A 137,543-nucleotide genomic window follows, 5' to 3' on the forward strand; every position below is an offset into this window, starting at 1 on the left:
TGAAGGCGGAGGCTTAACCCACTGAGCCACTTAGGTGCCCCCTCATTGTAGTTTTAAAGATTTTATTTAAGTTGACAGACAGAGATCACAGGCAGGCAGAGAGAGAGGAAGGGAAGCAGGCTCACGGCTGAGCAGAGAGCCCGATGCGGGACTCGATCCCAGGACCGCAAGATCACAACCCGAGCCGAAGCCAGAGGCTTCAACCCACTGAGCCACTCAGGCACCCTCATTGTAGTTTTTTTTTTTTAAGATTTTATTTATTTATTCGACAGAGACAGAGATCACAAGTAGGCAGAGAGGCAGAGAGAGAGAGAGGAGGAAGCAGGCTCCCTGCCGAGCAGAGAGCCCGATGCGATGCGGGGCTCGATTCCAGGACCCCGGGACCATGACCTGAGCCGAAGGCAGAGGCTTTAACCCACTGAGCCACCCAGGCGCCCCCCTCATTGTAGTTTTAATTTGAATTTTCCTGTTAATGAATGATGTTGAAAATCTTTTTCATGTGCATACCGGTCATTTTATATCTTCTCCTGACCATTTAAAAAATGAGGTTGTCTTTTTATTATTGAGTTGTAAAAGTTTGCTGGATCCAATTGCTTTGTCAGATATAGGTAGGGTAAATATTTTCTCCCAGGCTGTGGCTTGCCCTATTATTTTCTTAGCTGTCTTAATCTTGATTCTGCTAGTTCCTTGTGTGCAATCTTGAGCTAGCTGCTTAGCCTTTCCGACCCTTAGCTTCCTTGTCAGTAGAATGGGGATAATAGTACGTATGGTACAGAGGTGTTGTGCCATTTAACTCAGTTCCCATATGTAAAATGTCTGCATGCAGAGGAGGTCCTCGACTCATGGTGAACATCACTGCCATTTTTTACCAGCAGTTAACAGCCTGGCCTTCACTTCTCCCATGTCTGGTCCTGATGGGGTAATATGTCTTTTTTTGTCCATCTGGCTCCTGAGGATCCCACCACCAGCCAAGGCAGGATGACTTGTGGTACCATCCCACGTGAATGTGGGCCCCCATTCACCCTGTATGTTGGCCTCACGCAGACTGGGAGACCACAAGGTGTTGGACTAGCACCATCCTGGAGCTTCTGAGAGAGAGAAACTGTATGTCCTACCTTTGAACCCACACTGATTCATCCACACGCTTCATCCCTCGGTCACAAACTTTACATTAGTGCATGCAGGCAACCCCATTACGTTCCTTCTGGAAGGTTCTGGAAGTGTTCTGAGAAGACCCAGAATACTTGAGCCCAAAGTGAGACACAGTGCTCGCCGACTCCCACCCCCACTGCCACAGATCAGGAGTGATGGCCTCACTGGCCAGAGCATGTATAATTCAGAAGTTTGGCCTGAAATAGTTCTGTTCGGGCCCAGCCTCTCAGAGAGGGGAGTAGGAGTAGCAGGGACAGCAAAGGGAGTGTGGGCAGTGACCTCAAGCCTGGGGGAGATCCTGGAGTTGGCCTCCAGCTCGGGGACCTGGGCAGAGCTGGGGAGGGAAGAGAAACTTCAAGAGCCACCTACAGAGCTCCCTTCCCAAGCTGAGGGGCCCCTCTTTTTCCCTTCCCCACTCATATTCCCAAGTCCTCCAGCCTGGGGGACAGGATCCCCCAAGGGACAGCTGGGACTGGGACAACAGGGACAGCTGCACGGCCCATATTGGGCCACTCACAGGTGCCGGGGCCTGGAGTCCCCACCGTGTGTCTCCAGCTCCCGGATACCTCCCTGGGGCCCAGGATGGGAGGGACACTGCTCACTTGCGCTGTCTTTGTCCCAGGCCTCCTGCCTTCACTCCCTAATCAATCAGTAGATAAGCCCACAAATATTTACTGAGCACTTGTCTGGTCAAGGCTGAGCTCCTAGGACATCAGAGGGCACCTGGGCTCCGCACGGAAAGCCTCACAACTTACTGAGAAGGCAGAACTTTCACAGAAAGGACGAGGACTGGGCCAGGGAGGGACAGGCTGCGGAGGCCAGAGATGGGGCTAGGGGAAGGCTTGTGGCAGAAGGCCTGATTTGCACCGGGCCTGTCTGGATGAAGGGTCGGATTTAGGGAGATGGAAAAGCAGGAGAGACAGGTGTGGGCTGGGTGAGGGGGCTGGAAGGTACGAGGCTATCTGGCTGTTAATAAGTTTGGCTGATGGAAGCAGGGTCATGTGAGGAAGTCATGGGGCTGGTCTGACATGTCCTTCACCCTTCCATAGTTCAACAAGGACAGGGACTGCATCACAATCCCCTGGAGGTTTCCCTCAAGATTCTGTCACATGGTGTTAAACATCTTGCTTTGGAGTCAGCAAGTTGGGGTTCAAATCCCGACATTGCTACTTCATGGCCCCATGACCTTGTGGCTTCACACCTGTTTCCTCACCTATTAAATGGGGATAAGAATAGTTCCTACTTCAGGGTCTTGTTGAAGAGAGAGAGAGAAATGCACAGAAATGCTTCGCCTAGCAGCCATCCCACCTGTCCTGTCTTTCTCAATCCACCTGTACAAAGAAGCATTCTTACAGAGCGTCTCCAGGACCCAGACAGCTGACCAGGAGAGGGCGCTGCTGCTGAACGGTGGTGAGATGATGCGGCCAGATGGAAAGAAAGCCAAGAGGGCTTCTTGGCAGAGGAGACCTTCGAGCTAAGATTTGATTTGAAATGACTGACTCCAGAACTACTATAGGCAAAGTGGACTAGGGGCTCCGTGGTATCTATGAGACACTACGCTCCCATGACCCTGTGGGGTCCCACAGGGCTTTGGTTTTGCTGTGCTTTTCCTGTGAACCAAGTCAGCGTGTGGGTTGTTACGACCCTAGATTCTGAAGGGCTTTCTCTCTCCTCTCCACCTCATCTCCATCCATCTCTTTGCGCCTCTGGCCCAATTCCACCTCTCTTAGTCTCGCTAATTTTGTCTTTCCCCGGGTCTCAGCCTCCCTCCCTCTCTTGTTCCAAGTCTCTCAGGCTCTGATTCTGCCTTCCTGATCTCTCCTTTGCTCTCATCTGTCTCTCCAGGGACCTCCCCCAAACTCCGCACTCTTCCTGGGACTAGAGGCAGCTGAGGAGTATGGTGGGGGTCCCTGCCTCTGAGGGTCCACCCCAGGCCCAACCCTATCGATTAGGGCTTTCTTGGAGATGGGGGAGACATCAATGACTGCGCTGTGAGCCTCGCCAGCGCTGCTAATATTAGCCCAGGAAGGCAGCTCACTGATGGATTAGGAGAAATTAAGAATTCAAATTCTGTAATTTGAATTGGAGGGCCGCTACTTGCTGACAGCTAATACTTCCCCAGAAATTAATGAGTGAAAGAGGGATGGCAGCGCTGGCTTTCCTCTTTGACAATATAATTTTTCCCTTCATCCATGCCTTTGAACCCCCCTACTCCAACCAGCCACTCCCCTGGAGGGCTGGGGTCCTGTTTGTCTCAGATCTTATTCCTGGATCCTTGTGGATCCCAGACATCCCCAGGGCACTGACCTCCTAATTCCCAGTGGAGCCCTGGGCTTCTGCCAGCTGGTGCTCTCGGCATGAGGCCGACCCGCTCGGGGCTCAGGGACAGGGGAGGCAGAACTTCTTTCTGTCCCTTCTGGCTGCATGTGGCCCCAGCAAGTGTGTGAGCCTGTCTTCATCTTGGGATTCTGGTCTGTAAGATAGAGGTAATCATTGCCCCTTCTCTCAGGTGTTGCGAGGCAAAATATACAACCACAATGCTTGCTTGCTTGCTTTCTCTCACTTGCCTCTTCTCCCTGAGCATCCCAGCTGTGTCGTCCTCCAAAGTGCCCACCAATGTCCCCGCGACCAAACCACACCCAGACCTCCTTCCGGCAGGAAGTCCTCCTGGGTTTCGTCCCATGGACACTGATGGCTCCTAAGTGCCCAGGGTCTCATTTCTTCATCCTCTTTTCTGCCATGTCTTAAAGTCCCAGGTTATTCCAGGAAAGGGGTGTCCTACCTTACAGACAAGATTGTCAGCTTCCCAGAGGCCACACTGGCCCCATCCCCGGCACCAGGAGGAGCTAAATTCAGATGGATGAATTTAACCAACATTCTCTTTTCCCTTTGTACCTCCCCCACTGTCCCTCCACCCATGCCCACCAAGTGCCTGTAAGTGCTTGTCACTGACTGGCAGTTGCTGGGCTGTCCCAGGGCCCACCCATGTCTTGGTTGGAGGTGCAGGGGGGACACATTCCCTCCTGCCGTGAGCAGCTTTCTGGAGCCATTCACCAAAATGGCAGCTTTTAAGCAATTTTTTCTTTTTAAAGATTTTATTTTTATTTATTTGACAGACAGAGATCACAAGTAGGCAGAGAGGCAGGCAGAGAGAGGGGGAAGCAGACTCCCCGCTGAGCAGAGAGCCCGACATGGGACTCGATCCCAGGACCCTGGGATCATGACCTGAGCCGAAAGCAGAGGCTTTAACCCACTGAGCCACCCAGGTTCCCTAAGCAATTTTTTAAAAAAGCATTGATGGGGCACCTGGGTGGCTCAGTGGGTTAAGCCTCTGCCTTCGGCTCAGGTCATGATCTCAGGGTCCTGGGATCGAGTCCCGCATCAGGCTTTCTGCTCAACGGAGAGCCTGCTTCCTCCTCTCTCTCTCTCTGCCTGCCTCTCTGCCTACTTGTGATCTCTCTCTGTCAAATAAATAAATAAAATCTTTAAAAAAATAAAAAATAAAAAAGCATTGACACAGTGTTCATTAAGGCGATGGAAAAAAGTCGTTAGAGAGAGCCCTGGGAAGGCCAGACTGGAGACACATGAAGATGGAGTCAAAGTTGGGGGGGAGGTGTCTTTTCTTGTGTCCTTCCTCCCAACACTTCAACTTCTGGGGCACATCCCACCCGGGCCTCCCTGCCCCGATCCCAGGCTCAGGCTCTCCACCTGGCCCCTGGTAGAGCTCTGGCTCAGGGGTGGGGAGGGACAACTCAGGGGCCAGGGTCGATGGACCCTGCAAGGTTTGGAGCCCACAGGCCCCCCAGAATCGGCCACTGAGGGGTTGGGGTTGGACTTCTCCAGCCTCATGGAGGACACACGGGGAATCAGCTGAAATGGTTTCCTTCTGAGTTGGGAAGGCGCCTTCGGGGTCACCTAGGACCAACTGTCCCTTTGACAGCTGGGGAAGCTGAAGCTCAGAAAGATTAGTATGTACTCAAATCCCAATTATCTGCCTAATAGGGAGAAGGCTGACAGAGTGATCCCTGGAGCAGATAATCCCCAATCCCTCTAGAAGGCTCTGCTGGATTCTGGAAAATCAGATGTTCTTTCCAATTCTGCTTCCTCAGGGCGAGTGTTTGAGCAAAAGTTTACTCCCAGGTGGGCTGGGGCTGAAGGTAGAGAAAGGAGATTGGCAGAAAAGCAGTTTCCTAAGTCGCTGAGGGCTGCTTTGGGCAGGAAACTCAGCTGCTGGAATCGTAAGTCCCCGCTCCCTCAACCTGCTTGCCTGTGAACCCCCCACTACCACCACCATCTTCTTTCCTGCTAAAGCTAACCCCAGGTCCACGATGATCAGAGAGAGGGTGGTGGTCTGGGAGGACTTGTGCAGAAGCATCCACAGCTGATCAAGGCTCAGGGGCTAGCAGACCCCTCCTTGACATTCCCATGCTGCTCCGCTGCCGCCCCCCGAATGGCCCCTCCATGCCCAAATAGCCTTTTCCCAGATCCAATTAAAATGGTGTTTGGAGCAAGGTTGCAATAATCACATGGTCATTTTCTCTAGTAAAATCACTGGCTGGAGTCCGATTTGAAAGCTGAGCTGGAAATTGACTAGGAAGAGCTGGGAGGAGTGGAGGGGGTCCTGGGTGGGGATCAGAGGCTCCTGGCTGTGTCACAACCCCCTCTCCTACTGTTCATCACCATTTACTTACTTCCCCTGGTCACTGATGTCTTTTGGGGTGGCAGGGCTCCCAGACTGGCGGCAGAGGACTGATGCTGAGCCTCTGTCATGGGACTTTCTCAATTCATAGGCCTAGTGAAGGAGGCCACATGCCCAAAGTCATGGTGGCAGGAGCGGCGGGGCGGGAGGGGAGGGGGGGCGTGTGTCAGGCAAAGCGAGGACTCCAGTGCAGTCTTCCTCTCCAGCCAGAGCTCTGTCTTCACCCCAGATTTCCTGTCTCCCCTGTAGGAAGCTCCAGTGCCCCAGAGCTATGCCCTCCCCACCCTCTCCTGCCCTGCAGCCACCATCTCCCATCCCCCACCCCAGGCCCTACCATATTCAGTCTGGGGGGTGGGAAGGGGAGAGGTTTCCATGCTTGCTGCCTGGTCCCAGGGCAGCTCTGGCTTGCTGTAGATTCCCTGCAAACCCTCAGCTGGAATGCCCACACCAGCCAGAGTCGCCTGTCCCCTGCAGCATCCTTCCTCCCAGCCCTGGGCTGGGGATCAGAATATCTGTCACTTGCAGTGGCTTATTCATTTCTTCCTTCTCTGCTTCCTCCCGAAAATATACACTATGCCTTAAGGCATGTGAGGCCCTGAGCAGGGCACCAGGGGTAAGTCAGGACAGACAGACCAGCAGCATCCCTCATGGCCCAATGGCCAACACGAACCACTTCCCAAATGGGACGTGATAGGAAGTGCCCTCCCGAAGCTGGGGAGACAGGCAGCTTCCCGGTCGAGGTGACCCCTACACCGAGGTCTCCAAGCTGAAGAGGAGCGTTTTCCCACAATGAATGCCAAGGCCAAGAAGCAAGAAAAAGCCAGGTGTCATCTTGGGCAAGCAGAGGCCTCAGTTTCCTCATCTCTAGAATGGACTCCCTGCTCTGTGTGCCTCACAGGATTCTGGAGAAGAATGGATATGGATGTTCTTTTTTTTTTAAGATTTTATTTCTTTATTTGACAGACAGAGATCACAAGTAGGCAGAGAGGCAAGCAGAGAGGGGGGAAGCAGGCTCCCTGCTGAGCAGAGAGCCCGATGTGGGGCTCGATCCCTGGACCCTGAGATCACGACCCGAGCCGAAGGTAGAGGCTTTAACCCACTGAGCCACCCAGGAGCCCCGGATATGGATGTTCTTTGTGAGATGGAAAATGATGATGAGATGATTATTGTTGTTAACGGGGGGGGGTTGTGTTTGTCCCCCACCCCTGACAAGGGGGCAGAGCCTGGGGGAGGGTCGGTCAGGGGTCAGGGCTGGTGGGGCAGGCTGGAGGCAGGGGGGACTGGAATTCAGGACTTGCTCTGCAGACCCACCGAGGTTACATGGGACTGGGAGCCAGCAGCCAGAGACCACCCGGCTGGGAGTTGTGGGGGCCGGAAACTGCCGAGCTGCTGGGCTGCTGGCCGGGCTGGCTGCTGTGGTCGGTGGCCAGTGCTGTCTGGGCCCCGGGAGACATGGTGAGACTGAAGGGATCCAGTCCTCTCCCTGCACCTCTCTGCCAATCGATCCCTGCTCTGCCCTCCTTGCCTTCAGCAAGGTTGGTGCTAGATGGATCCTTCTGGAGCTGACTGGCTGGCCAAGAGAGCCCACGGAACCCCCTCGCCCGCCAGGGCTCTGGAGGAGACTGAGCCTTGGGCAAGCTTTGTGCTTCCCTCACTAGTGGCACCAGCCACAGGAGCTTCCTGTACCCTGGGCCCTCTGAAGCCTGTGCCTGTGGCCCCCAAGCCCTTCCTGGCATAGCTGGCCTCCTGGTCAGCAGCTGCAGGGGTGAGTCACAGCTCTCATTAGAGCTTAATTAATCAATTGAGTTAATCAGACAGCTGGGATGTGCTGTGGTTGCAGATGGAGGCCGGAGAGAAAGAGCCAGAGCATGAAGGGCTGGGTCAGGTGAGCGGCGGCTGGCAGGGCTGGGGCTGGCAGCACAGCCTGGTGGTTTGGTGAGGGAGGAGGGCGCTGGCCAAGCCCACACCTGAGGTCCCTGCAAAGCAGGATGAATGGGCTTAGCTGAGGCCCAGGATGGGCCATTCTGAAAGGTGCCCTTTGTTGGGTGCCAGAGACAGAGCCCGGGGAAGGGGAAGGCAGGACCTTTTCCACCCCTGGCTTCCTCTCTCATTTTTTATCTTGTCACATGTGTCTGAAAGCTGTTTGAAATCCTTATTTGAATGGAGGGGGAAAAGAAAGAAAGAAAGAGGAAAAAAGACCAAAAAAAAAAAAAAAAGGTAGGTCCTCAAATTCCCAGTGATCCCAGTCTGATGGGGGAGACCAGATGTCTGGAGACACAGGCAGAGATCCAGACTCAGAGACAGAGAGACACAGTCTCTACAGTTGAGTCAGACTCTGGACATCTGGGCCAGGGGGACAGGGAGAGGCGTGGGGAACTGGAGCCAAGGGCAGGCAGCAGTCCAGGAAGAATATTGGGAGGAGGGGAGCCCTTGAAGGGCGTTTACCCTGTGATTTGCAAAACATTGTTTCCTCTACTTTTTCTTATATCTGACCTTGGTATTACCTTGTGGGTCGAGGGAGCAGCATAGGAAGGGTGATGGTGGGATCTGGATTCAGAGGACTCATGGCCAGCCCCGCCTGGCCCTGCCCTGGGTTTAGTTTTCACAAGGTGGCAAGCTGGGTGCACGGTCCAGAGACCCGGCGTGTGAGACTCTGATAGATAAGGGTCCAGGGCCAGGGACACGCAAGGGACACGGGGATAAATGGGAGGAAGGCAGGTGTTTCTGATGAAGCTGTGAAAGGCTGCCCTGAAGAGGTGGCTGGTGAACGGGGGGCCTTGCAGCTGGGTGGGAGGTGGGCAAGGAGGGGACCACTGTTGCAGGAAGGGAAAGTCGCCTGGAAGGGAAAATGCAGGAAGGCAGGGAGTTGGATGGCCCCTGGCAGGGTCAGTGAACCTCACAAACCAGCCTGGAAATGAGGCTCCTGTCTGTGTCCAGGAGAGAGGGCCTTACGGGGGAAGGACCTTTGAATGCCAAACTAGGGCATCTGAAGTGCATTTGGTGGGCGCTAGGGATCACTCCGGGTCTCTCGCTGGGAAAAATGGGCTGAAAGCAGTTTTGCAGAGAGGACGTATGTGGAGGAAGTTCTGTGCAGGATGGAAAGATGGAAGAAACCTGAAACAGGAAGAGAGTGTGTGTATGTGTGTACGTGTATGTGTGTGTATGTGTATGTGTGTACGTGTATGTGTGTGGATACGTATGTGTGCGTGTGCATATGTGTAGGTATGTATATGTATTTGTGTGTCTGTGTGAGTGTGTATCATGTGCATGTGTGTTTGTGAGTGTGTGTGTGTGTCTGGAGCAGTAGTTCTTACCCTTTTAGGACTCACAGACCCTTCTAAGCCTTCACAGAAGCTTAGACACTTAACTTTTTTTTTTTTAAAGATTTTATTTATTTATTTGACAGACAGAGATCATAAGTAGGCAGAGAGGCAGGCAGAGAGAGAGGAGGGAGGAGGAAGCAGGCTCCCCGCAGAGCAGAAAGCCCAATGCGGGGCTAGATCCCAGGACTCTGGGATCACGACCCGAGGCGAAGGCAGAAGCTCTAACCCACTGAGCCACCCAGGCGCCCCAGACACTTAACTTAAAAAAATGCACATACTCAGGGCGCCTGGGTGGCTCAGTGGGTTAGGCCTCTGCCTTCGGCTCGGGTCATGATCTCAGGGTCCTGGGATTGAGCCCCGAGTCGGAGCCTGCTTTCCCTCTTTCTCTGCCTGCCTCTCTGCCTACTTGTGATCTCTCTCTCTGTCAAATAAATAAATAAAATCTTTTTTAAAAATGCACATACTCAAGGTTTTGCTTTCCATGAAGAGGACAGAAGGCATGCCCTTGGAGCTTCTGAAGTCCATGTGCCAGACCTCCCTGGGTTTGATCTCCTAAAATCCTGGTGCTTACCCTCCGTTGCAGGGTCTGCAAAAGCTGTAACCCAGACCTTAACATGGCTCTCAGGACCCTGCAGGAGTGCCGGAGGCCCTTGGTCCTGGGCAGTTGGGTACCTCTCCCCACACCTGTCCGCCGGCAGGATAATTCTGCTGCCAGGACTGGGAGTACTGCTGGGCAATATGGTGGGGGCTCCTTGGGCATAGGACCAGCCAGCCCAGGCGTGAGAGCACCAGGCTGCCAGTTCCCCCTCTCTAGCTCCCCACATCAGCAGAAAATGTCAGGCTGGACCCAGGAGGGTAGCCCCCCTGCCAGCACCGAGCACCCTTTGCATTGCTCTGACATAAGCCCTGTTCGTTCCTTCCCATAAATCTTAGAGTCTAGAGCAGCTGAGAAGTGGGACCCAGGTGTTCTGGTTCCAAACCTGGAAGCTTCTGCTAAGCTGTTTCTGGATTTGCTGTGTGGCTCCTGGAAAATCACACCCTTCCTGGGCCTCTGCTCCTATCCTCTTCCTCTAGCTAGAGCCTGACTCCCCCAGGAGTAGGGTGACCCCTGCAGACTCTGAGAACGTGTCCAGCAACAGTCACCATGGAAGGGGCGGCCCACCCTCCCCACTTCTTCCTCTGCTCACACAGGCTCATGGCTTATAAAGTGTACATTCTCTTCTGGCTGCAGTAGAGTTGCTCATGACCATCCCCGCTGAGAGCCCGTCAGGCTCAGGGAGGGACCTTGCCTTAGATCCCACAGCCAGAAAGCAGAGGCACCAGGAATGAAAGGCATTTCCAAGTTCAGCTGGCAGGCTTGTCCCTCCACACCAGGCTGCCCCAAGTGCCCAGGGATGCCAGGAGGCTCGGCATCCACCTGGCACCAGGTCCTGCCCCGGGGGAGCCGGGGACCTGTGGTGACCCCCGAAGAAAGATGCTGCCATCAGTCAGCCTCCCCCCACCATCCTGTTAGGGTGCTGGGGCCTCTTTATGCAAAAGGGGAGTTCTTTTTTTTTTTTTTTAAAGATCATAAATAGCAGTTTTATTTTATATACTTTTGATGACTTTACTGAGTTATCCTATCGGTACAATGTTTTTATTTCAATTTGTTATTTTTTTTATTCGTTTCAGAGGAAGAATCTAGTGATTCATCAGGTGCATAGAATACCCAGGGCTCCTTACGTCGAGTGCCCTCCTTAATGCCCGTCACCCAAGTATCCTTTCCCACCTCCCTCACCTCTCCAGCAACTCTCAGTTTGTTTCCTAGATCAGAGGGGCGCACTTTGCCCTCTGCCTCCCCACTGTCACAGGAGCAAAAGCCCCTGCCCTGAGGTTTTCTTATTCTAGATTTGGGCTGGTCCAGTACGGTAGCCACTTGCCACATTCGGTGACTGAGGCCCTGGAACGTGGCTAGTGCCACAGGTTGAGATGATATATTGGGTTACACTGTTTAAAAAAATGATGTAAGTTAATTTTACCTATTTCATTGGACTGTTTCAACCCGGCTGCTAGAACATTTAAAAGCACATATGTGTCTTGCATTATGTTTCTTTCCGACGGTGCTACTCTAGATAACATTAGTCCCTCACCCTCGGCAGCGTTTTGTTTTGTATAATTGCATTGAAAACTGGGAGAGAGGTGTGGGAGTGACCTGCCTCTGTTTGACCGATAAGGAAAGCGAGACTCCATGAGGTCAAATGACTTCGCCAAGGTCATACAGCCAGGAAGGGAGGGAGACCAGATATGAACCCAGGTGTTTCCTGACTCTAGAACTGAGGCCCACTTTCCAAGACCCTCCGGAAAGATGCCCCTCTCTCCACATGGGTGCTGACCCTCCCCCTCCCCCCTCTTTCTCCCCAGACCCCTACTGATGCCACTCTCCTCTCCCCATGCTACAGGAGCCCCCCCATCAGGAACAGCCCCACCGGTAACCCCATGATGACGGATATCCCTTGGCCCTCCAATGAAGCCAGATCCTTATTTCACCTTAGACTCCATGGCCTGTGATTCTCCCCATCAAAGCGGGTGCCTTTGCCCTATCATTAAGAGCATGCTCTTTTATACCTGCTGCTGATCACAGAAGTGCCCCAGGGCAGAAGCCGCGGCGGGCCACCGCTCCCTGGGACGCACCCACTTCTCTCGCTCGCTGTCCTGATCCTCTGCTGACCTCTGTCCACCTGGACTCCACCCCGCCTGCCTCCTTCTCGGAGATGAGCATATTCTAATGAGGCGAGGGGACTGTTTCTTTAATGTCCCCCCATGTCCGTCCCTGGAACTTGATAAAAATACCCGGCATTGATCTTTTTTTCTTCCCCTTCTGCCGGGGATAATGTTTACCCAGGTGTCAATCAGGAGAAGAATTTGGCTTCCTAATTTCTCTTCTCCTCCCCGGGGGCCGCGCGTCTCTCCGCCTCACATGGACACTGAGCTGGAATCAAGGTTACTAATAATCCCCCAGCACACACAGACACCGAGAGCACATATATTAAAGTCACATATTGATTTATATTTTTGGGTCCCTCTGCCTTTCTGCCCAGCCTCAGCCTTTCTCTCTGCCAAGGAGAAAAAAAAGAATTACACAGCTATATTTATCGCCAAGATGTTTAGTGTAAAGAGCATTGTGTCCGAAGCTAATTCCCACCCCCTGGCCTCTTTGAGGTTTTTTTTTTTTTTTTAAATAGTGTGGCATTGCCTATCCATAAGCATTTATCTTTTGTTGTTTGTTCTTTAACTTCTCCCTGAAGGAGGCGGTGAGGGATTTAAGATAGACTGTCGGAAGGTCTTCCTGTCTTGACAGTGGCCAAGGAGGCTGGCAGAGATAATCCTGTTGCAAGTGGGGGAAGGGAGGGGTGGGAGCCTGTATGGAAGATGGGGCAAAGGATTCAGTAACTCCTAGAGGTCACCCACCAGTCCAAATAGCACCTTGTCATCAGTGGCTCGCCATTTACGGTCCCGTTTCACAGCTGGGAAAATCAAGAGGCTGGGGAGTGAGTTTACTTGCTACTGGGTTTCCAGAGTCCAGGTCAGCCTTGACTTTCCAGCCGGACTCTGAAGTTGATGGGAAAGAACCTTTCTTCCAGACGTGGGTGACCCCCGCCCTGAGGATTCAAGGTGGGTGCACAGGTCTCTGCCTGGAGGGAGGTGGTGGTGTTGGAAGCCGGGGGGAGGAGAGATAGTCTGGAGACTCTCATTCTTTAAGGTAAGATGAGGGGAGGAAAGGCTTTCAGAGCCCTAAGCTTGGGCCCCACGGCCTCTCCCCACACCTCTCCTCCCACCCGGAACAACTGTCACACTGTCGGGCAAGGCAGCCATTTAAAAATGCCGAACTATTTGACTCCAGTTCCCTCAAGGGGCTCTTGGAATGGAAACAACATTGAACATGAGAACTCACAAACCCGGTGCCATCTTCTTCTTCTTTTTTTTTTTTTAAAGATTTTATTTTATTTTTTAAGTTATCTCTATACCCAACGTGGGACTTGAACTCACAACCCTAAGATCAAGAGTTGCACACTCCACCAACCGAGCCAGCCAAGTGCCCCAGCACTAGCTTCTTAATGCCTGTCGGTGTGTTTCCTTCCCCGTCACATACCTTGTCTCCTTTATTCTTCACAAATGCTCTGGGAGGTAGAGCGTGTTGGCCTCATCTGACACAAGGGGAAACTTGGGTTAAGGAACTTGCCTGGGGTCATACTGCTGGGAAAAGGCAGGCCTCAGCTACAGCCCAGCTTCCTGACTCTTCCCAGGGCTCACTGCCTCGCTCTCTGCCAGGGGCTTAGCCTCCTGGCACTCAACCTTCGGTGACCTTCAGAACCCTCCCAGCCTCTTTCTTTCCTTGGCCCAAACTTGGGGTCACGGCTCTGTCGGCTCTGTCGGCTCTGTCGGCTCGCTCCAGGCCCAGCTAACTCTCTGTCCTTGACACTGAGAAGCATTTCCTCTTCTGGTTGTACCCAGATGCACCTGGGCTAGGGGTCAAACCTTTCCCTGATGGAGCCTGACTGGGTCCCGCGGTGGGCTCAGCCTCTGCTGGGGACTCTGAAAGCCTTCCTGCCCCTGCTTTCCCTGTGGTATTTCCCAGTGGCTTGACTGAGCCACTTCCAACCCAGTGTTTCTCTATTCATTCTGGAACCTGTTTTACCCCCCAGCAGGGCTGAGAACTAAAATCTGTGGAGAGCCACCGTGTGCTAGCCCAGTGCAGGGCTCTGGCCCTCTCTGCTGTTGACTCCACAACAACAGGTGAAGGCTGACCTTTTATTACAGTTGGGGAAACTGAGGCTCAGAGAGCATAAATAACTTCTGCTAGGTCACCCAGAGGGTGAGAGGAGTTAGGATTGGGTCAAGTCCGTGTGACTCAAAGTCCTTGTTTTGGAGCTTACTCCTTTTTTTTTTTTTTAAAGCTCTCTCCGACTCGGGGGCTGTCCCCATCAGACAGGCTGGATGAGGGCGGGGGCCAGACAGCGCAGGGCGCGGCGGGAATCAGCAACGAGGACCCTCCCGGGGAACTTTTCCCATTGAAAATCTGTTCCCCTCGCGGCCACGGGTGATATATGGCTGGAGCTGATGAGAAACGTGCCGCGGAACAGAGGCAGGCGGCGCCGGCGGGGGCAGCGCGGCATTGAGATTCCGCGGGGCGCGGGGGGGCGGCGCAGGCCCTGACACGGGCCGGGTAATTGATCTGGAGGTGCCAATTTGCAGCAACTAAATATTTGGTTTCTGCCTCTGCCCGCTCCGCACTCTGCTCAAACAAACTTCAATTAAAAGCGAAAAGCGAGGGGGGGGGGCTGCGCCCGGGTCCCCGCGGCCCGATCGATGGCGCGGAGCCTGCGGGCTGCGAGCGCCGCGCGCCGGGCGGGGGGCACCGCGGACGCGGGCGGGGCGGGCGCCCTCTTCCGGATCGCCGAACACCGGGAGCCCGGCCCGCGACAGGCAGGGCCTGAGGGAGGACAGGCGGAGGCGGCGCTTCGAGCTGCGGCTTAATCAGCTCGGCGAAGCGCCGGGCGCCCACTGTGTGCCAAGCGGGGGACACGAATAGGGCCACCCTGGACACCCCACTCCGAACGTCCAAGCCTGTGTACTCGGGCAAGGGATCCCAGGGAAGTAGGGGTCCCAGGACTCTGACCCCCGTCCCAGTGCACCCATCCAAGGAACTCTGACGATGGCCTTGCCCTTCAATAGCATTCACTCAGCCTCTTTCCTGGGCTCCGCTGCGTGCCTGGTGCACCGGGCTCTGAGGTCCATCTCCTCTCCTATGTCTGCGCATTTGCTTACCCTTGGGTTGGCCTCAGCGCTGAGGGTGAATCCAACCCACGTCCCAGCCCTGGCCAGGCCTGAAGGAGAAGGTTTGGACCTGGGAGGAGCAGAGAGGTCCCAGGAAATTGGGGAGAGGCTCCAGGGAGATAGCTACAGCCTGGGCAGGAGAAGGATCTTTGGGTCACAGTTGCCTCCTTGTGGGGTTCCAGATGAACATAGCAACGTCATTCACTGGGCACGTTAGTCCACAGAAAAGTGATCTTTCATTTCTTTGGGGGAGAGACCCTAAAGGCTGGGAAGGGGAGCTAATCAGTCACTGGAGGTGGGAAGCGGAGGGATCTCAGGGTCTGCTGGCTGGGGCAGCCTGGGGGCTGGATCAGACAGTTCTGGGAAAGGTGTGATGAGGAATTGGGGGGGGGGGAGCGAAGAGACATCCAGGTCAGTGTGGAAGGTAGGGGTAAGTTCAGATGGATTGACAGTGGAGGGGAGTCGGGGTCCTTCCATCCAAGTGAACGTTTCTTGAGGGCCAGCAGTGATAAGTAAGGCAGAGGATCTGGGAAGAGAAGCACGAAGCCCTGTCCCCATCCACATTGCTGCGCCCCTTCTGGGGTAGAAGGGTCACTTCCAGACTTACCCCTTCACTAAGCAAGGCTGCTGCTGGTCCACTCAGCTGCAGGCTGCAGCCCCTTTCCTCTCGTCCTCCCCTTCAAACCCCCTCCCCTGCCCTCCCAGGATCCCCTTGGTTCAGGGCTGAGTGTGGGATCACAGGTGCTGCCTCTGTGCCCAGCTTCCAGGCACTCAGATGGCTTGGTGGTGCTCCTCTGGGCCAGGGAGACCTGGGAGCTGCTCCCATTCTCAACTCCAGAGCTCTAGGGGAGATTGGTCTCACCATCCCTCCCTTCTGTCCCCCTTCTACTCCAAGCCTCACTTCCTGGACCCTCCTCATGGGCCCTCAGTCCCCAGTTCTCTCTCTCTGTGGCTTGGAGCATCGGTCTTTACTACAGAGAAGCTGGACCCAGAGCATCCTGTAAGGATGAGTTAGAGCCCCCCACTGAACTGCCCTCATAAGCCTCCCCATCCATCCCTGCTCTCCCACCCCAGTCCCTCCTAGGCACTGCAGCGCTCCTCTGCTGAAGCCAAACCGCTTTCCAGCCTGCAAGCTGGGCGCCCGCTCCCTCCCATTCCCTCCCTCCCTCCCTTCTCTCCCTGGGCGCTGAGCTGTGGAGCAGAATGATTTCCTGTAATTGGCCAGCAATCCGGCTGCCCGACTTGTTCTATCGACATGCTGGTTAGCTGGAAATTGTATTGGAATCTGAGCGATGGGGAGGGGCGGGTGGGAAGCAAAGGGAGGAGGCTCTTTGGGCCCCAGCTGGGTGTAGCCTCAGCTCTGTGGGTGAGAAAGAGAAGCCACCACCACCTCCCTTGGGAAGAAGCAGGAAAGCAGCTCACAGTGCCTCACTACCCCTTTCATTGTGCTCCTTCTCTTCTGCCACCTCTGGGGGTCTCTCCAGCCAGCCTGTGTATGGCCCCGAGACCTCAGGTCATCACGGCCACCCCATTCCCTCTCCTGCCCCTGGGACTGGTTCCTCCTGACCTAAAGTGCCTTTGTGAGAACTAGGGTCACTTAGCAGACATGGCTGTCCCTCTCCCATCCAGGGTCTTGCCAAGAAGGCTCATTATGGAGTGTCGGGGACCTGCCCCTGCCCCTCCCTTCAACCTCCCCGAGGAAAAGGAGAGACTGGACATCTGAAGATGAGTTGGCAGTTAACTCCTAGGCACAGAGTCAAGGGGTAAGTAACGAGGCAGTGCAGGTAGTGGGAGTCCAGAAGCTTGGTGATTGTGCCTGTTGGTTACCTGGGCCGGGTGCTCAACCGTAATTTGATACCATAATTTGCTCAACCATGAATTCTAGTCCTGCTTCCTTCACTCCTTCACCGAGTTGGCAGATTTCAAGATGACTGCGTGAATGTGCTTTGTAGACCGGAAAGCTCTGCTAGTTATCCTGGGGCCAGCCCGAGCCTGGGGATGGGGGCGGTTTTAGGGGCTTCGCCTGTCCCCTTTCCCCCCACCGTGGCAGGCGTCTTTGCGGCTCCGCGGGGTGGGTAAGGCCTAGAGTCCGGGAATGGAGCGCGGGGGCCCGAGCACGCGGCTGAAGGGTAGGAGGCCAGGGTCCCAGGCCGGTCACCCTCGCGGGGGTGTGATGGGGGCACATCCCTCCCCCCCGTGGCGCCAGGAGGACGCGGGGCCCGCAGCTCCTGCAAAGAGGACGCGGCGAGCAGCACAGCTTTTTAATTAGCGCCCGGGGCCGGGCGGCGCGTCCGCGTTCCCGCCGCAGCCGCTGGGCCGGGGATCTGAGGCGGCCGCGGTCCCGGAGCGGAGGCGGGAGCGCGACCGGGGGAAAGTTAGGAACCGCTCGGCGAGCGCCCGCCGCGGAGGTCCGACCCCAACCCGGGCGGGTGCTGCCACCTGCCGGTCGGAAGGGAGGCGGCCCGCCCGCCTGGGCGCAGGGCTGGGCTCCTGGTGGCTGGGCTCCCGCTGTTTCCCGGGCTCTGCGAGCCCCAGGAGTGGCCTAACAGTGAAGTCAGGTCCTGGGTAAAGTAGGCCTCATTCTTCGTTTTTCTTTTCTTCCTTTTTTTTTTTTTTTTTAAAGATTTTATTTATTTACTTGACAGAGAGAGAGATCACAAGTAGGCAGAGAGTCAGGGGGAAGCAGGCTCTCCACTCAGCAGGAATGCTGAGGCAGATGCGGGGCTCGATCCCAGGACCCTGAGATCATGACCTGAGCCGAAGGCAGCGGCTTAATCCACTGAGCCACCCAGGCGCCCCCCCCCCTTTTTAAATAAGCTCTAAGCCCAGTGTGGGGCTTGAATTCACCAGCTGCTGCACACTCCACGGACTGGGCCAGCCAGGTGCCCCCAGTAGGCCTCCTAAGGCTGCTTAGGGCCACGAAGCCTGGGAAAGGGAGGCCAGAGGAGGGAGACCTGATGGGGAGGTGGGAGATAGGAGGTGGGGGAGGACCAGGGCACCAGAAAGCCTGGCCCACCTTTTCTGCACACCTACCAGTCTGGCTATCCTCCCATGTTTTTGCATCAAATTCAGCAGGAGAGAAAGTAATTCTTTGGAACTTTACACTTTGCAATGGGCTTTCACTGCCCTCCACTTATCAGGTCTTTTGACGTAGGCATCACGAAGCTAACTTGATCAAAGAAACACCAGGCGGGAGGTCCCATTAAGGAGGCTGAGCCCCAGTGCGATCCCAGGGCTGCTCAGAGGCTCAGCTGCTGGCCGCCCAATGCTGGCCTCTGTGACCCGTGTCAGATCCCTTGACCTCTCTGGGCCTGGAATCAGAGTTGTTCCACCCAGAGGGTGTTACATGTCCAGCACTCTGTCCAGAAGGTCACAGGCATTCGTGAAGAGTCATTTTCTCACCGACCGGGGGTGGCAGGGCACTGTAAGGGGTCTGTACCTTTCCTCCTTTTCTTCCTCTAGCCAGGTCCCAGGCACCTCGGGAGGCAGCTGCCTTCTGCTTTCCCCTCCAGCCCCAGCCCCCACCCTGCAGCCAGACACCTCCTAGCTGAGGCTTTCTTTGCCCCTAGGGGGTGTGCAATGCATTCACGAGCTGGTCTCCAAGGCCTGAGCCTCTCTGGGAAAGGGAGCACTAAATATGGCCACCACAGCCTTGTTGCACTTGTCACGTTCAGTTCTGACCTTAATAGGCTGCTGGGCGGGATCAGCACCTCAGCAGGTCTGCCAACGGTGGCAAGAGAGAGCTGAAGCCTACGCTGGCCAATTGCTTGGGGAAGGAAGTTAGAGCAAGCAAACCTCCACCCACCTCCCACAGGGTACCCCTGGGCCTAGCTGGAATCCTCCTGGGGCCTCACACGTCGGAGGGCTGCTGAATCTTCTGGGGCAGTAGGGACCCACGCCTCATGTGGGAGGAGGCCAAGTATAACCCCAAATGGCATCAGCCAAGTCTGGGAACCATCGTCAGTCCACGGTGCTAGGGGAAAATCGACAGTGCGGGGCATTTCAGATCAACACGCTCTATTTTATTAAGCACCAATGGCGAGTCAGGCTCTGTACCAGGAGCACGGAGATGAACAAGACACAGACGTGGCCCTCGAACAGCTGACCGTTTAGTAGGAGGGACCAATAAAGTAAAACACAGCCGGCAGCTGGGGGGTGGGCTATCCCAGAGCACCCAACACAGCCTGGGGGCTCCAGATGGTGCTTGAGCTGGGAGTTATCCAGCTATAGAAAAACAAAATGTATTCTAGGTGAGGGAACAGCACAGCGAAGGCACAGAGGCAGGAAAGAGCCTCGTGCACGTGGACTACTGAGAGTTTAGGGCAAGGAGAACAAGGAGTGGGAGGCCGACAGGCGGCAGCTGGGAAGCGGGTGTGGGGAACGCTGGAGAAATGCCAAGGTGGGCCAGTGGGTCATCCCACAAGAGGCTCTGCCACAGCATTACCAGCAAGGGAGCCCTCACTGCATCCGGGCCAAGGGCTAGGGGAGAATCCTGTTGGACCACAGTTATTTCCCAGGTCCAGGACGCAGGTTTTGGTCATGACAGGGCATGTGCCTGGAGAGGGGTCAAGCCCAGGGAACCTCCCACTTTTGAACACTGCTCATGGCCACAGAGACAGTGTTCCTTGCCTATGCCCCCAAGAATTTCATAACAGCTTCCCACCGTTGCTTTCATGCCCCATGGCGGACACCATTCCGTGGGTGGCTCCAGAGGGAGGGGCCCTTAGGAAGGTGGGAAGGGGTATCCACTGGCAGGGCTGTTTCTCTGCCTCAGATCGGATGCACTCCAAAGAAGGGGGGCCCTGTGCCAGGCTCAGCCCAGATTCTGTGTGTGTGTGTGTGTGTGTGTGTGTGTGTGTGTGTGTGTGTGTGTTGACGGGCTTGGGAGGAAACAAGATGCATTTGCCCCCTGCTCCGGACTCTGAGAGATCGAGGCCTGGGGCTTCCGGTGTCAGGAGGGCCTGGCTAGGGGGAAGGCAGGAGGTAGTGGGTGAGCAGGTAGAGGAGGCCGGCAAGACCCATGAGACCTGTCAGGACTCCGAGCCTCAGCGGCAGGTACTCCAAGGAGCGCTCCAGCTCCGCGTGCAGGAGGACGACCTGGCGTTTGGTGACGCTCCACTCCCCCGAGTTGTCTAGGACATGGCGGGCCATGCGGGCCTTGTCCTTCAGGGGCAGCTGGGCCTCGATCCGGGCCTCCGCGTCCTCCCGGCTCAGGCCATTCCGCTGCATCAGCCTCGCCAGCTGCGTGTCCCGGTCACTGAGGGCAGGGGTGGGAGGGCTGCTCAGGCACTGCAGGCCCCAGCCTCCCTCCCACGGGCAAGCCACGGTGGGTGGGGGGTGGGCAGCCCCTCCCCTCCAATCTCTTTCAGGGGTCCTCATCACATTTTCAAGGACCCTAGCAGCGCTGACGGGCTCCGGAAGTCCCTCGGGGTCAACGGGAGGGGGAAGGGCTGCAGCGGCTGCTATGGCCCATCTGGGGGCTCCCTGCCTTGCCACTAGGCCTGCGATTTCCCAGTTATAAGCTGAGAAGATCTGGTTGTCTGGCGACGGCTACATCCTGAGTCCCTGGATGGCTGACCTTTACTGGAAGGCCTGTGCCTGCCAGCCGGCCGCTTCCTGTAGTTCCCCTGGGGCTTGGGCCTGCTGCATCCAACACAGCTTCCTAAGCTACCATAGGGACCCCTCTCCTTGCCTCCCCACCCCCACCCCTGGACACCGAGAGCCAAGAGAGCGCCTGCCAGGCTTGATGCCACTGACCCAGGGGGACCAGCCAGCCCCAAGGTGCTTCCCCGTGTAGCAAGGACTTGAGAGCTGGATTTGATCCTTGGGACAGGAAGAAGCATCACAGACAAAGCTAAACACCGCCCAGTCCCCCGACTCCAAAGGAAATTCGAAGAATATGTCTTTTGCCCACTCTGACATTACCAGCTAGGCCCTTCCTCAGGAAACTTCCTGTCTTGCCTGTGGCTATCCTCTGGAAGGGCATCATCTCTAAGCTCCCTCTTGCTCCGTGGCTACCTGAGCCCCTGAGCCCCTGAGCCCCTCAGGCGGAATGAGAGGGAGCAGGCTCTGCCGTCGGGGTGGGGGGTGGGGGAGAGCTGTCTGCTGAGCTGCTAGGCCTGAGCTCTCCCCGTGGTAAGATGAGAGAATCTGACCACTACTGTTTGGTCTCCTTTTAGGTGTGGCCTAGACCAGAGGGCCTCCTGGGATGTGAAGACGCACCTTCCAAGGACAAACACAACCTGAACACTGGTCAATTCTAATGTTGTTCAGAACAGAATGTTCCAGAAAACCATTTCTGGCTGGCCAATCAGAGAAGACTTTGAAGGAGAATGGTATCTATACCAGCCTTAAAAATTAAATTGGACTTCTGATTTCCTTTGTTATGGGGACAGTGTCCTGTCAAGATCATGGGGCCAGTTCCTGCCTGGCTAAAAACAAGGACTGCCTCTTAGGGACGCTGTGAGCCTGGGGCTGGGGAAATCTGGTTGAACAGAGGTGGCTTAGAGCCACTTGGGAGGACATAGCCTTCAGAACGAGTGGTCTAGACTGGAGGGCTTCCTGGGACGTGAAGGCAGAGGTCCCTCACAGCCCTTCCTGAGGCTCAGTTCAAGGACTGAAGCTATTTGTGGGAAGAGGATTTTTACCCAAACCCTTACTCTGCCACTGGCCAGTTTAGTTTCTCAAAAATGTGAACAATCCCATTTTGGCATTACATAGATTTGGTAAATGCACCCTATTATTTCAGACACGCCGGGGATACTCGGATAGTTGAAGGAATCCATGAGGGGATCTTTAGTTTTGTACCGTGTAGATCCCCTTAATGAAAAGCGAATAATCACTCATTCCCAGGTCTCTGGCCTCTCTCTCGAGCCTGAAAGTGGGGCGTGAACAGCACCTGGGATTCCAGCAAAGGCGCCTCTGGCTGGTGAGTGGCCCCAGAGGATCTCCGGCAGAACAGGCCCCATCCGGGGAACCCAACGTACCCGCCGGGAGCCACAGCTCCCTCTGCTCTTAGCAAACAGACCGAACCAGAAGGAAAGTGCGGCAAGGCAGGCGGGCGTGGGGTCATCTGGCGACTGCGGATAGACCCAGTGTTCTCACCTCTGCTGGAAGATCCCTCCCCCCCCTTTTTTTGATCCTCTGATGCAAAGTTCCAGTTCTTTAAGACTCCAAGGCAAATTCTTCACGGAGTGTGCTTGGCCTTCGCTGACAGCCTTTCACAGACAGGGAATAAAGAAGCCGGAGAGGCTGTGGGTTTCCACGGGAGACACGGGCTGGGGGGGTGAGGGTGGGGAGGAGCTGTGAGGATGCCCGAGACCAGGCCCTCCATGGCAGCCCGCGGTGGGCAGCTGTGGGGGCGGGCAGGGTGAAGCTCAGGGCATGAGCACTCCGGGCCTCGCTCTGGTGGCGCTGGGAGCCTCCCACGCGCCCGTCTCTGGAGAGCCGCCCTGGGCCCAAAATACCCACAGAGCCAAGTGCCCACCTCTGTGTGTGCGGTACTCGTGGGTGGCATCCAGGAAGTTTCTGGGAGGCGGACACATCCTACAGCCTCATCTACACTCACCCCACTGGGACTGTGACTCATTTTCGCTGACGGTTTGATCTGGCTCTGTTTGCCAAACCTGGATTCTGGTTTGCGTCGTGTCCTGAGGGATTCTGAGAACAAAGCCCCCTCCTTAGTTGGACTCTGACAGTTCGCTCCTGGCACACGTCCGTTCATAGGTGCCGCCCGGGGCGGGAGGGGCAGGATGGACCCTGGACACCGCCCCCCCCACAAGTAACTCCCCCCTCGAGTTTCTCTTCTGTAATTCAGAAGGATCAGCTCCTGCCCTAAACACCTCATGCTGAAAGGTAAACTGAGTGAAGGAGTAAATGCAGGAGCTGTCCGGAAAGGTGAGAAGGGCTAGAGGAGGGAAGAGGGCTCCAGGGATTAAGAACATAGCAGCTCAGGGCATCTGGGCTGAAGTGCCCCCAAAAGCCAGCAGGGGGAGCCCCTCCCAAGCAACTAGAGACGCCTGGGGGCCTTCGCTTGGCACCTACTTGGGGGAATATCGGGGTCAGGTACAGAAGTCATTCCTATAGGTTCTGGGCACACCCAAATCCCCAGGGCCTCCTGGTGGCCCTGTGGGGTAAGGGCAAAGGGATGTGGGCCATTCCGCAGGTAGATGCTTTACTCCAGGGGCCCACCTCTCCAGCCTTGGTCAGGCCAGGCCATGACACACACTCACCAGTACACCACCACTGTGTGCTTCATGTACTTGAGCAGCTTCTTGGTCTCAAACAGCAGGGGGATGTCCAGAATCACATAGCGGTATCCTGGGGAGAAGCCGGGAAGCCCACAGTTCAATTCTGCAAGCAAACACTAAGGACGGTGTGTCAGGCTAGGGGATAGAGTGGAAGCCATTGGCCCCTACCATCGAGAGCTCCCTAGCAAAGGGGAAGACCCTACAAGGGTAGGCATAACCTGAACGCTTCCAGTGCCAATGCCATTCAGAACAGAATGCTGCAGAGAGGTCGTTCCTGCCTAAGAGGATCAGGGAAGACCTTGCAGGAGGGATGGCATTGTAAAGGCCTTGAAATGCAGGTAGGGCTTCTGATACTTGAACTTGGGTGTTTGGAGGTGAGGGTTCCAGGAATGGGGGACAGCAAAGCATCAGGGGCAGCAATGTTCTACTGCTCTGGCCGTGGAGGCCTTGCACCATGGGAGGCGAAGCTGGTGAGGAGAACAGGGCAGGCACTAAGGGTTGAGTTCACCTTGATCTTGAACCTAAAGGGTTGTTATTTATGAGCAAGGAAATAGCACAGAGTTGGAGGAGACTGGGGAGTTTCCAGGAGGAACTGGGCCCTTTCTGCCCTCCTTCACCCATCTTTGCTTAAAAAAAAAACAAACAAAAAACTCACAAAAAACCAGAAGTGTGACTCCCTGTTGAAGAAGAGTCCTGCATGTCTATCTCTACCAACACGTCATGAGAGATTCATACCAGGGGCAGCAGCAGCAGCCCCAGGAAGGAAGAGGTGGCTTCTCCGTGTTGGAGGCGGGCCTTCGGCCAAGGACTACACGGATTGGTCTTGTTGTGGTGGGTGATTATGACTAAGAAAATATAAGTCACATGGCTGGCCCTCCAGATACAAGCCAAGGCCAGTCTAGGGCGGTACCCTCACCCATGGTGACAGGGTGTGTTGCTGGGCTGCCCATCCCCCAAACACCACGGTCTCCACACCCCTAGTTCTCTTTGGGTCAGGGTCCCCCATGTGTGTGTAAAAAGCTGGCAGGGGTCCAGGAGCCGTGAGGGAAAGGGCTGGGCACTGCCTCTGCCCAGAGATGCCTGCCTGGCTTGGATGGTATCCCCCCCCCAACAAACACTTCCAACCACAGAGCCAGACACACAAACGGGACAGGGCGGACGACCCAATCCACTGAGGCTCCTGGTCCCCAGGATCTGCTGCTTGGGAAGCCCAAGAAAAACCTTGAGTTGAGCAAGGGGGTTAGGAGAATGGGCTCTGATGACACACCTGGGTTGGCAGCAGCCCCCCCCTTTCCAACCGTATGATTTTGGGCCCCTGAACAAACCTCATCCGTGTGAAGGCTACCTCCCTCCCAGGAAGGCGGTAAGGATCAAATGAGCGAAGGCTTGGAAACCACTCAGCACCTCACCCAGACACTCCCAAGTGCTCCATAAATGATGATTATTATTACTACCATTCCCTGGAAGAAGGGGGGGGCACAGTTCCCATTCCCCCACTCCCCTCCCAGCTCAGAGCAGAAGCCAAGACCAGACCCTCTCTGGGCCTCTTATCTCCCATTCCGGCTCTGCCCCCACCCGTCCCTGTCCCCGCACTGTCCTTTCTCCTTGGCCCCTCTCGGGAGCTTGTGGCCAGCTCTTTGGTTCACCGGCAAAGGGCTATTCAGCTGTCGCATCCCTCCTGCTTGATAAGCTCTGCAAACTACCCTGACTCTATGAAGACATCCGTCTGCCTACACAGAGACCTCCCCAGCAGCTGGTGATCTTATCTGACGTTTGATTATACCAACTTTGACAGTTGTATTTGTTATACTCATCAGGGAAAAACTGGGACTGTGGAAGCCACAGCTGTCGTCCCCATTTTTCACCTTATCGAGCTGAAAAGAGCTTTCTGGCTTTTATTTGAGTGGTGGTGGTTGGGGAGAGGGGAGGCGGGGTGGATGACACAGCAGGAGAACTCTGGAGCGGGTGACATTATCCGCTGCTTGATTTCAGAAGGGGAGAGCCGCCGCAGCGCCTCCAAACCCTACAGATGTACTTGCAACTGGCCCGGGAGCGAATGCGGAAAGGGCATCGTGGAGAGACAGAAGGCTTCGCTCCTGGGTAGGGGCCGGGAGGGGTCCTCGTGCAGACACAAGAGGCAGGACAAAGGCAAAAAGAGTCCAGAGACTCTCCTTGAGGAAGGAGAGAGGAAGGGAGGTCTGCAGCAAGGTCCTGAGACGCAGAGCAAGCCGGTTCAGTAGGGAGGATGCTTTGAGCCCCCTCTGGCCTCGGCCAGAGCAGGGGAAAGGGGATGGGGCTGCGGGAGGTTGACACCGTGGACGTCTGTCAAGTCCTCTCTTTCCTTCTGAAGGGAGGTGCAGGCCAGAGGAAGATGGGGTGGGGAGAGGTTCCCCACTCCACATGAGAACTTGAGGATAAGGCCAGGATCACAGCCACGAGAAAACCTAGAAGGCTCCCCCATACCCTCCAGGAACAAAATCTCAGCATTGTGATTGGTGATGGGGAGACAAGCAGCCAGGCTTTCCATTCTGATGCCCGGGCTGGTGGCCATTTATGCCAGAGGCTGGCAGGTGGATCTGCAGGGACCCCAGGCCAGCCTCCCGCCTGATCTGAAGCCACTGTCCTCTGCTCCTTCTCCACTGCTGGTGACTGACCCCACCCTGCACCTGATCAGGTCACCCTGGCCCAAAACTCTCCTAAGAACAGGGCTGGCACTGGAGCTACAGCTTGGGAAAGGCTGCCAACCTTTAGAAGGTTCTTGCCAGCTGAGCACAGACCCTGGCTTTTCACTGTCCCTTCTTTCAGTCCCAGCACACGCCAAGCTAACTCTCTCCACTGAGCCCTTACCCCAAAGGACTAGCCTCTGTGTAGGACCCTCCCACTCCCCATCACCCTGTACCTGCCCTGGCCATTCTGGGCCCTCCCCAAGGTCCAGTCTGCAAGCTTACTTTCCCAGGCAGCCTGACCAGCACCAAATCTGACTCCAACCACGGTTCATACCATGTGGCGATCGATGGTTACTGATGTGGACCCAGTCCCCCCGAACAGCTTCTCGAGGTTGGCATTATTAACCTCACTGTGCAGGGGAGGGGCTGGCTCATTTGACAAAGTCATGCAGCTAGAAGCTATGAGGCCAGGATTGAAACTCAGGTCTCCAGACTCCATTGTTTGTCAGCTGTTATTACTCCCAACCCTGCTAGAAAAATCAACTTAACTTCCTGGGGATCGCAGCTCAAAAGCCTCAAGTGTCTCTTCTCACTCAATTGTCAACCTCTTTAAATGCTGAGGAACATGTGCGCCTTTCCTCTGGGGCTGTGTGGGGCTCTGCGTTGGGGGTGCAAAGGCCAGCCAGCTCCCCTTCTCCCTGGCCAACCTCTCCACAGAGGAGGAGGGCCCCGGCCCTGGAAGAAGAGGGCTCTGCCTCACCCCTGTCCCATACCCTGGGTCTTACCTCGGAGGAAATACTTGAAGGTCTCCTTCATCATTTCCTTGCGGATCTCAGGGTGGGTGATGGTGTTGAGCAGGTGCCGCCGGTCGGGCTGGTTAAAGATCAGGTCCCCCAGGACTTTGCGATTGATGTCACCGTTCTCCAGCAAGACCTCGGTGCCAAAGGCTTCCACGATGCGCCGGTGGGCGGGGTATCCTGGCTGGACCACTGTGCATGAGGTGGGGGCTGGGTCACTCTCTAGAGCCTCCAGGCCAGCCGGAGGTTCCCAAATGACTAGAGGCAAAAGGATGGGGGAACCCACGGGTGCTTCTTATATTTGGAGCAAAAACCAAATGAGAGGAGGGAGAGGAGTTGCAAAGGAGAGCAGAGTGCATGGAACCCCTCGAGTGGGTCACAGGGTGAGGTGAAGGAGAGGGACGAGGACATGGGGGGCAGGGAATAGGAAATCAGACCACGGCCGACGGGAAAGCCTTGCTGTCCTCCAAGGCCTTGAAAGGGCTTAGAAAAAAGGGAGACACGATGGCAGAAAGGGGTATAGGGGAGCTGCTGCGCAGGGTCCCGCCGCCTGCCCCTCCCAACTCACCATGGCGGGCGATGACGTCAACATCAATCACCGCACAGCCCAGCTGTTGGAACACCTGGATCACCGAGCTCTTGCCCGAGGCAATGCCCCCTGTGAGGCCCACCAGGAACATCTTCCCAGGAGAGAGGAGGCCCGTGAGAATGCCGAACCAGGAGTTAAGGAATCACCGGAGTAGGGCACGCTTGGCTGGCTGGGATGCCCCGTCCCAGGAATGCCAGAAGGACCTGCCTGGGGACAACAGTAGGCCTGATGAGTGTCGGGCCTGAAGACCCAGTGCGGGGGTTGTGGGGGGGGGGGTAGGCAAAGGAGCGGAAGGGAGATGTGGCCTGCCCAGGCAGAGTGTTGTTCTGAGCTTGGGCAACTCTGGATCCATCCTAAGAGAGAAAACTCTTTCAGGACGGGCCTCCGGTAGTCTTTAGAAAGCATTCATAAACAAGACAAACCAACACAGTGCAAATTTAGCAACCAAAATGCTGAGTAAGCAGAAGAATGTCAGGTGCTGTTAAGCAGAGTGCTTTCTGGAAGCAGCAGTACCCTGCTGCAGGCAAATTTTGCGTTGGAAGGGGACACCTGTCCCTCTGTGGGGAATCCAAGGCACTTTCCAGATGCCTACAGAGCGCCCCTTCTGGCTTTTACTTTATAGCCTGGGACCCTGAGGCTCCTGGGGAAGATGGTCCCGCCGGCCCAGCCCCCAGCACCAGCACTGTCTGGGTGTCCCAGGAGAAATCTCCCTCCTCAACCGGAAGAGGCCCAGATGGGGAGCTTGGAGGAAGCGATGGCTCGGGGGCCGGGAGGCCTGAGGGTCAGAGGAGTGCGGAACTTGCCCGGGAGGACTGTGAGGGAAGGATAACGGCCCCGTGGGAGGGAACCCTGAGCTGGCGCAGGGGCCTCTTTGGAGCCCATTTCTCCATGTACTTAGGATGCCGTGAGACCCTGGACAAGTCACCTGTCTCTTGGAACCTCAGTGTTCTCATCCATAAAATGGGGGTGACAGAACCTATCTCCTAAGGCTGTTTGCAGAGCAAATGAGAAAATGCACTGGAAGCCCTCGGGACACTGTCATTTCCACGGGGAATGTCCGGGGAGGAAGTGAGGACAGAGACGTGGGATGGAAGGCAGACGCCCAAGTCACACCGCAAGGCACGGAGACTAAAACAGACATTCGTGAAGTAACGTCCCTGTTCTTATAGCCTCAGACCATCTCACAAAAGACTCTTAAAGTAATGTTGTATTTTCTGGAGTAAACAGGGTTCAGGGTTACCATGTCTCAGACTTTGCTCCCAGGCTGGAAGAAATAAAATTGAAGGCCAGTCTCCCCCATCCCTCCCTCAGCATCAAATCACTTTTCCAGGACCTTGAAATCTGTCATGGGACTTTTTTTTTTTTTTTAAATGGCAGATTTACTGTCCTAATTACACTTTGCTTGAGCTTATACAGAAATGAGTTTGCCTCCCCTGAGGACGCACCAAGTGACAGGGGGAGGCAGGAGCTCGGGTGTGGGTGGTGAGGGGACCAACCCAGAAGTTTAAATTTGCCCAGGCTCGCTCTCCCAGGGCAGCCAGCAGAGGAGAGACGAGAATGCCCATGAGAGTCGTCATCCAAATGGAGAGACCTAACTCAGTCATTGAACTATTTGCGAAGCATTTCTCCTTAACCTCTGTGACCAGGAGCGGCCCCCAGGTGGTCTCCCTCCAGCTGCCACAGAGAGGACTTAAGGATAGGGTTCTGTTGTCAAAAAAATTTTTTTTCTTTTGTTCACTCAGCTGAAGATTTGAAATGGAAAATCCAGCAACTGCATTGTAATCCCAGCTCTGTCCTGTTGTCCCTAAAGCTGTCAGCTTGCCTCTCCTCTGCAGAAGACCAGTCTGGAAAAATGGGAGCAGAACCTGAGAAGAGACAGTGGTGGAGGGAAGGGGCAGGGGCCAATTTGCCACTGGGCCCTGGCCCCTCACTGCTGAGAGCGAGCCACTGTCACCTGACACCCAACTTGGCCAGACTTGGCTGAGGGGGCCCAGCAGAGCCTGTGACCTCAGCTCCTGTCCCTTCACAGGACCAGGACCCCTCCCGAAACACGCTGAATCGGAAAGTCTAGTGATGAGACAGCTCTGCTGTGTCCCAGGCTTGGAATCGACTCTGCCTCTTTGTTTACAGTGAGGAGATGACAGACCAGAGAGAGGAAGGGACTTACCCAGGGCCACAGCTCTGAGTGGAGCCTGAGATGAATTCAGGGCTCCCACCTCTGAGTCTAGACTCCTGCCTTAACAGACTCAGGAAATGAAAAATTAATTTATCTTTAAGAGAAAATAAGGACGGTGACTATGGCTATAGGCAAATCAATTCAGGGCCCAAGAAAAATGATTTCTAGATGATCATACTGGTGTTTTCCCTCTGCAGAACAGGGGGTGAGATCTTACAGCAGCCACCGGAGCATGGATGTCAACTCCAGGCTCCGCTCTGTCCCAGACTCTTGGGGTAACTTAATGAGTAGCTTCCCTTCTCTGCGCTTTCGACGACCATCTGTGGAAACAGACCAACAGCTGCTTGGCCTCTGTCAGGAGGGCCAAGGGGATGGAGGAGCACATGCCCTGGGAGGCCGTGGGCCCCAGGCTGAAAGGGGCCGGACAAAAAACAGCTGTTCCCGTCCAACAAGCCATGCCCAACCCATTCCTCCGCTCACCGCGGGCAGAGCACCTCTGTGCCTCGCAGCTCCGCATCGGGGACCTCTCGGGTAGCCAGAGGAAAACTCTTAGGTCTTGCCCCCCAGGAAAACTGGAGGAAGAGACAGTAACAAATGAAAGCAGCCAAGAAGAGGGGCGCCTGGGTGGCTCAGTGGGTTGAAGCCTCTGCCTTCAGCTCGGGTCATCATCCCAGGGTCCTGGGATCAGGCCCCGAGTCGGGCTCTTTGCTCGGCGGGGAGCCTGCTTCCCCCTCTCCCTCCGCCTGCCTCTCTGCCTGCTTGTGGTCTCTGTCTGTCAAAGAAATAAATAAAATCTTAAAGAAAAAAAAAGAAAGCGTCCAAGAAGAACAGAGCAGCAACAGGGGAGCCAGAGGAATCTCACGGTACTCACCCCGGGCCTGGGGGTGTGTGTGTGTGGTGTGTGTGCTCGTGCACGTGCAGACCCACTCACAGGCCTGCTCACGGACCTGCCCAGGAAGGGAGCTGCAGTGAGCAAGAGAAGGACCCACGGACCCTCACGGCTTAGCAAGGAGGAAAAGAAGGCTGAGGTTCCAACCACCCCTAAGGCTCACCTAGACCCGTCCCCAGCTCCTCCCCAGGGAGACCCACGGAGAAGTGACCCCCTCTGGTAACCTGCGCCCCTGACCCTGCTCCTGCTCTGGCTCAGAAGTCCTTGTCCGGAATCTGCTCGTTTCCCCTCATTCCACTGCCGTTTGCACGCAAGCGGTAGGAACGTCTCGGCAACTCTGCAACCTGGCCCTGATCTGAATTCCCTACGAAACTTCAGAGAAGTTCCACCCTATAGTCCCAGCCAGCGGGGCATCAGAACTGCTGCTACAATGGAAGGTTAAGGGCACCTGGGTGGCTCAGTCATCTGCCTCCGGCTCAGGTCATGATCCCAGGGTCCTGGGATCGAGCCCCGCATTGGGCTCCCTGCTTGGCGGGAAGCCTGCTTCTCACTCTCCCTCTGCCTGCTGCTCCCCCTACTTGCACTCGCTCTGTGTCAAATAAATAAAACCTTTTTAAAAATAATAAAAATAAAATGGAAGGTTATAGACCGTAAGTCAGGAAGCCCGGGTCCCAGTCTCTCTGCATTCTGTATGACAGTGGGAGCCTCCTCATCGGCCTGGCCCAGGATGGACAGTGCTCCATAAATGACAAAAAGCTGATCCCCCAAATGCCTGCCCCTTCCCCTCGTCTGGCCCTCAGTCTCCACACCTGTGAGCAAGGGCCTGATGCTAACTGGGGCTTTCTTCCTCCCTTTTGTGGTGTGGGACTTCCCAGAGCTGTCAGGAGATGTTTGCCTGGGTGACCAATGAGTAATGAGGCTGCTGGTGGCCCGGGAATCCTCCTTCTCAATACCAAAAGCTGTTCCCAGAGCCACTTGGCCGGAGGAGGAAGGAGACACCAAGTCCCATGTTAACAGAGAACGCGAATGCCCCGCACAAGAGAAACGGGAGCTGGATTCCGGGAAAGGATCCCAGGCCTGGCTGCATCGGCCAAGGCAGACCTCCAAGCCCAGGGGAGCCACATCCAAGTCCTTTCTTCTCCCTCGTTCTCCCTGTCTGGGGGAAAGACAGCAGGGTGTAAAGAAAAGGCTCAGTTGGGGCGCCTGGGTGGCTCAGTGGGTTAAAGCCTCTGCCTTTGGCTCAGGTCATGATCTCAGGGTCCTGGGATCAAGCCCTACATCAGGCTCTCTGCTCAGCGGGGAACCTACTTCCCCTCTCTCTCCGCCTGCCTTTCTGCCTACTTGTGGTCTGTCAAATAAATAAATAAAATCTTAAAAAAAAAAAAAAGGGTCGGGACTTGAGTCACAGAGGTGGGGTCTGTAGTCTGTGAATTGAGGAGCGAATTTCACTGTGTTCTGTAAATGGGGGGGGGTTCCCTCTTGGGAGCTGCCCTAAACCGCCTTTCATTTTTCACCTCTTGGTCCCCAACAGCCCAGAGAAGACAAAGAAAGAGCATTCAAGGAAGAATAGTCTTGGGGCACCTGGCTGGATCGGTCAGTGGAGTGTGCGACTCTTGGTCTTGGGGTTGTGAGTCTGAGCCCCATGGTGGGTGTAGAGATTACTTAAATAAAATCTTTCGGGGCGCCTGGGTCTCTCAGAGGGTTAAGCCTCTGCCTTCGGCACAGATCATGATCTCAGGGTTCTGGGATCAAGCCCCACATCAGGCTCTCTGCTCAGCAGGGAGCCTCCTTCCCCCTCCCTCTCTGCCTGTCTCTCTGCCTACTTGTGATTTCTCTCTCTCTGTCAAATAAATAAATTCTTCTAAAAAAAAAATCTTAAAAAAAAAAAGTCTCTCTTGAAATCTTCTCTGGTGGTGTCTCATAGGGAAAAATGAGAGTAGGCTGCTTCAAGGGTCTCCAGACACAAAACCCTGCTGCCCCTTGCTGTCTGTCCTAGTCCCGACTCCACTAGGCCCACCCTCCAAACCTAAGTCCCATCCCCTGCACCTAGACCTCTGCAGTGACCCCCTCCAGCCCCTGTCTGGCTTCTCCCAAGATGCCCAATGGCTTCAAGTGGGCTTCTGATCCTGTCACTCCTGCTTAAAACCTTCTTTGCTTTCTTCCCTCTCCTCCTATCCTCCTAGACTCTCACAGAAGCCTCTGGACCCCATGTAACCTACCCACCTTCGACCCCTCTGCGTCCCCCACCCCCCAGCCAAGGAACTTGGTCCATGCCTTGCAGACCTGCTTTCTGTCCCTGAATATTCAGGCTCTGTTCCCCTGCCACCCACCCCCTCACTTCCCGGCTAACTCCCCTGGGTTTAGTCTGCATTCATTCCTTCAGCCAATCAGGAACCAGGCCCTGCTCAAGAGGGCCTGCCCCCTCCAAGCAAAGCCTCCAGTCTACTGTGGGAGGTGGGGGGGGGTGGCAAGGGCAGAAACAATAAACTTACAATATGTAAGGGGCAACGAGGGTCATTGTCTTTTTTTTTTTTTTAATTTCATTTATTTATTAGAGAGAGAGAGAGAGCATGCACACCAGTGGGGGGGAAAGGGCAGTGGGAGATGCAGAGAATCTCCAGAAGACTCTGTGCTGAGCACAGAGCCCAACTCGGGGCTTGATCTCATGACCCTGAGATCATGACCTGAGCTGAAACCAAGAGTCAGACACTTAATCGTCTGAGCCACCGAGGCGCCCTGGGGGTCAACATCTTAAATTAGTACCTGGGAGGTCTAAGTGAGGACCTGAAAGCAGCAAGAGGGCACATCACACCTCCACTCAGAGCAGCCTTGTCCATCCCCCCACTCGAATCAGGCCCCTGACCTCTCTCTGTGCCATTCTTTTCCTTCCCTGTAGCCATCATGGTTGTGTGACTGTTTCCAATATGTTAAATAAAATAAGCTCCACTAGACCATGAGCCGTGCCCTTTCCAACCCTTTGTCTCCGGCATCCAGCATAGCATCCGATATCTGTCATGTACTCGGTGAGTGACATAGGTCAAGTTACTTACTTAAACTTCCGTTGACTCAGTTTCTTCATCCGTGAAATGGAGCTAATGGCACCTACCCTGAGTCGCTGTGAAGAGTAGAAGACTTCATACATATCAAGTGTTTCATTCTAAGTGCCTGGCATATACTTCTGCCTAGCACTCACCAATGTTCCCTATTAGTTATGAGAAAGTGTTTGAAAGCTTTTTATAAGAATGAACTGAATAAGCCCATGACTATGGAAGGGGATAGAAAATACTTGGGGTCACATCTCCTGTCAGTGGCAAGGGGGAGGCTGGAACCAACCTCCCAGCCTGCTCCCTTTTCGATGAGAACATGTTACCTGAGGTCAGTATATCCCTCTGGGGGGGTGGGGGGAGGTGGAGGAGGAAACAAACAAAACACCCCATGGGTTAAAGAGAATAAGAAACTGATACCTGAATGGATATTCTTTCCTCCCTGGGGAGAGCTCAGGACTTACCATGGAAGCAAGTTCTGTTGCTTTGCATCTCCCAATCAACAGCCCCTACCTGCCTGTGCTGGGGGGCCAGGACCTGGCTCCCTCATTAGCTTGCAGCCTCCTTTCCTCCTCCTCCTGCAGCCTCCCAGGATTTCTCACTGGGCATGCCTGACCTGCCAGACGCTTCTCCTTCGAACTGCTTTCCAAAGGGGATGTATCCATTTTGCTCCAATGATCAATATAATCATTCATGAAAACGAGTCATTCCCTGCCTTGGGACCCAATTATTTTCTCGTGGAACCAGTAGCTGCAAAAATATATTGTTTTCCAGTTAACTAGTAAGTGCTATTTTTATCTATGGTTTCCCCCCTCCTAATCTTTCATTACTGGGGAGAGGCTGCGGTTTAAACCTCAGTCCAAGTTCTCGTCTGCTAGGCCTATTAAGTCACTACCTCCTCCAAGCTGCCAATTACCTGGAGGGAGCCACAAGAGAAGGTATTGGCCGTCTTCCTTCTCCCCTGCCAACACCAAGGGAAGGGGAGGGAACAGGTCACTCTTCTCGAGCACTCTCCAAGCATAACCCATCAGTTCGGGAGTGTTTACGGGTCGCCAGCAAGGCTGTTTGCACTGGACGGCTATGCTGGTGCTCAGGCAGAAGGATCACAGGGAATGCCAGCTCTCAGAGGCTTCAGAGTCACAGGGGCCTCAGCTGGGATCTCAGCTTTGTCCTTAACCAGCTGTGTGGCCTTGCGCAACTTCAGCATTGTGTTCCTTGCATATAAAATGTGATTAATAATGACAACTCAAGGGTTTGTCAGGATTGAATGAGGTGACATGTGTCATGGTCACCTCCTCTTCCCCCACACAGTGTGTGACATGTCACAGGCATTGCAATCTACTCCACTTCCCCAAAGGGCATCTTCACCTTCTCAGTTGCTCAGGCCAAAAACTTTGGTGTCCTCCTGGCTCCTCGCTCACAATCTTCATCCCACCCACTAGCGCCCCCTGCTGGCTGTGCTCCCAGCTACCTTCACAACCCAGGGAGATCCCTTCCACCACCCGTCTTGCTCCTGGATTTGCAGTAGCGTCTGAGCTTTCTTGCTGTCACCTTTGCTCCCCAACTGTCTGCTCCTGATACAGCAGCCAGTGTGAGCCTTTAAAAATGCAAATCCAATCATTTCACCCCTCTGCTCAAAACCCTCCAATGGTTCCCCTCTCACGTAGAGCACAAGCCAAGTCCTTACAGGGTCCTATAGGGGCTCCACAATGGATGCAGGCAACTCTGTTCCCAGCACCTCCTACCACTCTCCCCCTTAATCTCAGCTCTCCAGGCACACTGGTCACCTTGCTGCTCCTTGACTATGTCAAGCACACTCCCACCGTGGGTCTGTGGATATGCTGGTCCTTCCATATGGAAAGCTCTTCCCCCAGAGGGCTGCATGGCTTACACCCTCCTCTGTCCGACCATCACCCTATCAGAGGCTGTCCCGAATGTATAAGATAGCACCCTCATTTCACTCTCTAGTCTCCTCACGGCTCCACTTTTCTTCATAGCACTTACCAACTTATCACTACACGACACATTACATATCTACGTGTTCATCTACTGTAATATGCCTCGCCCAGAATCCGGGCACTACTGTATCCAAGGTGCTGAAAACAGGGCCTGACAAGTAGAAGGCCCTCAAAAACATCCGTTGAATGAAAACATAAAGCATGCAGAAAAATGTCCAGCTCATAGGTAAGCAGGAACTTCATATTAACTATTTTAGTTTTTATTATTTTTAAAGATTTTATTTAAGAGAGAGAGAGAATGTGCAAAAGGGGGCGGGAGGGAGAAGTAGACTTCCTGCTGAGCACAGAGCTTGATGAAGGGCTTAACAGCAGGGAGCTCAACAGGGGCTCAATCCCAGGACCCTGAGATCATGACCTGAACTGAAGTCAGACGTTTAGCCAACTGAGCCACCCTGGCGACCCTCAAAATTAACTATTTTTTATTTTTTTATTTATTTATTTATTTGACAGACATAGATCACAAGTAGGCAGAGAGGCAAGCAGAGAGAGAGGAGGAAGCAGGCTCCCCGAAGAGCAGAGAGCCCAACGTGGGGCTCGATCCCAGAACCCTGGGATCATGACCTGAGCCAAAGGCAGAGGCTTTAACCCACCGAGCCACCCAGGTGCCCCGTCAAAATTAACTATTTTAAAATAACAGCATATCTGCTCAGAAAACCTACCATGAGAACCACAAAACCTTTTCCACATCACTTCCCACTCCTACCTTTCTGGGATGACAATATCTTGGACTCACAGATGAGGAAACTGAGGCAGAGAGTGGCTGGAAAGGCGAGGTTTCCAGGACGCAGGACACTAGAGTATAAGAAATAGCTGCTGGGGTGGCTCGGCCGGTTAAGTGGCCAGCTGACTCTGAGTCACAGAGTGCTGGGGTCACGGGTACAGGGTCGCGGGATGGAGCGCTGGGTGTGTGTGCGCATGCCGGGGGCGTGCTTGCAACTCAGTGCAGTCTACAGAGTCTGCTTGGGGCTCTTTCCCTCTTCCCCTCCCTCCCCCACTGTACCCCCGCTCACACATGCACTTGCACACACTCGCTCTCTAAAATAAATAAATAAAATCTTAAAAAAAAAAAAAAAAGAGTGGGGGGTGCCTGGGTGGCTCAGTGGGTTAATTAAGTGTCTGCCTTCAGCTCAGTTTGTGATCCCAGGTGGGATCGAGTTCCACGTTGGGCTTCTTGCTCCACGGGGAGCCTGCTTCTCCCTCAGCCTCTGCTTCTCATGAATAAATAAATAAAATCTTTAAAAAAAAAAAAAAAAAGAGTAGCCGCCCACGATTTGAGCATTGTCCATGTGCCAGGGATGTCCCTCATCCCGTCTGACCAGTACAACTACTCAGTGAAGTCAGTTCTTTGGTTTATGCCCATTCTAAAGGTGAGGAAATTAAAGCTAAAAGAAGTCAGGTATTTGTGGGGCGCCTGGGTGGCTCAGTCGTTAAGTGTCTGCCTTCCGCTCAGGTCATGATCCCGGGGTCCTGGGATGGAGCCCTCCATCGGGCTCCCTGCTCGCCGGGAAGCCTGCTTCTCCCTCTCCCACTCACCCTGCTTGTGTTCTCTCTCTCGCTGTCTCTCTCTCTCTGTCAAATAAATAAATAAAATATTAGGGGCACCTGGGTAGCTCAGTGGGTTAAAGCCTCTGCCTTCGGCTCAGGTCATGATCCCAGGGTCTTGGGATCGAGCCCCGAGTCGGGCTCTCTGCTCGGCGGGGAGCCTGCTTCCTCCTCTCTCTCTGCCTGCCTCTCTGCCTTGTTGTGATTTCTCTTTGTCAAATAAATAAAATATTAAAAAAAAACAAGTAAATAAATAAAATCTTAAAAAGAAAAAAAAAAAGATATTTGTGCATGGTAGATCCGGGATGCCTGGGGCATGCTTGAAGATCTTCCAAGGGGCAGAGAGGCACAGTGTAGGAGAAATACATTTCCCACTCAATGCCCACAGCCTCTACCAATGGGAACAGACCAGCTTTGGAACATGCCTGCATCCTCTCCTTTCCCAGGTCTCCCTTTACCCTGCCCCATCTCCCAGGTTTCAAAGAAAGGCACAACTACCCACCCAGGCCAAACTCTTACTAAGGTGCACTGTCCCTAGTGCAAAATTCCCCTGGCACCACCAAGGGGCACTTGGAACCATCAGTGTTCATGCTGAGGATGTACCTGCCTACAGTGACTGCGTAACCAATGGTTCTGCTGAGTCAGGTGGTGTCCAAATCTTTGAATAAAGTTCAAGGGGGGCCTGAAAGGACTGTGTACTGGAAGGTCATTAATAATTGACTTCAGGGGCGGCTGGGTGGCTCAGTCATTAGGCGTCTGCCTTCGGCTCAGGTCATGATCCCAGGGTCCAGGGATCAAGCCCCGCATCGGGCTCCTTGCTCAGCAGGGAGCCTGCTTCTCCCTCTCCCACTCCCCCTGCTTCTGTTCCCTCTCTCGCTGTGTCTCTCTCTGTCAAAAAAAATAATAAACAGGGTCTTTAAAAATAAATAAATAATTGATTTCAATGACAGATCACTGTGGGGTTTTGGGGCCCATAACCCAGAGGGTGTTCAAAGAAACTGAGTAATGTTACCACAACAAAATGCCTTCAAGTCCTACATATTTCCATGAATCAACTTTTTCAGTGCTACTCGTCATGAATTAAAGCTCTGCTCACTCTAGCAAACATACATGAACTTTAAATACACACATGAACTGTTAAAAGTTCCACTTAACTTATTAAGAAAAGCATTTCAGGGGCACCTATGTGGCTCAGTGGGTTAAAGCCTCTGCTTTCAGCTCGGGTCATGATCCCAGGGTCCTGGGATCGAGCCCCGCATTGGGCTCTCTGCTCAGTGGGGAGCCTGCTTCCCCCCTCTCTCTCTGCCTGCCTCTCTGCTTATTTGTGATCTCTGTCTGTCAAATAAATAAATAAAATCTTAAAAAAAAAAAAAAGCAAAGCATTTCAAATGAAACTTATGTTTAACAATTGATCAAAAACCAGGTGTTTCGGGGTGCCTAGGTGGCTCAGTGGGTTAAGCCACTGCCTTCGGCTCAGGTCAAGATCTCAAGGTCCTGGGATGGAGCCCCGCATTGGGCTCTCTGCTCAGCGGGAGCCTGATTCCCCCTCTCTCTGCCTGCCTCTCTGCCTACTTGAGATCTCTCTCTCTGTCAAATAAATAAATAAAATCTTTAAAAAAAAAAAAACAACCAGATGTTTCGATCAACTGTATATTCTACAATGATAAAAACTCAATCCAGGAGAAATTATTTAATATTATGACCACAAGACAATTTTCAAAATGTTTTAGTTTTAATTTTTTTGTTGTTTGTTGCAGAGAAGTAGGATGACAAACCAAAGGCTTTCGAGGATAAAATGTATCATACTAGAAAAAAATTCTGGGGAGGAAAGTAGGTAGAAATAGAAGTTGGAGGAACAAGAGCAATGCAAAATTTCAAAGGTTAAACTGGCTCGTTTATTTTAGAGGATAAGAGAAATCAAATCACTATGGTATTGAAATTCCATTGCAGATTTACATGCCTGATATAAGAGTTTCATTTTTAAAGTGTCTAATATTTACAATTACCCAGAAATCATATCCTTTGCAAATATCGGAGAAAATTTTTAGCTATCTAAAAACATGCCTGTCGGGATGCCTGGGTGGCTCAGTTGGTTAAGCCCCTGCCTTCGGTTCAGGTCATGATCCCAGAGTGCTGGGATCGAGTCCGCATCTGGTTCCTTGATTGGCAAAGAGCCTGCTTCTCTCGCTGCCTCTGCCTGCCTCTCTGCCTGCTTATGTGTACTCTCTCTCTCTCTCTGGCAAATAAATAAAATCTTAAAAAAAAAAAAATTTAAAAACATGCCCATGGATAGTTTTGAAAACAAACCAAAGTTCACTGCTTGCCTGCCTTCAGTTACCAGCCCTAATCTTTTCTCCTAACGGAAGGCCCCAGTTAAGGATCTGAACCCTTTAAATGTATTGTTCTCAGGAGGACGGATTCAGACCTTGCACAAGACCGAAGAGGATCCGGTGGGAATTTATGGCCCTCGGAAGACAAAACCACCCCAACCGGCCTGTCTACTTTCTATTCATCAGTCAAGAGCTCTAGTATTGCCCAAGACCTAGGTGCGCACCCAGCCAAATCCATCTGATTTATTCTAGTAAAAATCAGCCACCACCCTCTCCCCGCTCCCTGCCTCCGCAAACACTCCCCATCCCCGAAAACCTATATTTAAAGGCTTCAATTTCCCCATCTTTAAAATTAGGACTTAATGTCAATGTTCACTCAGGTGATAATTTCCCCATAACTAAGGGAGAAATAAAACTTCATAGGCAAACTCAATGACAGAGGTGTCAATGTCTCCATTTGGGAACCTGGGGAAGGAAGAAAAGTAGGGGCCAGGGCCTCTCTTTACTAGAGGATGAGTGGGAATCTCAATGCTGTCACCCAGGCCTGGTGGGGGGTGGGGCGCGGTCTTCCCTAAAACTCGATAACCAGTCCAGCCTCCTGGGAAAAAGGAAAGTGGAGGCCAAGCCCTGTCTGAAAGACGGAGATGATCACTCAGCCAAACAGCAGTACCCTTTGAGATGGGTAGCAGATGAGCAAACTGGGAGTTGGGAAGGTACGCAGCTTCATAAAACTGGAAAGGGCAGACGCTGAATACAAAAATAAAACAGACCTGACCACAAAGTTCTGAAGCATAGCGGCTTTGGACTGAACCTGCGTTTGAACCCACAATTTCTGCCGCAATTCTAGCCGTAAACCTTTGTCGATTTCCACAGCTGTAAAACAGGGGAAAAAACACCTTGCGTAGCAGGGCTGCTGTCAAGGCAATGAGCCAGGGATGCCAAAGCGTTCGACGCAGGGGCTGCTACATAGTATGTACTCAACAGACTGTAGCCGAGCTTTGGAAAAACAAGGCGCGCTGTGGCCCTACCACCGCGCAGCGCCACCAGTGCGCCTCGGGCGGGCTTCGGAGCGCTCTAGAGCCAGGCCCGGCGCCGCGACGCGGGGCCCCGTGGGTGGACCCAGCCCTCTGGGTCCAAGCAGCCCCAAGGCTGCACCCTCCTGGGCGCCACCATCCGTTCCACACCCCCGTCCCTGCGCCGGGCCGTTTCCACGCGCCCGCGCGGCGCGCTACGTACCTGACGCCTCTGACCCGGCCTGGGCCGCCGCCGCTCGCCCAATCTCTGCGGCGCTTACTGGGGGGCTCCCGGCGGGCGGGCGGGGCCTCGGGAGCGCGCGCACGTGGACCGGACGTCCGGCCGGCGGGAAGCGTGGGCGGGAAGCCGCGCTGTCCCCTGCGCTGGGAAGGGTGGGCGTCGCGGGTTATTCCCCCTTCCGAGCCACAGCCCTCCTCGCCGAGGGAAAAAAGAAAAACAAACAAACAAAAAACCCCGGAAAGTCCTAGCTTCAAACTCAGGCTTTGGCCACCTCCAGCTCTGCGGCCCCTGGCAATGGCTAGGGCAGGTAACTGAGCGCCTCCAGCCCAACAGGTCCTAAGAGCACTGTGTAGGCATCAGCTCATTGAATTTTCACAGGTGGATGCTGACACCGTTCGCGTTTCACACAAGAGGCAACTGATTCTCGGAAGTTAATCCGTTTGCTCTCTTACAGTGTCAGTTAGCTGTAGAGCTCATTCTGGACGGGTAAGCCCAGCAAGTCACTTAGCCTCTCACCCCGTCTCCGCTCTTAAAGTGGGGATAAATGGCCACTAGGCTGTTTGTTGAAAGCATGAAAAATACATAACACCTAATGGTGCCTCACATATAGCAGGTGGTCCTTACCATGCTTCCTTGCCCTCTCCCTAAATACCTCTGCTTTCTGCTTCCTTTTTATTTTTATTTTTTTAAAGATTTTATTTATTTGACGGAGATCACAAGTAGAGGCAGGCAGAGAGAAAGGAAGCAGGCTCCCTGCTGAGCAGAGAGCCCCGTGGGCTCCATCCCAGGACCCTGAGATCGTGACCTGAGCGGAAAGCAGAGGCTTAATCCACTGAGCCACCCAGGCGCCCTTAAGGTAGGAATCTTGTCTGTCTTCACCAGGAATATCCCCAGTGCCTGGAACAGTGCCTAGCACAGTAGGGATCAGATACATTGAAGAAGTAATTCAACATCTTTCTCTGACAACTCCAGTCCCTGAAACCTTTCCTCTTCATGTCAACACTACTGGCTGCCATCACCCAATAAATATCTTGCATTTCACCATCAAAGGGCCCATTTGGCCCAAACACCAATCCAGCATTTGAATCTCCTCTACATCTGGCATCTAAGCTTGGCCATGCCCAGTGTCAGGGAACTGTTTTACTTTACTATTTTTTTTTTAAGATTTTATTTATTTATTTGACAGAGAGACACAGTGAGAGAGGGAACACAAGCAGGGGGAGTGGGAGAGGGAGAAGCAGGCTTCCTCCAGAGCAGAGAGCCTGATTCAGGGCTCAGTCCCAGGACCCTGGGATCATGACCTGAGCCAAAGGCAGACGCTTAACCACTGAGCCACCCAGGTGCCCCGGGAACTGTTTTTCAAGAGAGCTTCATGCTGTCCAAATTTGAAGTCCATCCCTGACAGTAAGAAAGTTTTTCCTTAGATAATACAATATCTCCCCTACTTCTAACCTGTGGGATCATGCAGACCAATTCCAATTCCCATTCCATAAGGCCAGATCTAACAGTCCTGTTTCCTTTTTGCATCAAACAATTTACAGATAACCTAGCTTTGTGGTTCTGAACCTTGTCCCTACTCCTGTCACATCAGAGGGATACACAACTCGCAACCGTGGCTGCCATGGCAATGACAGGAATAGGAATACACCTTCCCCTCTCTCAAATTAGCAACCTCTTCTTGGGGCATATTGTTAGGAAACCCCTGCAGATGATCCTGCTTTTCCCAGACACTGTCTTACAGTATTGTGAGCACTAGTGTACAGGCTGGGGCCTTGTCTTTTTTTTTTTTTTTTTCCGGGGCCATGTCTTTTAAGTAGGCAACCTTGTGGTCCAGTGGGCTGACAGGAGCTGCAACTCTGCTCTGCATCTCCGCTGGGATGATCCCAGAGGAAAGGCTGAAGGATGCCACAGGGCCCTCAACCCAAGTACATCCTTGGAACTGAAGTTCTGCCTTGGAAGTTTGGAGCTGCTGCCATTAAGGGCTTTTTCGATTCCAACACATATCCTCTTTTATTCAGGATAGCAGTAATAAACTGGCTCTAGCTGCTTACACAGTCTCACTTCATCCTGACAATGACCTGCATCTCAGTCACCTCTGTGTCCTCGGCATTAAGCACGATACATGGACTATGGTGCTGCTTCAAGTTGTTTAATGAACCACCCTCTGAGTCTGAGAGGGATGACTCTTTTGACTCCTTGGTCTTTGACTCTTGGTTCTTAAAATTAAACTAACTTTCCGTATGTTTATTTTAAATAAATATTAATATGCAATTAAATTTATACCGCACCTTACAAATACCATTAATATTTATCCTTTATTAAACAGCTTCAGGGGGAAAAAAAAACCAACCTCCCATAGGTTGTCACCAGGTGAAAGATAAAGTCCAAACTTTTTACCCTGAAACTTAAGGCCTTCTGTGACCTGGCCCCGATCACCTCTCTAGACATATGTCTCACCATATGTCTCACCATATGTTCTCCCTTGCGGAAGGCCAAGAAAAAAAGTGATATAGTTATTTGTACCAGACTTAGTGTTAAAACACCAGGTTCAAGTCTAAATTCAGACTAAGTGGCACTGAAACTTCAGACTAATCACTGAACTTCTTGTTTTCTCATGGTAAAATGGGAGTAACACCTGCCCTGTTCATTGCACAGTGTCAGGCGAGACAGTTGATGGTGGGGATCAAAGAAACAGTGTGCTAGCACATTCTGTGAGCAGTAAACACTATACGAACACAATGGGTCACCATACTGTGTGTTCCTGCCTCTGCCCTTTTCCTGTAATGTTTCCACACCTGAAGCCTTTAACCCTTCTTTCTCATCATTCATTCACACATTAAGTAATCCAACAAATACTGAGGGCCCACTCTGTGCTGGCCCAAAGGATACAGGAAAATCCAACAAATTCCCTGCCTTCATGGAACACAGGAGAAAACGGTTGCAAACTGTACAACCGCACAAACAAAAAAGTAAAACCACACCTGTGAGCCAGCTCAGGGGTAGGTCCACGTGGCCCCCAGAAATTATAACGGAGGATCCGGCACTTAAGTTGCCTCCAAGGCCAAGTTCAAAGTCTGCTTTTCTCCTTTCTAACAATGGTGACCCAAAGATCTGCACCCCCCCGCCCCACCCCAAACTTCAGTTAACTTATCTCTCCAGCTCATTTAATCATACCCAGTCAGGCCGTGTTATTTTTTCAAATTGCACCTGGTTTTCCCAACTTCACTGAGCAGGAAATGGCTGGCACACTTTAAATCCCACAGATTTAAGCCACAGAAGGCTGGACCCACTGAGTTCCAGACCCATGTGTCAGGAGCTATCATAGGAAGGAAGGGTACCCTTCCTGAAAGTGAGTTCCAGGGGAAACAGGAAGCTGCCCAAGATCATCCCTTATTCACAATTGAGCACACCAGCCCTGTTCCTCCGAGAAAAACTCTCTTCCTTAGGACAGCCAGGCTGCTGCCTAGTATGATCTTTCAATGACAAAAAATTTCATCCTCATTTCAGAGGCAACGTGGGGGGTTTGGGGGGTAGGGAAGGAAAAAATGAAACAAGATGGGATCGGGAGGGAGACAAACCATAAGAGACTCTTAATCTCACAAAACAAACTGAGGATTGCTGGGGGGAGGGGGGTCGGGAGAGGGTGGTGGGGTTATGGACATTGGGGAGGGTATGTGCTATGGTGAGTGCTGTGAAGTGTGTAAACCTGCCGATTCACAGACCTGTACCTCTGGGGCTAATCATACATTATATGTTAATAAAAAAATTAAAAATTAAGAAAAATTAAATTAAAAAATTTCATCCCCTCTCTCCCCAGCTAAAAATCTTTCAGCAGCTTCCAAGAGTCCTCAGGATAAAGCCCGACCCCCTCAGCCTGGCCTCCACATCCCTTCCTGGTCTGACTCCTGACTGCCTCTCCAGTCTCAGTCTCCAAAATGCTCATATAATTCTTGCTGCGGGACCTCAAGAGCACCCACTCTCAGGCAGCTGGACTCGCCCCTACCCCCACCCCATTTGTCTGGCTCCCCTTTGAAAACTCAGCTCAGCCATCTTTTCGTCCAGAACCTCTTTCCCCAGGCTAAGGGTGCCCCCAGGCTGAGCTGCATCTGGCGTTTCCACTCTCTCACACACTGTACCATAACGGTCGGTCTGTGTAGCTACCAACGGTGTGGAGCGAAGCCAGGATAGGCACGACTGTATTGTTCTATCCCTCATTCTCTAGTTCCTGCCGTGGAGCCTGGCATGTGGTGAGTGCCCCCAAGATGTTGGAAAAATGAACCACAATCTGGTTCATGCTTTCCTAGGCCCATTAGAAGAAATGGATTTCTGACATGCTGGGAGTACAGCCAGGGCCTTGATCTGTGATGGACATCATGAGAAAGTTTTTCTTTGATCATCACAGGGAATGCTGACTTCCTGGGAAGGGATATAATGATTTAGTAGATACTGACTGTCTCAGACACTTCACTAAGTGTTTTGTCTGCATCATCTCATACGTGAGGACACTGAGGCTCAGAGAGGTAAAGTGACTTGCCTAAGGTCACTCATCAGGCAGCGGTAGATTCACAGACCTGTACCCCTGGGGCTAATAACACATTATATGTTAATAAAAAATAAAAGTTTTTTATTTTTTAGAATTTAGGACCCAGAGAGTTAGACTCTGAAGTATGTTCTCTTAATCACTATAATTTTCTGTCTCCAGTAACAACTGTGAAGGGATAGCAGAGGTATCCACAGTAGGAGTAAAGTCTAGAATCTGCAGGGTTTCACAGGCACATTCCTCAGCCACCCTTTGGGCTCTGCTGTACCTCACTGCCTTTGTAGAGTGCTTCTGCGAGAATGGGGAGGATAGAAAGAGCCAGCAGGGCTAGATGGGGAAACCCTGCTATTTTAATGTGATGAGGCACTCAGGAAGCTAAGAAAGTTTACCTTGGAAAAAAGAATTTCAGGGAACCAGATATTAATGGAAGAATATGTAATAATTATGTAGAGGGACACAGGATCATAAGCTTCCATGTAACTCCAGAAGGCTGAACTTGGCCAACTTTCCACCAGTAAGAACTGTCTGAAAGTAGAAGGCTCTCTGTTAAAGGGGGTGGGGGGGGGGGTAACGGGGAGGAACAAATGTGAGAACTCTTGGAATTCCAAGAAACTATCCACAAACCCAATTTAGGAAACTGTCCCAACGTGACAATAAACTCAAAAGTAAACTTACATTCCAAAATCTCATGTGGCAATATTCAAGTTTTCAGCAGTCATTTAAAAAAAGTAACACATACACTCAATTTCTTTTTAAAAATGTAACTTATATTTTATTACAGAGAAATAACAGATTCTACAAAATCTAAGTGAGCATTCTAACTTGAAAGATCCTAACAGAGGGGGAATAACTGCCTTTCAGGTACCTTTGAACTCTGAAATTCTCAGAGGTGCTGGATTCCAGAACTTTGGACTGGGACTTGCATTCTGAGCTTGGACATGATAGTCACATTGCCTGTCTACCTCCCAGAAAGGCTCTCCACTGAGCAAAAACTGCTCAGTTTGGAGTAAAATACAAGGCAGTGTCTTTCTTAAGCTCTGAACTGCAAGAACGGCAGGGTTCACAGTGGACCCTGTAATCACTCTGCCCTGGTCATGTTTCATTAGCTTTTGTCCAACTTCTGCTTATCTGTGAGAAAAGAAAATACAGGGTTGGGAATCAGAATACCGGATGCAGGTTCTGGTTCTGCTACTAAGTATCATTGTGAGGTGGTGGTGGTTGTTTTGCTGCAGGCTCAATTTTCTCAAGTCTCCTTCCCTATCTACTTTACAAGGTCACATGACCTACAAGCCAAACACTTAGAAATCAAATCCATCAAGCACATATAAGGCTTTATCATCATCATCTCTGGTGTCTTCCTCTGGCCTGCAGCTGCATAGAATACATCATATGGACAGCAGTCTTGGTCCTGGAAAGATGAGTGTGGGTGACAGCACTAAGTCTGAATGGATGTCCTTCCCTTCTGACTGGGGATTATCTGCTGATTGGGATCATATTTTTTTTTAAAGATTTTTTATTTTATTTATTTGACAGACAGAGATCACAAGGAGGCAGAGAGGCACGGAGAGAGATAGGGGGAAGCAGGCTCCCTGCCGAGCGAGCAGAGAGCCTGATGCGGGGCCTGATCCCAGGACCCTGAGATCATGACCGGAGCCGAAGGCAGAGGCTTTAACCCACTGAGCCACCCAGGCGCCCCTGGGATCACATATACTTCTGTGCCTGCCACTGAGGAAAACGAATTTAGCTCTATCCTGTTTTGTCTCCCTGAGTCAGATGGGAGTGTTTCTTCCCACTTCCTCCCTCTTTCCACGTTGAGAGTTTCCCAGTGGCAAAGATCATTCCTTTTTCTGGCCATGGAGCTCTCTGAGGATAAGAACATGTCCTTCCTGTACAACCCACAATCCAACCTGAATGGGAAATCCCTAGAAATGGGAACCATGTCTTCAGGTGCTGGCCTCAAGCCTCAGATGCAATTATTCAAAAACACTGGGGTGAGACCCAAGGGACTGAAGCATTCAGTCAATGCTAAAACTATACTGAGATGTCACCATTACTTTCTAATAACTGATTTTCAAGCAGACAACGGGACTTTTGTAGTGATAGAGAATTCGGAGGGCCGAAGGGCCGACAGATACAAATTTGTACACTGATTTTGGCACTTACTTGCTTTGTGACTGAATGATTTACCAACCAATCTGGGCCACATTTCTTCGTCTGTGCGGAAGGGGGATAATACAACAATGCATCTTCTCGGCTTGTTGAGAGGATTAAATGAGCTATACAAAAAGCCTTACCCCAGACTCTGGCATATAAGTGCTCATTAAAAAGTGCTCACACCTAGGAACGGTGTGAGCTTCGTGGAGAGCAGTTGCTGGAAGCCAAGAAGTGGCAGGGCCGAACTAAGCAGTCAGGTCTCCTGGCTCAGGATCAGTGCTCCACACACCGCAATCCACCGTCTCTCAAGAGGCCTCGAACTCCCGACGACCGGGGCCGCCTGGAGTCCCAAGGGAGGAAAGGGGGCCAGAAGCCAATCTGGCTTCTTACAACCAAGGCTGTGCAAGAAGGCCCGACGCATTCGGGCTCCCGATGGGTCGCACCCACAGGCCTCAGGCCTCATTACTTACCCGGTAATGGTAACGGTCCTTAACGGCAGCCAATAACGGCTCACCTGTGGCCCAGGCACTGGCAAGGGCAGGCTGAGGTCAAACCTTGGATTTTGGCGCCTCATCCCGAAACCCTAAGCAAGCATCGAACTACAATTCCCAGTATGCCAAGCGCCGCCCGGTCGCGGAGCGTCGGCCCCGCCAACCTTGGGTCCCTTCTTTCCTCGAAACGCAGCTGAACGCCCAGGACTTCCGGGTAGTGCCGGTCCCCCACCCAGGACAGCCTCCCTTTATGATTTCTGGGTATTGTAGTCCACCTTGTTCCGGTTTCACGAGAATGAGCTGTTCCTAGATACGGCTCCCTTCGACACAAAAACTACAAAACCCAGAATATATCGCAAGTTCCTCTCGCCCAATAGGAACCCCCTATGTAGCGAGGCGCGGAGGCCGGCTCTCGCAACTCAAGATGGCGGACGAGAGTGAGACAGCAGTGAAGCCGCCGGCACCTCCGCTGCCGCAGATGATGGAAGGGAACGGAAACGGCCATGAGCACTGCAGCGATTGCGAGAACGAGGAGGACAACAGCTACAGCCGGGGGTAACGATATCCTCGGAGTCCAATTCCCGTCCAGTCTCCCACAACCTGGGTCTCTGGGGTGCGGGGAAGTCACCGGGAGCTTAGGGTAACCCCACCTCCATATTCTAATTGGCTGAGACATTGGTATCCTGCCTGGCGATTGGTTGCTGTCTTTGTCATTTACCAGGGTGGGTGCTCAGTATATTAAGGGCCGGAGACATTGAATACTTTTATTATATAAAAGTTCTTCTGTGTAATGTTCCACTCGTGTGTTTCACCCGCGTTCAGGGAAAAGAGCATGTTGGACGATGGTTTTCGATGGCACAACACGGGCCAATCTAACAGTACAGTTCAAAGGGAACGTTACTTATAGATGTGTGTGAACAACGTGATTAGCAATAAACGAATAATAAAACATTTCGCTGCAACTCAGCTTCAATGAGGAAATATATCAGGTTGTACAAACCATAATTATGTTGTAAAGTGTCACTAAGAGGAGAATCTCAAAATACAAACTTACCTTATAAACCCTACAGTGTAATTACTGTATGATAATGGTTTGATGTATATGGTGCCCGTTGTTCCAGATAATCTTTAAGTTTCCTGAACAGTATATAATTAGATTTTCCAGGATCTTTGTTCTTTTAACTTTGTGAAATAACCTCAAAGCTTCAAGAAATTGGCCGATGGTGCAGCTTGGACAGGGATTAGAAATGGGTTTAATATTGCAGTTCCTGTACTTCAGAGTCTTGCCTACTAGTAACTGTTGCTTGGACAGAAGAAATTCATCAGGCGTTTCAGAGTTGAGCTCTATTTCCTAATCAGTTTTCATTCTTGTAAGCCATACCCTATCATTCTTCTTTCTTCATATCGTTACAGTGGCCAGTGCTGAAGCTCTGTCCCTATGTTTTTTTGTTTTGTTTTGTTTTGTTTTAAAGATTTATTTATTCATTTATTTGACAGGCGGAGATCACAAGCAGGCAGAGAGGCAGGCAGAGAAAGAGGAAGGGAAGCGGGCTCCCTGCCGAGCAGAGAGCCCCATGCGGGGCTCTATCCCAGGACCCTGGGATCATGCCCTGAGCGGAAGGCAGAGGCTTTAACCCACTGAGCCACCCAGGCGCCCCTGTCCCTATGTTTTTTAACAGAAAGTTATGAGAGACTTTTTGGACGTATAACTTTGGGTGAGCCTGTGGTAGTCTGATTTTGTGCCTGTGTGTGTGTGTGTGTGTGTGTGTGTATGGATGATAGTCCTATTTTCATAGTCATGAAGTCATTTGCAATATTAGCGGTAGGCCTGTAGGTAAAGGTAAAAGATTGAAATCTTTGGATAAACTTTAAAAAATTCCACCATCTTGTAGAGATGGAAGAACAAAGGATTAATTAAGTTGTTTATAATCTGTTTGTGATGAATCCTTAGGTTAAAAGATCTAGCTTTTATGTTCTTTGAGCAGCTTTAAAAAAAATCACAAGAAGAATGTAGAGGAAAAGGAAGTTTGTCAGATCTGGTTTTATAAGAGTGTGTTCTTTTGCTATAACTCACAACAGATCTCATGTAACAAAAGCCTTGAAGTTTGGGATTCTTAAGAAAGGAAGAGCTTTTAAAGAGGAAGTAGGAACAGGAAGAAGGGAAAGTGCAGCCCTCCTGAGTAGAAATCCTAATTATAGATGAGAGCTGTTGAATTCAGAAGTCCTTTCAGAAGTGAAAGTAAAGCTTTTTCTTTGCTCTGTGTGTAGTTGCTTTTATTTTTCTCTGCTAAACTGTTACCTTGACCAGCATCTATAGCTCTTTAATTGGTTTTATTCTCTATGATCTGTGAATCAGTTTGCAAAACAATTTGGCAGAAAGTTCTGTGTTTTATTTATAGTACAACAAAGTGGTAACCTTAAAAAAAAAAAAACTTTGACGGTGTTTTGTTGTGGTTGTACATGGTTATATATGGTCTGGGTGAACAAATTTATCAGCATCCCGAATCTAGAGGTCTGTGTGTGCTCACTTCGGCAGCACATATGCCAAATCTGGAGGTCTGTGTAAATGAGTTTGGAAGTGACAGGTGAAAACAGAAGACCTAGCTTGGAGGACAGGCTAATTCTGGCACTCAGAATCTGAAGTAGAGTTAATATTTTCTCATTAATTGTTGGAGGAAATGATTTTTGGGAAGCAGTGTGGCACTGAAAGAGCATGGATTTTGGGTTCATTCATACCTGGGTTCAAAGGTTGATTCTGACACTTAGTTGTCCTGTAACCTTGGGAAAGTTACTTAACCTCCAGTTGTAGGGATTAAATGAGATAACGTGGGGAATACAGCCTGTCCCCTCCCTCCTGCTCTTCCTTCAAATCTTCCTGTCCTTTCCCCAGCTTGTGCTCTTATCACATACCTCGTTTTTTTTTTTTTTTGTAGCTTTTATCAAGTAACGTGTGTCCATTCCCTTCCTCACCTGATTGTAAGGTGCCTGAGTAGAGGGACCATGGCTTTGAGACGCCTGGCACTTAATGGGCGTTTGTGAGTATTTGGTGGATGAACAAATGGCAAATGTTAAAATTCAGAGTTCAGTGTTGGCAGAGTTTCTCCTCGCTGAGGGAAAGAGTGTTAGATTTTTCTTACAGACACACTTTCTTATACCAACTCAGTCTCATTGTGAGCCTTACTACAGTTTCTTGTGAAGTACTTACAAAAATTGGGATCCTCCAAGTTTCACAAGGCCTTTCACTGAGGCCTTCCTTCCAGGATGGGCTCACAGTACTTTACACTAATGAAACAACCATAATTAAACATTGGATGAGTATAGATTTCACATATACATTGAAACACACATACACGTGCACATGCATACATGCAATGTAGGTGTATGTTTTATTTTGTGTGTTTGTATTTTTTATGTATGTATCTTTACAGTTTTTCTATATACTATTTTTTTAATCTACTCAACAAAGGCAGGTGGCATTTTTTCCCCCAGTTACTTGCCTGACATCAGTTACAGTTAATAAATTAGGTTTAATTTATTTGAGAGGGAGAGTGTGCAGGCGTGGTTGTGCACAGGAATTAGGGGAGAAGCAGAGAATCCCAAGAAGACTCCCTGCTGAGTGCAGAGCCCCATGTGGAGCTCTGTTCCAGGACCCATGAGATCATGACCTGAGCAGAAACCTCCTGAGCCACCCAGATGCCCCCAGACTAAGATCATCTTAATGCTGTATTCCCCTGCGGTTCGCCATCCATCCGTATGCTTTAATTTGCTTCTTTGTTTTTAGTGAAAGGCTTTCCAAGAATTGTTACTAAAGAGTAAATTACTTACTAGCTGGCAGTAGATTTTAGTTTTGGGTTAACAAAGTTTATTTGGATGATTGGAACAGGAAAGGACTTTTATATTATTTGGTTCCTAGGATTCTTTTAGAATTTATTTTTCAATGTCATTGATACCACTGAGATGCTGGTAAGCCATCCCTTTGATAGGGATGTCTCTTTCCCATCCTGCTTTCTTACTTCATGGGGACAGGTTAACATGAGTTCTTATAAGTTTTCCTCGCTAGTCCTGAGCTGTTATCTCTTACGAAAAAAGTTAAGAGAAAACAGCGATCTCTTTGAAAGGAAGTGCCATAAAGCCAGCCTCACTTGCTTTTTGTTTTATCCGTCAGATTCTCCGAGAGTGGTTCTTTCCATATTTATATTCGGTGGCTTATAGCTGCATCTAGCTCTTGGAAAGAAGAAATCTTTTTCGCCCCTTTTTCTTAATTTCTCCCTTCAGCTTTCAGTTTTTCAAAACTAGATCAAAGCAGAAATGAAAAGAGAAACCTCATCACTGATATCAAATAAGTGTTCTAATTTTATTTCCCAATTAAGTGGCAATTAAAAAAGAAACTAATCAAGAGCCGCTTCAAAGAGAAGAAACTGGAAAGCAGAAGAAATGAAAAGCAAATGAGAGCCTATTTCAGGGAGACTGCTGCTCATGGCACACCAGTTTTGCTGATTTTTCACATTGTTTAAACTGATGTGCTCACTCTCAAATCTCCCAGCTTCACTAAGTCTGCACTTAACCCTTGGTCTGCAGAGGCCATAGAGTTGGGGACCACGGATTGAATGACTTTATTTTTTTTTTAAGATTTTATTTATTTATTTGACAGACAGAGATCACAAGTAGGCAGAGAGGCAGGCAGAGAGAGGGGGGGAGGCAGGCTGCCCGCTGAGCAGAGAGCCCGACGTGGGGCTCAATTCCAGGACCCCGGGATCATGACCTGAGCTGAAGGCAGAGGCTCAACCCATGGAGCCACCCAGGCGCCCCTTGAGAATGACTTTAGGAGGAGCTTCTTCAGCTCTTCTCTGTAACCGTGTTTGAAACCTGTACCCTGCACGCCTCTCCTCTGACTCCTCAAGGATGGTGCTCTTGGGACTGTTGCTCTATTGGGAGCGCCAAAACAAACAAACAAACAAACAAACCAAGCTTAAAGTGAAATTCTTGGACAGGGTCGGTACTTGCTTAGAAAGTTTTTTCTACTGCTTCTCCTGCTGCGACTTTGAGAGGCAGCTGAGGAGGTCGCACTCTTGTCAGGCATTTGATAAATGTTGTCTGTTGTTACTATCACTATGTGCTGGCCACTGCGCTAAGCCCTTTCCGTGGATTATCTCCTAGACCTCACTTACGAAGACTGATTGAGCTTTGGTAGTGAAGCTTGGGATTTGTGTCTCCACCTCTTCCTTGGGACACCCTGGAGGATCCATTCCAAATTTACTGGATGTTTTTTCCCTACTGCCTTGATTTCTTGCTTCCCAACCCTGCAGCAGTGTGAGTCCTGCCTTTGCATCCATTCAGTAACCCATGAACTTTCCCAGACTAGGGAGCCAGTTGGTGATGGAGATGGCTGGCCCCTTTAAACTCTTCTCAGTGGACAAATATCTTTTGCAGAGGTTCTGGTGTGTGAAATTTCTGCTAGCAGTGAGTCATTCAGTGCTCAAAAAATTACTGAAAATGGTCTCTGAACAGCATCTGATTTGACCTTGGAGTTGCCAGGTTACAGTGTGGCTCGCCAAAGCAACCCAGAGGATGTGGAATTTACATTTCTGTCTCAGTCCCATTCTAAACGGTTTAGTATATCAGAGCCTTTGTGATCCCCCCCTTTTTTAAAAAAACCCAGTTATTCTCCATGGCAGGAACTGGCTTGTTCACCCTCAAAATTCTGGCCAACTCTCCCAGGAAGGGCAGAGGATGGCAATAAAACAATTTTTGTAATTGCTTCCCACAACTTGCTGTTCTTTTCACAGGCCTCCTGGGGCACCTTGACGGCAGAGTACTAAAGTGGTTTTTGTTTGTTTTCCCTCCATCATCTAAGATTCACACGCAGTTTTTAATATAAATAACTGATGGGTGGGAGTGCAGAGTTTTGGGTATTGCTGTAAGTGACCCGGCGGCCGCAGCCGTACAGAGGATAGGCATGTGAGACTGAGTCAGACGGTGTGGTTTCCACCCCGGTATCCTCCTACGCCTCTCATTCACTTCTTTGAGCCTTCTGAGTACCAGGAGGATTGTTGGTGAGCCTCTCACACCTCATAAGTAAATGGATTTGCAGAAGGATTTCCTGATATGCAAAAGTAGAATCAAAAGGATGTTAGAGCCTAGGATTTGTTTAATCGGTTTCTCTGGAAATTTTGAATTTTAGCCAAAAGAATTAACTTCCAGTTTTCGGGGATGGGAAATAAGTGACCAGAAGTTGTGAATTTTATTTTCGGAACTCTTTTTTTTTTTTCCTTTGGTCTCATAATCAAAACTAAACCCGAGGTCTGCGTTTAAGACTTTGGAACGAGGGGCACCTGGGTGGCTCAGTGGGTTAAAGCCTCTGCCTTCCGCTCAGGTCATGATCCCAGGGTCCTGGGATGGAGCCCCGAATCTGGCTCTCTGCTCAGCGGGGGGCCTGCTTCCTCCTCTCTCTGTCTGCCTGCCACTCTGCCTACTTTTGATCTCTCTGTCAAATAAATAAATTAAACCTTAAAAAAAAAAGACTTTGGAACAATTTAAAATAGTTTCAGTGGAGCTTTCTTGTTTTCACTTTTTTCTTTTTTAAAGATTTTATTTATTTATTTATTTGTCAGAGAGAGAGAGAGAGAGCAAGAGAGGGAACACAAGCATGGGGAGTGGGAGAGGGAGAATCAGGCTTCCCGCTGAGCGGGGAGCCGGATGTAAGACTCGATCCCAGGACCCTGGGATCATGACCTGAGCCAAAGGCAGACACTTCACGACTGAGCCAGCCACACGCCCCTTCACACTTTTCATAGACTATTAACACAGCTGTCCTGTGGAAACGTATCTGGAGATGTTTTGCTGACGCTCTTTTGGACTGTAGCTTCTCAGGGTCTTATTTTAGTCTATTACGCTGGGAAAGCGTCAGTCAAGCACGTTATTTGTTGAACTCTTAACTGTGCACTGGGCGCAGCTGGGGGTGCTTTAGGAAACAGCTGTATCAGATGTCTTTATGCTCAGGAAATTTTTAATCTTACTGGGAAGGTAGGAAGCAAACCATTATTCTATGTAAAATATTCAGTCGTTTGGGAGATCATAATCTTAGCCAGATACCAGGGAGAGCTAGTGTAGCCCGAGGCGGCTTCCTGGATTAAGTGTGTCTCAGGCCCTCCTGGCCTTTCATACGTGCTCCTCTGAGACACAGAAATTTGTTTTAGGGCCTTGTATGATGAAACTGTCTTTGGGCTTTGGAGGAGACTCAGAGAAATTCCCACAGAAAAAAGATCGTGGTGTTCGGGAAGGAACGGTCCACGTCGTTAGAGATTAGTGGCTTGTCCCTGGTCACCAGTTGGTTGGTGACCAGTTTACCTCACGTGTCTGGGCCTTGGTTTCTGCTTCTGTGAACAGCAAGTTAAGCTGGGTGGCCCTGACAGTCGTTCCAGGCCTGGTGGCTGAGCTTGTACTCCCCCACAGTACAGCCTTCTGTTCCCCAGTCATGCCCCTTTGAGTGGATTTTGTTACCCGGTAGGGTGGAGGGGAGGCGTGTGTTATGGACCCTTCCTGCTTGTCGTGTTTTCTGGAAGTTCTTTGCTTGTGCTGCTTGTCTGTCAGCGTGCCCTTCCCTCCCACCCACTCACACATCCTGGTACTGCATTCTGTTTCTAGAAATCAGCACTGAGGCTCATTTTCTAGCTCCTCCCCAGAGCCCTGACTTTATAGCAGAGCACCCATGGGATTTTTGTGTTTGAACTTAGAATATCTTGGCCTTCATTAAAAAAATGACATTTCGGGCACCGGGGTGCCTCAGTTGGTTAAGCGACTGCCTTCAGCTCAGGTCATGATCCTGGAGTCCCAGGATTGAGTCCCACATTGGGCTTCCTGCTCAGCAGAGAGTCTGCTTCTCCCTCTGACCTTCTCCCCTCTCATGCTCTCTCTCTCTCTTTCTCTTTCTCTCACATAAATAAATAAAAAAATTTTTTAAATGACATTTCTTGGCACTCCTGGCTGGTTCAGTCAGTAGAGCATAAGACTCTGGATCTCAGGGTCATGAGTTCCAGCCCCCCATTGAGCATAGAGCCTACTTAAATAAAAAAAAGTTTTTTTTTTAATGACATTGGTTATTTCTTGTCTTCCCTGTTCCTGACTCTGTCTTTCTGCTAATTTGTTCCATATTCGCCAGGTTGGTCATTAATGACTTGAGTTTATCAGCTTCAGAGTGTAGACTTCAAAATTCTTATATGAACTCCTATGTCCATTTCCATTGTAGGGACCCCCTTTACCCCCAGGAAGGCAAATTCCGCTAATTCTTTGCTCATTATTTTGGAACCAAATGAGTCAAAGTCACACTTCGATGTTCTGTATTCCATGGTTGTGGCCCATCTCTTTGGAGTGTGTTAAGGTCACTGGCAGGCTTAGAGTGCTCTCTAAGAGATGGCTATTTGAGTTCGCAGAATCCGTGCACACACTGGGATACCCACCCGCTGGGTGTGGACTTCAGGTCCCTTTAAAAATGATGTGAATTCTTAGAGAAGGACTAGCCTGCTTCAGTGGGGTCCTCTGGTGTGGTTCTCCCCAAATCCAAGTTGAAGCTCTTTGAAATGGCTTCCTGGGAGGCTTCTTTTTTTTTTTAATAATTTTTATTTATTTATTTATTTGACAGACAGAGATTGCAAGTAGGCAGAGAGAGAGAGAGGGGAGGAAGCAGGCTCCCCACTGAGCAGGGAGCCTGATGCGGGGCTCGATCCCAGGACCCTGAGATCAGGACCCGAGCCAAAGGCAGAGGCTTTAACCCACTGAGCCACCCAGGTGCCCCTCTGGGAGGCTTCTTGAAGACTTACTCTCAAGGCCTCTGAGCTTGGTTTCTTTTGAATAATTAAAATTACCATTATCACCTTGAAAACTAAACCCTGGTGAGCTCTTTGGAAATCTCGGGGGCGCCTGGGTGGCTCCATCCGTTAAGCATCCACCTTCTGCTCAGGTCATGATCTCAGATCATGATCCCAAGGACCTGGGAGACCTGGGATCATTCCCACATCTGGCTCCCTCCTCAGTAGGGAGTCTGCTTCTCCCTCTGCCCTTTACTCCAATTGTGTGTGCTCACTCTCTCTCTCTGTCACTCAAATAAATAAAATCTTTGGAAAAAAAAAGAAATCTCTTCTGCGTCCATCGTCCCCCTGTCTGGGTTGCTGGCTTTGAGACCAGGGTGAGCTCATACTGCATTCTCGTGGGTGTAGCTCTGTACTGGCAGCTCGGTGAGAACCGCTCTGTAACTTCCCTTTGTTCTTCATCTGTCCCTGTGCTTGATGTACAAGTCGAAACAGGATTATTGCTCAGTAGCTGCGTGTGCAAATTCAAGGCAGTACAAGGAAAATGAAATTCGCTCTCTGGGCTTAGTGTGGGTCTTGCAGTTTGTCAGGCACGTATATTGATGATGCATAAAAGAACAAGAATTCAGTCGAAGATCCTTCCACAAAAGGGGGGTCCATGAGGCGATGGCTGCTTATAAGTGTCTCCACTGAGTAGCAGTGCAAAGGCAGGAAGGTCGTTTCTTAGTGATTTACTTGGAAAGATTTCTGAAGTTGGGAAAAGTAATTTCTTCTATTTCCCTTATGTGAAAATGTGTTTAGTAAGTATCTGAAAGGTTGATACGCAGCAACTCTGCCTTGAACTTGTTTAACCATAGAGCTATTTAAAAATATATTTTTATGGTACTTCATAGACAAGGTCGAGGTAACTCATTCAGTAAGCTGAAATGGACTTCTAACATTGTATCAACAGTGGGACACTGTTTTGTTTCCTAACATCAACCAGTTTTTAAATTTTATAATGCTCCATATACTCTTGAGACTGAAGTGAGACTGTGCCTGGAATTTAAAAAACACATAGAGTTGTTGTTTTTTTTTTTTTTTAAGATTTTATGTATTTATTTGATAGAGAGAGAGAGAGATCACAAGTAGGCAGAGAGGCAGGCAGAGAGAGTGGGGGAAGCAGGCTCCTCACTGAGCACAGAGCCCAATGCGGGGCATGATCCCAGGACCCTGAGATCATGACCTGAGCCGAAGGCAGAGGCTTAACCCACAGAGCCACCCAGGCGAACCCCCACATAGTGTTTTTATAGGCTATAAAATAGGCCTGTAGATGATAACAACATTGAATTACTTAAGTGGAAAAGTTTTCTTTAGGCCATAAAAGACTTCCTGGTTCCTGTACTTTGTCATGGCCTTGGGGGTTTTGCAGAGCATCTGATTTTAAGGGGTTCGCCTTATTCCCTCTCTGAATGTTACTGGTTTTCCTTCCATGGTATGCCTTTCTGTGTCCCATTAGGATAATACCTAGGAGGTGCACTTGGACTAAAGTAACCTCCAGCCTTTACCAGATTCCCCGACTTCATAGTCTCCCTGCGTCAGGGACCATCTAGAGACCTGGCAGACGAGTGCAGGCAGTTATGCCAGGGTGGAGCGAGAGAAGAGTCAGTAAGCTATCTGGGGACTGAGGATTATGGGCCTAGGGAAAAGTTGGGCTTGATACCCTCTCAGTTAAGAGGCATCTGTCACTGTGGGCTTTCTTGCATGGGAGGGACATACTTTCTAGTATGGAAAGCTTTTCCACAGAGCTGAGTCCCACAGCCAACTACAGTTTACAGTGATGCAGAAAGATGGCCACAACCAGGAAATCCAGTACAGGCTGGAGGTAACTTTTTTTTTTTTTAAGGTTTTATTTATTTATTTGACAGACAGAGATCACAAGCAGGCAGAGAGGAAGGGAAGCAGGCTTCCTGCTGAGCAGAGAGCCCGATGTGGCGCTCTATCCCAGGACCCCAGGATTATGGCCTGAGCCGAAGGCAGAGGCTTTAACCCACTGAGCCACCGAGGCGCCCCTGGAGGTAACTTTAGTCCAAGTGTAAGGTCATGAAGTCTGGATGCCAGTGCTCCTCCCAGGCCTAGGAATAGGTACATCTCCCACAGGAGATGGCTGCTCATGGCTGCAGATTGCCTTCTCCCTACACAGTACCGCTTGTTATGAGAGAATAATTAATATTCATAATCACCCCAAGACATTTTAAGACCAGGTACACTTTCTGAATTATAAAATAAAGCTTAAATGGAATTTATCATAATGGTGTGGAAAATGTATTTTATACTATTTTAATTCTTCGGAAATTGGCTGTCTAGAATATACAGCCAAAGCCCTGCACTTAGCTCATCCTGCAGATGAACGTTCCCTGGATTCTCAGGTGGGACTACTGACTTTACCTTTTCAGTGGAAGATTTCCAGGGAGGATGGCAGAGTAACATTAGGCATTAGTCTCAGGCTGACAATGCCAAAATCAGTGTAGACATGGCAGAAACCAGCTGCAGTTGACCCTTAAACAGCAGGGGTTTGAACTGCATGGGTCTACTTACATGTGAACTTTTTTTTTTTTTAAGATTTTATTTATTTATTTGACAGAGAGACATCACAAGTGGGCAGAGAGGCAGGCAGAGAGAGAGAGGGAAGCAGGCTCCCTGCTGATTAGAGAGCCCGATGTGGGGCTCGATCCCAGGACCCTGAGAATCATGTGCTGAGCCAAAGGCAGAGGCTTAACCCACTGAGCCACCTAGGCACCCCTACATGTGAACTTTTAACAGTACAGCACTATAAAATGTATTTTCCTTTAGCTTTCCTTGATAATATTTTCTTGTCTCTAGCTTACTTTATTTGAAGAATACAGTGTATAATATACACAACTAGAAAATCTGTGTTAATTGGCTTATGTTATTTGTAAGGCCTCATCAATAGTAGGGTATTAATAGCTAATTTGGGGAGAGTCAAAAGTTGTGTGCAGATTTTCAACTGTCGGGGGTTGGTGCCCCTAACTAACCCCTGTGTTGTTCAAGGGTCAGCTGTCCAACCATAGTTAAGAAAGCTGAGCTGCAAGGTGAGACTTAAAGCTCATCAGTAAAATAAAGAAAACCCAATACAAAGGTAAAATAAGAGGAAGGAAACCCAGAAATCAGTAAGCATTGGGAGAAAACATTAGGGAGCAAATGAATGGAAAATGGGAAAGAAACACAGTATAATGTGATTTGTGTCTCCGTAAAGATGAGAGGCCTCAGGAAACAATGAAGTGCTGTAGGAGATGTTTATGAGACTGACGCGCTGCCTACTGCGCTAAGGAGGCCGGTTGTAGGAGATGTTTAAATGTGGCTACGAGACTGTTGTCTGCTGCATTCGTGGGCCGTGTCATGCAGAGGGCCTGGCCCCTTTACTGGCTCACAGACAGGCAGGTTTCACGTAGTCGCTTTGTGGCAGGGGTGGCTGGTGCCTCACTGTTCTTTTCCCCAGATCCCAGGTGCCGGGCTTTGCGCATGGTGATCCCCCAGTCTGCGCCAGCTGACAGTCGCCCCGGGTCCTGCAGGCCTGATTCAGGCAGTGCTCATGACTGTTTCGCTAGCTTGGAGACAGACCTCAGCAACATGGAGCTGCCTTTTTCCTCCTCCTCTCCTCCCTTTGCAGTGCCGCCTTGAGCTTTAGATCCAGCTGGAGAAGTCTCACTCAGCCTGATGCGCCGGGTGGGTGGGAGTAGGGGTGAGGAAGGGTTTCCAAAAAGACTGCTTTGGGCTGTCATCGTTTTAGATCCAGGGCTCCCAGGACGTGTTGGTGGTATGAATTTGCCACCGTTAACAATGACCATTTGCCTTTGGGGCCGGCACTCTAGCAATCTGAAGAAAAGAAACATAAAATAAAAACCAGAATTGAAAAGGTCCATCCGGACAAATAGGACATTTCTCCCACAGCCCTCCCCCTTACCCTGTTCCCACCCCGCAGAGCTGGCGGGAGGGCGGCGAGCTGCTGGTGTCCTCCGAATGCCCCTCCGGGACTGGATTCTCTAGTCAGCTCCTGAAGCCAGCGGGCCTGATTAAGGAAGGTCTGGCTCCACAGAAAGCTCTTTGTCGGTGTCGCTCAAAACAGATGATTTTTTAAAAACCCTGCATCAGTATTTACTTTGTCTTACAGTGGTTTGAGTCCAGCCAATGACACTGGAGCCAAAAAGAAGAAAAAGAAACAGAAGAAGAAGAAAGAGAAAGGCAGTGAGACAGACTCAGCCCAGGATCAGCCCGTGAAGGTAACAAGGAGGCTCTGTTTCCGTGTGACCGAGAGTCGCTTTTTCAGAGGAGGGAGTTGCGGGTCAGTGCGGAGAGCAGTTCAGGCTGACCCGTCTCCACTGGTATTGCTTCAGGACGGAGGGGGTGGATCCCTCTGCTGCCCTCTGCTGCCCCTGACCGAGGGGATGAAACTGCTCTGGGTCCTTAGGAGCCACAGCAGGTTACACGCCATCTGCTGAGCATGTTTCCCCCTCAGTGCGCGTAGGCGAGAGGCTGTGCGAGGTGCATGACAGCCAGCCCGCGGGGACAGGCTCTCCACCTGGAGCGGCGGTTCTCAGCCCTTTCTGTCCTGAGTCCCCACCCCTGGGAGGAGAAGAGGCCTGCACTTTTGAAGGCCACCCTTTAGATACCGCCAGCATTCCCTGATGGCCCTCGTGGCCGTGCTGGAAACGGCGAAGCCCCTGCAGCTTCGAGCCACTGGCCTAGAGCGGTCGGCCCAGGACTGACACCCCGACCCGAACCGGGAGAACGGGGAGGGATGGGTTAGTTCCGGAAATGAAACAACACTGAAACAAGAAAACTTTTTTCGGGCAAGTGCTGCCCCCTTCAGAGTAGACCCTGGGAGAAGCCTGAACGTATGATCCCTCTCTTAGAATTACCTCCAGAACAGTGTCTAAGCCTCACAAGAAATCCAGTCTCACTCCGGTAGCCCACACTTTGTTGTATGCCACAAATGTCGTGCTCCAGCTTGAATTTCCTACCTTGTTGAGAAATGGCTTCAAGTGATTTTTTTTTTTTTAAGATTTTCTTTATTATTTGACAGAAAGAGACACAGCGAGAGAGGGAACACAAACGGGGAGTAGGAGAGGGAGAAGCAGGCTTCCCACTGGAGCAGGGAGCCCGATGAGGGGCTCCATCCCAGGACCCTGGGATCATGAGCTGAAGGCAGACACTTAACAACTGAGCCACCCAGGCGCTCCTTCCAGTGATTTTTTTACTATTCTCAACATTAAATCCACTATGGGAAGGGGAAAAAAACCAAATACCATTATTGACCGCCTGCTTCTCCCACTCCCACTCCCCCTGCTTGTGTTCCCTCTCTCACTATGTCTCTTTCTGTCAAATAAATAAAATCTTTTTAAAAAATGAACATACTGGGGCGCCTGGGTGGCTCAGTGGTTAAAGCCTCTGCCTTTGGCTCGGGTCATGATCTCAGGGTCCTGGGATCGAGCCCCGCATCAGGCTCCCTGCTCGGCGGGGAGCCTGCTTCTCTCTCTCCCTCTGCCTGCCTCTGCCTACTTGTGATCTCTATTTCCCTGTCAATTAAATAAAAATAAAATCTTTAAAAAAAATGAACATACTGTTCATTGGATTATTAATTTATATTATTATATAATATATAATTTATATTATATATAATGACAATACATATTAGAATTTCAAATGTGCATATCCTTTGACCCAGAAGGTCTCTTTCTTAGACTTTATCTGAGAAAGGTATATCATATCCCAGTGAGCAAAATAGATGTATAAGAAAATTCATGATGGCATTTTTTGTAAAGCTGAAGAACAAAACCACGAAAATGCCCATCAGTGAAGGTTGCTAAATATATTGTGGTCCGTCCACAAAGTGGACTCAGTTCAAATGAGCAGGTCTGCGTGTCCACATGGAAGGGTCTCTAAGATGTAGTGTTTATTTTTTTTTTTTAAAGATTTTATTTATTTATGTGTCAGAGAAAGAGAGCACAAGTGGCAGGCAGAAGCAGAGGGGGAAGCAGGCTCCCTGCTGAGCAAGGAGCCCAATGCAGGACTCAGTCCCAGGACCCTGTGATCGTGACCTGAGCCGAAGGCAGAGGCTTTAACCCACTGAGCCACCCAGGTGCCCCCCCAAGACATAGTTTTTAAGGAAGAACAAACAGCATATAGAATAATAACATCTGGGGCGCCTGGGTGGCTCAGTGGGTTAAAGCCTCTGCCTTCGGCTCGGGTCATGATCCCAGGGTCCTGGGATTGAGCCCCGCATTGAGCTCTCTGCTCAGCGGGGAGCCTGCTTTCTCCTCTCTCTCTGCCTGCCTCTCTGCCTACTTGTGATCTCTGTCTGTCAAATAAATAAATAAAATCTTTAAAAAAAAAAAAGGAATAATAACATCTGACCCAATTCTGTTTTTTTGACAATTGTGCGTGTGTGCTTGGAGCTTGCATAGAAAAAAGCCTGAAATTATATTTATCTCTTTTCACCCTACCTCCTAAATTAAGACTGTTGATGATAAGGATTATATTTAAGAGGTGGGATTGTTGGCTGTTTACTTTCTATATATAGTATATATTTCTGCATTGTTTGAAATTTTACACTGAACGTGTATTCCTTTGGCCACCAAACAAAGAGGCTAAGAAGGATAAGCACCCACCGTCCAGAGATCGCATCGCCAACCACTCTTTCTCTGGTTGTCATATGACATCTGACCTCTGGGATTGGGATGGAGGAACCACACCCCTTCCTTGAGTTACACCCCTTAACTCTTGCACTTGTGATTAATCAAAAGTGCTTGTTAACATAATGGGCCTTTTCTCTCCCCAACTTTGTCTCATCCAGATGAACTCTTTGCCAGCCGAGAGGATCCAGGAAATACAGAAGGCCATTGAACTCTTCTCAGTGGGTCAGGGGCCTGCCAAAACCATGGAGGAGGCTAGCAAGCGAAGCTACCAGTTCTGGGACACGCAGCCCGTCCCCAAACTGGGTATGTATGTGGTTTCTTCCCCAGGCGATGGGGAGGGATGTGTCTTACCCATGCGTCGGGTGCCACACTGAGTTTGTGGGGGGAGGATGGAAGAAGAGTCTTGGAGTTCCTTGGTGGTTATTTTTAGAGGGTAGTCTTTAAAATGCAGTGTAGGAAACACTAATGTTCAGGGACCTTACTGTTTCACAGGAGTACGTATCGAGAGCAAGCACTGATTCCTTTAGTCCGTTGTCATCTACTGTAAATCTACAAAGAAACTGTATTGCCACAGGCTGAGTGGGGTTGTGCCCCCACAGGTCTGTCTTCCCATAGGGATTTTGTAGAGAGACTTCTTGCTTGTTGGCGTGGGCCGAGTCCCCAGTCCCTTGCCTTTGTCTCAGCCAGTGCATGCTTCCCAACTGCACGTCACCTGACAGTTTGCTCAACAGTGATGGCTCTACCCCGGGAATGCCCTCTGCAGGTCTGGTTGGCACCCTTTAAAAAAGCCCTACTGAGCTCGTAAAGGGGTGGGACAGGCGGAAAAGCTAAAAGGATTCTAGAGAGACCGACACAGTAGAGTTAGAGACGCATTCTAAGACTGAGCCACAGCTAACATTGATGGCCAACTTCAGACCTAACTATTGAGAAGTTTCAGGAGCAGTTGCACCACGATTCTGGGCCTATTGATGGCCCAATGCCCATTTTCTCTGTGACTGAGAAAGTGTGTTGAGAAGACATGCGTTCAGATACCAAATGTAAGTGGCCTTTAGGTTGTGTGTGTGACTGGTCTCTTCCAGAATGTTTGATGGGGAAGAAGGGGTGAGGGCAGGGCAGGGCCAAAGACTGGAGAGGGGAAAGGGGCAGCTGTGCCCACAGAGATGATCTGTTCCAGAGGTGGGCAGTGCTACTCAGTGTGGTCCTCAGACCAGCAGGGTGCGCATTGCCTAAGAGTTGTGGACATGTGGACTCTCAGGTCCCCCGTCAATCCTGTGGCATTGGAACCTGGAGGGCATTTGTGTCCACTCCGCAGGTTTCAGGCACTACTATAGAGCAGATGCCGTTCTTGGGCAGCTCAGTCACCATCCAGAAGCGAGCTGAGGTGCGCCCCCACGGAGAGCGGAAAGCAGAGCACTGCCTGGGTGGTGAGGGGTGGTGATTTGGCAGCAGGCACTATTCCAGAACCCTGTCCCGACCCATCTGCCTTGTCTGTCAGGCTGCCCAGGTCAGCCAGGTCCCAGGCCCACTGGCTGAGCCCTCCAGCAAGGCTGTGGGTCACAGTAATGCTGTTAGTAGGGCATTACCAGGAGCGGGTCCCAGTGATGACTCCCCACCAAGGAGCAGGAAGAATGTCAAGAGCGACACCCTCCACCTCTGAGTGAAATGCTTGATGAGGCATTCTGTGGTGGCCACCAGGCATCTTGGCCCAGTTTTCAGATGGGTTTTGGGGTTTTTGGTCCGATTTTATTTTTCATTAAGAATTTGCAAATGGGGGAACGCCTGAGTGGCTCAGTTGTTAAGCGTCTGCCTTCAGCTTGGGTCGTGATCCCAGGGTCCTAGGATTGAGCCCCGTATTGGGCTCCCTGCTCAGCGGGATGCCTGCCTCTCCCTCTCACACTCCCCCTGCTTGTGTTCCCCTTCTCACTGCCTCTCTTTGTCATAAATAAATTAAAACCTTAAAAAAAAAAAAGATAAAAAGAAAAAGAATTTGCAAATGGGTAACTTAGCTCCATTCTGAGTTGGGGTCCATGGACTTCTTTCTGTTCCTCATCAGTCCAGTTACTCTATGTTATCTGCCTCCGTTTCTCCTCCCATAAATGTAGGGTCTCCAGTTTCACTGTCAGAAAGTTTGTGAGAAAGCCACACGGTTGCTACGGGAGCCCTGACGCCCTCAGGAAGGTGGAATGAGCTCAGCTGTTATTTCTTCTGGATGTGCCTCCTGGGCTGTGTGTGATGTGGGGCCCAGGGGAAGGGCCGTTGCTCTGAGCACCTGACCAGGCTGCCTTTCAGGTCCATGGTCAGGCCCAAAGGAAGGCTTCCCTCGTTTTTGTGAGGCGTCCCGCAGGGAGTACCACCTCAGAAGCTTCGGTTGGCCCGCGTGGCTGAGGTGCCAGCCTAGTTCTCCTCGGGGTAGTGTGACTTACAGCTGCTTCTTGCTGTGATCTTCCCCACCAGTGGTCGCGAAGCCTTTCAAGTATACTGTTTACTGCCCACCTTGTCGGGAGAGGTGTGATTAGGTTGTATACCGCTAAAGAGACCTGGGATTTTGTAGTTTACAGTCTTAAATTCGCCATGGAGAAGCCTTTTGAACAGCAGCTGTTCTAGGCTGTGTGACAGTGACGGTTCTGTGTTCCCAAATGCACACACAGTTCTGTTCTCAAATAAACTTTGAATCTCCTCTGTGGATTGGAATTTCACCATTCTTAGACTCGTTTGTACAAGTAACTACCCAAGGGAGAACCCAGACTTGTACATGGTTTCTTTGGGCTGTGAGAGAGAAGCCTCCCCGCTCTCACCCTCTTCCTTGCCCTATCTGTTTGGTTTCAGGTCTCCCAAATCTCGTTCTTTGCTTCCAAGTCGCTCATGGTTGCTGTGGTGCGTGGTTTTGGATCTTTGATGTTGAAAGGCAGAGAGAATTTTGTGGGGAGAATGTACAGAAAGAAGCCCTCTGAAAGTACAAAGTTTTCTTTTTAAAGTTCCCAGCATCCTTACTTGGTTACTGGGTCCAGGTGGCCTAGTGACCGTTGGCTGGGTGTACCCTGACCATTCTGTGGCAGTTTCCCACCGCTGCCCAGCAGGAGGCGCTCGAGAGCCCCGAGAAGGTGGAAGACCCGCTTCTCCCCGCAGGTGGCAGCTGCTAATAGGACAGTGCAGGAGCCTAGGGCTGCTCCCCAGCTCTGTTGGCACCCCAGAGTCCTGGAACTCTGCTTTGTCAGCTATGTCTTGCAGATACCAAACAGCGTTGAGATGACCTAGGAAAGCTGGCTTATCATGGTCAGGGACCCTCATCCTGCTGTGGGGGAGGTGTCTGCTCACCTGTCTGTTGGGGCCTGTGGTGACCAGGGCTTGTGCCATCCCATCACACCAGCTCCTGCCCCAGGACTGCTACGCCCTGGGATTCCATGAACACGTGGTGAGGGAGTGAATGGAAATGCTCATTGCACACAGGACCTAGTAACCAGCCTAAGGGAAAAGATTTGGCCTTGAGATGATTGTAGTACAGTGGGGAAGACTACCAATATCTTGCCCATGGAAATCATTTTAAAAAAAAATAAGAAAGAGGTTCTGAAGTTAAATGTATTTTGGAAAAGGTATAAATTCAGTACAAGGCAGGGACCGACCAACACCTCCACAGGACTGGCAGAGAGATCCTTGGGACCTGCCGAGGACATAGCCCTCTTGGCTTTGTGAGCCCCAAACATTTCACATGGCGGTGGACTGGAAGTAGATTGACTTACATTAAATTAATTCATTAGGCCTATTTTGTGAATAAATCAAAAGGCCGGTTTCTAAACTAGGGAAGAAAAATATAACCTCTTTCCCAAGCAAATCTCCCGGGAAGCCGGATGGTAAATAGGAGGTGGTCGGTTGCTTCCTTGCCTGCACTTTCCAGTTTGTGACCCCTAGAACACTGGTAATGACTTACTAAGTACTTCCCCAGAAGGTGGTCCATCTTGTGGGAACGGGGACCTTGTCTTTTCCCTGCTGTGCGCTTGGGCCCAGTGTCTGACGTGGGTCGGTGCTTGGTACATGTGCTGAGTGAGGGAGAGTAAGACGGTCAGTCCTAACAGCCTTGTCCTCACCTCACAGCCTGAGGTGGTCACTTCTACTACACCTTCCCCACGGGCCCGTTACCGCTGCCTTCAGCACATTAGAAAGACATATTTGGGCCAGGGCTCTGCAAGTCAGTAAAAGCCTGAATTGAGTGCCGAGTGTGTATAGAGCCAGATGCTGGGAGCAAGCAGTGTACTGAGTCGGTCCCTTTTGAAGGCTCCGTTTTCAGAATGTACTAAACATTGCATTCTTTCAAGTGTGAATATGAATGAGCTCTGAATTGTGGAAACCAAATCATTCCAAGGGCCAAAAATAAGTGGTCAAGTTTGTTCAGGTGTATCTCATGCATGGGCATCGGAGCTGTATCTTCTGAGCCTACCCTTCCCTGCCCCCAGCACTGTCTGCACACTGCACAGGGGAGGGGTGGCATCCAGGGCGGGGGTGTGGCAGAGGGTAACTTCCCGGAAGCATTGTGTAGATTCGGTGATTCAGCCTAAAGACACTTGTAGGGCTCTGTAAACACTGAGGGCCCAAGCTGGCAGCAGCAGTTAACTGGCCCACATTGCTGAAGGCCAAGGCTGGCAGGGCTGAGATTGAGCCTGGCGCCTCGCTGCCATCGTCTGGTTCAGCAGTGGGCCCCGTACATTGTTGTTGCTGTTGACACAAAAGCAGCCTTGTTGCAACTCCTTATAAATCCATCCAGGTTGATGGGCCTGGGCCAGGACCATGATGGTCCTTTTTATACCAGCCGGGAGGCAGGAAGCCAAATGAGTCAAGATAAATGTTTGCCATTTAGTAACCAAAGGGAGATGTAAAAGAATTTCCAAAAAAACCAACCACCTTGGATCTCAGTGATTGTTCTGAGGCTTTGCTACGAGTTGGCTCTCATCTGGGGACTAAGGGTAGCTGGAGAGACGGTCTGCAGTTGCCAGGCACAAAGTGTTCTTCTAGATGGAGGGCTCCTAGGGACAGGAGGAATTTGCTGTGGTCGATGTTTGAGCTGAGTCCCCCACCCCCTACCCCAAGACAGAGGGTGAGGCTGACAGCTGTGCTCTTCTTCCAGGAGAAGTGGTGAACACCCATGGGCCTGTGGAGCCTGACAAAGACAACATCCGCCAGGAGCCCTACACCCTGCCCCAGGGCTTCACCTGGGATGCCCTGGACCTGGGGGACCGTGGTGTGGTGAGTAGGCCTGGGTAGGCCACTCTGTGGATTGGGCGCCATTTTCTGTGAGCCCTGCTGTCATGTGGAGACACCTGCTCCTCAGGCCTTCCTCAGGGACTTTCTTGAGAGCCGATCCAAGCAGGTTGGAGTAGACACGCGTGTGCGTGTGTGCGTGTGCACACATACGCGCACACACACACACACACACACACACACCCCACCTTGGCCCCCATCTGTTGCCTCTGAGGCCTGCCCAAGACGCCATATATTTTTTTTCAGATTTTATTTTTTAAGTAATCTCTACACCCAATGTGGGTCTCAGACTCGCAAACCCAAGCCCAAGAGTCGCATGCTCCCCCCCCCCCCCCCGCCAAGATGCCATATGAAATAGTCTCTGGCTTCTCAGACAAATCGAGAGTTAAGCTGTGTAGCTCCCCAAGGCGCTACCTTTCTGGCGTGCGGTTGTTGTCTAGTTCATCTGTGTGTTCATTCCCCGTCTTACGACGGAGTGGCTGGGTAGCGGGATGCCATTCTTGCTCTGTCGCTGTATGTACTAAAGTCTGCTGCTCTGGCTCTCGGGGGCTCGGTTCCCTCGTTCAGCTAGGGTGCTTGTTCCAAAAGAGTCCCTGCCATGCCAGGAGCAAAACGGATTTATGAGATGAAACCTGGTTTTTTGTTAGTTTACCTTGTCCTTCTGGAAAGCTTAGAGCCCCAGGGAGTTGGGGTTCCCTCCCCACCCCCCCCACCGCCCCCCACAATGGCAGGGTGGCTCTCAGGCAGCCACTTGTCTCTCTGCAGCTGAAAGAGCTCTACGGCCTCCTGAATGAGAACTACGTGGAGGATGACGACAATATGTTCCGGTTCGACTACTCCCCGGACTTTCTGCTGTGGTGAGCCATGAGGCCTTCTTGGCGGCTCGGGCGGGGCGTGGGGCAGGACCCCACGGTGGGCCTACTTTCCCTGTTAAGAACCAGCCTCCAAATGGCACCTGAGGGTGTCTGTTTTGAGTTCCCACATCTAAAGGAAAGTTGTTTCTAGTGGAGCTAAGTATCGAAACTTTATTTAAGGCAGAATGACTGGGGGAGGGAGGCTTTGGTGGCATTGGTTCCCAGAAGAAGAGATCATGTGTTATATGGTGACTTGGTATAAGAAGGGAAGGAGGAATGAGATTTCAAAAGAGAAAAGACTCGTTTTCTCTCCAGTTCCTGAGCATGCTTGGTTATCTGAAAATGGCCCTGCTGGACTGGAGAGGGACTGCCTGAAAGGGAAGACGGGGCAGGCAGAAAGAGGGGGTGATGGTGCCTGGAGGGCAGGTGGAAACCAGAGCTCAGGGGCCTCCATGATCGACTCGCAACCATGGGACCCTCCAGACTCTGAGCCGGTCGTCTGGCTTAAGCGAGCAAAGTGAGCGAGCACAAAGAAATTTGATCGGGTGCAAGGTCCTCAGTATCACAACCTTGGATTGGGTGGGCGAGTAGGCCAGGTGGGCTGAGCCTCAGGAAGGGGCCCATGTGTGTCCAGGAGGGCTTGGCCCTAAAGCGAATTAGTTGTTAACCCCCAGAGAGGTAGAGTAGGAGGTGAGAACAGACTTGGCTGTGGAGCGCAAGCCATCTGCCCAGCGCACTGGTCACCTGCAGCCACGGCCTCTGTCTCTCTTCTAGGGCTCTCCGGCCACCTGGCTGGCTCCCCCAGTGGCACTGCGGGGTTCGAGTGGTCTCAAGTCGGAAACTGGTTGGGTTCATAAGTGCCATTCCGGCAAACATCCACATCTATGACACGTAAGCACCAGCACCAACTGCCCCCCACATCGCTGCCATCCCGCTTGGTCTGGGAGCAGGGTAGAAAAGATATGCATACCTTCCACGAAAGAAGGGGTGAAGGGAAAGAACTCAGGTCCTGGGAATAGAATTCACAACAGGAACTGTCCATCTCTTGCGCTGAGTTGCTGCTGGTTCTCTTGTTGGTGATCTGGGCTGGATGGGATCCACCCTGAGGTCTGGGGAGCTATCTGCACTGGGGCCTGTGTTTGCACTTATAATGCCTGTCACACGGTGGCGCACTGGAGCGGCTTCAGAAGTGGGCCCCAGCCAGTGTGACTCAACATCCAATTGTGGGGGCTCTGAGCTCTGCTCTCCATTTTCCCTGGAAACATCAGAACCAACCACCACAGTCCTCTGGGCTTCAAGACCGAGATTCTCGTGGGTGTCGGAACCCTTGACATTCCAAGCTAGCCCTTGAATTACTCTGAGGTACCCTGCCAGCTATAGGGGGACTTCCCCATCCTACTCTTGGGGTTTCACCAGGCAGGTCCTGGTGGTGCCTCCAAATAAACAAGTTGGCTTGAGTCCCACCTCCCTCTGACAGTGAGGTCTGGGTGAAAGGAGTGGCTTCCTTGCTTGGTGCTGCAGAGCAGGGGGCCAGCAGGAGCCAACGTGCTGGCTCCCGGATCTCGAAGGGATTACCTTCCTCATTAAAAGCTGGTCACTGGGGTTTTTTCCTTTCTCTCCAGAGAGAAGAAGATGGTGGAGATCAATTTCCTGTGTGTCCACAAGAAGCTGCGCTCCAAGAGGGTGGCTCCAGTCCTGATCCGGGAGATAACCCGGCGGGTTCACCTCGAGGGCATTTTCCAAGCTGTTTACACTGCCGGGGTGGTATTACCAAAGCCTGTCGGCACCTGCAGGTAAAGATCTCCCACCAGGCACTCCCCGGTCTTGGCTGTGCCCGCTCTCGGTGAGGAGCTTGCATCGCTGAGGCGTTGCTCTGGCCCTTAGTTGGTGCGTGCCCGGGAGCATCCTGCTTCTCTCCTGTCTGATAAGGGGGTTGGCGGCTGCCCACGGGAGCCAGGTGCAGGGCACAGAAGAGTGAAGGGGGAGTTTGTAGGAACAGACTGGAGAGTGGGTGCCCTGACCAGAGGGGTTCACCATTCTCCAGTCCTGCTGATTTCTGCCTTTTGGAAGTGGGGGTCATTCTGTTGGGGTTTTGTAGTTTTTACGGACCAGCCCAAATCTGGGTTTTGATAGTAAATGTCCAGGAGGTTTAATTGTTTGGATCCATTTTGTTTTGAATATTCTGTGGGCCAAAGAGAGCATGTCTGATCCCAGCAGGACCCAAGGACAGCCTCTGCCCCAGAAAGTTGTTTTAAGCTATTGAAGTCTCTGCCTCGAGAACTTCAGAATTGAAACACCAGGCAAATGCAGTAGAGGAGGGAGGAGGAAGATGCACATTCTGAGAACTGAGATGGACTTGGCTTTTGGAATTGGGGCAAGAAAAGTAGAAGGAAAATTCAGCGAGAGCTGTGGCAGCTGTGAATTTACTGGGGGCACGTTGGAGAGCCCAGTACTGGCCCCCGGTGCTCTTGGGGCCTGATGGGTCTCTCACGCCACCTGCTGGTCATCTGGAGAGTACCATGACATCGCAGCGCTCTCCTTGGGACTTGCCAGAATCCTCTGAGGATAGGACATTTGTGTCCCCCACAGGTACTGGCATCGGTCCCTAAACCCACGGAAGCTGATTGAAGTGAAGTTCTCCCACCTGAGCAGAAATATGACCATGCAGCGTACCATGAAACTCTACAGACTGCCAGAGGCCAGTGGTGCTCCGGGGTGGTGGTTGGGGGTGGGGGAACGGGAGAGGCTGAGAGCCCCGCCCTCAGCAGGAATGCGGCAAGGCTTTGGCGGGGCTGTGGGAATGGGGGAGCATCAGAAAAGTGACCCACTCAGAGTTTCCTGATTTCTCGACTTTCTGTCTCTGTTGTCTCTGCTGTCTATAGCAAGGGTTTTATTTTAGTTTGACTTTCTCAGTTCTCTGCGTCTGCACCTGGGCTAGCTACCGTGTCAGCTGTTGAGCTCAGAGAACACCAATTCTTTGTGACTGGAGCCCGAGCGAGGCATAAATAGAAAGGCAAACCTGTTCACTGAACTGCAGCGCCGCCCAGGGCCTGTGTAAATAAGCTACAGAGCGTTTCCCTGGCCTCTGTCACCGAGGGGAAGGAGGGGTGACCCCAGCCTGGGAGGGTCGCCCAGATTTCTAATCCCAGTCCCCCCAGTCCAGATCTGGCCAGTTGAAGGAGTAGGCAGCCTGGAGTGAGCTGGTTTTCTGTTCTGGGTCTCACTTTACCTCATTTTCCAATGGAAGAAATGCCGCTGCTCATTCTCTGCTTGTGCCTGGTTTTTTGGGAGCCTGATGACCTCAAAGTCGCTTGTCCTCCTGCAGAGCTTCCAGGGTCAGCATGGTTATGGGGTGCCCACCGATCAGGGGGCTCCCTGCCTGCCTTTGTCAGCTATCAGGCTGGCTTAATCACCCTGGGATCGAGCTGGTCCAGCACTGAGTCCGGGTCAGCCGTGTCCTGTTTAGAGAGACTGTGACAGTTAGATGCCGCCCCAAAAAACAGGTTGGGGGGGCTGTGATGGGTGTCTTCTCCTCCTGTTGTGAGGACAGATTTATCCTGAGTTCCAGGCAGGAAGAGGGCATTCTTAAAGTAGTGTCGTAGCCAGAAGACTGTCTCTGGATCTCCCCACCCGTAGGTGAGAGCCCCTTTCAGTGCAGAATTTGAGGTGTCCTTGTGGGAGCTGCCATGTAGAAATGACGTCAGTAAGTGTTCCCCGGAGATACCAGGATTAGTGAGGAATTTGGGTGGCTGAGGTCCTCCTGGAACAGCTCTTTGAAAGCAGTTTCTAGGGGCGCCTGGGTGGCTCAGTGGATTAAAGCCTCTGCCTTCGGCTCAGGTCATGATCTCAGGGTCCTGGGATCGAGCCCTACATCGGGCTCTCTGTTCTGCAGGGAGCCTGCTTCTATCTCTCTGCCTGCCTCTCTGCCCACTTGTGATCTCTGTCAGTGAAATAAACAAATCTTTTAAAAAAAAAGAGAAAGAAAGAAAGGCAGTTTCTACAGAGAAGCAGTTGAATCACACGGTAACCGAGCTGTATAAACTGTAACCCCACCCTGCTTCCAGATTTGGCTGACCCTGCCTTGTGTCCTGAGTCTTTGGGGATGTTCTATGAGACCCAGTATTTACTCCAGAACATCACATGGGTTCATTCCACGGAAGCCTGCGTTAAGAAAAAGCAGCTGTGGGGTGGGATCCTAATTTAAGATGAAGTCCCAGGAGTTTGGTGCTTTTCTTCAGAATTTAACTTGCAGCAGACCCTGCTGGAAGCAGACTGGTGTGGCAGGGTCTGAGTTGACAAAGCGGGCCCGGGGTGTCAACTCTGCTGGGCCCAGGGGTTCCAGCATGCCTAGGCGAGGAGCTGATCTGTGAAGTGCTCTCCTAGTCCAGAGGAGAGACACCAGCACAGACGGATCAGCTGCAGCGCAGTGGGACAAGGTGGTGAGGGTTTGGAGGAAAGGAGCCAAGAAGGGCTTTGCTAGGTGGATGAGTAGCCTGGGCCTGTGCCCACCCCAGCACATCCATGAGGGTTTTGCTCCCTCATGGCACCATTGACATTTGGGCTGGGTAATTGTGTTGTGGGGACCGTCTTGTACATTATAAGGTGTTTGCTAGTTTCCCTGGCTTCTCTCCGCTAGATGTCGATAGCACCCCTTCTAGTTGTGACAACCGAAGCTATCTCAGAATATTGTCCTATATTCAAAATTAGCCCCTTTGAGACTCACTGGGCTAGAGGGACAGGAAGGACAGTCAGAACTGTCAACCGATCCAGAGGGTGGAAGGTCTCCTGCTCCGTATTAGGGAGTTTAGAGCAAGGGAGAGGCGTGATGGGTTGTGTTTTCTTCGGAAAGTGGCCTGGGCCATGTGGATGAGAGATGGAAGCAATAGCCTCAGCCAGAGGGGATGGCCTTCACTAGGAGGGAGAGGTCCGAAGATCCTGACAAGGCAGGACTCGCACCTGAGCATGTGGGGGCCGTGAGAGGCCACTGCCAGGGGTGACTGAGGGTTCTCTCTTGACGGCCGGGGTGGATGCCTCCAGGGTTGGGGTAGGAAGGGAGACAGTCTGAAGGTTCCAGTGCCTTCAGAACTTGAGGGGGAGTCAAGAGGCTCACGTTCAGCACACCTGATACTGTCCCGTCTGTCTGCCTTACAGACGCCCAAGACAGCTGGGCTGCGACCAATGGAAAAAAAGGACATTCCAGTAGTACACCAGCTCCTCACCAGGTACCTGAAGCAGTTTCACCTCACGCCAGTTATGAGCCAGGAAGAGGTGGAGCACTGGTTCTACCCCCAGGAGAACATCATCGACACTTTCGTGGTGGAGGTGAGCGGGGAGGGGAGTTTTGGGCCCCTGAGAGGCATTCTCCTCCAGCGGCTCGGGGACCGAAGGCCCGACTGATGGATGCCAGCGTTGGCCTCCTAGACTTCCTTGAGCCTCCTTGCTCAGTCCTCCGTGAAGAGAGGAAGCTGTAGCTTGCACTTGCTAACAGGATGCCCTGTGGACTTGGCGTGAGCCCTTGCCCCTGCCCCACCCCCAATCCCCGCGCGGGTGACAGAGTAGAGAGAACTAGGTCCCTCTTCCTCAGTAAGCCTTGGAGACCTGCCCGCCGTGCTTATGGTGGTGCTGGCCAGGGTTAGCGGGGATGTGGGACGCAGGGAGCGCTCTGCAGGGGCAGCCTGCAGTCCGGCCTGGATTCTCGTCCTGGCTCTGTCCCCAGGTGCCCTTGGCCAGTGTGTTCCCTCCTGCCTGCGCCCCTGTTTCGGTGTGCACCCAGTCATCTTGGGGGGCAGAGCTGCTGAGGGTGGGGTGAGAGCCGTAGGAAGCTCTTCCCGGCGGCAGCGTCCCCAGGCGTGTGTAACATTGCCTCCTTGTGTTGTTTTCCCTTCAGAACGCAAATGGTGAGGTGACAGATTTCCTCAGCTTTTATACGCTTCCCTCCACCATCATGAACCATCCAACCCACAAGAGTCTAAAGGCTGCTTATTCTTTCTACAACGTCCACACCCAGACCCCACTTCTAGACCTCATGAGCGACGCCCTTGTTCTCGCCAAAATGGTGAGGAGCAGACCGGAGGGCCCGGAGAGGCGTGGGGACGGGGCAGTGGGAGCCGTGGTGGGCACAGCTGCCTGTAGGCCGGGGCTTCCGGCCCTGCTCAGCCTCCCGCTCTGCGTAGGAAGGGGCCCAGCACTTCTCAGCCAGCAGCTCCACGCTAGGAGGGAGCAAGGAACGTCCACAGGAAGCGAAGGCATTGAACTCCTGATTTATTTCAGTGAGTTTCGTTCTCACGGGAGGCGCTGCCAAGGAGCCTGAGTAGCCAGGCCTGCTCCGGGAGGAGAGGGGTTCTCCTCACGACTTCCCCAGCGTGGGAGTGGGGAGCTGGGTCTCTGTCGTGGTGAGTCACGGGAGCGGCTGACTGTAGCGCATGGTGGGGGTGGGGCCTGGGCTGCTTTGACCCCCAAAGAGGTCAGCGTCAGTCGGCCCTTCGTCGTGGGTCCTACCTGAACTGAGGCCAGTCCACGTGGGCCGGCCAGATGGTGGCCCGTCCAGCCTGTGCCCTGCAAGACCTTCTGGTCAACTGGGTGAGATTTAGGAAGTGTCTTTGTCACGGTCTCAGAGCAACGTGGCAGCTGCCATAAGCCCAGGGGACACAGCGAAGACCTAGTAGTTGGGGTGTCAGGGAGTTAAGGGGCAGCATAGATGCTGAGCCGCTGATAGCAGCCAGCTTCTCAGAGGACGGAGAAGACTGTGCCAGTGCCCGGTGTTTTGGGGAGGCCTGACACGGAACCACAGGAGCAGTAACCGGGGCGCCGAGGATATAAGGATGCACTTGCTGGCCACTGGGGGCCGGGGGGTGTGGCGCTCTGAGAGTCACGAGAACCAGCCTGGAGAGCAGGTGCTGGCAGGAGTTGGGCTCGAACACGGATGCAGACGGGGCTTCTGAAGGGAGATGGTTCTCCCGGGCGCGCCTCACCGCACGGCTGGGATGTGGTAGAAAAGGGAAGGAAGGCAAAGCAGCTTCTCTCTCTCTTCACCCGTTCCTGTTTTCTCCCTGCTGCCCCACAGAAAGGGTTCGACGTGTTCAATGCACTGGATCTCATGGAGAACAAAACCTTCCTGGAGAAGCTCAAGTTCGGCATAGGAGACGGCAACCTGCAGTATTACCTTTACAATTGGAAATGCCCCAGCATGGGAGCGGAGAAGGTAACGTCTGGGCCCAGCAGCGCAGCTGGGCTCAGGGGGTTCATGTCGCCTGCAGAGACGGGGCCACGGGTCTGAGCCCCAGCATCGGCAGGGCCCACATTCCCCTTCAGCAGCTGGTGTGAGGGTGGCAAAGGAGACGGGCCCCAGAGCCACACAAAAGCAAGAAGCTTGTCTCCAGGTTCTCTCCCCCATGAGGTGAGCCACCTCACCCGCGCACCGGGGACCACCTCGGGGGACTGCTGCCCGCGCTTAGCCAGGAAGGTTCTAGTCTAAGGATCTGAGGGGTTTCCTCTGCTGGGCTCCTGCCCTCATCCCAGCGTCACCCTCAGCAGTTCCTCTGCCAGCCCCAGGGGGCAGTCCCGGGCTGTGGAGTCATCAGCATTTACAAAATCAGTGACAGAGCTGGAGAGAGGCCTTGGGACTGGCGGTTGCTTTCCTCAAAGGATCTGAGGGATGTAGGAAGCCCCTCACAGGGGTTGAGCGAAAGGTCTGGACTCCTCCTGAGCCTGCTCACACAGCCCAGTGGCACCGAGGGGACTCCGTCCTTTGGGACTTCTGAAGTGAGATGTGGAGGGGAAGGGGAGGGGGACAGACTTGGGACAACTGTCAGCTCAACTCTGCCTCTCCCTGTTGGCTCTCCTAGGTTGGGCTGGTGTTACAGTAATCGGTTGCCAGTGAGATTCTGGATAAAGCCACTGAGAAGTCAAACCAGGAAATGGAACCCCACCACTTGTTGGTCCTTTTCACAAACGTGAGAATCCCTGGCACAGGGGACAGAACTGAACCGGCTTTACCAAACCGCCGCTGAACTTGACAATTGTATTGCAATGGCGTAGGCTGCGCGATGTCACCTCTGGCCGTGTCTCTGGTCTCCCTGTTTTCCAATTAATCACATCCTTCTGCAGCCGTGATCAAGGGAATGTAACTGCTGAAAACTAGCTCGTGATTGGCATATTATGGAGTTAACGGGTGAATAATAAAAGTATATATATATATATTATATATATATAAATATTTTAAATATCTTTCATGTTCCAAATGTACAAGGATGTTCGGTCTCTAATGAAAACTGAATCCAGATCATTCATCAGATTTAGAATCCAAGGACAGTGGCAGACAAATACATATTGGTACAGTGAATTGTTTTGTTCTGAAAGCAGGCATTGACTTTTCTTGGGGGAGCAGGAGAAAGAGGATGTGGGGAATCTTCTCCAGTCCCCCTTCTGGATGGGCTGAAATGATTCGCTTTGAGAAGGCAGGGAAAGGTGGAGGGACGGTGCAGAGCCTGGGGCGGGCTCAGAGCTCGCAGAACCGCAGGTGGCGTCCTGGGTGGGACCTGACTCCGGCCGTTCCATAGAGGCCAGGCCTTTTCCACATCCTGTCGCTGGGCAGCAGGGACTGTCTGCGGAAGCAGAGTTCGTTTATGGGGTCCCTTCTCCCATCCTCGCCCTGCTCCCTGTGGGAAGTCATCCTGCCAACTGATTTTAAGGGGCTCTTTAGCCTGCTGTTTTTGCCAACCTTACAGGGATGAGTCCCTCGCAACATTGTTTTTCCACTGCCTGGGGTGACTGGTAGTTTGAAGGGGACCTTTGACCTCCTTGTAGCATCTGGGACCTTGTGGAGAACCGGACCAGTGCAATCCCTGCTGAGCTCGTCCTAGAGAGGGCAAAGAGCCGGCACCCAGATAGCCCTGGGGTGGCTGGCCAAGGATGGTGTGGGGACCACATCCAGACCCCTTCAGCCGCCAGCCCCTGGCCTGTGCCTTCCGATCCGTTGGCTATCTCTTGTGCTTCTTTCCAAGATGCTCAGCCTTCGAGTGGTAGCAGGGAGCGGTGGCCAGACACTGGTCTGGATTTGACGACAGAAATGATGGTGTGTCGCCGTGGTTTGAGTCTGATTTTCGCTGATGAGGTTTTGTGGATTTTTGTGGTGATGGTGATGGTTATTGATGCTGCCAGTCTCCCCAGAAGTGACGGAGCCTCGGGTCACGTGGCTGTCCGTGTAGGCCTTCCTCCGCTGTGCTTAGCCAAGTAGCTTGGGGAGGATCGGGCCTTCGAATTGCCATAAAGCCCCTTGCAGGCTTGTACGGAACTTTGCTCGAGGAGAAGGTAAATGGGAGGAGAGTGGGGTGTGTGCGTGAGCCGGTTTCCTGGCTGCCTTCACCTACTTGCAGAGGGGAGGAAGCTTTGGCTAGGCGGCCAGGTTTAGCCAGTTCCCACTAACTGAAGCCCTGCTCTGCAGGCTGACAGAGCGGAGTTTCGGGCTTCAGGTTGGCCAGAGGCTACTTGTGCAGAGTTCCCAGAGCTGGAGCAAAGTGCTTGGGCCGGACTCTGTAGCCTGCTGCTGGAGCCTGCGGCCCCATTGTCCTGCATTATCATCGGCGGCCGCTAGGGGCGTCCCTTCTCCCTGTTGTCCCCATGCTGCAGACTGCATGCACCAGCGATCCCAGCTGACTTTTGACTCCTTGACTCCAAGATACCCAGACCAAAGAAGCTGCTGTTCTTAGCAAGATGTGCACTGCATTCCACAGACGGGAGGAGCCGCAGAGACAGGGCTTGCCTTTACAGCCTCGCTGACATCGGACACCCCGCGCCCCAAATTCCCAGAGCAGCTTACCCTGTGCATGCGTCTGAGGATATCAAAGAACTCTCTCCTTCCTTGGGCGAGACCTGGAACTTGGAAAGGCTTCCTGTCGTAGGCTTGGTCAGCTCTGGGCCCGGGCCTGGGCCAAGCTGCCGCTGAGATTGGGGCAGCACCGGAGTGAGCTTTGCCTCGGTTGACCAGGTCACAGATGGAAACCATGAGTCCGAGCCTGCTCTAGAAGAAGCATCTCCTGGAAAGGTCCCCGTGTCTCCCTCCAGGACGGTGTGGCCTGCTCCCCGGACTCTGCTGTCGTGTCATGGTAGGGACCCCGTCCAGCCCTCGGCACTGTCTCCCCAGCCTGCAGGAGTCAGCTTGATGCCTGCTTAGTCTCCTTTTTGTCCAAACAGTTCCCAGGTTCTTCACTCCACCCTTGCCAGGACTTCAGGTCAGAGAGCGCAGAGAGAACCATTGCTTGGGGTTCAGGGCCTCCCCACAAGGAGCCCCACAGGATGGTGGAGCCGTGGCTGGCGTGGACCAGACAAGGGAATGACCCCGAGGCCTCCAAGCTCTTCACCTGGGACCCGACTCTGGCAACTGTGGTTGGAGGGCCTCCCAGGCATGGCCCCCGCCCCCCCCGCCCCCAGTACTCCTTGTTGGCACCGCTGGGCTGTTGGACTCCATGTTTCCACACGTGTACCTCCTGCCTTTGGATTGACTTCATTTGACCCCTTGGCACATTCCCACGACCTCTGATCTCCGTGTGGGGAGAGAGCTGGGTAGAAAGGAGGCCTCAGCTCTGGGTGGAGGTATGTGTAGGGCTCACCCCCCCAACCCAGTGCCTACTCTCAAAGACGCTGACGTCTGTTTTGAAGGCTGGCCCACACCAAGCCACCTCAGCACCCAGTTTATGGGAAATTCAGGCCTTGCCTGCAGCTCTCATCTAACTGCCGTTAACCCCCTTCCTTGCCGGCTCACTGAAGCCCAGGTGTGGGGGTCCCTGTGGTCTGAATTCTTTGCCCAAAGATGACCAGCATTTAACCAACCGAAAGGATAGCCCAAAGGCCTGGGTAAGCTTCACGAAGCTGCCATCTGGGAGAGGGTAAGGACCCGACTGTCAGGACTGTCAGGCCAGGGGTGGGGGACGAGCACATCCCTGGCCAGTGCCTACCCAGCCAGGGGGCAGCCTTCTTGTGGCCTGACCAACCTGCCCCGGAACCAGAGGAGGCGCAAGTCCGCTTTGGTTTTGCCCTGCTGCCGAGTGAAGGCAGGCCCACCAACAGGCTGTCCCCTGGGAGGTTGTGTGGGACAGTCTTTCAATTCAATTCAAAGATACTGACTCCAGGCAAAGTGGGCCAAACATGGGAACGGAGAAGAGGGAAGCTTCCCTTTTGTCTGGGCTTGTCCCTGGGCTGTGGGAGGGGCATCCATTTCCAGGGTGGGGGAGGAAGCACCAAATGCATTGTAGTTCCACTGGTTACATCTCACTTGTTTCTAATAAAGGAAGCAGCTGAACCAAATCTCTCTGCCCTGGAATTCCTCGGGTCAGCAGGTGGCAGTGGAACCAGCTGGGGACCTGGCTTGGCTGGAGCACCCTCTCGGAGGGCGGCAGGGCCCCTCAAGGAAAGCTGCTCGGGAGCGTCCCCTGGAGGCAGCTTTGGAGTACTTTGCCTGGGCAAGGCTCTCCTCTTGGGGCAGAATTGGCTCTTTTCCCCTAACTTCTCCCATCCTGGGGCGAGGAGACGGGACTGACCCAGGTTCACAGAGGAGCCACTGGGCCCTGGGCTAACAGCAGGGCAGTGGCGCCAGTCCACAGCTGGGAGCAGAGCACCCCATCAGTGCAGGGCAGCAGTGGCCCCTGGGTGGGGGGGGGGTGGTCAGCCACTGCCATGTGCCCCCATCCAGGTGCCCCATCTCCCCTTCTAGGCCCCCTGGGGGTGCTTTTTTTTTTTTTAGATTTTATTTATTTATTTGACAGAGATCACAAGTAGGCAGAGAAAGGAGAGAGGAGGAAGCAGGCTCCCTGCTGAGCAGAGAGCCCGATGCAGGGCTCGATCCCAGGACCCTGAGATCATGACCTGAGCTAAAGGCAGAGTCTTTAACCCACTGAGCCACCCAGGCGCCCCCTGGGGGTGCTTTTTAACACCGCCAGTCACCAGGCCCTACTGCACACCTGCCTAGTGGTTCTCTGAGGAAGGGCCCCGGTGACTGCAGTTGGAATTCGCATCTCCCCCCCACACACACACCCCATTCTCTTCCTCTGGAACTTTTCATCCATTCCCTGACCCTGTGCTGCTTTTAGGCCACCCATGGCTGGGGCCTCCGAGGGAGCCCCTTTCCAGGGAACAGGGGCTGCAGCCTGAAGACACAGGACCTCCCCCCAGGATCATCTGTGCGCCACCCCCTCCCCAGTAGACTGGCCCCTGTGTCTCTCCTCTCCTCCACCCATCACTCTAGCCCCTGAAAGCTCAGTCCTTGTCCCCACCCTTAGATTTGGGCTGAGAACACAGCCCTGTGGGCAGGACCTTTGGAGTTAAAAGTGACTTCCTTGTCTCCACCCTCCATCATCATTCCCACCCATTTTCCTGCACCAAAGACTTGCCCTTCCAAGGCCGACTTCCCAGTTTTGGGGGTTTCACCCCAGCAGGAAATCCTTCCTCTTGCTTTACTAAACTGGAGGAGAGAAGCAGGATGGTGGGGGGTGGGGGTTCAGCCCAGGGTCTAGTGCTCTCCTGACACAGGACCCTCACCCAAGTCCTGACCTGAACCCTGTGGGGACAGAACAACCCGAACTGCTCTGTGTGCACCTAACTGGACTCCGCCTCGAGGCACCTCGCTCCTCAGGGCCTTCCTCCTCAGGCCTGTGGGCTGGCCACCCGGCCTCCTAGCGGGCCTGAGAACCAGGTGTCCAGGCTGCCTGGCCCAGGCCTTTGTGGTTCCTGCGTAGGGAGGCTTCTGACCCCTTCAGATGGGAGCATGCTCTATGAGACACACGGATCATCAGAATCAAACGCTGCTCTGAGCGTGCGGAGGGCAGGCGGAGGCTCTCACTTCCTGCATCGGGTTATAGGTTGCAGGAAGGAGAGCCAGCCCGGCGCTGGGGTCCGTGGGGCCCATTCAAGCCCCAGCCCAGCGCCATCCCCAAGCCGGAAACTGTCCTCAAGCTCTGTCCCGATTCAGTGTTGGTGCTTTTGCCTGATGGAACCCAAAATGCCAGGGCTCCACTCTGAAGCTCAGAAAGTCCCCTTTCTGGAAGGTTCTGTCTGGATTCTGCCCTCTGGTGTCTCGGCACACTCTCCCAGCTGCTCCAGGCAGCCCAGAGCAGCAAGCTGGTTTTTGGGCCTTTGTCCCTGGTGGGAGGAAAACCCTGAGTCTCGGATTCATCTACTGAACAGACAGGAGCCTCGGATGCATCTGAACCCAGAAAGCAGGGGTCTATTGAGGTCCCTCAGAGTCCTGTCCCCATCCCCTTTTAGGGCCATAACAGTTCTTCCCTGGCAGAAGCCCCTCCCCCCCACCCCTGTCAAATCCCCCTTTTCCATTCAAGCCCTTCTTGGTGACGGGGCAGGGGGAGCCTGTGAGTTGGTGTCCCCACAGTCTCGTGATGCTGGAAGCAGCACTAAGCCAAGAGGAGGGGTCAGGTTATTTTGAGCTGGGGCTCTTCTCCGCCCCTCCCACCGCACCAGCTCCCTGGCTGGCTTAGACAAATTCAAGCCCTGCTGGGGGAGGGGGCCCAAGGGACTCTGCCCTCATCCCTCCTCGGGGGCCTGTGGGTCTGCGCTCAGAGGTGCTCTGCGTACAGCAGTAGTAAAATAAACTGGCTTCTTTATTATTATTATTTTTTTAATCAATAGTCTTGTTCTACTGTCCTCTCCCAAACCCTTCTATGACACAAGTTAAAACCTACTTCCAGGCTTCCTCGGAAAGGGAGCTCAAGTTCAAGAGCTCTAGGGAGGAGCCCAGGAAAGGGGATGGCTCGGGGGATGGCTAATGCCTGGGGTGGGATGGGGGCAAGAAGAGGGTTGGGCCAGGCCCCCTGGGGGGCAGAGAAGAGCTGAAGGCTCTCGTGTCCACCCCAAATCTGGCAGCAACAGGCTTGGCTCTTCATGAGCCACGATGAGGGAGGGAGTGAGCCAAGAATCGGAGGAGCTGGGGCCGTCTCAAGGCTCCAGGGTCACGGCCTGTTCTCAGGGGGGACCAAGACAGCCCCCAGCACCCCTCTGAGACCAGAGTGGAGTGGGCAAAGTGAGCAGGCTGGAGGGGCTGGGCCTCCCTCTACCCCTCTGCTCCACAGGGGGAGAGAGCCTCTGCCACGGGACGCAGCCTGGCGCCTGCGGAGCCCCAGCGTGGGTCAGTCCCACCCTCAGAAGCGCTGGACGCGGATGTGGACGAAGAGCGTGGCTGGCGACAGTGAGGCCCCGTCCTTGGAAAGCAGGTGGATGTGGCGGTACCCTGTGGGGAGCGTAGCCACGTGTCAGGTTCTCTGCTCCCCACCCAGCAGGGCCAGGACCGTGGGGGCGCAAACCGCATCCCACCCCTGGGCTCAGGGCACGCGCTCTCGGAGCAGGGTCTCGGAGGCCTGGACCCCCATCCCGCTCCATCCCTGCCAACCTTGCTTCAGGCTGTCGAGAGGCAGCGTAAACTGGCCCACAAAGTCATTGGGGGAGGTGGCGTCGTAATCTTCCACCACGAAGCGGACCAGTGCCAGCTCCGGAGCCCGCAACTGGAACTGCAGGGTCTGTCCCCAGCGGGGGTTGAAGCCTAGGGCGCAGGCGTGGCAGTCAGGAGCCAGCCCCCCCCCCACCCCCACTGCCCCCAGCATGCCCACCCACCGTTGTTGAGCACGTAGTTGGTCTCCTTTCGAGCACAGTCTGCGGGCACGCCGTGGACCTCAACACGCACCAGGGGGTCCACGATGGAGTTCGGCTTCTCCGTGTTCAGCTTGGGCAGCTGCTGCGCTGTCAGCACCTGCCGGGGATGAAGGGGAGCTTCGGTCTGGCCCCTTGGTTGGGGCAAGGAGCCCCTTGCCCTCAGCACTCGCCTGGACCCTCCTGCACCAGGCTGAGACTCAGCCTGCCTTCACCCCAAGCCATCCCCAGGCCTCCACCATCTGGTAGTACAGGCTGGCACCCGGCAGACTAGGACCCCTCCAGAACTGGCCGTGACCCTGGGGTTGGGCCCAGTGCAGGCTGCTGACCTGGATAGTGAGAGTGGTCCTGGGGGGCCCAGGGCACTCAGGGTCAAAGGTTGTGTCCGGCTGCCGCAGGCAGGCGGGTTTCAGGACGTAGCCGCACTGCCCGTTGATGAGGAAGCGCCCGGCATTGAGGTCCATCTCATAGCCTGGCGTCTGGAAGTTCAAGGCCACTGTGGACATAGCGGGGTCAGGGCAGGGGCTCTTAGGGACCCTCCTTTCACCACTCTGATTCAGGGTCTCACTGCCCACCCCTACCAGGGTTTTGGGGGAACATCATGGCATCGTGGCAGCCAAGGGACCCAGACCTTGTCACCTGCACCTGATCGCTGGTATCCTTCCAGGCCAGAGGGGGATGCTGGGCATAGGCCCGGGCCAGAGTCGCACCCAAGGAAGCCTGCGGTTTCCATATCTGTGCTCGAGGAGACCATATTCCCCTCCTTTTCTCCTTTGCTGGGGCTTAGCATCCCTCCAGAGCCCACTCCTGTCAGTGGTGACTCAGGGGAGCTTGTGAGTGTGTGTGTGTGTGTGTGTGTGTGTGTGTGTCAGGGGACACATGGGAGTAGAGGTTTTGAACTTCCATATTCAAAAAAAAATGTGAGACTTTCAGTGTCCGGAAGAAATGACTCAGATTTGTTTTCCCACTTATTTTCCTGACAATTATTTTAATCATTGTTATTACCAAGAGAACCCAGTTTTCCACCTTCTGGAAAGCTGTGTGGCGCCATCCCTGCCCGGGCCTCTCCCGGTTTCCTGGAGGCCACCCCCCTGCCCATCCCTGGTCCTGCTGCTGTCCCCGCTCACCCAGCTGACAGCCTGAGTTCCACATCTCCTGGGGGCTGTAGTTGGCTGAGTTCATCCGCAGCCCCAGTGGGTAGACGCGGGTCAGCTGGTGGGCATTGTGCCTGACGAAGCTGTTCCCTGGGGGAGAGTTGGGGCAAGACGACAATGAGTCCTGAGTGATGAGGGATGATGAGGGACGACTGGGTGTCCCTCACCTAATGTCAGGACCTGGAACTTCCTCTGCCCCAACTCTAGGGACAAGCTGGGAACCGACGCTGAACTCCCCCGCCTCCAGACCCCCCTGCGGCAGGGCTGAGAGCACCTCCCGGAGGAGGCTACTGAAACCCAGAGAGGGCCAAGGACCCCCTTCCATATCCTGACACTACATCCCAGCCCCAAATCCCCGCATCCTTCCCCCCTCTCAATGCCTGGAACGGGGCCCCAGGCTGACACCCGGTCCTCCAGCAGTGCTGCAGGGCCCAGAACCCTTCCTGCAAGTCATGCCTCCAGGCCTTGTCGGACCTGCTCCTCCAGTCTCGAAACCCCTCCCCCTCCTTCACCTGGCTGCTTCCACCCCAACTTTTGGTCTGGGGTCTTCACAGGTATCCCCTGCTCCTTCCCTGATCTCACGCCCTCTGCGGGGCTCCCCCAGCCCCCACCACGGCCCACTGGTCACCCTGCACCACCACTCCCGACTATGTCTGGCCCTGCCACTAGGCTTGAGTCCAGCAAAGACGGACAGCAGCCTCCCTCCTCCCTGGACGCTCTTTCCTCCCTCCATGGCGGCCCGGAGCTGGGCGTGTGCCAGGCGCTCATTCCCTGAACCCCAAACCGGGGACCTCCTGACCCCTTCACTGGCCCTGAAGTCCTCTTAGTCTCCTTTCCAGACCGACTCCAGGATGCCCCCACCAGGAGCCTGCAGGCCTCCACGGCGCCTCTGGTCCCCAGATGCCCGATGTCCGGCTCCTACCTGCCTCTCGGATGAGCTTCTTGGCCTTGCGCTCGCTGAGGGAGCTGACCTGGCAGGGCTGGGGTGGCACCGGGTTGGGGCGCAGGGTCCGCAGGCGGGTGGCACAGCAGTACACAACCAGGGCCGACAGCTCGGGGGAGATCTGCTTGGCCTGGGAGACGAGCCTCAGAGGCGGGGCCCACCGGCTCCAGCCCCTCTGTCCTCCTAGCTCCCTTCCCCTCCCCAGGCAACTCCTCCCTGCCCCAGCCAGCTTGGTCCCCCTCACCCAACCCCTCTCACCCGCCGCCTCTGTTCTGCAGCCTCCACCTCCTCTTCCTCCTCTTCCTCTTCCTCCTCCTGGTCGGATAGAAGTCGACCATCCTCGCTCCGAGCAGCTGGCAGCTTCTTCCCCTTCACCAGGACCCGGCCCTTCAGCTGCTGTAGAGACCCCATATGGAAGGATTATTTCCTCTTGCCCCTATCAGTCACACAACCACCTCTATGTGAGGAGGGGCTGACTGGGGGGCGCAGGAAAGGCCACGCAAAGAGGAGGGATGCTTCTAACAGGCAAAACCATGGGAAACAATGTTTAGAGCCATCAACAGGGGACTGGGCTAGGGAGGTCCCTCCAAAAAGAATATGACACAGCAGCCTTCACCCCCCAATGAATGACGCAGCTCGGAGCCGAAAGAGAAGCAACCCTCTTCCAAAAAGATCTCGCATGAAAAAAGTGACTCTAGAACATGTAATCACATAAGCTTTGTTGTGTAACCTTTGAAAGAGAAGATAGTTCCACATGTAAGTCTATACACACAGAAAAATTCTGGAAAGACGCACAAGAGACTTAAAGATGGTTACCTCCCGTGAAGTAGGACAAGGGCAAACAAACACCCATTTTCCATTGTATACAATTTTGTACAACTTGATTTTTTTTAACCATGTTTGTTTCATGCTAATAAAGAAAATCAAATTAAAAAAAATCAAATCAGACACACGCACGCGTGCACACACACACACACACACAGATGAGTCAATGTTCTCGGCATATTTGGATTGCGAGTAGGAGGAGAGTTTTCTCAAGGAGCCAGAAAAACACAAATGTCCTGAGGAGGCAGATAAAACGTTCCGGGGTTGGGGAGGAAGAACCACCCAGGCGGGAGAGCTAAGGAGGTTCCTCAGACCACAGGAGGGGGTGGTCCACGCTGAGCTAGAATTCTAAGCCAGCGGCGCTTGGCAAGGGCAGACGGCTGGGAAGAGAGTTTCGGGTGGAGAAGACGCATCAACCAAGGCCTTGGAGGTGGGAATGGCCGAGATTGTGGGGACCCTGTAAGGCAGGGTGGCAGAGCGGGGTGAGGGAGTGAGGGGGAGGGCATGGAAAGCCCTGAGTGGGGCGGACTGGGCAGAGAGATGTATGGGGTCCCAACCCGCGGAGGTGGCCCTGCAGGGGCAGATGACCGGATGACGGACTGCCGCCGGCTCCTCCCCCACCCAGGCTCAGAGTCCAGGACATTCATTACCTCTGGGGATGGCAATTCTTCAGGATTCTGGCTGTCCAGTCCCTGTGTCACCAGCGCATCTCCCAGGATGGTGCGAAGGTGGTGGGCCATGACGGCCTGCTGCTCCAGCCCACAGTGGTTCTCGAGGGACAGGATGACAGGGTACGGGGACAGCTGGGGGGTGGGGAAATGGGCAGCAACTCAGAGCCACTTCCCCTCCCTCTCCCGGCACCCCTACTACACCTGACCCCAACCCCCTTCAGGACAGACAGGCAAAGGCACTCCGGGGGGCTGAGTAAGTGGGACGTGGGGCAGACTCTGGGACCAGTGTGTCCCTGGGGGTGCAGGGGCCAGATCTGGGGTCTCTGGGGAAGGGGAGAATGTCTGGGAAGCTGAGGGCAGCAGCAGGGATGGTTTTGTTGTTTAAATGCCCTTTATGTGTCAATGACATTGGCCATATTGTTTCTGTTACACACTCCCCACCCCCCACAGCCCGTAATTTTTAAGTGCGTTTATTTATTTATTTATTTTTTAGTAATCTCTGTACCCAACGCGGGGCTCGAACTCCTGACTCCGAGATCAACAGTCGCACACTCTTCCGACTGAGCCCACTGGGCGCTCCACGGCCATAGTGTTTTGAGGGTAAGACTCGTGCATAGCTTGCCAGGAGTTGCGACTATGCAGACCCCAGGGCTGAACTTCTCCTTCGTGCCCTTCTCTTTGGGAGTCATGATTCAAACGTCCTTCCCTACCTGCAAGGTTTTCTTTCAGACATTCTGTGATTTTACTGCATTTACTAAACATGGGGGTGGAGGAAGGGAGCCTCTCACTCAGCTTTCTTTTACCCCACTGGCCAGCTGTCCCAGTGGCACTGGGTGAATGAGCGATTCTCTGGGCAGGGGGCGGGGGGGGTTTCTTCTGGAAGGACAGAGGACGCTGGGGTCACTGGGGGAGGCTCTGGGGCTGGGCACGGGTGTCCTGGGAGCTCACAGTGAAGGCGTGGTCACGCACAGTCTGGACCACGTCTCGGAAGAGGATCTTGGAGGTGAGGGTGTGGCCGTGATAGATGACGGGCTCCCCTCCCGGCCCCTCCCAGCAGTCCAGCTCCACACAGCGGCAGCCCTGTGCAAAGGCCCTGCGGACAGGCAGACAGACCAGCGGGTGAGGTGTCATGTGGAAGCCACGGAGCAGAGCAATGGACGGGCTGAGCCAGGTTTGAGCCCCATAGCCCCCCCCAAGCTGGGCTCCCAGATGCGTTCACCCCAACCAGCCCCTGCTACGGTACCTAACATAGGCCTCCGTGCTGCTGAGCCCCCCGATCTGAGAGTCGGTCAGGTATGTATTGTGTGAGGAGGAGATGAAGTAGTGGGAGAGGGGCTGGCCCATGTCCTGGAATACACATGTGTGGGCCGGGTCCAGGGCAGCCCCTTCAGGTGACAACAGGTACATCATGAAGCCATCCAGTGTCATCAGTTCGTGCTGCTTGGCTGCGAAGACGGGCCGAAGAGAGTGTCAGGTCACCGGGAGGACCCCTGTGTCTGGCCCCACAGGGCCCCAAAGCTCACTCAGCTTAGTAATGAGTACCTACCTACTGACTGGACCCTGCATGAGTTATGCCATTTATTTGTTTAAAGTAATCTTTATACCCAACGTGGGGTTCGAACTCACAACCCCAAGATCAAGGGTCACACGCTCTATCAACCAAGACAGCCAGGAGCCCTCACAAGTCATGCCATTTAATCTTCAGCCAAACCCTGCGAGGCAGGTACGCTGCTATGCCATGTCACCGGTGTGACAGCTGCGTCTCCAAGAGCGAAGGGTGACCCGCCCAAGATGGCACCCACAGCCAGTAATTGTAGCTGGAAGCCCCCGGACCTGTCAGATGCTGAGACAGGGCTGTGTTGACCCCGACCCCGTCCGTCAGCCCCCCACCTGCAGGCCCCCACCTGTCTCATTGAGCTCATAGGTGTGGATGAGCCTCTGGGCATGGGCCAGCGTGGCGCCATCCTCGCTCTGGTCCTCCAGGAACTCCAGCAGCTCTGGGGCGCTCAGCACGCGGTCCTCGCCCGAGTACCGATGGAAGATCTCCTCCAGCTCGGGGCGTTTCAGCAACCGCCGCAGGAACTCCTCAATCTCAGCCCCCTCCAGCCGTTCGTTGTTGGAGTGGTCGCACTCCTGGAAGGCAGCACGGAGCGGCTCAGAGGAGGAGGACGCCTGGGGAAAAACAGCCCGCACCGACGGACACACCCATCGTCAACCACGCTGGGCAGGCGGGGACCCCCCAGTCCACAGGTAGAGAAACTGGGAGCTAGCGGGGCGGCTCTGGGGGTCACGCCAGCTCACACAGCTGCTCCACTGCGGGGCTGGGATTCTAAAGAAGGTCTCTTGGCTTCAGTGCCTGTCCCTCTGCACCATGACCTACCCCCCAAAATCAAGACGTGGGAGGAAAAGCAGTGACCCAGGGGCAGGACTGGCCATAATTCCTCTTCCCGTGTGTTTGTGTGTGCAGGGCCGTCCTTCCGTCCCCAGACCCACGCCCGCGGTCAGTGAGCCACAGATAACTGACTTCACAGGGAGGAGTCCCCGTGCTGCTGTGGTTCAGGTGGACAGGTGCCATGGCTCCCGTGTCTTTCCGTGTCTTAGACAGTCACCACCCACACAGGCGTCTGTCATGAGCTCCGACCTGGCCGCTGATGCCCAGAGCACCCCCGTGTACCCCCGTCAGTGCTCCCACATGTGGGGTGTATCCGGTCATGTGGGGAGGTGCCCCGTGTGTCACAGTGGAGGAGGGTGGGCACGTGAGCCCGTGAGCCGACTCCTGCCTGCATGCCCGCGTGCAAGCCGTGCATGGCCATGAGTGCAAAGGGTGCCTGCAGACTTGGAGAAATGAAAAGCACAGCTTTGCTGCTCTCTCTGGGGGAGCGGAGGGTCCCCCCCACCCCTGGGCTCTCTGCCTGAGGGTGAGAAGTACTGGGACGCCATGCCCATCCTGGCCCAGCGCCCTCGGGGGAGTGCAAAAGGCTAAGTAGGCCCAGATGTGGCCTTTCCGCAGGGCGAGGGGTGGGCAGTGAGTGAGGTGGGTGCCTCAGAGGTCAGAGTGGGGGCAGGACCCCACCTTGAAGAGGCGGTAGGCATACATGTCATTCATGTCCACGTTCACCATTCTGAGCAGGCTCTTGATCTCCTTGAAGCTCATCTTACTGTCCTGGTCGGAGTCTGCCCGGTGCAGATAGGCGTGGATCCAGGTGTGGGCGCTCAGGAAATACCAGCAACAGCCTGGGCACCCCCGCCCCCAACAGGTGCCTGCCAGGGACCCCGGGGCGGGGCTCCCGGGTCCAGGGGCTGTACTTCCCCTCTGCCCGCGGCCTCCACGGCCGGGGCTGGGCTCCCCAGAGACGGGAGGCCGCGGCGCCACCCTCTATTCTGAAGACCAAGGGCTGGGGCTCGCCCTCGGGTCCCCAAGCACGGGTCCCCCTCAGCTCCCCGGACCCCGGCAGCTGGGCAGGATATTGGTCGAGACGTTCGCGTTGGCTCATGGCATCGAGGCGCGCGCGCAGCTTGGCCAGGCCACGCACCCAGCGCTGCGCCTCTTCGGCCGTGGCCGCCGCCAAGTCCAAGTTCTTGCGGCGGCCCTTGAAGGCGATGGTGAGGCAGCGCGCCGGCGGGAAGGCGCCCCCGAAGCGCCGCAGGCCCTCGGACTGGTGGCCCTCACGGACCGCCTCGATGTGCTGCACGAAGACTGAGGGGGGGAGGGTACAGGGCACGCGCGGCAGGGTCAGGGCCGCTGTCCCCAGGCCGCTGTCCCGGCAGCCCTCCCCGAGCCCGCGCGACCCAGCTCACAGATGTGCTGCGACGGCGCGCGCGGGATGCGCCGCTGGAACCACACGCTCAGGCCATCCTCCTGCAGCCGGTACAGCCGCTCCTTGTGCCACGTCCGCGAGCGGATCTTGCAGAGCCGGGAGCCCCGCAGCATGGCGCGCACGTCCTCGTCCTCCGTCAGGCCTGCGGCGGGGGCGGGAGGCCTGACCGCGCGTCGGGGTCGGGGCCTGTCTGGCCCCTCGCTCCCTCCACCCTCTTCTGAGCGGGCAGCCGCCAGCGGCCTTGCCCTGCAAGCCCTCACGGGCCACTCCTCCTCTCCTTAGCGGAACGTGTCCCCAGGACTGGATTTGACCTTTCAGCTCCTCCGCCCCAAGGTCTCACCTGGTGTGTCCCACCCAAGCCCCTGGCGGGGGGGGGTGGGGGGTGGGGAAGGCACCAGTACCTCCTTCTTGGTTAAGCCGCTGCATCCGTAGGCCCTTAGAGCAGAGCAATCCCTCAGGCAGCACCAGGCACCTCGGCCTCCTTCAAGGTCACCCTGTGCCACTCCCTTCCATCCGGGTCTTTAGACTTCAAGACCAGAATCTGCCACCCACAGCCTTTTCCTTTGATGTGAAACCCTGACATCAAGAAGGGAGTCTCACTATCTAACCTAAATCTCTCTTGCTGCAATCCAAGCTCCTCACCTCCGCGCTCCCCAAGGCAAGGGAGGATAGCAGAGGCCACCCTGGCTCCAGGGTCACAGGCCAACGACTCCAAGACCAGCCCTGCCAAGGCCAGCCTGGGGCTGATATCCAGGTGTCCTCTTTGTGTCCAGCTGAAAGCATGGTCTGCTGTGACACTAGGCACTCCCCGGTGCCCAGCCACTGTCACAATCCCACCTCACCCCACACGGGCTCTCCGCTTCCTTAGTAAGAAGAAATGCTTACAAAACATCTACCACACACGAGCCCCCAATCATGAATGAACACACGAGAAAACAAGGACAGAGAAGCTTAAGGAACTTGCCAGAATTCCATGGCCACAAAGTGGTGGACGCAGGCTTCAAACCCCGGAGGTCAGGCCCCAGCACCTGTCCCCGTGGCCACTGCATCGAACCCCTCTGCTCCTCCGTCCCTTCTCCTTGCTCACATGGGTGGGGGGGGAATGTTGCAGAATTTAAATTCAGGGGCCCAGGGAGGCAAATCCCAACTCTGTCACTTCTGAGTTACACAGCCTTGGTGGCAGTAACCGTGACCGCTCAGGGCCCTGTGTTCTCCACGCACGCAGTGAAGACCGCAACAGCACCCGACCTTGAGCAGCAAACTCTGAACTTCAGCGAAGACGCCACCCGTCCTGGTGGTACCGCAGCCCGCTCTCCTTTGTTGCGTTACAGGTCGATACCGAAGGTTTACGAGCCAGGGGACAATAGAGTGGGAACGCGGCAAACCAGAGGGTCCATGCCCTTTGGAAGGAGGAGGGCGGCAGATGAGGGCCCAGAGTTTCCAGAGAACAGGAAGCTGGGTTTGTATGTGAAGCCTCTGGATTTTTCAATGTTGGCAACTAAATCAAATTAAAACAAACGCCCCCTAAAACACCACTGTGTGAGCCAAATGAAACAGGACCGTGGCATTAGGCTTTGTGGCTCCCAGGCCCCTGTGTGTTGGGAACCCTGACCCATGCAACTAAGTCTAAATCCCTGAGTCCTCTTTCATTCTCTCTGGGAGCCTTTGTAGGATACTTCTTGTTTCTCTGGCTCACAGAGGACTCCTTCAAGGACCGGCTCAGACACCCTCTCCCCCAGGAAGCCTTCCTTGATTTGTCCTCAAATGGGCATTCCCCCTCCCCGATCACCCACAGCACTTTTTACTTTAACTAAAACACCCCACCTAAACTGTAATTTCAGGGAACTTTAATAAACCCAAGGACAGGGACAAAGTCTTATATCCACATCTCGGTGCTCATCCCAGAGCCAGATTCACAGCCAGGGTTTTCTGAAAGAGGAGAAGCCACGTCCGCAGATGTACCAAGTGGGGAACTAAGCACGTTCTACCTCCAGCCCTACCCTATCTGGCCTTTCCTTATGGGCCAGGATGGTTTCTGAACCCTGGCAGTGATCGGACTCGCCTGGAGAAGGTGGCAAACCCCACGGCCCAGAGATTCTTGTCCAGCAGGTGTGGGCTGGGACTTGGGTATCGATGTTTAAAAATTCCCCTGTGGGGACCTGGGTGGCTCAGTGGGTTGAGCCTCTCCCTTCGGCTCAGGTCATGATCTCAGGGTCCTGGGATCGAGTCCCTCATCGGGCTCTCTGCTTGGCAGGGAGCCTGCTTCCTCCTCTCTCTCTCTCTCTCTCTCTGCCTGCCTCTCTGCCTACTTGTGATCTCTCTCTGTCAAATAAATAAATAAATTCTTCAAAAAAAAAAAAAATTCCCCTGTGACCCCAAGGGTGACTGTGATTGACAATCAGGGTCTCAGGGCCAGGAGGAGAAGCCTGCCATCCCGAGGAGCCCATGGTCCCCCTTGGGGCTAGCCTGCGGCTCTGAGGGCTCCAAAGGGTCTCTCAGAATTCAGACCAGGCTAGGAAGGGGAGGTGGAAACCTCATCATTCCAGACAAAGAGCTAGAAGGTGGCACACAGCAGGCCAAGAGACTCACTAGACCCTCAGCCCTCCGCACCCACATCTGGGCAACTTCTGAATTCCCACAGCCTGAGAAGCAATGGGTTAAGCAATGGGTTGAGCGGCAGGACACTCGGGGAACCTATAGTGCCACCACAACTGAGCCCCCCAACTCCCCAGCTATGGGAAAGGAGCCCCTCATTCCCATGACAACCAGGCTCTGCAGCCGGGGCTACCTCCCCTGACCCAGCCAGTCCTCGGAGGCCAAGCCCATAGTTGGGGAGGGTGGGGGAGAAGGGGGGCTGGCGAATGACTAAGGCCGGAAACGGAGGTGAGTCACTGAGGTCCTGGTTTGTCCAGAGTATTCTGCAAACAGGACATGGAGACAGGGAGCCAGAACTTCTCATCAGCTCTCTGCCGGGACAGGTTCCCATGTTGAGGGGGCCCTTGCCCCTGGCCCTCATCCCCAGCTCCCCAGGAGCCTGCTGGGAGAAAGGGTGACACTCTAGTCTGCCTGCCCAGCGGGGACTGGGACTGGTCTCTGGCTCACGATGCTCCCAAACACACATCCATTGGAAAAGCCAAATAGAATGAGAGTTCGATGCCAGGCTGAGCCAGGTGCTGAGTTCCCAGAGCAGGTGACGCTCCTTCCCCATTGCTTCAGCTTCTGAGCCCTGGGGTAGGGAAGGGATTAGGGCTCCAGACAGGAAGGGCGGGAGCCACAGAGAAAGGGAGTGAGGTCAGGAGGAGGGCCCAGGCCCTGGGCAGAGGCACTGGAAGGCACCTGGCTCTCTGCCCAGGCACCCAGTCAACATTTATAGGCCCTGCCAGGGCCCAAACCCACAGATGCTTCCTCCACCTCATTCCTACCTGCTTGGAGCAGGTGTACAAGCTGCCTGCCTCTTGTGCATCCCGTGGGTTCTCTAATCTAAACATCTCTGCCTTGAACGTGGAGCTGGGCTGGGCCGGTGTCACGGCCACCTTGACCAAACACAGGGGGAGCAATCATTAAATAACAGTAGAAAAATGGGGATGAACAAAGGCAAAAAAGATAGAAACAACCCAGATGTCCATCAACAAATGAACGGAGAAGCAAAGGCGGGTACAGACATACAGTGGGACATTAGTCAGCCGTAAAGAGGAGGGACATCTGATCTAGGCTGCATGGATGACCCTTGACGACATTATGCTCAGTGAAATAACCAGTCGTAAAAGGACAGATAATTGTATGATCCCACTTATAGGCGGTGTCTAAAATAGTCAAATTCATCTGGACCGATTATATGGCCCATACACCTCAATAAAAAAATTTCAGAGACGGAGTGTAATTAGAGGTTACCAGGGCCTACGGGAAGGGAGGAAGGGGGAAATGACGGGTTAATGGCTACAGAGGGGTTTTTGTTTGTTTGTTTAGGGTAATGGAAAAGTTTTGGAGCGAGCACAACATTGTAAATACCTAACACGGTGCATGTAATTAATGCCATTGAATTAGCCACTTATGCACTTTTTACCACAGCTTTAAAAATTAGTAACGTAATAGTCCAGTAACCACTGTATGCTTAAATGGGAGACCTGTTTGATATGTGAGTTTACATCTCAATAAAGCTGTTCAAAAGGCATAGAGCGGCTAATGCATCCAGGGTCCTGGGTCTGTAAGGCTGTGGACCCAGAACGCATTGAGAGTTGGGGGCTGCTTAACCCCCCAAAGGGCCGTGTGTGGCTCAAATGAGCTACTAATGTGCAGGTGCCCTCCATGGAGGGCCTGGCCCACAGCGGGAACTTGCTAAATTAGGATAAAGTGAGACAGTGGCCCGGGAGGGGAGAGGGACCTAGGTATTCCCACCCATTTGTCCTCATTAGGCTCATGGTTCCCCACGGCACCCTTCTCCAGCCCAGTTCAGTGCTGTCAGCTGGGGCTCGGACACCTTCTCTAGGCCAGCCACCTATCTCAGCCCCCAGAGATGGGCCAGGGGGAGGCTAGGAATGGACAGCCCCATTTCCCAACCATCACCTTCGGCCTGGGTGGTTTGGGGTGTGTGTGGTCTGAGCCCTGAGCCGTTGTGTGTCAGTGGCCAAGGCCAAGGGGCAAGAGGTGGTTTCAGCAACCGAGCTGGAAGGGCCGTGGGGAAGCCACGTCCATCTCTGATCCCCAACCCCCCCTCGCCCCCGTTTGCACAGACGGGCCACTGGAACTATGAGAGCGCAAGCTGCGTGTGCCAACAACAGCGTGGGTCCCCCAAGCCCAGGAAGGACACAGGGGCCGTGTGGTGGGTGGGCAGAGGCCAGAGCTGGCCAGCGGTGGGGGTGAGGGTGGGGTGTGTGTGCTGTGGGGTTACAGCGAGTGTAGACAAGAGGGTAATGTTAGGCAGCTGGGCGTGAAAGTGGTAGGTCTCGAGCAAGGGGGTGTGGGGGGGGGCGTGTGCATTTAGGGTGTGTGCGCTGGCATGTGTGTGTGTGCACGTGTGTGCTTTGCACTAGGGCACACTCAGGAAGGGCACCGGGGCTCCAGCAGGAATGTGAGCCATGCAGGGAACAGCAGCCGACAGCTTCATGCCAAGTGGGGGAGGAGAGGAAGAGAAGATTTTCCTGACGGTTCTGGGAGGGAACACACGATGGTGAGGGTCCCAACATCTTCCCACCCTATTCCTCTGGCCGGCAGGCAGCCCCAGCTCTGCAGGTAGGAGGCGCGTCCCCCTCGCTGGGGCCGGCCGCCACACCCAGGGCGAAGGCCCGGCCAAACTCAGCGCCAGAGTCCATAACATTCTTTGGAAAGTCAACACAGTCAGGAAAGGCAGGCAGTGCTTCCCCTATCCCTGGCCAGACACACAGCGACCGATGGTGGCAGCACCCTTCCCGGCAGGGCCAGAACACGCATGAAGCCGATTTGGAGGCAAAGGTTGTAGGAGGGGGCCTCCCCAGAGCCGAAGGAGGAGAGGTGAGGGAGGCCACAAGGCATGATAGGGACAGCCCCCTAGTCTGGCCTGGCAGGCCCCGGCTTAGCCAGGACAGCCACCCAGTTCTCCCTCCCACCAGGCCAGACACCTGCCAGGACTCCCACCTGCCAAGTGCACGCACGGCAGTCCCACTCACCCTGCAGGAGAAGTCCTGGGCAGGCCATAGTGAGAGCCCTCTGGCCGCTGTGGCAGTTGGTGGAGGCCTGCAGGCCGGGGAGGAAAGGGAACAGGATTCTGCCCACTCAGGCCTCTGCTCCCGGGGAGGATTAGGGGCAGGGGCGGGGCCTGAGGGGTGCGGGCACAGACAGGGACTCTGGGGAGATAGGGCTGGCGGGTGACATCCAGGATGCCCACTTAAATGCACATTTCAGATAAACAACAAGTGATGTTTTAGTGTCCGTTTGTTCCAAATGATCTGCTGTTGATTTGAAACTCATGTTTAACAGGCCATCCTGGATTTTATGTGAAGCCTATGCGGACACCTCTAGGGGCTGGCAGAGCCTCTGCAGGGGAGAGGAGATGCGGGCCATGCCCAGACACAAATCACTCACTCCCTCGTTGTGACATGAGCTTGGACCCCGGGGCCAGACGCCTGGGTTCGAATCCTTGCTCAGCTGCTCCCCAGCATTCAGCATCTCGCAATCTCAGTTTCTCATCTGTAAGATGAGGCTAATGGTACCACATACCTCATGCAATTGTGAGCATTCAATGAGCTGATATGTGAAAAGCCCTCGCTCAGTGTTATAAAGGTGTTCATTCGTATCATTAACTCTGGCAATAAAGAGCCATCATTGAAACCTAGGCCTTAGCGGTTGTCTCTTAGCCATGTGGGCCCCAGGCTGGTGACGTCATCCCCTACCCCCAGCTGCTCCACCCTTTGAGGACATCAGCAGCATCTTCTCCCCGGGATACCAAGCGTTAAGTAGGCTCCCGCCAGACACGAGCTCAGCATTGTGCCTGGGCTGGCAGGTGCTCTAACTCTCCCTAGCTATTCCCTGGCTTTCTGGGGACAGGCTAAGCCTGCAGCCACCCCCGCTGAGGAGGAAGGGACAGGAGAAGAGCCCCAGGCTCCACAAATGACTCCCAGTCCGTGTGGGAGTGGTGTTCCTCCTCCCCCCGCCATCGCCGTCGCCATCGTCCCAGCTCCCCCCTAACTCCCCCCTCGTTCCCATTCCCCCATTCACCTAAGAAGACCTTTCTTTCCTGTGGGCCCCTCTGAGCCTTTGATCTCCAAGCCACTCCCTGCCCTTGTCTCTTGACAGGACCTGAAATAAAGTCTGTTTTCTGCTAGCCTGGGGGGGTTGGCCCTGAGCAAGACCAGGACAGCCCTGAGAGCCACCTGGGGAGGAGCTGCGGTGGCTGCCATGGTGGGAGCTCCCTGGGTCGTGGGGCTGGCCTTGGTGGCCTGAAAGTCTGGGCCCCAGGACACTTGGGTTTTTTGTTTTGTTTTTTAAGATTTTATTTATTTATTTGACAGACAGAGACCACAAGCGGCAGAGAGGCAGGCAGAGAGAGAGGAAGGGAAGCAGGCTCCCTGCAGAGCAGAGAGCCTGATGCAGGGCTCGATCCCAGGACCTTGGGATCATGACCTGAGCCGAAGGCAGAGGCCCTAACCCACTGAGACACCCAGGTGCCCCGGACACCTGGGTTTTGTCTCCACCCTGTTCCTGGAATCAGTGAGGCCTGGGGAAGGGGCATTCCCCAGAAACTGGACATTCCTCTCTTGGCAGTCACTCGGTGGGACAGGGCAGCGGTGGGAGGGGAGGATGGCCCAGGTGACATTCTGACACCCACACAGGCCCTGACATTGTCCCTAGGACGGGATGCCTTGAGCTCCCGTGCGGCTTTACTCATGCCATGAGGCTGAGTCCTGGGCTTGGAGGTATGACCTGACTGTGAGTGTCTCCGGCTATTAAACTGTGTGCCCCCCGAGGGCAACGTGCTGTGGTATTCACCTACACAGCTCCAGGCCTTGGCACAGCGCCATGACATGCTGATAGCGCTGAACAGAAGCGTATGGAATGAAGAAGCAGCCAGCTATGCCAGGCAGCACCCCAGCCCTCCCCCAGCATCCGCCAGCCCTGCTTTTCTGGCCCAACACCAGCCCTGGATGTCTCTGTGGCCCCTCAGCTCCCCACAGCCCTCCCCTCCCCAAGGCACCAGCGCTCCTTAGCCCAGAGAATGACACTGCCACCCACCAGACACCTTTCAGATCCCACCAGCCGCAGGTCCAGCCCAGCCCGCCTCCTAGGTGGTTCTTCTAAAATTCAACTCGGCTGTGTCGGTCCAAGTCTGAGCATCTCCATGGCTTGACCAATGGATTCCTCAGCCTCCCTCTTATGGTTCTCCCTGATTCATCCCTGCCTTTGTCCGACGTGCCCCCCACTCTCCAGGAGCCCTGCGTCCCTCCTCCTGCCTGAGACCCTCTGGGGCTCCTGCTGCCCCCAGGGCAAGTCCATAACTCTATAAGGAAAGGCCTTGAGGATCTGGCCCCCACCTGCGTCTCCCCCACACCTCTCTCCAGTCTCCCTCTGGCTCTGGGGTCCACCTAGGGCCCTCGCTGGCTCCCTGGCACCTGATTTGCCCTCTCCCTTCCTAGAATTGTTTCTTTGCTTCATTTTCCGACCTCCTTGCTGATGCCTCCACTCTCTAAAGGGCCAGAACTGTGTCTGTCTTATTTGTTGCTGAATCCCAGGACAGAGCATACTATAGGCACTAAGTAAATGTCTGCTGAGTACATGAATGATTGGAGGGTAGGACAGAGATCATGTGTCTTACGTCTCCTCAGGGAGAGTGCCAGGTTCCACGCTCAGAACACAGAGCTCAGTCCATTCAGATTGAGTGAGTGACAGGAGGTAGAAATAAGAACAAGGTGGGGGGCAGGGACAAAGAGAAGGCAAGTCTGGCAATCGGCACCCTGAATTCTGCCTGGAGATTCACGCTGGTCTTCTGGGCAGCCCTGCCCTATTCTCCCAGCCCCACACCCACCTCTCCATCATGAATTATTTACCAACAGCGGTTGCAACACACCATTTCAGGTTCACGGTCATGGATGTTTTCTAAAATACTCGCACACTTCTCATTCAAGCCACCTAACCAGCCAGTCAGTCACATTCTGCCCAGGCTCTGAGATGGTCTCCGCTGCAGTGTGGCTGCCCACAGCCTCCCATGCCATCCTTAACTAGCTCTTAACTAGCTGTGTGGCCACTGACAAATTCTTCAACTTCTCTGCCTCAGTTTCCTCATCTGTGAAGTGGGAATTATACCAGATGCCTCTCAGGAGAATGAGGAAGACTAGGTACCCAGTGCCCCCTGACTCTGGGAGTTAACATTCCTTCCCTGCAGTCACTTCTCCCGAACCTGAGACGGGCATCTGTCCTTCTGACTCCAAGGACAGTATTCTCACCAGTTCGACCAGTCCTACCTGGTCGCTGCAGGGGCTGCAAGTCGCAGCAGGGGCTGCTGCAACCCCTGGGGGGGCTGCAGGGCTGGAGGACCGGCTTGAGAGGCTGGCCTCTTCCCACAGCTCCCTGCCCCCCTAAGGGCGACCAAGAACCCAGGAAGCCTGGGGACGCCCGTGGACCCTGGAAGGCACAGGGTTCTGGGGAGGTGGGTGAGGGACACCCCCAGCGTGTCTCTCCCACTCTATTTCACCAGGTCCTCCGGGACCCCAATCCGCGCCCCGCGCCCCGACGCCCACTCCAGCATGCCCCGCGGGCGCCTCCTGGTGGGAAGCAAAGGCCACCGGCGCGCCTCGCCCGGCCGGGAACGTCGAATGACCACAGGTGCGACCCCCAACCTTCCGACCCTCGCTGCCTGGGAAGCCCACGACAGCTCGCCCGCACACCCTAGCAGTCCCGGGCGGCCCCCCGGGCAGTCCCCGCCCGCCCCGAACCGCCCCCGACGGTTACTGACCCATCTTCTTCAGCGCCCGCAGCCCGGGCCTCCTGCTGCCGCCGTCCGGGGGCGCGAGGGCGACGGGCGTCGCGACCTGGGCGGGCACCGGGGGCTCCTCGGGCCGGCGGCGGCAGCTCCTCCAGCGGCCGCACAGCATGGCTCGGTGGGGTCGGGGCCGGGCCGGGCTCTGCGCGCGGGGACAAGGCAGCGGGGACGCCGCTCCGGCCCGGCCCCGGCTCTGCGCGCGGTCCCGAGCGGAGAAACTTAGCGGCGCCCGGAGGGAGTCGGGGAGAGGAGGTGTCGGGAGCAGGGAGAGAGGGAGGGACGAGGTCGGGAGAAGGAGGGACCCGGAGGGAGGGGGCGGGGCCGAGGACGGCGCCGGGGGAGGTGCGAGGCGGGGAGCGGGGCGGGGACCCCAGCCCGGGAGGTGTGTCCTCCGCGAGGTGTGGGAAAGGAAGGGGGCCGGCTCGAGTCCCCCAGAATCTCCGCGTCCGTACCCCGCTCTCGAGTCCGCCTCCCCATTCTCCCGGCGATCCTCGGCTCGGCCCCACCGATGACCCGAGCCCCTATTCGGGGGTTGAGGGGCCAGCGGAGGGGCGAGGATTGTCCTCTGGCACAGACACTTTCTCCGTTTTCTGGATCCTGACTCGGGGAGGATTCGGGACCCCTCTCCACCTTTTCCTTCCCTGTCCCTCCGGGAGCTCAGAAGGGAGCCAGACAGGGGAGCGAGGCTGCGGCGCAGCTCATCCTGGGCCGAGGGTCCTCGGGCCTGCCCGGAAAGCCGAGAGAACCCCGAGAGCTGAGCCAGGCGGGAGGGCAACCCAAACCGGAGGGGTGGGGGAACGGGAAGGGATGGGTGGGTGTAGGAAGGCTCTGGCTATGACGTCATAGGATTAACCCTCTCCGCGCCAGATCAGGCGTTGGCCCCTCGGTTGCAGAAGTCTCAAAGTGGGGAAGATGGGGGAGCACTAAGTCTAGAATCCCCGGCTGAACTCCGATTCTGGGTTAGAGGCTCGGATGGGTTGGCGCCCCAGCGGGCGTTCGATTGCCCCGGGGAAGGCCGCCGTGCCCTGTGTAGGTGCCCGTGACATCAACCTGTGGGTGAACGTCGAGTGTGGGTCCTGGTGGCCGTCTCGTGTGTTCACTTACTCTGTGTGACACCATCAGAATATTTGTCTCGAAGGGTCGGATGGCAGAAGACCAACCGTGTTAGTGTGGTCTGCCGCCGCTGCGCCAGGTTGGGTGCGGAGAGCCGGGCGCACACCGCCCCTCGGCGGCGGCCAAGAGCGTGGCATCTCAAAAAGAAAGCTTACTTCCTCAGGACCTAGATTTGCCATCTACTTGCTCTAGCCCACTTTCAGATATCCTCGGCCGAGAGATCCAGCCTACTGGTTTGGGTCCTCACGCCTCTAGGGATATTCTTTCTGCAGTTTTGATCCTGCAATTCCTTCCTCCGGGAATGACCTTCCTCATTCCTCTCTTGGCTTACACTTACGCGTTCCAAATCTCAGCTTTCAACGCCCCTCCTGCAGAAGCCCTCCAGAACCCCCTCTTCCTCCAGGGCATGACTCCCTTTTTTTTAATCCCCAGTGCCTAGAAGGGCCTGAGGAACTCAGTTGCGTGGGTCGGTTCTGCCCGACCTGGGTTCAGCTGACCGACGCGGGCTTCCACCAGGGGGCGCGAGGACTCGGCGTCGTTTTACTATGTCCACCAGGTGGCGCTTCCTCCCGCCTATGGTCCCCACAAGGTTGGGGAGCCGGCCCGCGGGTACGCCTCGGCTGATTGGGAGACGCACAGCTAAACTATTTGCATAATCTTGAAAGGACCGCGCTGAGTGGTTGAGGTATAGTAAAAGAAGCTGAAACGGGCTTTCTCATTGGTTTAAATTTTCCCCCTGCGTCCACATCCCGGTCAGATTGGGCCGGGAGGTCAGTCGGAAGCCTCCGGCTAGTGGCGACAAAGGACCTAGGTCCGGGTAGTGGGCGCCGCAGGGTGAGTGCCTGACAGCCGAGCGGCTGGGGTAGGGGACCCCAGGGCAGAGCGGGTGGGGGACCTGAGTGGGAGACTGTTGACCCCGCCCTGACTTCTCTTGGCTTGCCCATTCTCCTGTTTAGGAGTTGGAGAGGTGCATCTTGAGAGGGAGGGACAGAGACCCGTGGCACCTGCCTCCACCCACCCACCAGGGTCCTCTCCGCCCATCCTGGCCCCACCCACGCTCCCCTGGGGTTGGAAAAGTAGCCTTCTCAGACCTCCCGGGGTGTCTCACTCAGGTTTAGAGCTTAGCTCGCCCCACTGGAAAGTGATCAGTGGCGTCCGGAGGTGTGTGCCGGAGTGGACCGTGGAGGTCTGCTCACACGGAGACTTGTTCTTGCAGGATCACTCAAAAGTGGGTCCCCTGAGCTTGGAGCCACTGGGTATGGGTACCGAGAATGAAAGCCCAGAACCGGACTACCAGAAACAGTTTCAGGCCGCTGTCAGTGTCATTCAGAACCTGCCTAAGAATGGTGAGGGCACGGGGACCTGCCTTTGGAGGTCTACAAGATTGGGGTCTGCCTCTGATCCCTGCAGTTGATGCAGATAAGTCCCTGCCTGGGCTACTCTGGGGGATCTCCTCTAGCCATCTCTGCCCATTACAAGGGTGGTTCTCCCCCCACCTCCAAAAGTGTTGGAGCTGGGAGTGGCCCCAGGTCTGTCTCCACTCTCTTGGAGTTGGGGGTGATGCTCTGCCTTCTACTTCCCACCCGCCTGCCTAGGCTCTTACCGCCCGTCCTACGAAGAGATGCTGAGATTCTACAGCTACTACAAGCAAGCTACCATGGGACCCTGCCTGGTCCCCCGGCCCGGGTTCTGGGACCCAATTGGACGATATAAGTGGTGAGCTCCCTACTGGCAGGGCAAACAAGCCTCAGATGCCAACCAGCCTCTCACAGCTCTCTGCCCTCAGGGATGCCTGGAACAGCCTGGGCAAGATGAGCAGGGAGGAGGCCATGTCTGCCTACATCACTGAGATGAAGCTGGTGGCACAGAAGGTAGGGAAAGGCCTCAGGCTTCTTTCTGTCCCCGAGGTCCCAGCTAGGTGGCCTGTCTTCTGCCCTTCCGGGACTGACCCCCTTTATGTTTCCTGCACATTGACACCCCTGAAGAAATTCCCACGTTCGTGCTCTGTCCCCAGCCCTGCCTGTCTCTGGTCCCTGACTGGGCACAGGGCAAGAGCAGGGCGGAGGAGATCCAGCTCAAGGGGGGATAGGAGGACAGTGGTAGGAGGGACCAGCCCCTACTCAACAGACCTCCTCCCCCACAGGTGATCGACACAGTGCCCCTGGGTGAGGTGGCAGAGGACATGTTTGCTTACTTCGAGCCCTTGTACCAGGTGATCCCTGATATGCCGAGGCCCCCGGAAACCTTCCTGAGAAGGGTCACAGGTCAGGCCTCCAGGCTGTGAGCGCTACAAGTGCTGAGTGAACTTCCTCAGGTCCAGGCGGAGGGGGCTGCTCAGTTGGAGGGGGATTTGAGGGCAGAGGGCCCCAGGTGATGTCCCTGTAGGGACTCCAACCAGTGCCCCTGATGGAGTGGGTCTCAGACAGAGCTCATGGCTGATGGGGAGCAGGGCCAGTCTCATTGGGAGGCACCAGCCTCTTCCCACCCCCACCTCTGGGTGCTATGTCTCAGCAGGCTGGAGAGAGCAGGCCCTGAATGGAGATGTTGGGGCTGCCCCCGAGCCTCCCTGCCTCCCCAGGGAACCAGCACCCCCAAGTCCAGGTCAGTGCCTGGGCTGGAGGGGCAGAGAGCCAAACCCAGAACAGGGGTGGGTGGGGGGCTTTCAATGGGGTGGAGAAGGGGAGAAGGCTGGATGCCACACCCCATGCCCACGGATACTGAGACCTGCTGTGCTTGCAAAGGCCCAGGGGCACGTTCTGGGATTCCACTTCCAGGACCTCACTCCTGGGACCCATCCCTGCATCTTGTGGCAGTGTCTCTAGTGTCCCCTGAATATGTACCTCTGTCCCATTGCACACCCCTCTCCTTCTTCCGTGGCCTCCCTCTTGTCACTAATTTTACCTCTCTCCCTGCCCAGAGTCCCAGCCACCTAGGGACCTGGACTCTGAGGTTTTCTGTGATTCCCTGGAGCAGCTGGAGCCTGAGCTGGTGAGACGACCCCTGGTTCCCTGCCTTCCCCACCCCACTGTCCCCCGGCTGCTCTACCCCCACCCTGGCATCTTGTGCCTCATCTCAGCAGGTGTGGACAGAGCAGAAAGGAGCCCCTGGAGGACAGCCTGACACCCGGAACAGCTCCAGGCTCCCTGCAGAGAAAGGTGAGCCCTTGCCGGCCCTTCACCCCCTTCTGCCCTTCCCTCTGGTTCTGGCTTTCCCCTGACTGCCCTCTTGGGGCAGAGGTCAAAGTCTGGCACTGGGCACTTGCCAAACAGCCAGACACCAGCCTGGATGGGCAAAGTCCCTGTCGGGACTGCCCGGCCCCCTCTCTGTGTCCGCTTCCCATGTGAGACTGTCAAAGGACAGTGATTTTTGTCTTATCTCCTTCTAGAACTTCTAGGCATGGTGTGCCATGCCTCTTAAGGGGCACTTTCAGAAATATTATCTCCTTTATTCTTCTTAGTAAGCAGCCCTGTGAAGGCAATGACCTCTTCCCCTAATTTTCAGATGACAAAATGAGGTTCAGAGAAGTTTCTGGCTTACCCAAAGTCACACAGCTAAGTGGCAGTGCTGGGATTCAAACCCGTCACAGCCTGTTACTCAGCCACTCGGATGGACTTTATAAGAGGGACACTTTCCAAGGGATTGCTCTCTAGTATTACTTTGCCCCAGACCTGCCCTGGCCTGCCACCATCCTGTCCCTAGCTGAGTTGCCTCCTGAGTCCCCTTCCTTGTGTGTCTGTGCTGGGCAGAGGGCAGCGTGCTGGGGCCCCAGGAACTGGACACGTGGCTGGTGGGGACAGTTCGGGCACTGCAAGAAAGCATGCGGGACGTGCAGGCGAGACTGCAGAGCCTGGAGAGCATGTCTGGCCTCCCGAAGCAGGTGAGCTGCCCCCAAGGCCCAGGGTGTGATTAAGGCAGAATGCCGCCGGTCTCTACTCAAAGCTCCTCTTGGAGCCACTTCCGTCTTTTCGTCCTAACTCCCCAGCTGCCCACATCTCTGACTTCTGCAGAGAATGGTGTGGCTTGTGTGTTATCACAGGCAGCACAGTCCAGGGGACTGAAGTGCTCCCACCCTGGAAGGGAGAGTGGGAAGGGCCCTCCTTTCCTGCTCTTAGCTCCCTCTGCCGGAAGAGCAACTGAGCAAGAGGGCTAATTCCAACAGTCTGGAAGGCCAGGACGTGCCTGCTGTTTGCACGGGGGGCTGGGGGGCCCTGTTGTCCCTTCCTCAGGACTTCTGTTCCCAGATTTAGGGTTTGCTCCCAAACAATTCAGCCTGTGCACCCCTCCCTCTCTCCCCTCTACTTCTAGATCTGCTTGCCCCTTCCACCTGGGCTCCTGAGCGCCTGCACCATCGGCCCCCAGAGCCCTTGCTGAGTGCCAAACACAGGACTTATATTATCTCATTTAATCCACACAACCCGATGAACTAGGTTTGCTTTTCATCTTCCTTTTACAGAAGAGAAAAACGAATCTCGGGAAGGCTGGGTAATTCAGCCCAGAGGAACCTCACAGAGCTGCTGTGAGGGTTAGATGAGATAATGCCCCCCCCACCCCTCCCCAGGAAGGCCTTCTCCAATGGGCTCCACTGTATGCTATTACCAGTATTATTAACATCAAGTGATTGGAGCTGGGTGTGGCCCCAGGTCTGTCTCCCTCGGAAGCCGGGACTCACCGTGGACTCCGAGTGGGCCTGTTCTTGAGACGCCTGGGGTCACGGGAGCAGGAGACTGATGAATTGCTGGGTGTGGGGGTTTGCCTGAGTGACCCCTGACCCCCTTGACACTGTGAGTGGCAGCCAGGGGGCAGGGATTTTGCCTCAGATTCACCTTTCAAGGCCCACCCCTTCGAGGCCTTCTCATTTATGTGACCTTTAGCTAATTTTACATGCCGAAGATTTTAAAGACTTCCACCCCAAAATAGCTGGTTTTCCAGCTCTAAAAATAAGAACATTCTACTACCTTGCCCAAACGACAACATTTTAGCACACCCAAGTCCTTCTACCATCAAATCCTCGCTCCAAACTGAAATCTCCCCAGTAGTCCCGAAATGGCCTTTGCCAGCTGCTCTGTCCGTCCAGTCCCTGGGGGACACGTGCTGCAATGGGCTCCTCTGTCCTTTAAGACTCCTTTCATCTAGACCAGCCCTGCTTCCTTGCTACTGACTTATCAGGACTGGGCCAGTGCGGTGATCCTGGAGAATGTTCCTTTTCGGGTCTTTCCGAAGACATCCTCATGGCTGGCTAAGTTTAAAGTACCAGATTATGTCAGATGTGATGTTCTTCACATCAGGGGGACACAGGTGTGGATGTTCTGCCATGAATGATTCTCGAATGGACCACTAGCATGGGTGAAGGGGTGACAGTCGGGTCCCCATCACTGTTGGAGCCAGGAAATGTCCAGCTCCCCCATTCACCCCACTGGCCCTGCGATTTTTGACAATTGATGGATAATCCTTGCCTGGATCAATAATTTACTCGGGCAAAAAAATACTGACTTTTAAATTTTATTATTCCTTTTTTTTTAAAGATTTTATTTATTAATTTGAGAGAGAGAGAATGGGAGAGAGCACGAGAGAGGAGAAGGTCAGGGGAAGAAGCAGACTCCCCATGGAGCTGGGAGCCCAATGCAGGACTCGATCCCGGGAGTCCGGGATCGTGACCTGAGCCGAAGGCAGTTGCTTAACCAACTGAGCCACCCAGGCGTCCTTATTATTCCTTTATCATAGCTTAGGTGTCACTTTTCTGTAGCATGTCATCCGGGATTTCCCTGAAGTACAGTGCCTTATGGAAAGGCAGAATAAAGGCTTAATTCTTCCTTTTTAATTACCTATTTTAAAGTGAGGAGTTGATTTAACGGCTACCTCAATAGTGACAAATTTCCAACTTTCTCTTTGCATATCATTATGGACTAATGGATTTTAAAGATTCAGTATTTCAATCAACAGAAATTAACTCTTTGTGATGCTTACATTGTCACAATTGTGGTCAATGGAGACCCTTTCAAGCTGGGTCCTACATTCTCATAACGTGACCTCATTAATCTTTAAAAGCTTCCTTGCTTTCTGGTACAAGATGTCCCACATTCACCTCGACCTTCCCTGCTCCAGACCTGGAATTAGCCACTTCTCCAAGGAGTCCTGGCTCTTTTTAGCAGAGAATGATATCGAGACACGAAAATCTGAGCACCGTTTGAAATATGTGGTACATCCTTTATCATATTGAGTGTTCAAGCCATACGAACAGTGGCCCCAAGAGTCTCTCAGGCACCTGGGATTGTCCTGGGAGGAGGATGTGGGAGGGAACAGGAGGTCGGCTGTCAGGGACCCACTAGGAACCCCAGGATCTCTGCAGATTTGGGTGTAGTGCCTGCTTTGCCCCAGTTCTTACAGTCTTAGGGAGGCAGATCCCCCAGACGAAGCTCCCACTTAGTTCTGGAAGCAGGTTCCACAAGAGGCCCCAGTCGGTGCTGAAGCCTGGGCTGGCCCCTGACTCCCTCCCTCTTGGCAGCAGAGGACCCCGCCCAGTGCCCGGCCACGGCCCTTCAGGCTCTCGGGTCCCGCGCTGCTCTTCTTCCTCCTGTGGCCCTTCATCGTCCAGTGGCTCTTCCGACAGTTTCGGACCCAGAAGAGGTGACTCTCAGTGGAGGGGTCTCTGCAGCCAACTGAGGTGGCTATGAGCCCCCTGTCCTGCTGTGCCCTGAGCCTTCCTAGGGTTTAGGAGAGGAACAGCATTAACTCTGTCCCCCCAACCAGTGTTTGCCTACGCACCGCTCCCGTACTGGGCGGGGGGCGGGGGGGCATTTGAGAGCCCATCCTCCCCTGCGGCTTCACACGGACGCGTTTCCCCTCCCACCCAAACACCCAGGTTCCCTGGGGAGGGTGTGGGAGTGGTGCACGTCCCCGCTTCTGGGTTGGCCGCGACTCGGGGGCGGGGCTGCCCGGTCTCAGCCTCTGCCCTCCCCTCCCTCTGGGTCACCTGACTCTTCTCCCACCCCAGCTTCTCCCGGTGGAGGGCCAGCTCTTGGGCAAGTTGGGACTTGGGCTGGGACCGGGAAGAATGATTGGCTGAGAGGCTGAGGGAGGGAGGCCAGGAGGCCCGGCCGAGTTGGGGGGGAGGGGAGGGGAGTGAGCTCCGTTTTGCCGGCCTCCCCCACTTCGCGCACACACACACTCAGGACGTCTTCACGGAAGATTCACTTACAAATGAATGTTTCACTAAATAAAATAAGACCTTAATCTTCTACCGTCTGGGTCCCCATAGAGTGAGGCGGGAAGCCGGGTCCGGGCGCGCAAGGCACAAGCCTCTTTCCTGCCTCTCCCCTAGTGTCCCCAAGACAGTCCCGAGTGTCCGACTCAGGAGCTGGGAGCACAGGGGCCCGGGGCCGAGGGGGGCAGGGGTGGAGAGCAGGCGGGGCGGGCCGAGGGAGGGGCGCGGGGCCCGCCGCTGTCGCCGGGGGTGGGGCCAAGGCACGGCTCCGCCTCCCGCCCCGTGGAGCAGGGTAGTGCGGAGGAGAGGAAGGCTGTCCCCGCCCGGAGAGAAGGGCGGCTGCTCGCTGTCCGGAGCGCGGGCCGCCGGGATGGGGCCCCGGGCCCCCCGCCCCGGAAGTGCCCACCGCCCGCTTCCCCCTCCACAGCTGCTCGCTCCCGGTGCCCCCGCCCGTGACCTCCGCGCTCAGGCTTTCCCAGGGAACTTTCTGGAAGGCCAAGACCCATTGGGGGCCTAGTCCCCGCCCCGCCCTGAGAAGTGGGGGCGGGGCCGGGCGCGGGAGCCCCCGTCGAGGTGGGCAGAGCGCCCGCGTGGGCACAAACTGTGGGTGCCGCCGGCTGCTCGGGTTCCGAACTTATTTTTCTCACCGCCTGGCGGCCTTGATCTCCCAGTGGTCTGCGACAGCCCTGTCGATCCCTCTCCCCTTTCTCCCTGCTCCCCCACCCCCTCCAGCAGTGGCCGGTATTCCGTGGAGAACCCGCCACTCCAAGCGCCTTCTAGTTTCAGCGCGGGTGAGGCCTCTGGCCAAGGGCCCCAACAGCAGAGGGCCACAGCAGCCTTGGGCCCCTGCAGCTGCCACCGCCTGGGCCCCAGGACCTTCCTGCCCCCGGTGAGGAAGAAGCAGTTCTGAAAGCCCCTTCTTGGAGACCCTTAAACTCCTGAGTTCCGTCTATCCGCCCCTAGCCCCTGGCCTTGACCGCTACCAAGGCTGGCTATCGTTTGATCCACTGGACGCCTCAGTCACTCTGTCAGTCCTCCTCTCACGGTGGAGAGGGCGTCCTTCTGGGCAGACACACAGCCCCGGGTGCTCTACGGTCCAGCCCAGGGGCAGAGACACTGAATAAACCCTTGTGTTACAGACGGACAACAGCAGGAGAGGGACCAAAGTGATGCTAGGGACGCAGGAATGGGCACACTAGCTGTGGGACTTGGGCAAGATCCTTAACTGTTCTGAACCTGGGTTGCCTTGTTTGTGAAATAAGGATGAACATCTCATCATTAAGGCAGTCCTGGTTTTTTTGTTTTAAGATTTTATTTGTCAGGGGCACCTGGGTGGCTCAATGGGTTAAAGCCTCTGCCTTCGGCTCAGGTCATGATCCCAGGGTTCTGGGATCGAGCCCCGCATCAGGCTCCCTGCTCAGCAGGAAACCTGCTTTCCCCTCTCTCTGCCTGCCTCTCTGCCTACTTGTGATCTCTGTCTGTCAAATAAATAAATAAATCTTAAAAAAAAAAAAAAAAAAGATTTTATTTGTCAGAGAGAGCACAAGCAGGGGGAGCAGTAGCCAAAGGGAAAAACAGGCTCCCGGCCAAGCGGGGAGCCCCATGCAGAACTCCATCCCAGGACCCTGGGAACATGACCTGAGTGGAAGGCAGACACAACTGACTGAGCCACCCAGGCGTGCCCAAGCCATGTAAAATGCTTAGCAATGGGTTAAAACTCAGCTAATATCAAGGTGCCTGGCCTGTTGTTTGACGGAATTCTAGAATTCCACAACCTATCACTCTGCCCACCACTCCCCACACGTAACAGATGAGCCCTCTCCAGTAAACTGAGGGTGGCTGGGCTCAGCTGTACCTCTCAATCCCCCTGAATGAGAGTACCCAGGAGTTCTCTGGGAGTTAAAGAGATCTCTGACTCCCATTCAAGTTCTCTGCAAAACCTCTTTTCCTCAGGGAGCTCTCAGTGTGAGGGGCAGCTCTTGCTCACAGGGGGTCTCCTGCATGACTGATGAAAGAGCACAAAGAACAGCAGCTTTTTCAGATGCAGGGAGTTCTTGGAAGCCCAGGAACTGGAGTGGTCAATTTCAAAACAGCTGGCATTCTTGCTTGCTTCTCCCTTGGGGCATGCCCATCACCACTTCCCCATGGAACCACTCCTGAGTTCTAGACGAGTCCTTTCTTTGGACATGATGCTTGTTCTTTACAGAATGCCCTTCATCATGCTACTGGGCCTGAAAACCCTTCATCCTTCTGAGGGAGCCAAGAAGACATGCCCCCCACGAATCCTGTCCACAATTCCCAACTCCTGAGCAGCTTGATTCACAAGGTCCTTGCCAGGATTTTCTTCATTTGTCATTTTGGCTCAGTGTGGTTTAATGGCCTCTCCACACTGTCCATGAGCAGCAAGGATGGCATTTTATTCATCATTGTTTCTTCCTAACAAATGTTTGCTAAATGAAGAAATGAGGGCTTTAATTAAGCTAAAGCTGTTGGAAATGGAAAGGAACTAATTCCAAAGTTCTTGAGAAAAATAATTTTTTTTTTATGAAAGAAAAATGACGCGAGGGTCACAAAGGCCTTCGTTCTAGCAAGAATTGCCACTTAGTTGTCATGTGACCTTGGACAAGTCACTTCATTTCTCATAGTCTCAGAGATTTCTTATCTCTAAAATGGAGACAATCATTCCTACCCTAACTCCCTGGGCTGTGGTGGGGTCAAGTGATCCTGCGTAAAGAACTGTTGTACGTTAGAAAGAGGTCGGAATGTAAGATGTTGCTATTAAGAAATATGAATGGGTCACGGCAAGAGGGAGAGGCTGTTACTACACTGAGATTTTAGGCCTAAATGATGAGAGCAGAGTTTGGGCTACTCCAGGCCCCTGTTCTCTGGGCTGGAGCTCGGAATCTGGAGAATTTTCTCAAGGAGACTGTGTCACCTTCCCTCTCCCATGAGTCTACCCCCAAAATCCTGGGCCAGCATCCCCCTGCCCTCATTTCTGGGCAAGACCTCCTCTTTGGGGAAGCTTCTGGTTCCGTTCCCTCCCAGTGCTGCCCAGCGCCCATTGATGAAGAAGAGCCCTTCTCTCTCAGCTAACCATGGCTGATTATTTAAACTCAGGATTAATTTTGAACCTTCTCCCCCGCCTCCCCCCAAAGAGGTCCATCAGGGGGCCCCGACTGTCTTGTCTGAGCTCAGGAAATGTTCCCAGTCAGCTCGGAAGTGAAGAGACCAAATCAGCCCCAGGTGGCCATTTTCTTCGAGGGAAGCTGAAGACCCGGGGTGAGGCCTTCCCACCCAGGGTCTTCTGGGAGCCCCAGGTGCACACCCCGCGCTTCCCGGATCCCCACCCAGGCGAGAGGCTTGGTCACGGCCCACCGGCCCACCGTTTTGCACTGGTCCTGGGGCGGCCGCGGCCCTGAAAGAGTAGGCTTGGGCTGGGGCTCGGCCACTTTCGTCCAGCGGTCCCAAGGCCAGAGGGTGGAAGTCAACCGGGACTCGAACCTGCCTTCTCATCCTCCGAGGCCTAGTCCGGGGTTGCTGCACTAATGCAGTCACACTGTCCCTTTAAGGCGGCACTTTTTATTCTTCATTTGTTTACTTCTTCATACGCTTTTCGTCTTACAAAATGCGTTCACAATATCCTTCCGCAAATGTCAGCCCCAGGCATTAACCACACACATCTTGCAGCCCATTCCTGTAATCTTAAGAATCGAGAGTTATTAGCCATAGGCCAACATCTCTCTTTATAGCATTTAATCTTCTTTTACACTGTAGGGACTACTTTTTAGGGATAAACCATTTTTGCTTTAGCTAACAAAGGTTTATAACCTTCGGAACCCTTCCGCTGAGGACAGAATACGATAATACCCTTTAAAACGCACCTTTTCATAAAAATATTCTGTGTAGGCCCTCAGAGGCCATCGAATCTTCTCGTATTCCTGAAGCAGAATGGTATGGTCCAAAGCCCGCCCCATCTTCTCTGCGATTGGCTTTCCTCCTTGGGGGAGACGCGCGACTCCTGGCCAATGGTCACCCACGTTTCTCTAGCGAGGGCTATGCGATGGAAGGAGGCGGCCTGGAAGTCGCCCCCTGCGCGTTCTGGGATTGGCTACGTCGCACGGCGCGCTAGGACGGCGGGCCTGAGGCATGGGAACTACGACTCCCAGCTTCCTGAGATGGGGACTCCGTTACGCATGCGCATGGGCGGGGCGGACAGGCTTCTATATAAAAGGGGCGCAGAGGGCTTGGAGACAGCAGTTGGAAGTTGGCAGGTGGAGAGGCAGGTTGGGAGGGGAAGTTGGGGGGAGGAGGCGGAAGAGTTGCTGTCGGAGGGGGGAGGAGGGAGGGAGGAAAAGAGGAGGAGGCGGTGGAGATCTGAGCAGAGCCGAGCATCGAGCCAAGGGGGAGATGAGTTTGTCTGTCCTCAGCTGAGGCTCCGGCCGGGCCTAGGGAACTGGGAGCTCGGGTTGGAGCGACACCCGTGGAAGTGGGAGGAGGTGGCTCTGGGACTTTAACCCCTTGTGGGCTCTGCGGCAGGGGATTTAACCCTTTGTGGATTCGGCCCTCGGAGGCAGCGTCATCGGGTAGTTTTAACCCCTTCGGGGCTGGGTTTAACCCGTTGGACTTAACCTCATCTCTTTGCCCACCAACTCCTCGATTGTGGGGGCGCTCTGCGGGAAGGCTTGAGGTCCACCCCCTTTGCACATTACGTACTGTTACTGCTGCTGCACCCCCTTGGACCCGCTAGTTGGCCGCGCTGTGGGCACTTAACCCTTTACTGACTTGAGCTCTCCCAAGTTGCAACTGGAGTTTGTTTACAGAAGGACTGGCTAAAGGCATCACTGCAGGAATTACAGACCGAAGAGGACTCTGCTGGACATTTTTAAAAGGAAAGAAAACCCTCTCTTCTCCTTAAGGACTTACAGCCAAAATTTTTCAAACTTCGAGAAGAGGACTCTATTAGCCATGGCCGAGCCACTCTTGTCAGAATACCAGCACCAGCCTCAAACTAGCAACTGTACAGGTGCTGTTGCTCTTCACGATGAGCGGAACCCCGATCGCCCCCCAGGAGCGGAGGAGCGGGTGCCCGAGGAGGACAGTAGGTGGCAATCGAGAGCGTCCCCCCAGTCGGGTGGCCGTCCGGGGCAGGAGGGGGAAGGGAGCTTGGAGCCGCAGCCGCCTCCCCTGCAGACCCCGGTCCGTCCAGAACCTAGCTGCCCGCAAGCTGGCAAGAAGGGCCAGAATGGGGACGACTCGTCCGCTGGCGGAGCCCCCCTGCCGGAGGCTGCGGGGGAACCGAGGCCCGAGGCCGAGTCTCTCGCACAGCCTTGTCATGATTCCGAGGCCAACAAGTTGGGGGCTCCTGCTGCAGGGGGTGAGGAGGCGTGGGGACAGCAGCAGAGACAGCTGGGCAAGAAAAAACATAGGAGACGCCCCTCCAAGAAGAAGCGGCATTGGAAACCGTACTACAAGCTGACCTGGGAAGAGAAGAAAAAGTTCGACGAGAAACAGAGCCTGCGAGCTTCAAGGATTCGAGCTGAGATGTTCGCCAAGGGCCAGCCTGTCGCACCCTATAACACAACGCAGTTCCTCATGGATGATCACGACCAGGAGGAGCCGGATCTCAAAACCGGTCTCTACCCTAAGCGGGCCGCTGCCAAATCCGACGACACCAGCGACGAGGACTTCATGGAAGAAGCAGGCGAGGAGGATGGGGGCAGCGACGGGATGGGAGGAGACGGCAGCGAGTTTCTGCAGCGGGACTTCTCGGAGACCTACGAGCGGTACCACGCGGAGAGTCTGCAGAACATGAGCAAGCAGGAGCTCATCAAGGAGTACTTGGAGCTGGAGAAGTGCCTCTCGCGCATGGAGGACGAGAATAACCGGCTGCGGCTGGAAAGCAAGCGGCTGGGCGGCGACGACGCGCGTGTTCGGGAGCTGGAGCTAGAGCTGGACCGGCTGCGCGCCGAGAACCTCCAGCTGCTGACGGAGAACGAACTGCACCGGCAGCAGGAGCGAGCGCCGCTGTCCAAGTTTGGGGACTAGACTGAAACTTTTTTGGGGGAGGGGGGTAAAGGGGACTTTTTACAGTGATGGAATGTAACATTATACACATGTGTATATAAGACAGTGGACCTTTTTATGACAATAATCAGAAGAGAAAATCCCCCCCGGCTTTGGTTGGTTTGGTAAATTTAGCTATGATGTAGCTTGCGTGCTTTTCTCCTGTTCTTTAATTATGTGAAACTGAAGGGTTGCTTTTCTTGTTTTCCTTTTTAGAAGTTTTTTTTTTTTTAATGTGTAAGTAACTTGACCAAGTTATAATGCATTTTTCTGTTAAAAATCCCCTCCTTAAACGGAGCTAAGGTGGCCAAATCTGAGAACAATTAAATTCATTCTAGCTATAATAAATTTAATATTTGTAAATGTAACATAGTTTCAGTGTGATTTCTAGAGCTAATTCAAAATTGTGCTGACTTATTTTAAGTGATTGCATTGGGGGGGGAGAAATCATTAAATTTGTCAGTTCGCAAAAAATCTTTAATGGGACAATTTTCAATTTGCTGATTTTCCTCTTCAGTGGGTTTTAGTGTGTTAAATATACAATTCAGGCAAAATATAAAGATTAATTATCTTCAAAACTTAAGTGTGCTCACTTTCTAGTGCCTTGGTTTTCTTTTTTGATGCTAGAGAAAGAAACCAGTGTTGGGTGTTTGGGGAGCAAAGTGGCTACAATCAGAAGCTTAAAATTTAATTCTGCTTCTCAACAGCCATTTGAAAGTCTATTAACAAAACTGTAAACCTAATTTGGCAGTCTGTTAGGTTAGACAACTGACAGTCTCATTTCATTCCTACAAATAGGTTTTTAGTGATTCCTTCACTTTCCCAACAAGGCTGGAACAAGTTTCTGGATGTCTGAAAAAGGCTCTTGGTAAACCCCTTGCATTTTTGTGCAAGCAATGGTTGGATAAACTTGTGTGGCAGTTCTTTGTTAAGACATTCAGAGGTAGGGAATATAGGGAATATTGGATTTACAGGGGAAATGGTTGTTTGGGGCATTCCAAGGACTTACCCTAATTATCTAATACTTAAGTGCTCCCTACACTTAAAAAAAAAAAACAACAAAAAAAACAAAAAACCAGAAGCTGTCCACCTTTTCATGAGGGTCAAACCAAAATTAGAAATCCCCCCTCACTGCAAATCAAATGTAAAGCTTCTGGTTGAGGAGCTAAATTAAGTCCTTATGGGGCAAGTGGGAACCCTGTACACTCATTCATTCCCTGTGCCGCCACTAGTCCCACTCTCCTAATAGCTGCTTAGGCTCTGGAATAGTTCCGTTCTTGAAAATGCAGGGGGGAAAAAAAACACAACACGAAAATGCAGGGAGACCCTGGGAATTAATTTCTGCCCCCAAATGAAAATAGTAAGAAATCAAGATTGTTGGCAGACAATCTCTCCTTTGCTGTCCTGCCTGCCATTCCCTTGTGGTGTATTTAATAAACTTCTATCTCCTTAAAAAAAAGTATGATTATTCCTTCCTCATTATGGTTAATCCAGCCCATCTCCACCCACCCTGTGTCAGTGTTTCCCTAGGGCAAATGCATTGCTCATGTCATTAGTACAGGGGTTCCTTAACTTGGGGCCTTAGAATCTAGAGGGGACCTTGGGATTCATGAACCCAAGTCTATGTAGGCTTGGGTTATATGTACATTTTTCTGGGGGTGAGGGCTCACGAGAGTCCTGAGACTGTCAAACTCCTTTAGGTTAAGAACATCTGCAGGAAAGAGGTGGGGGGGGGGAGTGTGGAGGAAGGGACATAAAACTCCCACTGGAAAGCTTGCTTTTGTATCTAAATGTAATAGTGGAGGTGGCAGGAACTTCAAGAGTGAAATGCACCTTATGATTCATAAGCATTCTTAAATCAATGAATCAAGGGGAATTATGCTGGTTAAGAACTGACTCAGGCAGGGCCTTCAGAGCTGAACTAAACTGGTCCTATTCTGGCAGATGGTCCACCGAAGACAATGTATGATCAATTTTCCTTTGGGCCTATAAATTACATTAAATGTCTATTTTGAAATAGTTTCTTCGTGTTTTTAATTTTCCTTCTGCTATGACGTCATGCAGTAGTCCCAGAAACACGGCTGCTTGGTGGAACAGCAGCAACACTGCCCTCTGGCTTTCCATGCAGAGAAGCCTCATTTTGACTGCACTACAGGATGCGGCAGTGATCACCTCTGACTGCAGAACTTCTTAGTAAGATGGAATTAAGTTTAATGATCTTGTTTCCCCCACTGTCAGTCTTTAAGACACTCTATACGTACATTTATCATCAGGAAAGAAAAGTATGTTTTACTCTCAGGAGACAAATTCTGTCTAGTCTTTAAAAATATAGAAATAGGGGCGCCTGGGTGGCTCAGGGGGTTAAGCCTCTGCCTTCAGCTCAGGTCATGATCTCGGGGTCCTGGGATCGAGCCCCGCATCGGGCTCTCTGCTCGGCGGGGAGCCTGCTTCCTCCTCTCTTTCTGCCTGCCTCTCCGACTACTTGGGATATCTCTCTCTGTCAAATAAATAAGATCTTTAAATATATATATATATATATATATATAGTTTCAAGTAACTCACAAATGACTTTGGTTTACCTTGAGATAGGGAACTTTTTGAATTTTGCTTCCAAAGGCACTTTATAATATGTATTGCACTTACGTTCTTAGAATGATAAGGTTTGTATGAAATTTCAGTTTCCTATTAACACTTTCTACGTTGAAACACCTGAGTAGCATACTGCTCTCAGGATAGAGAAGACTCTGAATTACTTATATTAACAGCAGGTGGGGGGGCAGGCTGTGATGACGACGATCCTCAAATCACTTGAGGATCTCTAACCTTTCACTAAAGTCCTCTCCGCCAAACATTTTAACTGGGCTGCTCAAAAGACCATGCTTACACATTAGCAATTTCATTTTGTTCCCTTTCTCATCCTAGAGGGCCTGGGTATCCAGTCAGGGCAAAGTGCTTCCTAACCTTTGAGACGGATGGCTGGAGAGCTTAATCCTCCTTCGAGCAAGGAAAACTTTGAGGGGCTAGCCTAGAAGATGAAGTGCCCTTGGGAATCCTATACTGTTGGTGGGAATGCAAGCTGGTGTAGCGACTCTGGAAAACAGTACGGAGGTTCCTCAAATGTCGAAAACAGAGCTACCCTATGACCCAGCAATCACACCACCGGGTATTTACCCCAAAGATACAAATGTAGTGACCCAAAGGGGCACGTGCACCCTAATGTTTATAGCAGCAATGTCCACAATAGCCAACTATGGAAAGAACCTAGATGTCCATCAACAGATGAATGGATAAAGAAGATGTGTCGATGTGTGTGTGTGTGTGTGCGCGTACACACACACACACACACACACACACACACACACACACACACACCGGAATACTATGCAGCCATCAAAAGAAATGAAATCTTGCCATTTGCAATGATGTGGATGGAACTAGTGGGTATTATGCTGAGTGAAATGAGTCAATCAGAGAAAGAATTATATGATTTCCCTGATATGAGGAATTTGAGAGGCAGGGCGGGGGGCTTTTGGGGGGTAGGGAAGGAGAACATGAAACGAGATGGGATTGGGAGGGAGACAAATCATAAGAGACTCTTATCTCATGAAACAAACTGAGGGTTGCCGGGGGGAGGGGGGTAGGGAGAGGGTGGATGGGTTATGGACACTGAGGAGGGTATGTGCTATGATGAGGTGTAAGCCTGATGATTCACAGACCTGTACCCCTGAGGCAAAAAATACATTATATGTTAATAAAAAAAATAAAGTGGTCCTTGGGAGATAGGGACTTTTAGATCTGTTTTTGGGAAAGCCAGGGAGGCCCGGATTGGTTTAATTCAGAAAAATAGACTGGCAGAAGGCAGAGGGGCTGGGCGGGGAGGGGGGGGGGTGTCCTGGGTGGCTCAGTCAGTTAAGCATCTGTCTCAGGTCATGATCCCAGGGTTCTGGGATCAAACCCCACATCAGGCTCCCTGCTCCCCCTCCAGCTCCCCCTGCTTGTGTGCTCTGTCAAATAAAGTATTTTTAAAATATAGACAACGTAGGGGTGCCTGGGTGACTCAGTGGGTTAAGCCTCTGCCTTTGGCTCAGGTCATGATCTCAGGGTCCTGGGATTGAGGCCCGAACTGGGCTCTCTGCTCAGCAGGGAGCCTCCATCCCCTGCCCCCTGCCTGTTTCTCTGCCTACTTGTGATCTCTCTCTGTCAAATAAAATGTTTAAAAAAAAATAGACATGGTATTTCTAAAGACAGAAAACCTAAAAATTAGGCTGGTTTAGGAGTAAAAAAACCAGGGTCCTAGTCGTATCTTTGACACATACTAGCAGTGTAACCCTGGAAACCACCGAGCCTCATTCTTCATCACCAAAATGGCGCCGTGGTTACTTTACAATACGGCTATCAGCATTAAACAAGACACCATGAAAGTGTGTCATACAAAAGTAAGCTACCATTGACATAATTATTATTTTCTTTTTTTTTTTAGTAATCTCTACTCCCAATGTGGGGCTCAAACCCATAACTCCAAGATCAAGAGTCGCCTGCTCCACCAACTCAGCTAGCCCCTATTGTTTAAGACCAGAGCAGTTGCCCGTTTGATTGGTGTTTTAATTTCCCCTTCATCCAGAGTAAAATTAAAATCTTTCACTTGGGAAATGTAAATAAATATGCTTTACCCTAGTTACTTCAAAAGTTATAGAAAAAAAGAGAAACAAAAGAGGGAATCCACAGAAAAGTAAAAAACAAAACAAAAACAAAAACACACCCAAAAAACAAAACCACAACCAAACAGTTCACCTTCAGGAAATCAAGAGCTGGCTGTATTTAGTGAAACATCAGGTAACGCACCACAGGATTCCCCCCGGCCACTCACATCCAGAACAGCTAGCAACAAATATTCACAACACTGTGATGGCAAAATTGGCTCGAGCTGAGATAGTAGTTGTACCCAAGTACACTTGCGTTTATGAGGTCTGTTTTTTGAAATTATTTTTCAAATTTGACAAGAACACTGGAATAAAATTCCACTTTACTATTCTTTCTCACATAAGGTGTAATGGTTGATGCTAAAAATGAAGAATTTTTAAACTAAAGAAAATGTCAAATTCAGGCCCTGAACACAGTGGATCTGCTGACCAAAGGGTAACAATCATAATTTGCACGTGGGACAGAATATATAGTCTAGGAGGCAAAGATTCAATCTTGAGCCAGTTGTCTTTGAATACTGGAAAGCTTACCACCTCATTCCACTTCTTGTTGAAAAAAACAAAGGAGTTTAGACAGATCAATACTTAAGCTCTCACAAATCCTCCTGAATAAACTTCTTGAGTTTTCCTTAGAGGTGGTTCAATTACGACAAATGATGTATCAACACGGTCAAGGGCAGGAATAATCCTACTAGTTTACTGATAAACCTCTTGCACACCCACACAATTCTTTCAAATGGTTGAGCTGGTATAGGAAACTGGTGGTAAGTTTTTTGAAACTGCTAGTGTGATCTCTTAATCTTAACACTGCACCAAGAGCAGTTACATTTGGCCTAAAAGTTTTTACAAGAGGAAAATTCAGAAGGAAATTGTACTTTTATTCTTCATATTCTATTTCACACATCCACTGACTTTGTTTGAAGTGTTAAAAAGCCCTGGGTTTCCAGTGAGCAAAAAGGTTATTCCTGAAGGAAAATGTGGGAACTCCAGTGCCCCATGCACAAGTATACCTGAGAAAATGACAGCATCACTGCTCTTGTGACAATTCAGTAAAACTTGTGCTAGCCTCCAGAGAGAGGAAGAGGACATTAATCTTAAGTCTGAAGCCTGTTTAAACACAGCATTCTGCAGACCTGGGTAACTCCAGCACAACTGGTAGGCAAAGGCAGGAAACCAAACTGGAGGATGGAAAGGAACATCTAAGAAGTTAGTTAGTTCTACTGTCCTCTCTAGCTATTCCTAAAAGTATTCTTAACAAAATGGCAAATGTGAGTAATTTAAAAGAAAATTCAAAGAGAAAGATGGTGAGAGCTGAACACAATAAAAAAAAAAATTGGTTAATTATGGAAATCAAATCAGAAGCAAGATCTTCATCCTGAAGAGGACTGCTGCAAACAATCAATCCTACCAGTCAATGAATCCTGTTCTCACAGAGGCACCAGGCCCCAGGAGTTGGCCACCGGGGTCAAACATCCAGGACTTCGTAGCAACAACTGCTTGGTACCCTAAGAAACGGACCCTTGTTCAGTCCAGTTGGATGGCCACCCTTTGTGCTGCCAAGGGCAACCCAAGCCATCTTTCAGTAAGGCAGGCCTCTCAAATGCCCCCAAAATAATCTCTGAAGCAGGAGTTCTAGCTTCCCAAATAATGAAGTTTTGGTAACTAAATGTTTACACAGCTACTGAAAAGCAGTTACTCCTCAAGGTGTTTATGTGGAGGGTAGCACTGATATTATTTTCAAATCAGGGAACTAAGGCAAAGTCTGTAGACTTTGTCATAAACCCCAAAGGAACTCATCTGAAAGGAGATAGCTGAGGAGAAAGTTGAAGGTCTGGTTGAACATTAGATAAACAACAGACTCAGCAACAAAATGACCAGTTTGGACTCATCTTCAGGATTTGGCCCCTGGCCAAGCCAATCAAGTCAGTGGTAGCACACAAAGAAACAGAACTTGGGAGTTCCTAACTTCCAGGCCTGTTTTGCTCAGAAGAGAACTAAGGGAGCATTCATAAACTGGGTTTATTCCCAGCTTTCCTTATCAAGGAATGGAAAAGCTTGCGGCTCAACCTTAAAGATGGTAACCTTTCATCTTTATAAATGAGTAACACATTTCTGCATCTGGCACAGTATTCACCTAGTAGCACCCAAAGGTTTAACTACATTACTTTACATGAGTCTGGGATCCTCCTCCATTAAACAGAAGAACCACAAGGATAAATCTTTAAAGCCCCTTTCAGCTCCTAATACTATTTAACTTAACTCCCACCAAGCTAATGTCAGCTTCTCCTAACTCATCTTCTCTTGATCTGAAGAAGTGTAAAATTAACATGACATAAGCCAAAAGTCAACCTACAGTATGAATCAAGTGTACTGCATTTAGTGGTTCAAATTTTGGATTAAGAAATCAAGTCAATGGTGACCATATTTTCACAATCCAGTTGCAAGGCTTTTCCTGAGACCATCTGAAGTAGGGGAGAATATAGATAAGGCTATGGAATTGTCATTTACAACTTAAAAAAAAATTATTAATAGGAGGAGGGCAGCTTCGGTTCTCAAAAACCTTTCAAGGTTCTTGCTAATAAAGCCAAAGGCTCAGGATGTGACCATGTGTGACTGGCAATGAGATTCATCACGAGGTACCCTCAAAGGTAAAGTTCACTACTCAGTCAGTCCACTCTCATAGTCTACCTAAGCATAATTTTACTGACATTTTAGCAATGAAATAATTAAGATATCCCTGAACTGTATGTAAAGCTCTCTGACGTTAGATTTTGAGCAGAAAACAAGATGGTTTAATCTGTAATTCAAGAAAATAATTTCACATCAAACTTCAATCCTTAAGCTACTATAGCTGTAATGTAAGGTTGAGTGTTTATTTTTTTTCAAAGCAGGTCTCCCTCACCTCCCAAACACTATAAATATGAAGTAGCTCCAAACTGCAATTTCCATCTTGGTAACATCTGGGATCCACAGAAGTGATTTTTCAATTACTTGGAAATTCAAAATAGAGGTTCCCTAGTAACAATGCACCGGTGGCAAAGTCTCCCCATTTTGTTTAGTTTGTGGGAGAAAAGTTCTTTAAACTAGAAAGAATTTGTAGTCTTATAAAGATTACGTTGGAATTAGCTCGTTTTTCCCTCTAGGAGAGCAGCCATTTCTCCAAAAGTTCTGGTAAAAGTCATGGCTCAGATTTCAAAACGCAAACAGATGTTCCTGAAGCATCCAAAATGGGCCACTCCATTTTTATTCCCAGAGCCACGACCCCTCGGTTATTTTGTGTCCCCCCCCCCCACCCTGTACAGGGCAAAAACTCAACCCCTCTTTGGTGTAAACTTTCAAGAGAAGTGCAACAGCACATTTTTGGAGTTTCCCAAACGGGCTGGGGACGTGCCAGGTCAGGTCGTTCGGAGTATCGGGGCTGGAAAGAAATCTTGAGGGCCAGAGCGCTCAGAGATTTCCAAGCATTGGGCTTCTGAAGGTTTCCACGAGCCTCTTATCTACCTAGTTCCAGGGGGAATTAGTGGTTGCTACTGTAGGAAGGAGACTGTTCCTTCTCGAAGCCCGGGCCGCGGGACGGCCTTGGTGTATACGGGAAGATGGGGGTGGGGGGGGGCGCGTACCCGGTTCTCTGCCCTCGGGGCCTCCTGCTGTTTGCCACGCCAGAAGGACGCGGGGCCTGAGCTGGGCCCTCCGCCCTCCCCCGCGGCGCCAGTCTTTGGACTCTGGCGTCGCCCCCACCTCGCCCGTCAAAGCGGAGGCCCCGCAACGCTGGGCCCCGCCGCCATACCCAGGCCGCATGGGGGTGGGGAAAGAAGTTGGCAAAGCTCGGCCTCAGGATCTGCGCCCCCCGTGGAATGGGCAAAGGGGCGTCGTTTCACCCGGTCTCTCCCCAACTGGGGTCTCGGGGAACACGCGGTAATTGCCCAAAACCCCGCCGTCTGTGCGAGGCGAGGCTGCGGGGCTGCCGGGACGGTTTGAGGACAGGGCCCGGCCGGGAAGACTCCAACCTTCACCCACCCCGGTCCCCGGTCCCACTCCCCGCCGTCTCCCGGCGCCACCACTTCAGGCAGCCCACTTGGCCCGGCCTCTCCCCGCGCCCGGACCACCCCCCATGGGGTGCTCTCACTGCGCAGCGAGTCCCTCCGCTGCCTCCTCCCAGCCCAAAATGGCGGCGGCGGCCACCGATCCTTCTCGTCGCCTTCCTCTAGGCCGAGGATCCCTCCGCACCCACAGCCCCGCCCCTCTCAGCCGGATCTATTTTCTGCCCCGTAAAGATTAACGCCATCAATGAACTCTTTAATTGATCTCGGAAGGCGGGTTTTGTTGTGCTTCCGCACAGCTAATCGCTGACGAAAGTGAAAATATTGGCATGAGGCTTGACCAATCAAAGAAGGCATCGGTGAGCGCGGGACGCTTCTCGCGCAAGAGCAGATGGGTTTTGTAGTTCTCGGTCTGACTGTGTCGTGACAGGCTCGTCATCCGGCTTCCCAAACAAGAAGAACTACAATCCCCAGCAGGCGCCGCGCTGCCAGGCTGTCTCCTCCCCCTCCCCCCCTTCTTCCCCGAGCGGCTTGACCAGAGCTGCTGCAACTGCAGCAAGAAGTAGGGCTGAGGCATTGGGAGCTGCACCGACAGGCCGTCGGTCGCACAGAAAGGCACACAGATATAATCGTGTGCATAGTCCTTGTCAGCAAATAGGTCAGTTCCGCCTTTGCAAAATCTTTCTCGGACCACTTCCCCTCTTCCAAGGAATGCATCCTTATTCCATTTGGGCTTCCCTTCCAGCCGCATGTAGTGTGAAGACTTCTTCCCCTTTCCTCTGTTTCCCGTCCTGAGAGGAAGGAGGGGGAGGCAGGCCAGGCCCAGGAGATGATAAGGCTTCAGCCCCCGGCCCGGCCCAGACCACGTCTGTGTTTCTCGAGGTGCTGACTTGGGGAGCCCCAGCCTAAGGGGGGTGGGGCGGGGTGCTGTCAGGATTGCGACCTCTGGAGGCAGTGAGGAAAGAACCCCTTGTAAAGCCTGCTACATATTTTCTTGTTCCAGCCACTGACCGCACTCCACTACCAGCCTCTGCTGGTCATTGCTGTATCTTTGCCTCCCTTTACCCCTTTGGTTGCTGGGGGAGCAAAGCTCAGGACTAACGTCCTAGCTGCCAGCCTGAGTCTCAGTGACTTCCGGAAGAACAGCCTAGGATGCAGGCCTTGGCCTGGGGTCTGAGGGACAGGACTGGGAGGATGGCCCCTTGCTGGCTAGAGGTGTGAAAACCCCGGGAGCGGAGGCCTGACGGCCTGCATTTCATAATGAAGTTGTGCAGGTCTGGTGCTACAAAATGGCCGCTTCTGCCTTGGTAAAAAAATTCCTGAGCAGCCAGCCTTCCTGAAAATTCTCCTTTAAGACTTAGCTTTCTGTTATTTAAGGCTGGTGTCATTAGTTAGAAGCATCTGCTGAAAGATTGGGAGCAGAAGAAGGTGTCTATTCCGAGCCAGACCAACTGTAACACAGAGTCAACAGCCGCCCTGGAGGAGGCCAAGGTAAGCCCCACCTTCCCGACCACCTGAGTGCCCCGACGTGGATCCTGCCCACTGGTATCCTGTCGCTTGTCTCAGGTGTGTTGGCCGATCTGGAAAACCAGTATTTCTAACTGAGTTCCTACTGTGTGTTGGCAGTATGCCAGGATGCCAAATTTGTGCCGTCTCATGAAATCCTAGCAGCCCTTCAAGATAAGAATTACTGTATCCATTTCAAAGAAGCTAAGGTTAACAGAGCTGAAACACCTTCTTCTAGATTCATGCAGTCAACGAACGAAAGATCCACGGTTTAAACTTAGGGCCTTCTGACACCGGAACCCTGCCTTGTATTTTGTCAAGGCTGAGAACCAAGTCTGACGCAGGGAAAAGAGTTTGAGTGGTTGGTTCATAATTTAGGGTGGGGGTTGGGGTTCACAGAGCATCCAGGAGACAGGGAGAGACGGGTTGTATCGGGAATGGTCACCCTCTGATCTGGCAACAGCAACCCAGACTTTCTCTGCCCATTGTCTCTCTTACTGCTCCCCACGCTGCCTATTCTCCCAGAGTTTACAAGTCCCTGTATGTGAGGAGGGGACTCAGCTCCTCTAACCCACCTTATGTAGCCTCTTCCAGTGTTCTCTGGAGTTGTTTAATTTGGAGTTCATGACATGCTGGGGTTAGATGTTCGGAGAGGGCCGGTGACTCACCCAGATCACATAGCTTATCTACAGTAGTGGGAATGGCGGTGAAGGGACAAGCCTTCAGGAGGGAGGCGGCACTTGGAGCTGAGGGGCAAGGGTGGTTTGGGTGAGGGGAAGGATCATTAGGTGACACGTGCTGAGGGCTGGGGGCAGGTGAATCATTGTGTGCACACAAGCCACCTTGTCTTGGCACTGCCAGAGGCCTTGCCCCTTCTGGTGTGGGCCAAAAGCTCTGTCTCACTTGACTCAAGACACTGGTGGAGACAAGGACTGTTCCCCATTGACCATCTCCCTGCAGGTGAAGTAAGAGTACAACACAGACAACATACACACCTACGCCCTACACACTCTGACATACCCCATCCCAGATGCACACGAGAACCTCAACGCCTCCCAAACACACACAACACCCCTCCAGCTCCTACAGGGCTGCACACCGCCCCCCCCCACCCAGTGTCTGGACCTGTGCTTGGGTGTGTCTGACCCGTGGTGTGCATCGTAAAGCAACATGCCAATGGTAGCGGTTATTATTAGAATTCCCAAACCACAGACAGAGAGCAATTCATTCCCCATCCCCCACGCAGAGTGCTCCCACCCTTACCACGACGGAGATAAACAGATGCTTTGCACACACACTGTCTTGACAGAATCCTTTCCACCTCCTAGATAAGTTCTAGAATGCTCTCTGCTGCAGACTGGAGGTTCACCCTTCCTCTCCCTATCGAGAGCCTCTTTCCTGCTGCTTATTTCAAGAACTGATACCAGCTTCTGCTTGGAAAAAATACATTCCATCTTCTTGACCCTAGACCAACAGAAAGGAGTGTCTTGTGTCCCAGTGTCTTTTTTTTTTTCTTTTTTTTCTGTCCGGTGTCTTTTGAATCTCCCTCTCTTATGGGCTTTATGTCCTTTAACCTGTTCATCGAGCTCTCACCTTGGGCCATGCAGAGGGACACAGTGGTGGACTGGACAGACAAGACACATTCTTACAGGAAGAAGACAGATGGTAAATGGTATTGTGGTAGATGCTATGTGGGATGTTAACTGGGTCACACGGCAGTGTCCTTGGGAAGGGGAGATGGGATCTTTAGATAGGGTGGTTGTGGGGGGGTGGCCCTCTGAAGAAGTGACATTGACACCAAGCCTTGAAGAGTCAGCTATGCACATAGCTCGAAGCAAGATCGGCGACGTAATTTGTAGGGCTCAGTGTAAAGCGTTCTTTACTCAAAAACTGTTAAGCAGTTCAAGACAAGAACAGCAGAGCATATGGGGCGCCTGGGTGGCTCAGTGGGTTAAAGCCTCTGCCTTCGGCTCAGGTCATGATCCCAGGGTCCTGGAATCGAGCCCCATATCGGGCTCTCTGCTCAGCAGGGAGCCTGCTTCCCCCACTCTCTTTCTGCCTGCCTCTCTGCCTACTTGTGATCTCTGTCTGTCAAATAAGCAGAATGGGAATGAGGGGCCCTGAGGTTGCTTACCCACAAAGCCAAGTCTGTCGGAAAGACAGTCTTTCTAGAAAGAGGTCTCATCAAGCAAATGCAGCAGGAGCCACTGCCCATCCTGTCTCCTCCTTCTCTATCTTCATCCCCACCATATTTATGGCAGGTCTCCTCTGTGAGGCCCGGGACGACTACTGTTAGAGGCACTGCCACTCCGGAGTAAGGCACACCGGCAGAATGCCTGCTCTTTTCATGAGTTCCCTTGAGGAGGGTTGGGGCAGGGGGCAGACAGGAGCCCATAAACCAATAAAGAGTTGCAGAGGGCGAGAGGCTAGAGAGGGACCCCACTTCAACTGTGGGAAGGTCAGTTTCAGGCCGGGTGATTGCAGAAGGCTTACGGCACCAGGGACAGGTTGTCTGTGATTCTCTCTTCCTTGTCCTCTCTGTTTAGACCCCTGGTGCTCCTGGGAGCCCCCCAACACCCCCTGAGCCTCATGACCCTGGTAGTGCCCTGCCCCTGACACCCCGCATAGAGAGCCACTCAGAGGAGGAAGATCCGACCGGGGCTGGCAGTGGCCTGGGCTCGATCAGCAGGGGCTCCCGGACCCAGAGCCCAGGGGTCAGCTCGGTGGAAGCCGTGCTGGGCCGGAAGAAGCACCGCCGGAGGCCTTCCAAGCGCAAACGCCACTGGCGGCCCTACGTGGAGCTGAGCTGGGCGGAGAAGCAGCAGCGGGATGAGAGGCAGAGCCAGAGGGCCTCCCGGGTGCGCGAGGAGATGTTTGCCAAAGGCCAGCCCGTGGCGCCCTACAACACCACCCAGTTTCTGATGAACGACCGCGACCCTGAGGAGCCCGACCTGGAGGTGCCCCACGGGGCCTCCCACCCAGGCTCCAGCGGGGAGAGCGAGGCCGGGGAAGGCGACGGCCGGGGCCGCGCTCACGGAGAGTTCCAGCAGAGGGATTTCTCCGAGGCCTACGAGCGCTACCACACGGAGAGCCTGCAGGGCCGCAGCAAGCAGGAGCTGGTTCGAGACTACCTAGATCTGGAGAGGCGGCTGTCGCAGGCCGAGGAGGAGACCCGGAGGCTGCAGCAGCTGCAGGGGTGCGCCGGCCGGCAGCCCTGCCGCCAGGTGGAGGAGCTGGCTGCCGAGGTCCAGAGGCTCCGGACAGAGAACCAGCGGCTGCGGCAGGAGAACGCCAGGTGGAACCTAGAGGGCGGCGGCCGCCGTGGGGAGCCAGGCACCTAGGGGGGAACCCTCATCCAGGGGACCCCCCGAGGATCGGGTCCCCTTTCAATACACGCTGGGGCCAGCTGGGGCTCGGGGAGGCAGGTGACAGATGAAAACCGCTTCTGGCCCCTCTGTGGCCCCTGAGAACAGCGAAAGTAGGTTCAGCCTTCCGCCTGGTCATTTCTGTAATTTGGTCTTTGATGTCTTCTTATTTTTCACAAAGAAATTAAAGGATTTTCACGAGCTCAAATGGGAGTGGCTAGGATTGATTTCACTGGGGCTGCTCTGAGAATCAGAGCATACTGTGTCCCAGAGAGGTTTGGGCCTGTGGTCCCAATCCCTGCCTTTCCCCAAGCCTGGGAGGCCAGCACACCTCTGTACTGGGGAACCACGGAGACCTCCAGGATGCCTGAATTCCGCTCTGTGTGTCCGGGAACAATCAGGCTGCTCTGAAGGTATTACAGAGGATGAGGTAAAGGGAGGGGGCGCTCAGGAACCACGGGGTTGGGCCAGAACTTGACTTAAGATGCCAGATTGCTGTGAAAAGCTGCGGTGTCCCTGGAGGGGAGAGGGCTGGGACTTAGGAGGGCTTCCGTCAGGCTTTGTTCCCATGCTCCCTGCATTCTCCCTGTCCTCCCCATAGCATGGAGGGCCAAGCCGGATGGCTTGCGTCTCCTTGTCCTTGGCAGCCCCCTGGCCCCATACCTTGAAGCCAGTGGCTGGGCAGGATGTTCATCATCACTTTTGCTCCCCTTACCTCCTGGAAGGGCACTTACAAGTATGCCCTCAAGGGACATTTTCTACTTTTTTTTTTTTTTAAAGATTTTATTGATTTGAGGGGTGCCTGGGTGGCTCAGTGGGCTAAAGCCTCTGCCTTCAGCTCAGGTCATGGTCCCAGGGTCCTGGGATGGAGCCCCACGTCGGGCTCTCTGCTCAGCAGGGAGCCTGCTTCCCCCTCTCTCTCTCTGCCTGCTTCTCTGCCTACTTGTGATCTCTGTCTGTCAAATAAATAAATAAAATTTTTTTTTAAAAAAAGACTTTATTGATTTGAGAGAGAGAATGCACATGCATGCATGAGTAGGAGGGGCAGAGGGAGAGGACTAAGTACACTCCGCTCTGAACGGGGACCTGGATGCAGGGTTGGCTCCCATGACCCTGAGACCGTGACCTGAGCTGAAATCAAGAGTGGGACCCTTAGCCGGCTGAGCCACCCAGGCACCCCAAGGGAGGTTTTCTTCTAATGGAAAAAAAGCCCTGGGCGGGCTGGGGTGGGGGCGTAAATCAATTCTTAGCAGAGCTGGTGGCCTGGCTTTCCCACTGCTCACTTCCGCTCTGTGCCTCCTGCTTCTCTTAGCCTAGTCACCTGTGTGGTCCCTTCCCTCCTTCCCTCCCAGGTGAGCCCCTCACCTGTCTGCAATATCGACAGCTGAGTTAGCTGGGACAGTGCGGGTCCCAGCCACGCGCCAGGCAGTACTGGGCTCTGAAATGAGCTCATACAGCAACACCCCCGCCCCGCCGACCACCCTTCCCCAGACATCGGTGTCACTTCCATCACTGTGCCTGGGTCCCTGTTGGTTGCCGAGTTCAGGCTGGGGTGGTGGAGAGGGAAGTTAGCCAACTCACCCATGAGCCTGTGTCCCTCGGCCACACACCCCGTAGGCAGGGAGGGGCGGAGACCTGGCCAGCCCAACCTAGCTTCCATTCCAGGAAGGCCCATCTTGACAGGCCACATTGGGCAAGAGAAGGGCCCGGGCCTCTGGAGCTGCTGGGATGGAAATGTTGACGAACCCTGTGTGTTGTCTGGACAACTTTCATTTCTGCCCTGCCACACCCAGGCCTTGCCAGCGCCTTCAGCAAGGGAAGCGAGGCGAGAACTGATTCTAGGAAGGGACAGTTTTCAAGAAAAGAGCAGAATCTCCTGTCCCTGGTAGGGGTGGGGTGGGGGTGGGGTTCTGCCGCAGATTTTAGCCCCCTTCTCTTTGATCCCCAAGCAGCTCAGGAAAGACCAGAGGAATGACTGTCCCCACTTTGCAGATGGGAAATCCAAGGTGCAGAGCAGGTGGGAGAGGCTTTCTGAATTCCTAGTCTGCCATCCTCCTTGGAGTGCCAGCTGGGGATCCGAAGGCCACCCCCCAAGGCACAGGCAGCCCCAGGCAGCCTCCCAGCTGCCGCATTCCTGAGCAAGGAGCCTGGGAGCCCAGAGGCAGAGGTTGGGCCTGGTCGGACAAGGTTGTTTACCCGGTGGTGGTGTGCGGTGATTAGGAGGGGTGAGGAGATTGCAGAGGGGGCTGAGGGAGGGTTGGGGGAGGGGTGTGACGGGAGGGAGAGGTGCTGGGGGTGTGTCCTGGAGGCGGCTTGGGCCAGCGCGTCCCTGAGTAGGCAAGAGCTGCTGGGCGGGGACAGGTGGGGAGATCCGCCCTTCTTGGCTCAGAAGCTGAGGAGCCTGGAGACAGGAAAGCTTCTGCTGGCCCACCCCACCCCACCCCCGAGACAGAGACAGAGACAGAGAGAGCGAGACAGAGAGAGAGAGAGCGAGACAGATAGACAGACAGACACTCACACACTCTCTCTCTCTCTCAAGCTGGGTTAATATTCCCAAGGCTGGGGCAAGAAAAGGAGAAGAGTGTGAGCTAGGAAAGTGTCTTTACTGAGAGGGGTCAGTGAAGGAGACTCAGTGTCCCCTCCTCCCCGGATCTGGTTCCCTGACCTCAGTGCCCAGGAGCCCCAGGGCTGGACAGCACTGGGGTTGGGGGTTGGCTCTGCTGCAGGTGGTGGCCAAGTGTGGGCTCCTCTTGCTTCTCTCACCTTTTCCCCTCTCTGGCTGCCTGGTCCTGAGGCCTGGGCTTCTCTCTACCCCACAGCAGTGACAGAAGCTCCAACTTTACAGCAACCCCCCCCACCCCACCTCTGCCACCACAGACACACCTCCTCAGCTGGGGAAAGCGGGGCTTAGACACATTCCCCTTTCCTCTCCAGGCCTTTCTAGAACGAATGTTCAGTGTCTGCCTCCCTCATGCCCATTTGCTTTCCAGGATCTCCTTGGTCACCTGGGCCAGGAGAGGGAAGCCCACAGAGGCAGATACATTCCACGGGAGCGAAACTTCCCACCACCCCTGCGTACCCTCGCCCACCTCCTCCTCTCTTCCATGTCAGGGACTCCTTCCAGCTCAGGTGGAAACTGCTGTGTCCAGAGAGGGGGCAGGAGGCGTCTGCAGGAAGTGAAGAGGGGGGTCTGAGGTGAAGTGATCAGGATGAGGGAAGAGGGGGGCCAGTTCCCACTGCTCCTGCTGGGTGTAAGCAAGGATGGCACTGGCCCTTTAAGTGGGGGTGCCAGCCGATGCCCTCCCCCAGCCAACCCAATTCGTGGGCACACTGAGCATGTGCAGGAGCTGTGCAAGCACAGGGGAGGGAAGTGGGGGGAGAGATTCCGGAGGGAACTCCTCACCCCCCCCCTACTTCCTGTAGCTGCCCCCACTATCCTTCCTGGGTCTGACAAAGGAGCCCATGGTGCTCACCCAATCCTTCCCCTACCTCAGGCCCGGGTGGGTGCTGCCCCCTCGGGACTCTGGGCATGCAGAGGCTGATGGGCAGGTCCTCTGGGCCCTGGGAAGTCGGGCAGCCCCCCTGCTGCCCTGAGTGACACACACACTCAGCCAAGTGCCATCCCCACTTCTCTGGTGTGGGCGGCACATAATCTTCCTGGTGCTTAACATGTTTGATATCATTCCCTTGGCACCAGCATTTTTAAAAGAACCATCTACCTGTGATGAAACTGCTCTGAAAATTAGAAACAGCAAAAAAGATGAGGTCCCTGCCCACACCCCCACACCGCCCCCCCGGAGCTTGCAGTCCACACTCAGAGGAAGCAAATAGCTTGAGGTCTGTTAGTGCCTGTCCGCCTCCCTCCCTGGTTCTTCTCTTTCCCCTACAGGCAGTTGGCTTCCCAAGTCCAAGGCTCAAACTCTTCCGCTTCAACTGGCTGCATCGTCTAGACCACCTTCCCTCTTACTGTTCCCCCACCTCAAGCCACCCTGTTCCTGCAATGCCCCCCCCCCCATACCTCAGCCCTGCTTCACCTCCCCGCCCCTCTTGGCACTTGCTCTCTTCCTCCTTTAATCTCTTAGCTCCAGGTTCCCTTATTTCTTTTTATTTTATTTTTTCAAAGATCTTATTTATTTATTTGAGAGAGAGAGGGAGCACAGAGAGAGAGTGTGAGGGAGAAACAGACTCCCCGTTGAGCAGGGAGCCCGATGCTGGCCTCCATCCCAGGACCCTGGGATCATGACCTGAGCCGAAGGCAGATGCTTCACCAACTGAGCCACCCAGGGGCCCCTGGGTACCTTTATTTGTAATCGAGATAAAATTCACATAATAGAAAACTAAGTGGTTTTTTTTTTTAATGATTTTATTTATTTATTTATTTGACAGACAGAGATCACAAGTAGGCAGAGAGAGAGGAGGAAGCAGGCTCCCTGCTGAGCAAAGAGCCAGATGTGGGGCTCGATCCCAGGACCCTGGGATCATGACCTGAACCGAAGGCAGAGGCTTTAACCCACTGAGCCACCCAGGCGCCCCAAAAACTAAGTGTTTTAAAGCGAACGATTCAGTGGCATTTAGTGCGTTCACAATGTGTGCACCCGCCGCCTCTGTCTAGTTCCGACTTTATCACTCTAAAAGGAAACCCCTGTCCCCCATAAAGCGGTTAGTTACTCCCTGCTCCCACCTTTCTCTAGCCCGGGCACCACCAATCTGCCTTCTCTTTCTATGGATTTACTTATTCTGGATATGCTGGTGGTAAAGCCAAGAGGGAAAAAAGACGGGTCTCCTAGGGCTTGGATTTGAAATGACCTGAGAGGACCTGAGGGCATGTTATAGAGGGAGCACTGTACCAGGAGGCTCAGACCTGTGATCCATCTCAGTTCTGCTTTTAACTCAGGGGCCTCCTTTCCTTGGAGGGGCATGGTGGGGATGGGTGGGTGGAATGCTTCAGGCCAGTCAAGGCTCCTGGCCCTCTAGGACCTATCCCTGGCCAGGGGGCTTGTGTCTGGGAGTAGCTGCCTGGCCCGAAAAACAGAACACCTCATCGATCCTCTTGGCTCCTCCCTGCTGGGTCCAGGCAGTGCTGGTGGGTCTGGGGCACAGTGTGATTCATACTGGGGGGTTTGGGGTCAGATGAAGGAGATGAGGCATCTTTGGCTCGGGGAGGTTGAGAAGCTCGCACGCAGTCAGTCCTGCCTGACTGTGTTCGAGCCATTGACTGCTGTGTTCTCCTGTCTTCCAAAAAGATAAAGCAAGTTAAGGTTTAGCAAAGTGCCAGTAGTGTGGGAATGCTCTCAGATGGAAGTGGCCATAAAGGTTTACTACTTGCAGGGTATTGTGTAATCAAGAAGGGAAGAGCTCCATTCCAAGATGGTTCTTGGGAGTTCCTCTGGCCACCCCCTTCCCTTATCTTTTGGAGATCATTTCCTCCTTGCCTTCTCTTCTGGCTTGCCTACCATGACAGCTTTTGTGGGGGGCTAAGAGGGGGCTGCCTGGATCTTGAGCCCTTAGGGCAGGTGGGAGTGGGAAGTATGGCTTTCCTCTCCCCAAGATAAGATACCATTGCTGCCTTCACCTGGAACTCAGTTCACTCATGTCTCCACGGCTGACCCAAAACAGAAAGGCCTTTGTGGACCCGGGGAAGGGAGGGGACTGCACAGGCCTTGCCTGGCAGTGGGACAGGGTGAGCAGCTGGTTCCCAGTTGGCCGCAGTGTCCCGGCTGCCTGTGGGTGCGGACATTCCAGAGCCCACCTGCCCCAGAGATCCTCTCTGGACCCCATCCAAGATGGGCTGCCCAGATCAGCCCTCATGACGACTGACATGGGTGCCCTGCCCTGCTTTGTCCATACTGCAGGGGCTCCGAGAGGAAGGTTCAAGGGAGACTAAGTTGTGAGGGACACATTATGAGCCACGTGGGGCATCCAGAGCCGGCCTCTGCCACAGCCTATCATTCCAGAGGGAAGGAAGGGAAAGGGGTCTCCATGGGCCCATAATTCCCCTGGCTTTTACTCTTTCCTCCCCTGTCCCTTAGGCTCACCTTCTGTCCACACACACCCTATCAGCCACTCAGACTCCTTTACCACAGCGTGAGGATCTGGTCACAAGTCAGCACCTTTGTGCCTGAAACCGAGCCCTGTGGCTGCTGGTCTGGCCGGCTCCCTCTCTTCCCACTGGGTCTTTAGGCCCCACTGTCCTGCCTAGACGCCCTCCTCCCTTTGCTTCTCAATCCCAGCCTCAGTTGTTCCCCCTTGGGCCTTTGAAAAAAAGGATCTTTTTCCTATGGGCCCCTGGCCCAACTGTCCTCTCTTGTAATTCCCATAGGCTGTATCTGTAGCCACAGGCATCTCCCGGGATGTCTCCCGGGACTCATCCCACTCCCACAATCCCCCCTGAGCAACTCTAGCTTCCTGACCTCCCTGGGCAGCACTCCTCAGCTGCCTCTCCTCCCCCCTCCCCTAGGCTCCAGGTGCTGGGGGCCTTGCCCCTTCCCCCACAAATGGCTACACAAGTGTGGTCCTAACACCCTCGAAAAATTTTTTTCACCACCATTTGAAATTCCACATTAATCATAAACTACTTTCACATGTCTGTTTGTGAGTTTTCCAGTCTACTGGTTCTCCAACTCATTTTCTTTTTTTTTTTTTTAAGATTTTATTTATTTATTTGACAGACAGAGATCACAAGTAGGCAGAGAGGCAGGCAGAGAGAGAGGAAGGGAAGCAGGCTTCCTGCTGAGCAGAGAGCCCGATGCAGGGCTCAATCCCAGGACCTTGGGATCATGACCTGAGCCGAAGGCAGAGGCTTTAACCCACTGAGGCACCCAGGCGCCCCTCCAACTCATTTTCTTAAAAGATTTATCTATTTGTTAGCAAGAGAGGGAGAGAGAGCGAGCATGCGTGCATGTGCAGGCCCTGGGAGGGGAGGGACAGCGGGAGAAGGAGAGAGAGAATCCCGAGCTGACTCCCTGCTAAACTGGGGGCCCAGTTCAGGCTCCATCCAGGACCCTGAGATTATGACCTGATCCAAAATCAGGAGCCAGACTTTGGACCCACTGAGCCACCCATGTGCCCCTCCATCTCATTTAGTGACAAACCAACCACACTTAAAAAAATTATTATGCTGCGGGACGCCTGGGTGGCTCAGTCGGTTAAGCATTTGCTTTTGGCTCAGCTCATGATGTCCAGGTGCAGGGAGATCGAGGCCATTGGGCTCCCTGCTTAGTGGGGAGTCTGCTGCTTTCTCTCCCTCTGCTCCTCCCCACAGCTCGTTCTCTCTCTCAAATAAATAAATAAAGTCTTTTAAAAATTATGCTACATAATATACTTTTTTTTAAAGAGTTTATTTATCCATTTGACAGAGAGAGACACACCGAGAGAGGGAACATAAGCAGGAGGAGTGGGAGAGGGGGAAGCAGGCTTCTGGCGGAGCAGGGAGCCCAATGTGGGGCTCGATCCCAGGACCCTGGGATCATGACCTGAGCTGAAGGCAGACGCTTAGCGACTGAGCCACCCAGGTGCCCCGCTACATAATATACTTTAATATCTGATAGCTCTATTCTCTCTCATTACACTTTTTTTTACTAAAGATCCTGGATATCCTTAGATTTTTTTTTCCCTAAAGTACATTTAAAAGCAGCTTGTTCAGGGGCACCTGGGTGGCTCAGTGGGTTAAGCCTCTGCCTTCGGCTCAGGTCATGATCTCGGGGTCCTGGGATCGAGTCCCACATGGGGCTCTCTGCTCAATGTGGGGCCTGCTTCCCCTCTCTCTCTCTGCCTGCCTCTCTGCCTACGTGTGATCTCTGTCAAATGAATAAATAAAATCTTAAAAAAAAAAAAAAAGGCAGCTTGTCTAGATCCCCTCCCCAAAGCATATCTTTTTTACCCCCCAAAGCGTGTCTCTATCTATCTACCTATCATCTGTCTATCTACAAAGATAGAGATAGATAAGCAGATATCGACATGGATGTAGGTATCTTCAGGAGATTTCTAGACATCACCTAATTCAACACCAATCTTGAGGCTGGGTTTCCTCTAAATCCGCAAATCTGTCTGTCTCTTGCATTCTGTAACAGTTTTTAAGGGTGTAGTTCAGTGGCATTAAGTACACTCACGTTGTTCCGCATCCATCCCCACCATCCGTTTCCAGAACTTTTTTCTTTTCATCTGCCCAAACTGAGACTCTGTATCCACTCAACAATAACTCCCTATCCCACCCGCCCCCAGCCCCTGGCAACCACCATTCTTCTTTTCTAGAAGCCTTTTGAGATGATCGCTTCCCTGCTGCTTTCCATCCAGCTGGAGTACAGCTCCCCTCTCCTTGCCCAGCTCCTTTGTCCAACAAATTATTTCTCTTCAACTTGACTGCCCATCGGAATCACCTGGGAAAACATTTTAAAGCTCCGATGTCTGGGTGCTGCCCTCCCCGGGGAATTCTGATATAATTGGTCTGGCGATGCGGTCCAGGCATCAGGGTTTTTAAGGGGGCTTCTCCTGTGCAGCCAGGGCTGAGAACCACAGTTCTAAGAACTCCAAACATTCTCTATGCCCAGCTGTCTGTGGCCACATATCTTATGTGTGGGGTACCTCTTGCTTGCCCACATCCCCAGGAGGACTTTTAGATGTCATGACCTCCAGTTTGCAGATGCCAGACAAGGAGGTGGGATGTTTGGGGAGCCCTGGAAGACATGGGGGTGGGCAGAGCTCGGATTAAAGAGGAAGGA

The 137,543-nt window shown here is 53.3% G+C and overlaps 6 protein-coding genes across 18 annotated transcripts; 4 read left to right on the forward strand and 2 right to left on the reverse strand.

Annotated features, from left to right (window-relative positions):
• Positions 1-17,608: 17,608 nt before the first annotated feature.
• Positions 17,609-47,813, reverse strand: DCAKD (dephospho-CoA kinase domain containing). 2 transcript variants are annotated; one of them, XM_080826798.1, is made up of 5 exons: positions 40,525-40,597; positions 27,269-27,496; positions 26,689-26,892; positions 23,220-23,307; positions 17,609-20,245 (listed from the first exon to the last, which is right to left on the reverse strand). In XM_080826798.1, the coding sequence occupies exons 2-5, from the start codon at positions 27,378-27,380 to the stop codon at positions 19,954-19,956; spliced, it is 696 nt and encodes a 231-aa protein (XP_080682924.1). In that variant the 5' UTR covers positions 27,381-27,496; positions 40,525-40,597; the 3' UTR covers positions 17,609-19,953. The 2 variants fall into 2 exon arrangements, with proteins under 2 accessions (XP_080682924.1, XP_080682925.1); XM_080826799.1 differs by lacking the exon at positions 40,525-40,597 and adding an exon at positions 47,707-47,813 and having other exon boundaries at positions 18,992-20,245.
• Positions 47,814-48,133: 320 nt separating this feature from the next.
• Positions 48,134-77,535, forward strand: NMT1 (N-myristoyltransferase 1). Its single transcript, XM_080825827.1, has 12 exons — positions 48,134-48,282; positions 60,703-60,811; positions 63,385-63,529; positions 68,343-68,461; positions 69,242-69,333; positions 70,105-70,221; positions 70,953-71,123; positions 71,920-72,028; positions 74,482-74,652; positions 75,218-75,385; positions 76,394-76,531; positions 77,175-77,535. Exons 1-12 carry the CDS (start codon positions 48,152-48,154, stop codon positions 77,193-77,195), a joined length of 1,491 nt encoding a protein of 496 aa, XP_080681953.1. The 5' UTR covers positions 48,134-48,151; the 3' UTR covers positions 77,196-77,535.
• A 5,384-nt stretch (positions 77,536-82,919) lies between these two features.
• Positions 82,920-101,067, reverse strand: PLCD3 (phospholipase C delta 3). Of its 5 annotated transcripts, XM_080827205.1 has the most exons (16): positions 100,812-100,887; positions 91,792-91,966; positions 91,371-91,532; positions 91,041-91,269; positions 90,646-90,775; positions 89,477-89,744; positions 88,816-89,017; positions 88,521-88,665; positions 87,552-87,704; positions 86,335-86,472; positions 86,056-86,206; positions 85,107-85,223; positions 84,309-84,475; positions 83,944-84,079; positions 83,723-83,872; positions 82,920-83,563 (listed from the first exon to the last, which is right to left on the reverse strand). In XM_080827205.1, exons 2-16 carry the CDS (start codon positions 91,814-91,816, stop codon positions 83,475-83,477), a joined length of 2,262 nt encoding a protein of 753 aa, XP_080683331.1. In that variant the 5' UTR covers positions 91,817-91,966; positions 100,812-100,887; the 3' UTR covers positions 82,920-83,474. The 5 variants fall into 5 exon arrangements, with proteins under 5 accessions (XP_080683331.1, XP_080683329.1, XP_080683332.1 ...); XM_080827203.1 differs by lacking the exon at positions 91,792-91,966 and having other exon boundaries at positions 89,477-89,705; positions 100,812-101,067; XM_080827206.1 differs by lacking the exon at positions 91,792-91,966 and having other exon boundaries at positions 84,014-84,079; positions 100,812-101,067.
• Positions 101,068-102,707: 1,640 nt separating this feature from the next.
• Positions 102,708-109,188, forward strand: ACBD4 (acyl-CoA binding domain containing 4). 6 transcript variants are annotated; one of them, XM_080826344.1, is made up of 10 exons: positions 102,708-102,785; positions 103,168-103,297; positions 103,547-103,667; positions 103,738-103,822; positions 104,095-104,215; positions 104,466-104,552; positions 104,869-104,939; positions 105,028-105,106; positions 105,698-105,828; positions 108,454-109,188. In XM_080826344.1, the coding sequence occupies exons 2-10, from the start codon at positions 103,210-103,212 to the stop codon at positions 108,577-108,579; spliced, it is 909 nt and encodes a 302-aa protein (XP_080682470.1). In that variant the 5' UTR covers positions 102,708-102,785; positions 103,168-103,209; the 3' UTR covers positions 108,580-109,188. The 6 variants fall into 6 exon arrangements, with proteins under 6 accessions (XP_080682470.1, XP_080682472.1, XP_080682471.1 ...); XM_080826346.1 differs by having other exon boundaries at positions 108,457-109,188; XM_080826345.1 differs by having other exon boundaries at positions 105,031-105,106.
• Positions 109,189-113,407: 4,219 nt separating this feature from the next.
• HEXIM1 (HEXIM P-TEFb complex subunit 1) lies at positions 113,408-117,227 on the forward strand. The gene has a single exon (XM_080826720.1). The coding sequence runs from the start codon at positions 114,118-114,120 to the stop codon at positions 115,195-115,197; it is 1,080 nt and encodes a 359-aa protein (XP_080682846.1). The 5' UTR covers positions 113,408-114,117; the 3' UTR covers positions 115,198-117,227.
• A 7,251-nt stretch (positions 117,228-124,478) lies between these two features.
• Positions 124,479-129,031, forward strand: HEXIM2 (HEXIM P-TEFb complex subunit 2). 3 transcript variants are annotated; one of them, XM_080826502.1, is made up of 6 exons: positions 124,479-124,613; positions 124,701-124,837; positions 125,333-125,446; positions 125,582-125,647; positions 127,048-127,126; positions 128,008-129,031. In XM_080826502.1, exons 5-6 carry the CDS (start codon positions 127,124-127,126, stop codon positions 128,800-128,802), a joined length of 798 nt encoding a protein of 265 aa, XP_080682628.1. In that variant the 5' UTR covers positions 124,479-124,613; positions 124,701-124,837; positions 125,333-125,446; positions 125,582-125,647; positions 127,048-127,123; the 3' UTR covers positions 128,803-129,031. The 3 variants fall into 3 exon arrangements, with proteins under 3 accessions (XP_080682628.1, XP_080682627.1, XP_080682629.1); XM_080826501.1 differs by lacking the exon at positions 125,582-125,647; XM_080826503.1 differs by lacking the exon at positions 125,582-125,647 and having other exon boundaries at positions 127,069-127,133; positions 128,008-129,025.
• Positions 129,032-137,543: the final 8,512 nt, after the last annotated feature.

The sequence above is a fragment of the Martes martes genome, assembly GCF_963455335.1.
Source record: "Martes martes genome assembly, chromosome: 16".
Classification (NCBI taxonomy): Eukaryota; Metazoa; Chordata; class Mammalia; order Carnivora; family Mustelidae; genus Martes; species Martes martes.

Bases quoted from the DNA above. Each gene is read 5' to 3' on its own strand.
- NMT1 (XM_080825827.1), top strand. From the start codon at position 48,152: ATGGCGGACGAGAGTGAGACAGCAGTGAAGCCGCCGGCACCTCCGCTG. The intron at 71,124-71,919 runs GTAAAGATCTCC...TGTCCCCCACAG, and splicing joins AAGCCTGTCGGCACCTGCAG to GTACTGGCATCGGTCCCTAA. The intron at 75,386-76,393 runs GTGAGGAGCAGA...GCTGCCCCACAG, and splicing joins CCCTTGTTCTCGCCAAAATG to AAAGGGTTCGACGTGTTCAA.
- HEXIM1 (XM_080826720.1), top strand. From the start codon at position 114,118: ATGGCCGAGCCACTCTTGTCAGAATACCAGCACCAGCCTCAAACTAGC.
- PLCD3 (XM_080827202.1), bottom strand. From the start codon at position 100,950: ATGCTGTGCGGCCGCTGGAGGAGCTGCCGCCGCCGGCCCGAGGAGCCC. The intron at 91,533-100,811 runs GTCAGTAACCGT...CCCCCGCCGCAG, and splicing joins GCGGGCGCTGAAGAAGATGG to GCCTGACGGAGGACGAGGAC. The intron at 86,207-86,334 runs GTGAGAGGGGTT...CTCGTCTCCCAG, and splicing joins CTGCAGAACAGAGGCGGCGG to GCCAAGCAGATCTCCCCCGA.
- ACBD4 (XM_080826344.1), top strand. From the start codon at position 103,210: ATGGGTACCGAGAATGAAAGCCCAGAACCGGACTACCAGAAACAGTTT. The intron at 103,668-103,737 runs GTGAGCTCCCTA...CTCTGCCCTCAG, and splicing joins CCAATTGGACGATATAAGTG to GGATGCCTGGAACAGCCTGG. The intron at 103,823-104,094 runs GTAGGGAAAGGC...CCTCCCCCACAG, and splicing joins TGAAGCTGGTGGCACAGAAG to GTGATCGACACAGTGCCCCT.
- DCAKD (XM_080826798.1), bottom strand. From the start codon at position 27,380: ATGTTCCTGGTGGGCCTCACAGGGGGCATTGCCTCGGGCAAGAGCTCG. The intron at 26,893-27,268 runs GTGAGTTGGGAG...CCTCATGCACAG, and splicing joins TGACGTCATCGCCCGCCATG to TGGTCCAGCCAGGATACCCC. The intron at 20,246-23,219 runs GTGAGTGTGTGT...CCCTGCCCTCAG, and splicing joins CACACAGTGGTGGTGTACTG to TGACCGGGACACGCAGCTGG.